The following is a 144,179-nucleotide window of genomic DNA, read 5'->3' on the forward strand; positions in this document are numbered from 1 at the left end:
GTAAAAATACCCAGAATTATTGCTAGGCTCTTTAAAAGTAAAATACAAAATAAACTTTCATTTGCCCATTCAGTGCATTAAGAAATGCTTGTTATGATAATTCAACTAATGAATTGGTCTGCTTTTGCACGAATATTTTTATTTATTTCAAGGCAGATGTTTGCATCATCCACATTTGAGATAAAAAGTAGCCTTTGTACAGAAGCTATGGCTTAAGCATCATATGATCTCTATATCGTATTACGTCATGTTAAAAGTAATAAACTGATAGGATGGGACAAAGAAGAAGGTCTGGTGTAGAAGGGTCCCATTTCTTTCCATTTTCTCTTCTTCAAGTAAGACATCCCCCTAACGTATGGTTATTTCTCCCTCGCCTCATAATTTCTTCTCCTTGTTGCATTTTTTGTTCTTGCAATCAATTTATAACATAAAGTTTACTGAGGAAAATGCATGTTCCTATTCTGGCAGTTATCAGTTTCAAAATTGCTTTATAAACCTTGCTTGTATATGCAGACAGAGCAGAACGGGAGGGGTTGAGAAACAAATGCTTTGTGTGTTGCTCCTTTATTTATTGGAAGATAAAACATTCTCAGACAAAAAAAAATTGGGGCAACATTATGGGAGAAAAAAAACTATTAACCTGTGGCAGGAATGTTCCATGCTCAGTGTAAGAATACCTCTTAATATCAACTTATGTGTAGGAGGTAATTCCTCATCTGATTTAAATTTGTGTAGCTCAGATACTGTAAGCAGTGAAGGGACCACCAGCCTCCAGGCTAACCTCCCAAATTACAAAGTATAAGCACATTATAATTTCTGTTTGCAGAAACTTAGAGATTAATATTCCTAGTCAACACTTTCTAAAGGTTGATTATTCTCAATACAGAATTTTTTACATATTTCTTTTCCCATTTTCAACCTGAATTTGTCTAGCATCAGCTACCAACCACTAACTTGCATTTTACCATTTTCCACTGAAAAACTCTCCGGTATCATGAATCTACTCCCCAAACACATAGTTGCAAAACATGTCATATTCATCACTGGGGTAAAATAAATTGAGTTTTGTAATTATCTTATGATGGAAATTTTTTTTTTTTTTTTTTTAATCACCCTTGAAGCTTTCACTGGTTCATTCCCAGTTGTTCAGCCTGCATTTCTCCTGCTGGGGCACAAGTCTTCTAACCCCCAAATATCTTCATGAATGCAGTATCTAACTTCTCCCACTTAATAGTCCCCAATTTAGATATGCATAGCTAGTATTTCTTCTCCATCACAGCATTGCAATAGGAACTTACTGATCAAACATAAGTTACTGCTGCTGCTAAGCCCTTTTTTTATTTCCTAATATACTGGGCTGTTTTATGCTATGTGTATGCCTTTGTATTCGACTGACCCAGCTTTTCCTTTATAACAAAGCAAATATTTCTTCTAAATCACTGCTGAAAAATATTGAAATATGCTTAGCCAGGAGCAGACCTATGGATAGATCCTGCTTATGATGCTTTTTTATTTTTCCCTCTATTACTTTTCAGGTACTTCCAGATAACCATTTTAGAAACCTAATGCATTGTACATTGTTTTTTTTTTTTTAATCAAGCTAGTGTTCTTCCTAGCAAAGTCACTACACACATGCCAGATTATACAACTAAAGAACCAAGCCCCTAGTACATACTGCTATTAATGAAGCAGTGCACTGGGCAAGAAATAAATTAACTTTTGCAAAATTCTGACCAACTTCAAAATGTATTTCTGTTGGAGTGTATTCTTTTGTTTTGTACAAACATTAAAGCACTACAGTGTCTGAAGCAAATTCTTAGGAGAAGAAGCATATGAGCTGCTTCCTCAGATGATTTTTTCTATAGCTACAGAAGATTACTTCAGTATATTCCTTTACCTGCTTGCAGTAGATCAGTGGCAGACCAGGCCAATAAATGTGTTATGCAAAGAGAATTTTGAATTGCCAGTTTAATTACTAAATTTCTATTTTATGTCATAAAATAGCTATGCCGAATTAAGAATAGGAAAAATGCTGCATGGATTATATATTTAACCAGGACAATATGGACTGCACTTCCACTGTACATTGGCCAAGAAGTATCAAATGAAGAAATCTCCAAACTAATTTCAAGTAGGGTTTTTGTTTCAACATCTTGCAGTCTCCTAGCAAGCAGGAGAAAAAAAGTCAAGTTTTCCTTTCTAATTATTTGTACTTTGCTGAATCACAAAATGCTAAAAATTAAGGTTAATATTGTTATTTCATTGGGATGGCATCAAATTATCATTTTAGTTGTTCATCAGAGAATTGTAATAAATGATGGAAACCATTTGTTTGATACTGAGGCCTAAACCAATTGAATTCTCTTGGGAGAATTAAATTCTCCTTTTGGTCTACAGGGAAAAGAGGAATAACAGTTAAATTGTCAAATAAATAATGCTAAATCTTAATCACTGAGCATATGAATTCTTGAAATCACTTTCTGTTCTAATCAGCAAGTGGTGGTCCACTAATGGTTGAATATTTAGTAACATTTACAGGAGATCATCAACTCTTAGAAAGGTATATAGACATGATCACTGAAGGAACTCTGCCTGAGGAAGACTGTTTGCCCATTTTACACACACAGACTTTACATCATACAAGAGATGTATGAGGATGTATGAATCTACGAGAACAACAGAGCAACAAGCCCTTTAACAAAAGCACTCCCTCAGAGGTCTAATGGAGCTGGAAGAAGAAAGGGCATGTTTTAACTGGAAGAATAGTATATATAAAAGGTAAAACTAAAGCTGATTAAATCATCTGTCATTCCTGGAAGTGAGATGAAACAATAGAAAAGCAAATAAAAGTTCAAGATTGTCTAGGAGGTGGTTCATTGTTACTGCAGAGACATCTGCTCACTGACACCAAATTTATTCAGCAGATAAAGGAAAAAAATGTAATTACAATATTAACAGAATGGAAAACTAAAAAAAAAAGCAGACTTTTATAATTAGTTTTTCAATTCATCAGTATTATTCTGGAATTTCAATTCATCAGTAATATTCTGGAAAATGCTAAATGCAGCTATGACTCCAGCTCTAGTAAAAGTTAGCAGACACACTCAGCCTTTTTACTGTTAATATAAAGGAATGCTTAAGCGTCTCTTTGTAACGTGATGCACAGAAATAAAAGAAACCACTATTGCACCACCAGCCAGGCAGGCTTCCCTAAAGAGTGAGTGCACACACGAGGACATCAGTCTGTCAGTCATGTATAAATGAAAGGAGTGGAAAGCTGTAGCTGAAGACAGCTGGAAAGCAGCCACGAGTTGCCTCATCTTGTTGAGCAGTTGTTGGAAGGGCAGGCTCAGACTTTGGAAAGAGGACATCTGTCCTCCAGCTGTGTGCAGTGCTTTGCATGCACACCTTGCAAATAAACAGGGTCATAGATACAGCATACCCCCAATCCTATTCTCCCTTTCCTTAATCCCAGAGAAAAAAATCTGGCCAGATGTCCAAATCCAGACAACCATTTGGCACCAAGGCAAGAAAAGGTTGGAAGTTAGGACACGACAGTGAAACATGACAGGAAAAAACAGTGAGGGAATACAAGGCAGTTCCCCAGTGCTCTGCAGTGCCTGCCATGGCTCAGGCCCCCATCCACCAAAACCTGTAGGCATGACATAGGTGCAGCCCTGAAACTTGATTCAAATTCTCTTCTGCAATCTGTTTATCATTATATTGTGTGTCCTGTTTGACCTGTGTGGATTCCTAAAGACATACTAATGATAATTAAAAACAAAACCAAGTTCCAACTTTTATCACACAGAAATTGTTGGGTTTGTTAAAGTGATTTGAGATCAAAGACATTTTAGGTTAGGGAATGCTAGACGTGTTGTCACCCCTTCCCTGCCTGGCATCTGCCTGGGTTATCAAGGTGACTTAATAGATCGACACGAATTTGTCTGGCCTTCTACATAGGTTGGTCCTGTCAAAAAACAGCCCAACCTATTTAGCAGTAACTGCCTTCCAGATGGCTTCGTGTGTGTATGACTGGGAATGTGAACACAAACAGCAGTGAATTTCACTGACCTTCATGAGGAAAGGGATGGAGGTGAGGGAAGCACAAGAGGCCTATCTTCGGTTTAAGAGTATGACAGATTGGTTTCTAACTCCCTGGGACTCCAGTAGTATAATATGGAAAAGGTGCTGAGAAGGGATGGACTGAGAATCCCCACTCTAGGACAGACTTACTGAAAATGATGGCACTTTGGTAAATTGTGCTTACATTCATACTTAACACAGAATCAAGTTGCTGATAGACTTCCAGGAGATTCCGCCCTACAAGCAGGGATGGGGATAGCTAACACTGGCCCTCATTTCAGCTGGTTGAGGGACACTCTAAAACTACAACAAGAAAGGCTCCATGTAACAGTGACCTAGGAACCAAAGCACTTTCTTGTTTTCCTTTTGACACTTCCTAAATTTTGAAGTCCTGCACTTCCTGTTATCTACATTGTGAGAGCAACTTTTTATTCAGAAAATTTCAGAAAATCAGAAAAATGTTTCAGAAAACATCAGAAAAATATGATCAAAAGAACAACTTTTTCATCTCTGTTCATTGTTAAGACAGAGTCCCATCTTCCTGAAATTGCTGTTCTTTACAGTAGCAAACAGTACTTTAGCAGCTGCTCACAGAAACCACCCCTGTAACTGCCCCGCTACCAAAACCTTGCCACACAAATCCAATACAGTGATGAAACATGAACAAATTTCAAATCAGGTTTCCTTTTGAGTGGACCCAATCCTAAACAGTGAAACTTTATTTAAAGTTTCCAAATATACTAACTTCATTGTCATTAAAATTAAAGTTTTCCTGAAAAAATGTATTTTCCAGTTGCATAGAAAATTTCCAATCAGCTCTATTTTTAAAAGTGTTATTTATTGTCAGATGAAGTCAGCAGACTGAGCAGTCTAAAACACAAGGTTACAAACACAGGAAGCTGAACATACAGAAACATCTCAGATCCACTACAAAGAATGCAGACATATCTATATGCAGATATATCTATATTCAAAGGTAAAACCACACAAACATACGTTACTAAATTAAATGCCTCACTATTCTCTAATGCTTTGAGCTCCAATTTCACCATCCATACAGACCCACCAACTTCATCCATTCATTAATACTGAACTGATTAATAGGGAAAACATTGAATCCTACTCCTACCTTTTCTCACATGGTAGGCAGGTAGACAGAGAGTTTATGAGGAACAAAACACAATCCCCTTCTGCTCCTCTGAAGGATAAAAATCACCTTTTTTTCCTCACACTAGGGGTCTGCGTACCTATCAGAAAGGTGTCCAGCTCTGATTATATTGCAAGATGCTTGTTTCAGTCTAAGCCAGAATGTTTTCCTGTAACCATCCACCCATGCCTTCAATATGCACAGAGGACATGCTCTTACAACTGTTTTTATGTTTCAGCTTGTAATTAGAATCTCAGTTTATGTTGCAGCAAAGAAAAGAACTGGAACAAATAACAACCTGCTCCTCTGCTCTACAAGGTATGAGCCAGGAGAATAAAACCAACAAGGTAAGGTTTGCAGTACAAGCCTTTGATACATAAATGCTTATTTCAAAACTAATGAATACTGATATAATTATACAGCAGTCATTAGACTAAGTAAACCCTCTTAACAAGCACAGTTCAAAATATAAGATTTAAACCTGCCATGAACAAAATTATTGCCAAATAATCTTTAGCCTAACGGCATGCTTGCACATAGTTCTCTATTTTCCAGTTTGCCTATGAATTTTTAAAAATTGAGTAACTTAGGCCTTAAAAGTAGATTGCTCAATGAACAGAGGTTCCTATAGTAGCAGTTGTAGAATGGAAATAATTCATTAAGAATCTCTGCTAAAGAATAAAACTAGGCACAAGGTTTCAACCAATCTGGAAGGAAAGGGAACACAATACTGCCTTGTGGATGTCTGACTTGAGTGAAAATCCTGGTTAGGAGACCTTGGTCAGCTCTGTTGAGGTCCAAGACTCCCTCTGTGAGCTGACTGCACTTTCTGTGATGAAGCACTTGAGTCCATTGCATCCAGTCCTGTAAGAAACCTGCAAAAACTCTTCATATGCTTCAAAACAGAGAAACTGTAATTCAGTCTCAATCAAGCGGTGCTCCAGAGTTTCTATAATTTATTTTGTGAATTGATTTATGCCATAATCAGACTTTCCAGTTTTTGTCAGCATAAAGGGGGTTGGCAGTGCATCATGTGTGTTCACAGACACACAGAGACATTAGGAAATTAAGAGTGAACCATTTACAGTTTGTGCATTTAAGGAGCAAGGCTGCATAATATGCACAATATTTGAAAATACAAGCAAACATTAACATTTTCATTTCCAAAGTGGTTAAGATATAGACCTTTCTGAAGAACACTCAGGCAGCTAGAATATCATTCAACCCTAAACCACCAAATGGCAGACATCTTGCATCAAAGAAAGAGGTAAAATACCTAAAAAGGTGGAAAGCTCCGTGGGTCAGCCAGCAGTCCAAAGCCGTGAGCCCATTAGGTTACATTACTAAAAAATTAAAAAGGAAATTCAATTGATTTAGAGGTTGGTATCAACCTCAAAATGAAGAAAAAAGAGAAACAAAGATGTCTTGAGCAAGGGAATACTACTGCATAAAAGATAACATGCACCACCGCCGTTGCTTCATGTGAATTGCAAAAAAAGGTTTATTTCATTTATCCCTTGAATTAAATGGAGATATTCTTTTTTCTGCCTGTTAAAGACTCTCTGGATTGAAATCCTGTCTCTCAGCAAGGAAGTCAGGAATTTCATCATCCACAAGGCAGTGTTACCTTCTACTAAGTATGCTGATCCTCTTCATGAAACATGAAACTTGGATCCTACACAGATTTAGAGGGCTGGCAAGGGAATGCTTTGTATGAATTTGCTGCCTGGAAAAACACAAGCATAAACTAAATAGTATTGGGCCAGGTTTTAGAAGATAAAATATTGCCTCCCTCAATTTGTAGATACTAACTGAATTAGGGCTGTCAGATCTAAATCGTTGCTCCTGCCTGTAAGAGACTAAAAATGGTGCTTTGTGGGCCCACACTTAGAGATTAAGAGATAAGTGACACTCTAGAATGCTATTTATATCTCTATAAAATCAAAGAAAACTGAATGTAAAAACTGTCATCATACTAGAATTCTGTATCTGCTGTTGAAAAGGTTTAAAGAGTTGAAAGGCTCTACAAAGTGTACAGAATAAAATTTCAAACTGGCACTTTCAGACATTACAAGAAGGGTACCATGCTCGCTCTGACAGCAGTGCTGGCAGCAAGCAAGATGCAAAAGATGTTGTTGGAAAGGTACCTAGGTACCCTGAGAACACCTCATCACAATTCTGTCCATAATTTCCAATATCTCCTCAAAAAGGCATTCTTCACCTTTATTTCCCTTGTTCTACTTTGTTTTGCCTATTAACATTATATAACATTGCAGTATGGCACACCAGACATAATAACAAGAGTTCCAACCCCAAAGAATTTACAGTAGGTCATACAGTGGAACAGTGAGGTCACCTAAAGCATTTACAGATTACAAGAAAAAAAATAACATTATGACAAATTTATTGCAGTCACTAAAATAAGACTTTAGAATACTTGGAAAAACATTTCATATGTGACTAAATGATACAGAAAGCAAATGTGCTTATTAGGAAGTCCTATAATAATTTTGCATAGCTAGAACAAGACCAAATTATTTATGCTTGAGAAATAAATCCATTGTTGATCTTGAAAAGCCCCAGCAAGAATAAACTCAGCCTTTTGCTGAGCACAGACAATGCATGGTTTTTTTCAGACACATTAAAACATACTACAGTCCAAAGGCATAGCTACTGGGAGCTGTATTACTTGCTAATAATAGGTGCCCTTGGAACAAGGAAGATGTTAGAAAGTGATTACATAATTGACTTTTACTTTTTCCCTGCCAAAATAACCAAAGAAAAACTTGACCTATGGATTCAGATAATCTAGGTACACTATAAAGCTTGTTACTATATTGTTGAATAAATGAAGTAAATAACCAGCTGTGATTGTAACTTTATCATTTGCAAGCCACCAGCAAAGTAAACTGAATGTGCAAAAACTCGGGATAACATAACAACACAAAATACTGTGAATTGCTGCAGAAATTTTATTCTGCAAGCAGTGTTCCTCCAGGAGAGCTGAAATCAAAATGAAGTAAGGGGAAAGACAGTAGCTACATGTTTAGAGCTGAGATGATCGAGGCGCTGAAGAAGGTGGCTGACAAAGATGCCTTCTACGGAGACAGCAGAAATATCATTAGAACATAATGTCACAGAAATCTATTAACGGGTTAACAAGGAAAATATTTTCAGGGGTTCCTCTACTGACCTTTATGTTTGCAACAGTATCAAATCCATACTGTCTCACTGCCCACCAAAAACTCCAATACCAGAGTAGAAAGTGTTATCTTCAGAGAAACACATTAAATAACAAAAACTAAGTCAAATCTTTAACTAAATTAAATGAAGAGGGACACCACTCCTGAAAACCATGGTTAGGGTACTCACTATGACCAGAAGACATGGTTCCTGAACTATTTCTACATCACACATCACATTACCTTTGTTTCCAATGGCAATCCTCTCAATAGCTCTAAAAACAAAAGCAAAACGCAAGAACAGAGACCAGTGTAGGCCCAACAGTACGGAGCAGAGCGTGGCAGGTCAACATGATGGATAGCTCTCAGAACAGCTGAAGTTCCCCTGTTTTGGCTGGTTATAACCGCTGGTCTTATTCATTGGCTTTATACTGCAGTTTTGCCCAAGAGGAGAGGGGAAAAGAGGGCTTCAGCAAATGAGAGAGCATCTTCATCACACAGGTCTGGTGTCATTAGTTAACTGACTATTCTTGCCATGGCTTCCAATTTATCCCATGTAATTGCTAGAGCATTTGTGCTTTTGTTCTACTTGTTTCAATAACTGAAACAGTAACAAGACTCCTTATTTTATATAAATCTCCATATGTTCTCAAGTACTCTATTTCCAATCTTATTTGTAAGATGGAAAAGGACATTCAGATTTTCTATTTTCCATTTAATTATTTGCTACAATGCCTTTGGGAAGTAGCTATTTTCTTCATTTTGGTTTAAATAAGAGCCCTATTTATGAGCCCTTATTTGTTTTTGAGAAACCTTGCCAAAACCAAAACCAATAATGACTGACTTGAAATACAATTTACTTCCACAATGTAAATTCAATGGAACCCTACATCGAAGTAAGAATAGGGTTTGTGGCCTGTAGGAGCTGAGAGAAGGCAGTCTTCCCCTTCAATAAGAATTTAGTAATAAAGTCTAGATTCAGGTTCAGGTGCTGCCATAGGAACCTCCTTGAGGCCATGAAGTTCAGTGAGAGGAACTTAGTTCTGAAAAAAGGACTAAATACCAGAAGTGACAATAAGAGATAGGTGGAAATAAGTTGCCTTGTTACCCTTGTGGGAACTTACTGCTTCGATTTCCTTTCTTGTTGTAGGTAGGATAAATACACCAGAAAATTCTCAATCTCTCCCTTTGCTGCAGGCTCTTCTGAAGTTATTCTGGTGCTGTCACACCACTATCTAAGAAACACAAATGGCACTTTAAAAGACCTGTCAATTACTAATGGAACATCCTCAAATAAGATTTCTATAGAAATACAGCTCATACTGGATGTTAATTGCCAAAAGAAAAAAAGATACCTAGTCTGAAAATGTCCTACAAGCAGCCAGTTAATAACACAAGTGCTGCTTTCTTCATGAAAATGTTACATCTCTTGTACTTCACAGCTTACAATACCCAGTTACACCTCATTCTGATATGCACATGGCCACGTACATCCTCACAGGATGTGACAAACCATTTCTTAGAAACTAAGAGCTTAAACAGATGAGGAAATCTCTTCTCTGACTTCATACTGCTGGTCCCTCTCTCATGAGAATAAAGTTGCACCACTTCAAACCTACATCCAAGGATGCCAAAGCAAGACAGAAGGTCAGTGATCTAGTCTGCCAGATCAGCTAGCTAACTAGCAAGGAGAGGGGCTGATGGCTGAAGTGAAAAACATACTGCCAAACAGGAAAGGTGACAGTGGAATGACAGGCTCCAGAATGGGCCATGCTTGCCAGCTGTGAGCCAAAAAGCCCCTACCTGTGACACTGCAGTGTGAGCGTCTGCTCTGATACTGCCACCACAAAGACCACCACCTCATGTGTTAGCCATCTCTTTGCATGCTGATGCTACAGGATGTTACATTTGTCTAAGGCCGTGGTGATAAACCTGGTTAAGGTATTGATTACCCTGATTGAGATACCCCCCCCACACCTCTGATACCGAGGGTATCTAGGTAACTGTTTCAGACTAGATGCTGAAGTGTTAGTTAGCTAAACCAAATATGAATTCACTCCTAACCACACAGTCTATTACTAAGACAGTTGGTATCATCCAGACCTATCCCCATGATTTTTGTGGTCTATGAGCTTACCAACCGTGCCATGTTTATAAACTACAGTTCCTTAGCAGTTCTTCTACAATATTCTGCTGCAGGATATGTAGATGCTCCACCAGTATGTCCAGTTATTACATGCCATTTCTCAGACTGAAAACCTGCCATGGAAAATTAACTTGTAAAAAAAGACAGAGTGAGGAAAGCAATCAACCGAATTACTACACCATGAAGACTGTGCATATTACTCAGCAATATTTCTACTCAAGGCCAAGAGAAAATAATCCACTACGCACTAGTGCTGCTACAACATTTTTATAGTAGGAGTCAAAGTCAGAAGTATATGCAAGTATCTTTTTCTCTGAACATTAAGAGAGAAAGTAGTTGTGTGAGGTGCCACTGACCTAAAAGAAAAGGATCCTTTAAAAGGGGAGCAAGGGAGGAGAAATCTGGGAATTATCCCCAGAGAACATGCATTGATTACTTGTATCAGTAGTCATCCATAGAGACACTCCACTCTGGTACCAGAATGCCTAAAATTTTTGATGTCACAAGAGCACTTCCTTATCAGATTGTTCTTTAATGCAACAACAAAATCCCAAGAAGAAAAACATTATGCAAGCATAGCAGAAAATCCAAAGAGGCTATTTAAGAGTCTCCAACATATTCCCTGCAGCTGCTGCTATAGGCCTTTTCTGAACAGTGATTTAAAGAGCCAAAACTAGGAACTGAAGTGCTGGAGAGCGATCCACAAACACCAAGAGGCCAGAAAGCATAGGCCTGGCTGTGAATTTTACCTTCTCTCCAGACTTTGGTGCCTGTCTCAAGGCTGTGTTTTGCTCCCATGGAGCTCAGAGCCCAGATGTCTGTCCTGGGTAGGCACTGCAGCTGAACGGACTGCACAGGAAAAGGGTGAGGGTACTGAAAAAGCCTGCCTTCTGCACCCCTGCTACACGGCTACAGGCAGCCCTTTTCCCACCTAATTCTTCTTCCCATACCCTCATATCCATGCTATCTTCTTTATTTTTTGTTTCTATTTAGTTTGTATTTTTCTAATTAAATCCAACACGACTCCGGGGTCTGTATAGCTGAAAGATATTGCATCGGATGGCCCTGACCCTAAGAACAAACTAACTAAATAAATGTGACAAGCAGACTGGATACAGAAAACACCACATGGCTCCCAGAAGGGTATCACTATAAACCCAGTATTATTATTGTCAGTAATGATAACAGAAAGAGGTATCTTTGCTTTCAAAAATCCACCTCCCCTCCACTTACCGAGACAAAGTTGTAAAGGGTCCTGAGATACCACAGAGGAGGAAAACAGAGAAAGGGCTTGTGACAGACAGGTGCTTGTCTCCTTGCAAACCCTGATCTTGTGAAAAAGGGTCAGTGGGCAAGTTCTCCATTACTGAACAAGCCTTCCTCACCAACATGATGCAATACTACCTCTGTTACAAGAAACAGCTGGCAAAGTCTCTGGTCTTAATCCAAAGCTTGACTGATGTCTGGAGTAAGCACCATGGCAACTCAAGCTACAGACCACAGCCCAGCGCAAATGGACTAGAAAATGTGCTAAGCCACACAACTTTCATGGCCAGTGTTCTCCAGTGATGGATAGCTGTAAAACTGCCTGTAGAGAATAAGTATTTCAAATGAGAAACCACAGCCAAGGCACCCTCAGGCTTCCAGGGACAGCAGGAAGGACTGATTCAGGTAATTTTCTTTGATAAATCTCAGAACTGATGAATCCCAGATGAGCCACATTTCTATAGAAACTAAGAACTTTGAAGTAGAAACAGGACCTATTCAAACACATCCACATGCCCTGAAAGGGCTTCAAGATATTCCCTTTCACGCAGTCCAGCCTTTAGACAGATGAACTTTCCACAGACATATGGAAGGATTTTAGTCCTTTAAAATTAGAAGTAGGTGAGAATGGATCACAAGTATTTCTTCAGAAGTGCTCTTTATCTCCCTAACGATCCCAGCTGCCAGCAATATGAGTGGGAAATATCTCCATGCTATCATTTCAACCTCTTCCCTTGAAAAATGAAAGTGGACTGGAGCAGCCTTGTAGCTGCTGTTTTTTTAAGTTGGCAGAGGTAAGATTTACCTATCTACAAACATTGTCATTTTGGAAGTATTTTACATTAGAAATTATGACAGAATTTTTCCAGCAGCTAGGAAAAGCTACATGTTTCTCAGACTAGGACCCTGAGTGTGGGTCAAAAGAAGAATTCAAAGTCATTGTCTACATACAGCCTTCAAGAAATATCATTGTTCCCAACTAACCTACTGGTCAAGCGTGAAGGAAAGGGGGAAGCTTTCCCGGGAATATGAATCAGCAAAAATACTTTTAGAGGAGTTATTACTTCAGCGCACAAGAAAGTGGATAGAAATCAAGACTTGCAGAGCTACATGCTGGGACTAGACATGATTTTGTGACTCATGCCAAAGGGATTCTAAAATTGTTTTAATACCACAGTTCTGTTCCAAAAGTTTACAAAGTTGTTGGGTTTTGCCAAACATTAAAGGACAAAACCTAAAATATTTTCCAGGAATTTTTATGGCTCCAGATTCTTGCTAGTGTTTGGAATGACTCCTTGGAGGAAAGAAACTAAACAGAAAAGAGGAGGAAACAACCATTAACCAAAGAAAAAGAATGCCCAGCAATGTGTAGAGGGGGTCCTTCAGGTGAAAAGGATTCCTCATTCCTGAAGGAATTGGTACCATATCTTGATACTCCCAAATCATTCTTGTTAAAGAGAACTTCAATTGCCTTCACGTCAGGGACCAGGCATGATCTTCCAGCTTGGCTAGAATGCCAACCAAGGAGCTGTATCACTTCTGCTATGAAAACAAGACAAAGCAAATTGTAACTTAGAATCACCTGGTCTGTGGTTTCCCCCAGGCGCAACAGGTGATAAGCAGATTTCTTCAGTCCTGAGCTGTTCAAATGGAACAGGATGAGAAGGAAAAAGCCTATGGTCCTCGCCCTCCATCCAGCTGAAGTGGAGGCAGACCGGACCATGTGATGCCTGTTCCCCCCCTTCCTCAGCACTACCCTTTCACAGAACTCTGGGCCAAGGAATAAGAAAGTATAAGACCCCCAGGATCAACACCAAACAGTAACCTTAATAATATGGCTATGTATTTCATTACTAATTATGTTTCATAATAGACTTCCATATTTGCGCCACCTGCATTTGTTCACTGTTAACTACATGCTTCAGTGCTAGGCTTCCTGGGTGTTGCTGTGCTGTTTCACACACCACCATGGCCTGCTTCATGCTGCACATTACTTCTTGCTGCTATCAAACAGTTTGTTTAAGTAAAGCTGAAAAAAACCTGGTAGCTTATTGTCAAGGACCAAGTGATGATGTGAAAAAATACCTTCCCACCCCGAAAGAGTAGCAACCTAGCTGCATGTCAGGTCTTGCTATTATGGCCTTTTAAATATATTTAGCTATTTTGTTCTTAATTAATATTTATTTATTCCATCTTTTTTTTCACATTTACACTTAGAATAGATTTCCTTCATAAGATTTTATTTAACAGCAGCCTTTGCTCCACTGTCAGTTCTTTCCCATTGCACGTATATCTGTGCTTAACAACACTCCTCGTTCAAAACCTCAGGAAATCTTCTGTCACACTACAGCTGAACTAGCAAGTCTAACATCTCTCTTGCTGTTGCTGCTATGGCTTAGGCAGAAGGTCATGTCAAGGCAATAAAAAACTACTTTACCTTCTTTTCATTTACAAGATGGGAGCGGGTAATCATCCAGTGTAGCCATTTTCCTCGTTCATCAGTCCCTCTGGTCTGACACAATGCATGCTCTGGAGTTACAAAGCATCTGAGATTTTATTTATATCTTTACATTTGATCTTTTACCCTAATCCTTTGATGTCATGAATTATGTTAACATCCTGAATGAGGTTACTTTACATCAATACTTTCACCCTCCTGCACTGTGAATCAAGCCAGGCTTGCATTTCTTATGGAAGTGACAAGTTTTTACTTTCCACTGGAGTTTCTAAAGTACTTTCCCAGGGCTCTACTCCCTGTTTTGTAAGTCTTGGTCACTGAAACCTGATACCCAGTTATGGGGAAAAAAATAACCATTTGAATGAAACCACGTTTCCACTTAAATTTAACTTTATTATTTTTTAATTTTTGTTGAGGTATTGTGCAATTCCATTCTGTTTCACTGCAATTCAGTTTTGGAAGGTGAGGGCAGTAAAGAGTCCTTCAGACTCGCAATGTTTAACCATTTCTCCCAGCATATGAAGACAACATTAAGTAAGTTTGGCAAATCTATACCAAACTTGGATTCAAATAATTCACGTTCAAAGCTTGTAAAAGGAACTATTTATTCAGCAATATTTTCTTTCAAAATCAACTACAATTAAACACATTTCAGATCAACACAAACAGACAGCACCAATTCCAGTCAGGTTTTACTGTTTAGCCTCTGAAACAATACACTGTAATGAATCAAATATAATAATAAAAAAAACCCTACTCTTGTCCTATTCTATGAATAAACAAATACAAAATTCGAAGAATATTTTATACTAATAACAGTAAATATTCCTTCTTTTAACTATCCCTGCCTGAGGTGTGTAATTCATGCTATCATTATGATTAATGGAGCTTTGCTGATTTGTGTGCGTGTGTGTGTGTGTGTGAATTACTCAGTTCCTTTAAGTAGAGGTTTTGGGGTTTTTTTTGTAGAGTCCAGCACTGACTATCACGTTTACAAAAACTGCTGCATATTTTTGAGCATCATCTACCATCACATATCCTACTTGACATTTTCTTAAACATAGAGATCTCAAGAAGTTTTCTTCCCTTTTATTTAATGCCTTAAGAACAAAGATATAAGTAAAAGCAGCACCTTTGTTCTAAAGAACCAGAAAAACACACACCAAGAAAAACAAGAAGAATCAGAGCAAAGGTTGGTCATAGCTCCAGTGTTGGGGAGCATCTGAATCTCCCAAAGTCTGAAAGAGCATGTTCAGACTCAAAAGGCAAGATTCAGCCCTTTTTGTCTCTTAGCAGAGTAAGCCCTCTTACCAGCACTCTTATGGGAGTAAGAGCTAAAGAGCTGGTGTTTCAGCTCCCACTACACTCAGTGGAGATTTAGTGAATATAGTTGCTAGAGCCTTGAAAGCTTGTCATTTCACCCTAAACCAGGTGGATCAGTAGAATAATTTTCTACATGCCACTGACTTGAGCTTATGTACCTAGCATGCATGTAGGCATTATAAGTGTTTTCATCTGGAGCTGCATCCCACCTTTGAGCATAAGCCCTCCTCTTCTGCTAGACCTGGAGAAGATTTAATACTTATCAGAACTGGTGGAGAGGATCTGCTTTCACCTGCAGCTGAATCCTACTACCGTTTCAGTTCTTGAGGCAAATCCTATAGTAGAATGCTAAATCCCATCAGGAAGCAACAGCAGGAATTGTCTTGTTCTTCACACAGGTCAATAACCAAGTTTCATGTGCAACTAGCTGGGAAAGTCCACAAGCCCACAGCTTCACAAGTTCCTGTAAAGGAACTTGAGCACTTCAATCACTGTTTAATCAGAAGACATGAATCGGACATACAAACTGTGCCTTAAGTAAAAAGATTAAACCAGTAGCCCAGTAATAGTATATTCAAATAATTCTTTACAAGACATTTGGAAGAAGCAAGAGCTCTCCTACTTTTTCCACACTATTAGTCTTTAAAATTATTATTAGAGAAAAACTGTTGCAAAGTTGAAATATTCTGGGATCTCTTTAGGAATCTCTGGAGCTAAAAGCATAGTCACAGTTTAAACTGATAGCAAGTGGGCTGTCAGACTCAGAAGTATAGAATCATAGAATCATAGAATCATTTCGGTTGGAAAAGACCTTCAAGATCATCGAGTCCAACCATTAAACATGCCCCCTAAACCATGCCCTGGAGTACCCTGTCCACTCGCTTTTTGAATACCTCCAGGGATGGTGACTCAACCACTTCCCTGGGCAGCCCGTTCCAATGCCTGACAACCCTCTCAGTAAAAAAATTTTTCCTAATATCTAACCTAAATCTCCCTTGCCTCAACTTGAGGCCATTTCCTCTTGTCCTATCTCCAGCCACCTGACAGAAGAGACCAACACCCACCTCACTACAACCCCCTTTCAGGTAGTTGTAGAGAGCGATAAGGTCTCCCCTCAGCCTCCTCGTTTCTAGACTGAACAACCCCAGATCCCTCAGCCGCTCCTCATAAGACTTGTGCTCCAGGCCCCTCACCAACTTGGTTGCTCTCCTCTGGACACACTCAAGCAGCTCAGTGTCTTTCCTGTAGCGAGGGGCCCAAAACTGAACACAGTACTCGAGGTGCGGCCTCACCAGTGCCGAGTACAGGGGAACAACCACCTCCCTGTTCCTGCTGGCCACACTGTCGTGTACCAGACACATAGCTTCTGTGGCTCTTCTGCATAAACACAATGAAAGGTGGATTGCGCTGTCACACCTGTAAAATGACTGCTTATGAATTCCTGTTATAATAAGGATGTGCAAATAAGCAGTATCAATTTTAGGCAAGTTACATATCTATTACCTTTTGGAAACAGAGTCTCTGCTACAGCTGAATATTGCATGCAGCACTGGACTCACTAAAATTTCTGTGATCTTCTGGCTACTTTGAGCAGGTTCAGACTCAAAGCTAAAAGCAGATAATGTTAGGATAAATACAGAAACCTCTGCACTGTCTCTGTTTTACCAGAGAATCCCCGTGCTCAGAAGCAACTTTTCCAGGCCGGAAACTTAGGGAAAAATCTTGGTCCCACTGCAATGAATATTACACTGACATTGGCAAGTCCAGAACATTCACCTCCCATTTAGCTGATGGAAAACATCACAAAGCAATTTTTCTTCCTACGACAGTCAGGATCACAACATGTAGTTGCTCAGTAAATCTCAAGCAATTATCTCAAGGTTCTATGTCTGACAGAAGGCTGGATTTTTGAAGGAAAACAGCATATTTTAGACATGAAGTGTCTTGGTTATCAGCAAGAATTTGCTGTTGGGATTTGGAGGATGCCAAAAAGCATATATGCCATGCATGAATCCTGATCACTACAGACAAGAACTGTTCCTGAGAGCCCTAATACTTATTTACTGAATTCATATAGTCAAATCTGATAGGCAAAAGGCAAAGCCTGACCCTTCAGCTTCAGATAACAGAAAATGCCAGCATCATTCAGCTATGAGCAATCATAGGAAAGAGAAATACTGCCAGACTTGTTTTTGTTGTTATCCAATGCCAAGAGATGCCACACATACAATGTCACCACAGCACGACATGTATTGATGATCCCCCCCATTCATTCCAACATTCCTCTCTAAACAGCAAAACCTTTCAGTCTGGGAAGGTATATATTAAAGGCTGGCCAAAACACTTCCTAATGCCATAGTTGTCCTTGCATGTAATTCAGAAGAGTTACAAGTCCGGTCACATAATATCTTCTGATAAGCTTCATTACATTCTAACACAGTAACCCTCATCCACATCACATTCAGTATGACTTTTTGCATAATAGCTGGTCAGAACATTATCTTTTTACTGAAAAATGTATTTTTTTCTGTTTTAAAAAGTGTTTCTCATTTAATTGAAAAGGAACCTGTCTCTTTGGTCAGCTCTGACAGCAATCCTTCTTATGCAAGCCAGAAGCACCTCTTAACTGGAGAAGCATCTCAAGCGAAGAGACAAAAGCTCTTAGTATGAAATTCACTCATTCTGCCACCCCCACACCCCTCACACCCTCCACCCCAGTCTCTTACACCCCTTCTTAGTATCTCACACATTTATAGCATCTTGACTTCTCTGGAGTGGAAGATGTGCTCCAGCACTGTGCTGCAGCTGAGACTGTGTGTCTCTGAACATATCCCCAGATCAATAATTTGGTAGTTGAGACAGCAGAGAGTGGGAAAAAAATGAAGTTTGATTTCCACCGTTCAGTCCTTTCAAAAAGGTTGAATGTTGCAGTTTCTCAGGTCTCACCTGCTGTTCTTCTGTGTCTGATTAGAGGCGTGTCATCTGCCCCGCAGCCCTATTGCCAGGGCAGCTAGGCTGTCTCTATTTTATCAGTGTCCTAGAGGAGAGGTGATCCAACACATCACAGATTTCTTTCGAAGAGCTAACATAAGGATCCCAAGCTGGTCAGCCCAAACTAGCTTCCAGCATGCATGCAGCAAATTTTGAAACTGCAACCCACTCTTCCTTCTCAAAGGCTCTGCTGTGCTTGTTCCAGCACATGACACATTCACACATGCAATTAGGGGCAGGAAGAGGTGGGTGAAGGGAAAAGGGAAAGAAGGTGGCCAAAAGCATGCTTCCTCTGCCAGGCCAACTCTTCGGGTCCATTCCCACCCACTCCTGTGCATGCCTGAGAGGCACTTGGGAAAGACACAGTTGTGAAGTGAGTCACAGAATTAGGGTCAGAGGGTACATCGATGTAGGGTGTTGTGGTGAGTGTCTGCTACAGACTGACTGATTAGGAAGAAGTAGATGAGGCCTTCTTCAGATAACTGTAAGGAGTCTCACATTTGCAGGACCTGGTCCTCGTGGAGGACTTTAACCATCCCAGATTCTGCTGGAGGGCCAATACAGCAGGGCACATGCAATCCAGGAGGTTTCTGACATGAATTGATGGTAACCCCCTGACAAAGGGGATCAAGGAACCAACAAGAAGAGATTGTCTGCTAGACCTCACACTTACAAACAAGGAGGAACTGATCAGGGATGTGAAGGTCTGTAGAACTTTGGCATCAGTGACTACAAGGTGGTGGAGCTCAGGTTTCTGAGAGAAGGGCACAAGGCAAATAGAAAGGCAAACAGCAAGGCAAACAGCAAAATCACAACCTTGAACTTCAATGGTATACAGACCTGGAGAGAAGAGGGGTCTAGAAGAGCTGGTTGATTTTCAAGGATCACCTCACTCAAACTAATTTCCTGAGTAGCAGGAAATGAAGCGTGAATGAACAAGGAGTTCCTGACTAAACTAAAATGATAGGCACACAGTAGGTGGAAGCAGGGACTGGTGACCCAGAAGCAATATAGAAACACTGTCTGAGCATGCAGGAATGGTGTTAGGAAAGCCAAGACCCATCTGGAGTTGAATCTGACACAGGACCTGAAAGGCAACAAGAAAGGCTTCTGCAAGTACATCAGCAGCAAAAGGAAGACTAGGGAAACTGTGGGCCCACTGCTGAATGGCGCAGACATCTGGTGACAAAGAACATGGAAAAGGCCAAGGTACTCAATGCCTTCTTTGCCTCACTCTTTACTGGTAAAACCTGCCTTCAGCAATCCCAGGTCCCTGGGAGACCAGAGGAAGAGTGTGGAGCCAGGAAAACTTGCCCTCCATGGAAGAGGATCAGGTTAAGGAACATTTACACAAATTGGACATACACAAACCTATGGGCCCCGATCAGACACAGCCATGAGGGCTGAGGGAGCTCGCAGATGTTACTGAGAGGTCACTCTCTATCTTTGAAAGGTCGTGGTGATCAGGGAAGGTTTCTGAGGGCTGGAAGAAAGCAAATGTCACTCCCATCTTCAAGAAGAGCAAGAAGGAGGATCTGGAGAACCACACCTTGATCCCTAGGAAGGTTAAGGAGCAAACAATCCTGGAAGCCATTTCCAAACATAGTAACTACAAGAAGATAATGGGGAGCAGTCAACATGGATTTACAAAGAGGAAATAATACCTGACCAACCTGATATAGTCTTCTACAATGGAATTACAAGCTTGGTGAACAAGGGGAAGGCAGTGGATATTGTTTACTTTGACTTTAGCAAGGCTTTCAACACTCTGCCATAACAACCTCATGGACAAACTGAGGTGTACAGGCTGGAAAAGTGGGCTGTAAGGTAGATTGAACACTGGCTGAACTAATGGACTGAAAGGGTTGTGATCAGCAGCACAAAGTCCAGATGGAGACCAGTCACTAGTGGAGTACCCCATGGGTTAATACTGGGGCCAATACTGTTTAATTACTGACCTGGGCACTGGGACAGAGTGGACCCTCAGTAAGTCTGCAGAGTTTGCAAAACCGAGAGGAGTGGTTGATACATCAGAGGGTCATGCTGCCATTTAGAGGGACCTCAGCAGGCTGGAGAAATGGCCTGACAGGAACCTTATGAAGTTCAGCAAAGGGAAATGCCACGTCCTGCCCCTGGGATAGATCACCAAGCTGAACATGAGCCAGCAATGTGGCCTTGTGGCAAGGAAGGCCAACAGCCTCCTGGGCTGCATTTGGCAGAGGGTCATCAGCAGGTCGAGGGAGGTGATCCTTCCCCTCTACTCAGTACTGGTGAGGCCACAGCTGGAGTGCTGAGTCCAGTTCTGGGCTCCCCAGGACACAAGAGACATGGACATACTGGAACAAGGCCAATGAAAGACCAGAAAGGTGATTGAAGTATTGGATCATGTGGCATGGGGGGAGAGGCTGAGCAACTCGCACTGCTCAGCATGGAGAAGAGAAGGATCAGGGGGATCTTACCAAAGTGTACAAATACATTAGGGTGGGAAGTAACGAGGAGGGAGACAGGCTTTTCTCAGTGGTGCCCACTGACAGGAAGAGAGGCAAAGCCCACTAGCTGAAATGCAGGAAACTTTGTTTAAACAGAGAAAAAAACTTTATGGTAAGGATGTTCAAACAGTTCAGAAATCTTATGGAGTCGCCATCCTTGGAGATGTTCAAAACCCAACTAGACACAGCCCTGGGCAACCTGCTCTAGGTGATCCTACTTTGAGAGGGGGTTTGAACCAGATGATCCCCAGATGTCCCTTCCCACCTCATCCATCCTGTGATTCAGGGAATTGTTTGCCAGTAGCAGGCAACTTGCAGCAAATCTTTTCCCAGAAAGAACAGTAAAATCCCTTTCCTTGCTCATCTTCTGTATACAAATGCATAAAGAGACCAATACTTGGAGAAAGATCAGGCATGTAAAATAGCTGCAAAATTACTTAATGTGCTCTCCAAGTACAATTACATGGCAAGAAGGACATAAAGCATACTATTCTCACTTGCGAAAAGAGACATTCGGATTCTGATTTTGGCTCCAAACTTCAGATAAACTGGATGCTAGTAACTTAGTAATTGAGCTATGGCAAGCTGTTCACAGAACATGAGTTTTCTTTTGCTCCATGCTATGAAATCTTCCACAGCAGCCTAAGCAAGTTCCTTACACAAATTAGGCAAAGGCCCTCTTAGGTCAACATGAGTCTTATCCATCCAGGAAAGTGCCTCAAGCAAGAAGCCGAAGACTGTGCTGGGAAGGAGGAGGAGGAATGAGAGCATTTTCTCCATTTTCTTCCATCATTGTGAAATCCCAGGCTTGAGGAAAATCTCCAGTTAAATAAAAATAGTACAGTTCCACTAAAAAAATCTGGGTTTGAGACTTTCCAGGAAAAAAAGGTTTATTAACAATTTTTTCTTCAGAACTAAGTACTTTAGCTGACAAGCGGGGAAAACCAGTGTTGAATCGGTCCCTGTGTTTTTCCTTTACTTCTTTGATACATTTACCTCACTAAGCAGAATGTTTAGCTCAGATTTGTTTTGTTTGGGGATATCTACAACTTACAAAATTAGGCCCGTAAAAATGATTCTAGCTTATTAGTTGCAGATAAGCACTAGGCATTCTTTTCTGGGAACAAGAATCAGAGCACAGTGCCATTTTGCCAATGACTAGGGACTCTTATAAAGGATTTTTGAAGGGTTTTTAAATCTTTTAAGACTGTTATGATCCCTTTCAGAGTGTTTCCTTTGACTTCAGTCTTTTCTTCTCATTTAATGTTTCTGAGCACTGACGGCAAACACTGTAAGCCACTTTAATGTTAATGTTCATTGTCTTTACTTCATCAGGTGCCTTCCCCACAAGCCCTGGCATCTGTTGCCTAATACCTCCAAACAGAACAGGAGGAGACTGCACTGCATTCCAGTGAAAAATGGGTAGGCTGGAAATAAACCTTTGTTACTTTTACTACGAGCTGATTGTTAGTTAAAAATAATGTACAAATAGAAGAGTTGCTCACTTATTTTAAAGCAAATTCAGTTTTCATAGCCAGAATCATGATGCTTCACGCATCATGAGCAGCTTCATCAGATCATTTGTAAAACAAAGAATGTAATAGGAAGAGATGACAGAACAGTGTAATTGATTCAATCTGTATCACTCATTTGAGTTTCTGGAACTGTAGTTTTCCATGTCCTTAAAACAAAGATTGGGGTTTCCCGTATGCATTTGGACTTTTCCTATTTCTTACATATTACTAGGAAAGACAGTAATAAAACTAACTGCAAAAGGTATCCCTAGCACAAAGTATGACTTCATGAGAAGTTCTTGCCATTAAGTCCAGCTTCATTCTCAGAGTTAACACTCCCAGCACAGAACCAGGAAACTCAAACTGCTTTTCCACTTTTCTTCATTTATTTTTGAAGTGTTCTAAAATAAATCTAAAATAAATCTATTATTTCACAAGAGAGAATACAGCTTTATCATGTGTTTATATATATACACACACACACATAAATATCACACATACATATATATATATCTCCTAGTCAGGATATCATCACCTGACACGCATTTTTAAGCACCCATTCCACTCTTCCCTCACTTCGGTGTAAGAAAGTCTTTCAAAAGACCCAGAAGGGCTCTGATCACATACTCTAAGGTAGTCTTGAATCCTTGAAGCATTGGCACTGATCAGAAACAAAGATGAGGAGCTTTCACATTACAGAAAACAGATAAATAGAAAAGTATGATACAAGACCAATGTTTGCTCGGCCAACTAAGTTCTTTCACACATACTCAATCCTAAAACCTATGTGCAATGCAGTGATCACTTATTCTAGTTGGAAGATCACCACTCACCCCATTCCACACACAAAAAAATTATGGTTTGGGTTTGGTTTTGTAGAAACAGTCCTAACTTCTGTTTGTTCAGTGTGGATCTCATCCACAGGATGACAAAGCATAATTGGCTCTAGTTTTGGCCCTTCCTGCTAGATGTTTTTGTGGCCCATTTTTAAAAGTGTCTGGTAAGGGAGACTCCACAGTTTCCCATGGCAGAGTTTGTGTTCTACCAGACTCATAAATATGTTACTGTTAGAAAGTTTTTCCTGAAGTCTTCCTGACCTGTCCCAGATGGCTCCCCAAAATGAATTATCCCCTTCCTCTTTGCAACAGCCTTGAAATAATAGATAAAATGCTGTTACATCCCGTCCCACTTCTACCTCTGAGCTAAAGAACTCCTTTTTCAATATTTTTCATTCCTTCTTTTTAGGTGGTATTTTCTCTAGGCCCCCAAACCCTTCATTTTTCTGCATCCTGGACTTTGTCTTTCAGTCAGTCTTCTCAAAGTTGTGGCCATGACCTCTGCAGCCCACGGGCACAGATCTGTGGCTTCTCCCTCTCTGCTCATCCAGCTGGACCCCTCAAGTGGCCAGGGCAGCATACGGGGTCCTGACCTCAACAAGGAGCCTGCTGGGGCACAAACAGACAAACCTCTGATATCAGTCAGCTATGGTCTCACCACAAGATACAGAATGTAGTTTCCATCAATCTTTAGTATTTCTCTAACCCACCTATAGTTTCAGTGTGGCAGCTTGAAGACTCCCTTTTATTGCTAAATTTATTGCACTTCTATCACCCACCACACCAGAATGATTTGAGCTTTCAGGAGATGTACACAAATTGCTCTGCAAGTAATTGGATATAATTCACCTTTGAGCCATCACGATATTGCATGGAGAAGTGGTGTGCTAGACTTCAGGTCATTCTTTCTGAACCACTCTCCCAGTGAGATCTTCTTTCAAGAGAAATTTCACATTGTACTTAAGAGTTTGCTCTCAAATATGCTTGACACAGCTGTGAATTTTACCACTTCAAGAAGATCTCTCAATTTTCCAGGACTTCCTCAAAAACCGAGTTAGTCATTATCCACAGATTTCTTTGTGTTCTTCCTGGAAAAAAAAAAAAAAATTTATGAAAGGTATCATGGGGAACAAAATGAATTTTCATAGGTCTCACACCAGCTGGGCACGCAGAATCACACAGATAGAAGAAAGAATTTCAATCCATAATGAAAACTCTTTCAGAATGTTTTTGAAAAACATCACTGCACATGGGGAAAAGTGTGTGTTTTTACCAATTACTTCACAAACACTGGTTAGGTTTCTGAAGCATGCACTCATACTTTTCCTGACCTGAACCACTAACAAAAGCAAAGTCACAACGTAGGACATGCTGCACCTTCTTGTTGTCATCCATTTAAGAAATAACCAGGCATACACAAAGCTTTTGAAGATGCCAGGGAGCAGGAGCTGCCATCTCTACAGATGCAAGATTTTAGTTTTGGAGTTAGTCACCTTCAGTCAATTGCTCTTTTCATTTTACATTTTTCACACTACATCCATTCAGTCTCCTTATGCACTATACAGTCCTTGTTAAACCAGTGCTGCTCCTTAACCAGGCACTTCTGCTTGATTTTTTATTCTGCTTATAAAAACTGGAATCTCTCTGCAGTCACTGGTGGCTTTGGAAATGGGTAGTTTTATAGATTTTCCTCTTTCATCAAAAGCTTTTTTCCCCATGTTTAACAGAGAGCATTAAAAGAGACAGTGGGTTATAAATGTTAGTACCTCATGCACTGATCAAATTGCCATGCCTTCCAGCAGTTACACTGCTGACAGATAAACGCTGTGCAGTGCTCAGAGAACAGGCAGAACAGGTGCCTATGGTCCCGCCAAACAAGGCCATTTTCTCTGAACAGCAAGGCATTTTAAAACTTTTCTTTTTTTAAATCCCTGGCTAAATGAGCAGTTAACTCACAGGCCCCGTTGGGCTGCTTTTTCCTTCTGCATCCATCATGTCTCAAGAGCTACTCCGTGCCAATACTACCAGTGAGACAACTCAACTCTGCAGTCAGCAGTGTCTTCTGTTCTTTACCCAAATGAAATATGAAGGGCATGCCAACATCCAAATCACCCCGTTTACCAACTATGCACACAATACAGCCTAGCTGCCTCTGCTTACTGCTGTTCTGCCAGGGCTGGGGAAGCTCCTGAAGTGTAGGAGATGGGAAGCGCCACAAGAAAACCTGACCATTCTCAGCAGGGATCTGGTACAGTCTCTGTACAATCGCAAAAGGCATCATTTGAAGATGCTTGCACAAAGGACAAATTAATTGTGAAGCAGGCCCAGCTCAGTGGTCCACAACCTCAAGCCAGCAAATCAGGTCATAAATGACAATTCTCTCTAGAAGCTTCATTGTTCTGACATTTTGCCCACAGAAAGTAATGGTAGACATAAAGTACCAAGAAACAGGGAAGAGGCTGGGAGTGGAGTTACAAGCAACTTCTTTCTTCTTGTAGGGAATTTTTTCTATACCTTTGATCTTTACCGTGCCTTTTCTAGTTCTGCTGCATAGTTCTGGGCATGCAGAGACCAGAACCACAAATAGTACCAATACATTGCGGAACCGCACAGTGAAATAATTAATTCTCTATTTCATTTTTTCTTTTTGATTGCTGCTAAACACGAACAGAGGAATGACAATTAGGACTACCAAACTCCTTTCTTGAGCTGTGATAGCTAGCTAGGTGGTCCTCAATGTGCTTGTATAATTGCTTACTCCTTACTCCACACTCAAAGTCAAATTTGTCTTCCAGTACCATGATACCCATTCACACCTCTTCAGAGCCAGTTTTATTCTCACCATTTACCATTTCCAAATAAAATGGCAAAAGATTTATTTTCTGTCTCTTCTCTCCAAGTCCCCTCCCAGGTTTAACCTATTTATGAAGGGTGTGGAAATATCCTGTCCTCCTCGCCTACCAGTCAAAATTCCACTCCCATGAAACCATCCTGTACTTCACTGGTTAGCTCAGTACCAGTATTTTACCAGATATGTCTGTCGCAGTCTAGGGTCACATGTACCTCCTTCGTACCACTAACTAGAAACACATTATGCATCCTCTTCCACAGAGGGAAAGATGTGGATTTATTCCCAAGAAGTGAGGTCCCAGCTGCCACCCATGCACTGCCATCACCAGGCTGGTAGCAATACCTGCCATAGCTTGCTTTCTTTCCCTACATTAAAGTGCAGGCTGGTTTTAGACGGTTAAAATTTACTAAGGCCACTGTCCATAATGACATGTCTCTCTAAATCAAACTTGAAAACTTACAACAAACACTCATTAGTTCAACCCCAGCAAAGTCTCTCTTTTAAAACTGTCCTTTCCTGCTCCGCGAAATGATTTTTCACCAAATAACGTATGTTTTATCCTTGTGATTTTTCCTCATTTCTTTGGAGCTTATAGCTGTTTTCTTAGAAGAGGTGTTCTTCACACACACTTTCACATCTGTCTTTGCTGACCAGGAAATATCCCTCCCCATCTGTAGCTGAGTCACAGCTCACACCAGCCCTTCAAAAGACTTGACTTTACGCCAAGGCTTAAGACATTCGGTTTTCTCCCTCAAGCTCTTTACTTAAATAATCAAGGGTTTCTGTTGTCTCATTTACTTTGTCCAGCTTCTTAAAAGGACAGGTACAATCCTTTCACCTAACTGCATAATTTCTGTGTCTGTCATTGTCCTCAACTGTTTCTCTTAGCTGTTCCTTATTCTACCGTCTTGTCCACTTGACATATTTTGCATTTTTTTTTTTCAGTTGGCACCTTTTTGTACTTTAAAGCCAGGTATGAAGAATACACATCTCTTCAGCCTTCTCCCTCACATTCCTTTGTTAAAACTTTTTATTGGCTGTAGTATCTTGACATTATAGGACTTGCATCAAGCCACAGGAAAAAACTATAAAGAACCCTCCTTCCATGACCTTCCTCCAGGGCAGCTCTGACAGAGCTCCCGGATCTTCTTCATGGCATCAGACTTAGAGGCATTTGCTGCCTGAAGACTCCTTACTATATGGAGTCTAATTCCCTGTGATTTGAGAGAGCATTTCTTATGTCTCATATGATATTTTCGTTAGTCCTGAGGTCTTGCAGGATGCTTGGAAAGCTGCTTCAAGGTTTTTCTCATAAGTGGCAGTTTCTGGAGCTCTAAGAGGTTCTTGATACTTCAGTGATTCCAGGCACAGTGCCATAGGGAAACACTACAGGGCACTAAAGGGAACCTGCCACAGACCTACATTAAACCATGTAATACATTTTCAACAAAACTAATTCCATCTGAATTATATCTCCTCCCAGCTATTTCCATATCTGTTCTTGAAGAATTACTTACTCAGTTTTGGGGGGAGAGGAGGACGGTGAGGCAAAATAGAGAATAGCTTAACATTAGGTTTTGTCTCCTCGACATATGTCTTTAGCCACCTCAGCTAATTCTCCTTTACATAGTGGCCTCATTCCATACTCTGGTTTCTCTGCCAGAGTAAATTATTTGCAATTCCCCAACCTAAAGGAAAATTCTGCTCACAGAACGTCCTTGTTGCATCCTGAACCTGGCTGAGGCCATGCACATCCTACATGTGGCAGACAAGGCTTTGCATCCCACCGCCTGGTGGTTACACACTTTGAACTAAGTCCCTGTCTACAAAACTTTTTAGAGCTCTGAGAAAGTCTGCCCAAATGTGCGAGTAGTTGTGCACAACTGCCACATTTCTCGCTATCACCCAACAGATCTTGCTTCTCTGTGTAGAAAAAGCTTAGTACCTATCGCTCTGAAAAGTGACATTATCCCTTTACCGTATGACAGGTTGAAGCAAAAGCCAAGGTCAACACAATTGCCAGCACTCACATTTTGCTGGTCGTTATCTTTATCAGACAGTTTAAAAAATGTATGCATTACTGGCCCTTACAGATCTTGCCTTGTCCCAGGATTGTAAACACTGTAATGACACCAAGCTTAGTTAACGAAAAATGATTGGATTTGCAATATTCCCCCAGCACCTCATAACTTCTGAAATATATGGGAATCAAACTAGCTCAGAATCACTTAGCAATATCACTGTTAAACAGTCTTGGTGTACAGTGCATGTCCAAATCCTTCTGGTTGTTTACAGGGCAGCAACCACTTGTTCCAAAGCAAAGATAAAAGAGATACCTCCATAAGCCACTAATACTTACAAAGGCTGTATCTTACAGTGCTACACAGTGTCCGTATTCAAAAAATTATGTATTTTCTGACTACCAGTGAAAAACTGAAGCTGGACTGCAGACAAATATCAAAACCAGTTACCTATTGCTATATGAGAATACAACCATACTTCTTGGTGTTTAACTTCCTTTTCTGAAACTACCTTTCTAACTAAATTTGTTGTTTGAACTGAATTTAGATATGCTGTTCACAAAAAGCAAGTTGGAAACTCACAGCTGAGATGTGTTTAAGAGCTAAGAAACAGTTTTTGTTTCAGGTCAAAGTATAACCAGTTTATGAGGTGGTGAAGAAATAAGGAATAAATCCATCTCCTCTACCTTCACTAATCAAATCTCAACTTTGCTAACAAATATTCAAAGACTCAAAGAAACCATTTTCTAACCTGTCACAAGCAGCAAGACATTAAATATATATATATATATTCAAAGCCACTGCAAAAATAACAAATTAAATTGGCCCTTCTACCGACCTCAGGAGCACTAAACACACGCAGTTCAGCCCCCAAGAATCATTTAATTTTTTGTAGATTGTGAGATTTTAAAAGAGCAAACTCCAGGTTTTCATTCTTTGCCTAATGCTTTGAGAGACTGAGAAATAATGCACTCAAGCTTTTGTTGCGAGCTCAATGGATAGCAGCCTACTTAAATTCAATCTACGGTTTTCCTGTAATTCCCTGAACCCCGGAACCGACAGTCCAATCACGGCGATGCCGCAACACGCGACAAACAGTTCGCAAGCGTAGAAGATACGCAAGACGCATAGCTGTTCCAAAGCTCCAGCGCTTCCATGTCCCCATCACAGATCCAACGCATCTGATGATGGGGCGGTGAATGTCCCCTGACCCCTCCGCAGCAGGAGCACCTGCAGAGCAGCCACCAGGTCGGCGACAGCGGACCTAGAGCCGGCCCGGCGAGCGAGAGCATTCCCGGCCAGGGACACCCCCGCGGCTCGGGGCTCCTCTCCGTCAGGTGCGTACGCCCGGTGAGTGCTCTGACAGCCAGAGCCCCGTCCCGAAGTGTTCGGCGTTGGAACATCCCGTTCCTCCAACAAGCCAGTTAGCGGGATGCGCCGCCGCTCGACCCGAGTAACTGCCGCTCCCCCGCAGGTTTGCGGGGCGGCGACGGCAGAGGAGGAGAAGGGGAGGGAGCTACTCGGGGAGCGCCGGTCCCCGCGCCGTGGAGCCCCTCGCAAGCACCTGAACCCTGCCAGTCCCGGCGCCCAACGCCCGGTTGCCTCCCGGCCCCCGCTCTCCGGGCCGGGGAGCCGGGCAGCCCCCCACCGCGGCACCCCGCCGCCTCCGCCGGGCAGCCGGCAGCCGCCCCGCCCGCGCCCCCCGCCGCCTCCCCGCCCCGCCGAGCGGCTCCCCGCGGCCGCCCGCGGGCCCCCTGCGGCCCCCGGCCCCCTCGTGGCCCCCCCGGGTCCCCTCCGGGCCCCGTCCTGGCCCCCCACGCGTCCTCTGACCTCAGCGAGGTAGAGCCCGGGTGCGGCGCGGCCAGGCGGCACGCCGAGTCCTCCGAAGTGCGGCGGGAGAGGGAGACAACGACGTCCCGCCGCAGCAGCCCGAGCAAGGGCTGGCCAGCTAGAGCCGCCTGAGGTCCCAGCTCATCCCAAACTGCCGGGGTGTTTTGCCCCTAGACCCACGCGATGTGGCACACGCAGCAGAGAGCTGTAGCCGTCCCTCTCTCACTGGGAAAAGTCTCGACCCCGGACTCCACAGCACTGGGTTAAAAAAAAAAAAACAACAAACAAAACAAAAACTGTTATCTTCACCATAAAAACTGGTGTGTTCTCAGTACTTCTTAAAAGCCCATCCCTAAAAACCTTCTTCCGCATACAGAGAGGCGAAGAGGCAGCCTATCTGATTATAAGAACCGAGGCAGATCTAAAGCACGCTTGATTCAGACTTTGGCTCTCCCTGTTGCCACAAAGGGCTCTGGGGCTCCCCGCACCTCAAGCCTGTTGCAGTGGAACCAGGGCTGCTCCACAGCCTCTGCAGGGACCCAGGTCTCCACAGGCACCTGAGCAGAAGTACCCTGGGGTCTGCTGGAGCCAACTTCTTCTAGCCTTCCCAGGCTCCACAGGAGGCCACCAGGTCAAATACAAGAAAGCTGTAAAAGTAGTGCACACACATCCGCACCCACATCTGGCACCAAGCACGGCTGAATTTGTCACACTTTCAGCTCAAGCCAAACCCAAAATGTCTCTGCAAATAGAAACTGCCCCCGAAACAGCAATGCACGGGCACTGAGGCAGAGGACGGTGGAGGGTGGCATGTCAGCAACGCCACCAACCACACAGCATCATTTCTGAGCATCCTCTAAGCTACAATTCACAAGCACTGAGCTGAAATTCTTGCTCCTAATTAGCTATATAGTTCCAAGAAATTTTAAAAAAAATCAATTTAAAAAAGCCCCTCTACCTAAAACCATTCTTATGCAGATTTTTGTACAAAAAAATGCAACTATTTTCTTTAGAGTTCACATTTTTTCTCATCAAAATATGATAGTGAAACAGAGGAGGATGCAAATCAAAGCCTTCTCTCCATCCTTTATTTTTCCTCCATTGAGATATGCATTTATATTAATTCATTCCCATTCCTACAAAGCAAGAAGTCACATAGACTGTTGATGTTACAAGCATAATTATGGGGTAGTATACAATTCCCAAATACAAGCACATCTCCCAGAAAACTTAAAGCTATTTTTCAAAGCTAATACACACCTGGAAACTGTTCTGACTTGACCAACTCTGTCAACTGGCCTCCAAAATATCACCAGTCTCTGAACTTCAGCTTGCAGATATGCAAGCACTCTTTAGCTGCTGTTCATAGAATACAAGCATGCTAAACATTTCATTTCTGTACCTCCACACTGGTTGTTACCAGAGCCTCTCCAGATTCCCTGATCTCCAAGACTACTTCTCCTTACCTCAGTAACCCTTTGTACTTGCTCCTGCCACAGAGGGGCATGCAGCTTCCTCCTCAACCACTGCAGCTGCAGCAGTCACTACTTGCCTCTCCATATTAAACTTCAGCAGCCAGAAGGTGAAATTCAGCTGCTCAGGTTGTATTTGAATAGCTGTTCCTCATCCCTTCATGAAATGGAGGAGGACCGGATGGAAATACCTGTATGGCAATAGGCCATCCTTGCTATCCGTAACGAGTTTATCAGTGGTTACTGAACACTGGCCTGCGCAGCATTAAGAGGAGGCAATGGAGACCCTGATGCCACAGGTGTTTTTCTCAGCATTGGGTTCCACATGAGTTTAAAGCTGATGCAAAGCAGTACAGCTGCAGAGCTGCCCCATCTCTTGGGGAAGCGAGCCGATTCAGAGAATTCAGGCCATTGAAAAACCTGTAAGAGCAACTAGATCATCTCCCTGGAACAGCTCATTGAGAGCAGGACCACAGCAGCCTTGGCTCTGCTTGGGTTGCTGTACAGCCACATCCTTTCTAGTGAAACTGCTTCAGGTGGTCCCTGCTCATTGCACAACAGATAAAAGGCAGAGTCCTTTTAACCTTGCTTAATTAATGCTGTGATTTATCACAGGGATCCCCCAAAGTTATCTTGTACAACTAGAAAAAGAAGCCAATGGCTTCAGGAGTGTATAGACGGTTTAAGCCAGCTTTGCCAGTATCCAAGGCATTTGTGGAATAACAGCCAGAGCGGAGGGCAGGCATCTGACATGGGGCAGGCACCTGACATGGGGCAGGCACCTCCTCCCTTCACACTCCTCCAAGAGCCACAAAGAGCGCTCTCAGAGCAGATCCTTGGCAGCACACACCTAAGTTTTGCACTTCCAAGCACAGAGAAATGCTTTTTCACAAACAGAGACTGATGCTGTACCCATTTAAAGATCTACCATTGGCTTCATTAAATGCAGAGTTACGAGGTTACTGCACTCTGGTTTCTATCAGGAATAATTCAATTGAAGTCAATGGTATTTCATGTGAATAAAACAGATGCGAGACTCAAATCAAGCACATGGCATTCAAACATTGCTATTTATTAGTCACCTTTGCACAGTTTTACTTCTTGAAATGCAATTTGGAAGGCCATACAAATAACCTGAATATCGTTTAAGTCATTTCCTTGAAAGTAAAATATCTAAAATTAGAACAAGTCTTTTTACTGTAACGTTGCTGTAGCCAACAAACACCCTGAACTTCTGGGACAGCAATCTAGAGAAAAAGAAGTTAGATTCTGTTTTTTAAAGCCTTTTGGGAGATAAAGGAGACTATAACTTCTTAGTAAGTTTTAACCAGTTAACAAACCATTGCTATTTAAAAAAATTGTGATGTGCTCCAAAGAATGAGGCCATGGACCCACACTAGATCCCTCAGAGTAGCCTGTGTCAAAGGACAACTACATCATATCATGATGGACAGGGGCTGAGTATGTTTGATAAATGGAAGAACAAGATTGTATTTATTGCTGGTTCTTAGGTAATGTGGGACCAAAAATGCTGCAGGCAGATCTGGCAGGAGCCAGACTAACCCTGTTTTCCAGTTAGCCATGGATGACCTTAGTTTCTTGTAAAATAAATGGTACTTTTTCCTATGTTTGTAGATAATTACTTACATAACTGACTTTCCCATTGGCATAACTTGAGGTTTCGTTTTCTTACTGACTTCCACTTGACTTATGCAGTGCTAATAGGATCAAAGTCTCCTACCCACATGTTCCGCAGTATTCAAGAATAAAATGGTATACGTCATGGAAGATGTGTATGATTTAGAGTCTTGTGTGATCTCTCTCATTTGACACGTTTACATTTTTCAAATGTAAAATCAAGCTTAAAAAAAAACAAAACAAAACCAGAAACAGAAAGCAAAAGAATGGGATATATCCACATTATTTCTACTGTTAAAATGTACTAATTTAACTGTCACTTTATTCTCATCATCCACCTTTACTGCATGCCTTGATGTTCCATGAGGACATTACTGGGACAGTCTTTCATTTACCTGAATGATTTTACCATAGTTTTCACCAGCTGAGGATCTGTCTCTGCCAAATGCAGTAAATGAGTAGACATTTGGCATCTGAAGTGATGATTTTTGGATATGAATTAAGTAGACTATAGTAAATGACAATCCATTACTCAAGATATAGCAAAAATGATACTGTATTTATTCCCTTTGAGGCACCTCAGTGATCCTAAAGTCAGGGATCTGAATTATCATTTCTAGACTTTCCTTCTGTGCCCCAACCATACACATAATGTGAAGGATAGCAATGTCAGGTAGGGATTGGCAGATTTCCCCCAGGAATATACGCTAGATATATTGCTAAATATTTTAGCAACTGCTTGGGTAAATATTTTGAATTTTTTTAGGTGCCCAGTGAAAGGTAGACGAGATGCAAGCAAACAAATCCTACACAGAGAAATACACACTCCTTGTGCAGAATGAGTATAATAAAAGCACTTTTCCAGACTAACTGCCAAATTCTGTCAGTAAAGCTCTGGAATAAAAACAACAGTTGCTGGACTACTCTGTCAGTAAATATAAGCAATTCTGTGGGGGTTTTTTTGCTTTATTGTGTGGATAAAATTAAAGCATTCTCTTGATCCCGAACATTAGGTTCCATGGCTTTCTAATTCTTCTTTTAGCAAACTTAAATGGATAAAATAAGAGCTTGAATATACACATTTCCCAGGTATGAGAATCAGTTTTTTCTTATAAAGTTACTGGTTTTGAAAGCTCTATGCCATCAAACTTAAGGTACCACATCGTCTCAGGAGACACGTCTGGGGTTACAGAAGTAAATACAATTTTATGGCGGTACTAACAAGAGCATGTATTGAGTATTTAAATAGTCTGTGCTCTTTATTTATCAGGCTCTTAATGTCATTCTTCAACGACTGATTTTATTGGACTTACACATATGAACACAATGTGACATGAGACCTACTGGTTCCTTGGACATCAGGGGTTACACACCTCCATATGCATATACACGTTCTCCACAAGAACCAAGAACGAAGGCTGGTATCATCATCACAGGCATTCATTCAAGATGTGTTAATTTTAAGCTCAATATTTATTCATATATAGAGAAGTTATTGTTTAAAGACTGCAACACAACATTGTTCAAAGTGGAATGAAAAGACCTATAGATACTTACTCATCCACTCTGAGTAATAAGTATCCTTCCCTGTGAGACAAAAAGCCCTTCTTATCACAGAAGAGGGTTGCGTATTACAACAAATTCTGCAGTGAATCATTTGGCGTGGATCTTTCAACAGTGCTCATCATTTTTTTCTTGATTGGAATAATTGAAAAGCTGCTGAAACATACAGTTGAGAAACTGAAGATTTTGGGGTACTACAAATAAATTTAGGAAGGTAGATTTTCAAAGCACCATTTAAGCATCTAAAGATGAAGAGAGGGGCCTGATAGATTTAAAAAAAAACAAAACAAACCCCCTTGAAAAGATAAAGCAGCAGATATGCATTGGAAGAAATGGAATATGTGTGCCTACAAAACGTATTTTTAAAAACTGTTCTTCTGTATCAATATGTACCAACATAGTTTGGAAATATGACCACACATTCAGCAATAACTTTTAAACAGCACAATCTAGAAGGGTATTCATGAGAAAATGCATTATGACCTCAAAAGTATTTTCTGCAGTGGTTCATAAGGCTAAATATTTTGTCCATATAAAATATTGCAATAAAATTTCATTGGGCACTTCGTCAAAAGTTGCCCTGCTTTGCTGCTGAACACACTTGTAAAAATCTGCCAATTAGAAGTGTAATATTTGTGCAAGGTAGCACTAATATCATAAAAGACATCTGTTTTGTTATAATATAGTTAAATTGTAAGAAATAAGACAGACCAATGATGAATTTTTTCATGCAAAAGATGTTAAGTAAGAAGGTGAAAGGACTCCATAAATCTAAACATTCTTTATTAGGAAAATTATTTACTGTGAGGTAAACTAAAGCTACAACTAAGGCCAGCCTGCAGTCACATACACAGAAAAGTGTAACCTCTTCGCTCAGTTTTCATGAAGACTCCAACATCTTTTAAAAATTTGTTAAAACAATTTGTTTAACAATTGTGCGCACTCTTATTTGAAATTGGGTCTTAATCTAAACAGAACTTCACACATATAAAATAGGAATGATTTAAGAAAAAAGATTCATCATGCACCATTTCTGATCATTAAAATGTAATTTTAAAAATCCAAATAACCTAAGTATCGATGAATAAGTAAATTAATATTATGGCCCTAAATGCATCTGTGAATCTAGGCCTACCACTCCCACTGAATTCAGCTGTGGGCAGCCAGACTAAATAGAGCGTATCTTCCTGGAGAGCAAAAGATTCATCAGCTTTAGTGTAAATACTATCCTAATCAGACTGGTTTAATAATTACCAGCTACTACAAATGAACATTCCTGGAAAAAACTATGAAGAAGCTTGAATCCAAAACAAAATTAAAGTTGCTCATTGAAGCCAAGTTTAACATCACAGTCCTTCTTCATCGTGGGATTTTGACTCTACTGCTGCTTGTACTGTTGAATTTGAGATGTTTTGGTGTAGCTAATAGCAGTGGGACTTTGATCTGCTCACGCAGGGCTAGTGGCCTCTGATCCAAGGTTCTTTTCCTGCAACACAACTGTCATTTTAGAGCAGTGTTGCTCCAACGGGTCTTGCTCTATCCCTCCCTTAGGCTGGGGGGGGGCTGTCTAATAGGAAGCAGAGCCTTAGATACAGCTGTTCCTATGCTGGGTGGTTCTGGCCTTCAAAACCATCCCTGTCCTTGAATGGCTTTAAAGGAATGGTACAACACTGCTAAGGCAAACCGAGCCTGTCTGCTTTTGACATCAGTATTCCAGCTGCCTTTATTGCTGAATCTCTTCCCACTGCTTTTTTGGATCCCAGGAGGAAATACCATTGCACAGCTTCCTCTTAAATGCTGAACTATATGATGCAGTGCAATACAGTTCGCTACTGTTCTTTGAATCAGGGGCTACCACTTTTTTTCCATTTCCTGACTGCTCTTCTCAGTAAGACCTCTAGGTTTACTAGATACATCTCATGACTCTTTTCCTTCAAAAAAAAAAATCTCTGATATCCTGTAATTATTTGTGCCCAGCCTTACTCCCCAACAAGCAGGTGATATCCCTTTTCCACTCCTAACAACAATTCTTGTTTCTTTAAATACGTATAGTCAGTAGCCCAGGTTTGCTCCAGGACTCAGAAATTTCTCAGTGTACGTAACCGGCATTTCCAGTCAAATATTGCTGTTTATTATGACTGTGGGGACTGCCCTGCAAATGGCTTAACAATCCAGGTGAAAATGAATTGGTCAGTCTTGTAAAAACATTAATTGAAAAAATACCAGTTGAATGGCTGACAGCTGCCACCTGCAGCATGAATCTCTTGGCTAGGCTAATCACATCATTCATCTTAATTGTAACTTCTAACATCCCCACTCAATACAGGGTAGCTTTTTTTCTTCTTAGGGTAGCTGTAGTACCGAAACACAAATTGGTTACTTCACATATCCTTTTTCTTGTTGCTTGTAGACCAGACATTTTTGCTTCTAGCTTTCATATCACTTCCAAGTGTGTGTGTGTGTATATATATATATATATATACACATGCCACTCCATAATGACTTCTTGGTCATAGTGGCTGTGCTCTGCCTTTTTGGGTTCCTTCAGTTTGAATCCATGTATCTGTCCTGTGTTAGTGAATGCTATAACTTTGAGCCAGTATCTGAATATCAACAGCCCATCATTTGGAAGTACTTCTCCAATGTCAGAACTGTTGCTGTCAATAGCATGGTATCTAGGATCTTATATCCCACAGACTATACTGTCTTTAGTGGGGAATGCCATGCCCATATTTGCACATGGGTATTAGATCTCAGCTTAATCTTATATTTCATTTGTAGGTTGTTTTTTGTCATTTGAGTCTCATTCTGCAACCACAGTACAAATCAAAGCCCAGCATTTGGCCTTTACACTAGCATTTAGGATATTAATTCTAGCAATAATATCTCATTTCTCAAATAATTTCTCTCTCTCTTCTAATAAACCTTGACTTTCCTTTTCTCACCTTTAGCTCCCATGGACAACTCTGTTCATACAAGATTAGTTTTTGCTTGCATTCTTGTGCAATTTCCTAGAGATTCAGCATGCATTCTTCATACATGTCTGTTCTTCATATGTACACCTTTGCCTATTACCATACTCTTCCTACTAGGTAGGAATCCCATCAGCACAAGTGCTGCATAGTGTTTCATTTACTGAGTATTCTGGGTCCAAAGTTAAAGGATACTGCAAAACCAACATCATCTTATTGTTAAAAGGATAATTTCTTTTCATCTGCTTCTGATACAGATTAGCATACAGTGTCCTCTCCTTTTATGTCCTTCCAGGACCTTGGCAACTGTCTAAAATCTCCACAGAAGGATTCAACAAAATACCAATTCCTGGCAAGGTAATAATATGTAGCTGAAATACACTCCTCCCTCCAAAAAATAGAACCTTCAAAGAGAACTGGGTTTCCTAGGAACCTATATAATGTCATTGTCACTTTTGACCTGAACAATTAGCATTCAGGAAATTTGGATTGATTTTCACTGATGATTAAATTGAAGTAATACTTTGACGGAATGCTAGTGGTTTACCAAGGGAAAAAAAAAAAAAAGAAGAAAAAGAAAGAAAAATCAGGGAGACCTTTCTTTGCCCTCTGCATGTAGTAAAGAGGGAATACCAGGAACCCAGCTCCCCTGGTTCTCAATCTGCCCCTTCACCTTTTGAAGTTCTGCCCAAAACCTGCCTGCCTCAGATTTTTGTCCGGGCCACAATACAAATACTTCTCCTTCAGTAACTTTTAGGTTTGTTTTGCCAGCTTCATTTTGTCCTTATGGAAGACAGTCATCATGAGCAGCAATTTTAAAAAGAGTTGTGTGATTATCCATCAACCATTGCTGGAAGCCATCTAATCTTCAGCTTCATATTCTCTAAAGCAGCATAAAGGATAATAGAGATTTAGTCTCCAAAACAACTAAAATCCTGAGGCTTTCTGTAATAGGACACAAGTTAAATGTATACAAGTGCATTAGCTTCTGAAAAGCGCTATCAGCATTTTCCTCAAGTTTTGCTAGAAATGGCCACCAGAGCTATCAGCCACCACTATTCTTTCCTGATATTTCTACAGGAGTCCAAGGGAGAGGGAGCCCAAAGCTTTTATGCTAATCTCCTGTTCCCATCCAAGTTGAGGAATGGTGGTTATATCTTTATTTCTTCCATTCTGATAACAAAGTGGGAATAGGTGATTTCAAATAGTAAATCTATAGCACTTTTCAGATACCATTTTCCACCCTTTTCTCTTCTTAGGACCCCAAGTGCAACCACTGCTCAGACTTCTCATTTCCTATCACTTCCTCTTAGATCCAGCATCAGGACACTAATGTTTCAAAAAAAATGCAGAATAAATTTAGTTGGGATTAAATATTTATTTGTTTCCCCCCAGACCCTTTTTACTTGTCTGGTGACAGCTTGCCTTACCTCAAGAACAAACACACTAAAATGAGAATTTTAGAACTTGTTTGAAGAGGGTTATAATCACTATGCCATATATGTTATACAAGAAACAAAAATTACTCTGAACTAAAATATACTGTGTTTTATCTAAAACATATCACAGTACCATGCCTTTGCAAAATTTAACACCAAGTATAAACAATTATAATCAAATATGAAATAAGAATTGACAAAAGCCAGTTCTGTTTCAGGAATCATATATTATTAGTTGTACATCTGTACATTCTTAGTAGTATTGTTACATTTTAAAAGAAATCAAATCTGATTACAGCTAAAATCTTAGGAATATAAAGTTATAGTGTGTGACTATAGTAGATAAAGAACTTAAAGAATGTGCAGTACTGTACTTTTAGCTGATTATCGTTGGCTTATATTTTCTTTTAAGAAGCCAAGAAGATTTACTTCTTGAAAACTCCCTACCTTTCTCATTTTGATAACAAACTGAAAGACCAATCATTGAAAAGGTTGGATTTCAAAAGAGAACATAGTATACATTTTTATGCAAACTAATAAAGATAGTGATGAGAATCATACTGCGCAGAATCAGCTAAAGGAGGTCAAGAAGCGGACAAGTGAGGAAGACTATGAAAGACCACCAAAGGGCTTCTGAAGACCACCAGAGACCTTTGCTACACCTGCATGAAGAGACATATACATATGCTAATAATTTACTGGAAAGTTGATGATTATATATAACATTTCCCAGAAACTTAATGAATATGTATAACAGGTGTGTATTTAACTGTATCATTAGACAAGACAGGTGCACACGATAGGTGGAGCGATCCCCCGTGTGCCCAGCGCTGCAATAAAGGAGTGCCTGCTTCTTAACTTCTCATTGCTGTTAAGGAGTTTTATTCCGGATTTCGGCAACAGTATAACATTTAATAAATTTTAAAAAAAAATCTAAAAATGTGCTTCTAGAAAAAGGCAATTGGGGATTAAAATTACAGTTTAATTAAAGGATCAGTTTGTCTATTTTATAATTTATGCTCAGAATATGTTCTTTTTTGTGCTTTGTTATACTCTTGCACAGTCAAGAATTTTCCTATGAAAATTCTTGGTTGCAACAACAAACCACTTTTCCTCAAAAATCTTATAAACACTATGGCTGATTTTTTCAGAGAACCTTGTCTGTTTACAAAGTTACATCCCCATACAACATGAAGAAAAGCAGTGTAAGCTAGTGAAACATTAAAAATACTTGACTATAATGAAGTTGTTTTTAATCTCAGCCTCCTTCTTGTACCTTGACTAAAACAAGTGTTATTAGTAATGTTTTACCACTTAAAGCATGGATTGGAACCATGAAAAAATTAAAAATTATACCAAAAATGAAGAATTATAAGCAGAAAAAAAACCCAAAGATATTAGGGAGAGAAAAAGAAAATTGCTGGAGGCAGGGGAATGATCATGTCTGCTTATTAGTCCAAAACCTAAAGATTTTATTCTGTTTTTACTCAGACAAATCTCCCCTTGACTTTGACAAAATTTGAACTCAAAAGGACTTGGGGATTTTTGTCCTTGCTGCTTAAAGAAATATGGCAAACTTCAATTCATTTCATAGACACAAAGACTCTATTAATCAGTAGTATCCAGTGTCAAACCGCAGTAGTGTGTCAAACAGTTGGTTTTGTACTCTTCATGCATAAAACCAGCATTTTGAAATGAAGATATTGACTTTTTTTCTCCTCAGCCAGTAGCCAGTGCCCACTGTGGTGCTGTCAATGTTGGATCTATTTCTCATTTCAGTGTCTTGGAAACGCTGCATCGGTCAATGCATCCATCATACAGCTACTGCCTAAGTAACCCTGTGCTGGAATTGTATTATCATTCTTAAGTAGCCATACCTGACTAAACACCCCTGATGAGAATAATTACCTATTTAACAAACTTAACTATCTACAGCAGCTTATAGGATTTTTACCAAGATGGTTGATGCAGGGCATTCATAATGAGCAGGACCAAATACACTTGCAGGAGACGATTGTATTTGGTAAACTGCTCTGATTAACAATATGGAGAGCACAGTCCCCTTTTCATTTACCACCAGACAGCACAGGACCATAGCTCTTTGAGCAAGCAGAGGTTTCTGGACTGCTGTCCCATCTGCTCCTGAGGATGCTAGAGTTGTTGTGTTGGTCCCACAGCTGGCTCTGGGATTGTTTCATGTGATCAATGAACGAGCAGGTGCTTGGGCTCTTGTTCCCATACTCTTCTTCCAGAGCTGCTTGGCACTGCAGGGCTTCCGCAAGGCTGGCACCTCCCTGTCACTCGGTGTCCTCGCTCACACTGAGATACAGAGCACTGACAGCTCAGGCAAAGCGTCAACTCACAGAAAGGCTGCTAGTTTCAAACCTATACACTTAAATTTAACAAGTTTTCCTTGTAAAGCTTCTGTTCAAGACAAAAAAAAAAAAAAAAAAAAAAATATATATATATATATGCATGCCATGAAGCTGCTCTTTCACAACTGCCCCTGATTTCCACCAATACCTAGCAGCCAAAGTGAGGAAGATGGCAGTGCAGTAAAGAAGATTTCCATTACATACCTGCCCTTCCACTGTCATCCTAATGCATACATTCTCATTTGTCTTGTGTAACAGAAGCATATCACTGTGCAAAACCTTTCACTGAAAGGGGTTCAAACTTCCCATTTTTAATGGGAAGTTCTCAATGCTAAGAAAATTAATGTATTTTCATGGCAATCTTCATCAATGTCAAGTTTCACACCCTCAGAAAGGATATTGTAAAATCCTAAAAATACCTACCAAGTCTTCAGAAAAATTCTAGCCAGTAGCCAGTTTCATAACATACTGAACAAAACTATAGTATTGCCTTGGACAGAAGAAAACTTTTCTGAGGGTTATGTTCAGCACCCACTCATGTTTTCTGAACTCTGGCTTGCAGAGAAAAAAAACCTCTTACCTAGTAGGAAAAAATGCGGTGACAAGTAACAATAAAATATTCCCTATCTCCTTGTAATCTTTTATGGCTGTGTTATTGAAAAAGTTCTACATATTACTCTAAAAATACATATATTTCTAAACGGCATTTCAATAAGTTCAAGAAACATTCTCCTCTAATTTGCATCTATAAAAGAATAATTAAATTTAATAGTGTTTTTAGTGTAGCTGAGGATAAAATTCATCCAGAATGCTTAGGGCTTCTTTGACCTACAGATGAAGAGAGTGGATTTGAAAAGCAGCCAGAAACAGAACATGAACCTTTAAGGCAGTGACATCTCCACTCTGTGGTCTGGAGAATAAAAACTACGATCCTTAAGGACAGATGTTAAGAAGAAAAACGGTATTAGCTGCGATTCCTGAGCCTTGCCTCCTTAACTCCACTGATGCGCTCAGTCGGTTCTGTCACAGCAGGAAAACTTTCTGGGGTAGTCTTTCCTCATAGGCCTCCCATTTTTCCTCCCAGGCAGAGCCAGAAGTGCTCTGAGCTGCCACTGCCCTTTCTTTTCTCCAGCAGCTCCCTTCAGCTGCCCACGGTGTTGCAATAGGGAGGGATTTTGTCTTGTTTTGTTTTATTTTAAACTTGTCTTATGGCTGCAGAGCTTTTGGCACACTCAGATCATGTTTTCCAGTGTTTCCCTGGCATCACGAGAGCCAGCAGTGCATATTACAAAAAGCTGAGTCTCAAAGTATCATCTGGGTCCAAGAGCTCAGGCTTGGGCTGCAACAGCAAACGTCATTAATACCGCCCTGGGTGTCAGCAACTAGAAGTGGAGCCCATGCCCCAGGCACATTCTTGTCTCTCCCTCTGGCATGCCCCTGACAGTAGCATCTGCAGGGAGAGGGGGGGAAGCTGGGCATATCGCCTGATGGTTTCTTCACAAGGATAGGAAGAAAGAAATGTTTTGCCTGTGAATTTCAAGAAGTATTTATTTTCTTGGTCAGAAGTGACTGTTACTTTCTCTGCAACCTCCTCAACATACGGAAATATCTCCTTCATCCTAGGGCTTCTAAATACCTAGGGATCATGAGGCACCTGCTTAAAGACTATCACTAAGTTATTTCCTTCAGTAAGTAAAAATCTACAGTTATAGTCAGGGGGTTTTTTTGAGCAGAATTTTCATTGTCCTGGAGGAAACAAGGCAAGGAACTATGCCACTATTACCAGCAGGAGAACACCACATCTATTCTAACTTAAGAGGAAAACCCAAAAGAGTAACATTTGCAAGCATCAGCTGAATTGATTTATACACTGCTATAGTCTATAAGCAACATTTTTTAAACCATGTTAATTTTTTACTTTTTCAGCTACCACTAAAGCAATTAGCAGAACTCATTAGCCGTGTGACATTTTACAAATTAATGATTTACTCCTGTAAACTGATAGAAATGAATAGTAAATAAATCTTTATTTAAATGGGATCCGGAAATCACTCAGTCCTGGAATACATTTAATCAGCATTCATGGTTTTAAAAACAGAAGTGTTGAAAAAATTATCATCTTCCATTCCAGTCTAGTTTTTACTCTATAGAATTAATTTTGTTCATGAAATTATTCAAGGGTAATTTTGAAAAGACAGCAAACATTAAGATTTCAAGTGACTGAAATAATAGCAATGTGCATATGAGGAAAGGCTGAACTTCCCTCAGTGGATTTCCATTACTGCAGACATCTTTATATTTTAATATACTCAGACATAATCCCTTATCTCACTGGAGTAAGACTAGAATAAGTGAAAAGCATCCAGGAGTCTCTGCTGTATCCATTGCAATTCAGAGACCTGACTTTTGATACCTGGGCTAGATGACACTTTAGTATAGACAGCTCTGTATCACAGTAGATATTGAATTAGATGAGCTTTAAAATTAAATCTTTTGAGTAAAGTTGGAAGTCTGGCTTTATGTTTCGTGATTATTTTGGGGAACAAAGTTGAAGAGAAATTCTGTCCACGTTAATCTGAGCGTAGCCGTGATTGTACCACATATGATTCCATTCTCCTCCAAGCAGTCTCACTGGCAGGGTGACTGCTTTCAGTAAGGCAGCTGTACTTGGATTTCACAACTGAAGAATAATAGAAGTCTTAATTTTGTGGTTTAGTCAGTGGAGGAAAAGCTTGCTTTATTTCAGTAAGAACGCTTTGGTATATTACTGAGCTTCCTCACATTATGTAGCTGTTGTGATCTCAGGTTTAAATAATGAAAACCATCAAAATATTTTTTTTTCATTTTCATCATACTATTTATACACTATCTTCCTCCTCCCCAAGGCACTGGTATTTTCCACTCACTCTAGCACTTTGACAGAATGTTTCTCACAACCCAAAATAATTGATTATATTTATCTTTTTATCTTAACAAACATGCTATACATAAACGGCTCTGTTACACATGGAAAGACTATCTATTTGATAACAGATCAAAATGCAACCTATGCAGTGGGACCCACACAGGCCATGGGTATTGAGTATTATTTCTACTGAACAGGAACTCTGTCAACAAATCCGAACACTGAAAGTGAAAATTCTTCTATTTTTATATTGACAACTTGTGTGTTCCTTCTGGAGCAACACACAGTGTAAGTAACTGCCAAAGAATAGTTACTTTGAACTTCTGTATTCTGCTGCTGAACTTAGCAAAATGCTATCTCAAAAGTGAAATCGAAGTGAGGTTGAGTTTGTTTCACGAAACAGTATCACTTCCTAATACTAAGAACTTCTCCCAAACATCAAGAAATTGCACTCATAGACATAGTTTAGGGACTTCCCTGTCCTGAGGGAAGACATTTAATTCCAGGAGGAGTCCCAAGCTACTTAGTAAACAGAGCTAGGACTAAAATTTTTGAAAGCATATTAACCAAGGAACACATAACCCTCACTTTAGAAAAGCTGATGTTTCAAGGCACAGGTCACTAGAGAATTTGTATCTGAGCAAAACCTAGTCATAGTCAAAACTGAAAGTGAATTGGTGCTCATTTCCTTTGTTAGCTTCAAGTCTTGAATCCTTAGAGTCAATAATATTTATCTATGACGTGAAGGATAATAAAGAATCCTACTTGGTTTTCTGTGTAAGGACTCAGTGGGAGAGACATAGATCTCCAACATTTCTATTGATAAGTTTCTAATTATAGAACTGAGCTCTCCCTACATTCCCCCCCACACACACACCCCCTTCTTTTACCTGAAGTTTTGAATGATACTGAAGTGATGCTAGCAGTTATTGAAATCTGTTCTGGTAGAGGCAAGGCTGCTGCAGCTCCACATTCTCGGCTTCAGCCAGTAGTGAGAGCGAGCACGTTTTCCCAATAGGCACACACACAGATACATGCATATAATACACCTTACGCATGGCCAGCCCCACAGATCAAAACAGAAAGAAAACGCAGCAGTCACACAAACACAAATGGCTTATCAGGATGAAGGTCTGCTAGTGGGAAACACATACAGTGTGGATCCCTGCAGCAGCTGGCCTCACGTGCTCAGGATGCCCGGGAGCTGGCCCCTGGACCCCAGGTCTCCCCAGCTGCTGACACATGAACAATTACAAGCCCTGAGGGCCACAGCTCCACTCCACTTGCTGATGCAGACCCCCTCGCTCCCAGCTATGCACACACCCTCAGAAGGACACTATGGATACTGCAGCAAGTGCCTTTAGACCCTTGGTTTACCCAGTAGCTGGCCGCAGATCCTTGGTCTCCTCCCAGCTGCAGGCATCTAGGCAGGTGAGCACCCAATGCCCACAGTCCTACTCCAGTTGCTGGTACACAGGAGCCCTCTTGCTCACACCAACACACATAGGCACACACTCAGTCCGAGGATCCTTCCAGTGACTGGCCTTAGATGCTCAGTCTACCCAGCAGCTGACCCTTAGATCTTCCTATCTCCAGCTGCTTTGCATACAGAGACAGACACATGTGGATGGGTCTCTTGGTTGACCTCCAGACCCCACGGTCTCCACAGTAGTGGGACCTCCTGGTCCCTTCAGTAGCCAACTCCTCAGTTGTCTCACACACAGAGATTGACTGAGAGACTCCTAGATCCCACAGTCTCGCCTGGAGCTGGCTTGGACCTCCTGGCACCTCCAGTATCCGGCTCTGAGAAGAAAACAAAAAGCGACGTCCACTTACTGCTGAGGCGGAACAGACATTTAGAAGCAGAAAGCACTAGATGGCAGCAGTGCTCAACTCGTTCAATTTGGATACAAAAGGAGAGCAGTCACCTATATTCAGCAATGCGATTTCTATATATTTCCCACGGCACCTGAGACAGGAATTCAATACTAAAGACAAAGTAGATAAAGCTCACAAAGCTGTTGATAAAATGCTCAGTGAATACAGTAGGCAATAGCGGAATCAAGCAATCTTCCAACTTGCCACTGGCGTAAGAAAAGACATGAGGAGTAGTAATGTGACAGAACCACTAACTGTATTTCTCAGTATCAGAGAGAAAAGTATTGCATAACTGGAGAGGTATACAATGCTCCCGTCTCATCTCCCACCTCCCACTTCCAGGGGGTTGGGCAATGCCACCCCTTTCCCCTCTGCTTGCTGCACCACTGCCCTAGTGCTGCTGGAGGGAGAAACACCCCGCCCTGCCAAGGACTGGCAATCTCTTCTCTGCAATTAGTGGCAACAGTTAGTGATTAATTCAGACAAGGCTTAAGCTTCAGGTAGTTGAAGGAGAGCTGGTAACATCGTAAGATCCAGAAAAAAAGTGTGGTTGTGGCCCGTTCCCCTCCCCCTTCAATGATTCAGATAAAAATCACTATCTAGACATGCAGGTCTCTAACCTGCATGAGTTCCCTTGTGCTACCTGATCACTAGGTGTGATTAAAAGGCATGGCCTGGCAATGGACAGTGCTGCTGTCCTCTAGGCACCAGCAAATATGAGGGACACAGCCCGGGTCACCTCGTGAGACACAGGATGCAGACCCCCAGCACCAGTGGTTAGTGGCTGTCCTGCAAGGGGATAGCGAAGGCTGCGCTCAAACCTAAGCTTAGATCACACATTAATGCAGATTTAATTTCACATTAAAAAAACCTGCCGACCACCACCCAGAAACGAAGCCGTACAGTGCAGCTGCTTAACAAAAATACCTTCCCTGTGCTCAGGCAATGGCCAAGAAGGTCTGAGAAGAAACCCACCTGCTGAAGAAGAGCCCTTTGAAGGCGGCTCCTCTTCCTTGTGAAATCCCTCTCCTTGGCACATCCCCACCCCAGGCCAGACAGGCGCCGAAGCCAGCCCCTCAGCAGTACCCAGGGTGGTCACCATCGCTTCCTCCACCTTCGACCTCCACGACTGTTAGCAGAAAAGCCTCTCGGATGGGGGGGAGTGGGCTAACAGCCATGCAGCCTCAACTGGGGCAGCCCCAGCACCCCCCCCCCCCCCCCCCCGCAACAGCCACCACTGGCCCTCAGCCACCAGGGACATGGCACCTGGGCCCTGGTGGGCGCTGGCGGCCAAACTGTGTCTGTAGCTCTGCTTGTGGGGCCACACGGGAGGCTTGGGGTGCAGCCACACGCGGCTGGCGTACTCCACGCATTTTGGCGAAGCTGGCAAGAGGCACCCACATGAGGTCCCGCAGTACCTCTGTGAGGGGCATGGCCCCCGGGGGGCGGGGGGGGGGGGCGCAAAGGTGGCTGTGTACCTGGGGAAGGACATTTTCATCGCTCTCCATCCCAGAACTTGAAGCCAAGGAAGCCTCACCTTCAGCACCATCAGTGCCGTCACCTTTGTGCACAAGGACAGGGTTTCAATGGTGGTCAACAGCCAGGTCTACGTGTATTTCAAGAACCTCAACAGGTAGGTCCCATCAGCAGGAGTCACATCCCCCATGTCCAAAGTCCCAAACACCCAGTGCAAGGAGCTCAGGTGGACCCTTTTTGCTTATGACACCAGGCACTCAGTCTCTGACAGCCACATCTTCCTTTCACAGGACGGGTCTTACACTTTTACACATGTTGAGACTAGTACAAGAGAGCAAGGAGTGCTGCTTGGGGTCTACAATCTCATTTCCTCTGCTGTGACTGGCCTGTTGATCGACAGAAGCGGAGAGGATGGGGCAAGGAAGGCAGCACAGACCTTTTTCAGATACAATGGTACCAAAAAGTCATATGTCCAGCCATAGCTCTGCCACCTTCCACCTGCTGCCCAAAGGCCTTGCTAAGCTTTGACGTATGCAGACTCTTGCCTTGAGGGGTTTCACCATCCTTTGGACAACAGATGCTTTGCTTATATCTGCCAAAAATGGCTTGATCATGGAAGAAGTGACTATCATGCCCTTGGAGACTTTTCAAAGCACTACCTTCCCTGGCAGCAGTTTCTTACTTGTGACTGCTAGCAGCTCCCAGATTGCAGTCTTGACCCGGGACAGACACCTTTTCTATAGCAGCATCAGCTGGGTCACTAGCATAGTGCACATTGCCAAGGATGAGAGCATAGATTTGAAAAATACAGGGATGCTGTGTGAAGAAAGAGGGTGGCTGACTTTACTCAGCTCTGTGATTAGCAATTTCACCCAGCCATATGACTTCAATAAATGCAAGCCCAATTTGCAGTTAGCAGTCTGGAGAACTGAGCAGTTCTGGACTGCGGAGATCCTCATGGGAGACTTCTAGAACAAGATCTATTATGAAAGTCCAACTTTGAAGGCCATCTTTGTGCCCAAGCCAGGCAAAATGTCCACTCCCTTGGCAACACTGACCAATGCCCATGTGCTGGCTTTCAGTGCGTATGTAATAGAAGTGGGATTTACATATGATGGAAACACCAAATACCTCTTGCATTCTGAAGCAGCAGTATTTCTCTGAATTTGCAGACAGACTTCTGTGACAGCATACATGATGGAGAGATGTCTACTGTCACTGTGGATATCCCTGACAACCCAGTCAGTTGTACTGATGTGGCTCCCCCGACTGCACTTGTTGCAGTGTCCTGCCCACCTACAAAACATATCAGAATTGTAAAAAAATGCAACGGCATGTGACAAAGGCCTCATTCAAGAAGCAGAACTGAGAAATAATTTCAGTTATACAATCAGCCATAACATATGAGATACACACTTTCTTGCCAGAAAAGATATACAGCAGGACGATCTACATATCAAATATAACTTTATGAATCTGGGATGTCCTCTTCTGGTACATTATAAAAATCCTTGGGTGCCAGTTTTTAAGTTATGGGAAAACAATAGATTTCAGGAGCATGTCCCTGTTGTTCTACTTGAAATAAACAGAATGCATAACTATGATTATCTTTTGACTGTGCATGATGCCAACTGCATCTCTCAACCTCAAAGCTGGACTTTGCTAGAGGAACAGTCTCCAGATCCAAATACTGCATGGACCAGAAGAAACTACATGAGCTGTAAGGATAGGAATGGACCTGAATTAATGTGGCCCTCAGTCAAGTATCAGGTTCTTGATGGAGACAAAAATAAGATCACTTTCCCTCCCTATAATGGTCTATATATCTTCAAAGCCAGTGTAGTGGATACATTTTACAGTTACTGTGATTTATCCGTAACCTTCTCAGTATATGTCTATGGTGCTTTTCCCACGAACTACCTACATTTTGGGGCATCACTGACAGTCTCTGTGACTTTGCTTTTGATTTTTACATGATACTCCCTATCTCATTTATCACTCTAAAAATTCAGATGCAGAAGTTAAAGTATTTTGAGTGGAATTTTTCAAAGTCTCTGGGAAATCTAACTAGAGAAGTTGCCTTTTATTTCAGAAATTTTTGTTGTTATGAAAATGCAACGGAGAAACTAGGAAACTAGCTCAATGTCTTTTTTCTAATTAGAAAGTTAAAGTTTTATTATTTTGAAATTGAAAGAGATCATTTTAGATTTTTTTCCTCATCTTTCATAGTAAATTTTTCACTGACCCTATGTAGCTAGCCCTACTTGTTTCACTGTAGAGATAGTCTAAAAGTCTTTCCAGTACAAGTGCATGATTTCAGAAACATGGCAGCTTTTAAATTTAATTTTAGGAAACAGCTTTTAAATTAAGTGGACTTCAGAGGATTTCTTACTAATTAGTATCAATTCAGGCTGTGTGACAAAGACCAATTATCTCCAAACTTGAAGTTGTAACCAACTCCTACAGAGAGCATAGCTTTTCACTCCGGCCGAGTATCAAGAGAATACTACCTGTCTTAATAACTGTACTGTGAAAGCCCAGCATTATGCAGAATTCTAAATCCATTGTATGGATGGACTTCTTATGTATTTAAAGCAATTTGGTAGACATTTTTCTAATAGGACAGTAATAGTCAATTAAAATTAAACCAACCACAATAGTAAGGAAATGGCCATTTTGTCTACAAGTTTATAGCAAAAGCAGTATTAATTGTTGTCTATTTCAGACAACTACTTTAGAATCCTGTGAATTTGCAAAGTATATGACTTTTATGTATTTATTGCTAGTTAAGGCCTTATTCCATTACACAGAATGTTTAAACAGGATTTAAATAACGTAGTTTAAGATAGAGATATTAAAGATGAGTTTCTGTCATAAGTAATTTAAACTTTAATTTAAAGCTAAGATTATTTTTTCTGTTTCAATGCATAGAAGAGTTTAGTTTACAGGATGAGGTGACAAGTTCTGAAAACTCCACAGCTATATCAGTATAACCAGTCCTTCTAAGAAATCTTTAGAATAAAGTACACAATTCAAGGGGAATACTGCATTTAGTATGATTGCTACTATTTTTGAGAAGGTAGATGGGGATTGATACTCGAGACCAGAAAAGGCACAAGATCTTGCTATAACATCATAGTCATCTCCTAGAACAGTAAGAATAATCAAAGAAATCTCCCTTCAGGTAAATATTGTAACTGAAGCACAAAATGGAGCCTCTTTGTGAAACTTATAAAGGAGATTCAGGCCATTCCTTCTGCTATACTAGTGGCCAGTCTAATTGCAAGTGAGTCATTAAAAGCAGTCTTTGCTTGCCCACAAAATAATTAAAGGTTTCATCTCTTCTAGTAACCACCAACTATAATTACTCCAGAACTTGTGGTTAAGAGCCTGAACAAATTAAATGGAGCTTCAAGATGCAGGCAGACTTTTAAGCATTTTTTGCAAATAGGTTTTGCCTGTTATCTGCCAGGGCTTTCTCCTGTGCTGCTCTGCTCCATTTCTTCCTTCTTGTCTGGTTCCAAACTATGAGATCCCATCCCTCTTCTTCCCACAATTTCTCTAAACCTGACCCTTCCTTTTCAACCCTCCTGCCCAGCTTGCATACCTTCACTCAGTTTGCCTGAATGACAACAACCATCTTTTTAAAAGCCAGATTTTGGTCCTCTTGGTTCAAAAAAGCAGCAGTTGAGGTCATTCCCTTGGTAATCACTCTGCCTGCAGGCACCATCTGGCCATCATCCTTATTTTTCATTACAGTGAAGGCCCCCAGTTTTCACCTGGAAAGCTCTGTCCAACTCCACTCCTCTCTTCTTCCTTCCCTACTGCTCTTTCATGAGACATACTCAGCCCATTCCCTCTGAGCACTTTCTACATTCCCCCTAACTCCTCATGACAGACAGCTCTCTCAGCATCCTTGTCAGACAGCATCACGCAGAACTCAAAGCAACTTAAGCTGAATTTTTGTACCATTCAGCCACCTAGTCACTTCTATTACTTCCATGTGGCATTCTTCTCTAATATTCTTAAGCAGCTTTAATTATAAGTACTTTGGAGGTGTGACAGTTCATACAAGCAGAACACCACTAGATACTGCCCCAAGTCACATGTACTAGTAAATGTATACAAGTTCTGTAAGCAAACTACAAATATATGGAGTATTAGTCATCCTACTTCAATGTGCACATGAAAACTAACCAAGGAAGACTATTTTTGCTGTTTTATAGAAGAGAGAAACAGAACAGGCTAGCTGAATTACTAGAGCAAGTGGAAGAATAGCAAGTAAATAAACAATTTAGCTACCATACTATGAATGTTATTTATACAATGGATTCAAATATTAGAATTCACTCTCAAACTTAAAGGAAGAGATGTAAAGTGTAGAAGTCACCAGCTGCACAGATTGGTATTCTCTCCATTCACGAACTATGTCTTCATAAATACTGCATGCTTTCTATATCACGTTCACAGTCTACTGAAGACACTGTAAAGCCTTATTACTCCAGATTTGCATTGCACAAAACAGTAATCTGCCAATGCAGCATTTCACCAATTTTTGGCAAAGAAGCCTAGAACCACCTGAATTCCCATAGCACAGGATGGACCAGTGCACGCCCTTAAGTCAGAAATTGAGGGCAGAATTCATCTCTTTTTAGGAGCAAGTTTGTTAGTGACTTACGTATTTATTGCTAGTTAAGGCCTTATTCCATTACACAGAATGTTTAAACAGGATTTTTTGTGTATCTAGACATAGATTTTTTTTTTGTACATATACCAAGTATTCCAGCCCAGAATGAAACTGGGCATTTTGCTTTTCACCAAAACCCCCTAATGGTTTTATGTTACAGAAGTAGTAAAAAATGAAAATTCATTAGATTGCTAAAACCAACAAAGATCCCCTGGATCTAGTAATTTCTGAGGGCTTGTTCTAGCTATCTCAAAGTAAGATGCAACATTTTGATCTAGTCTGAGCTGTAGCATTGCTGTGACAGATGCATTAGGATGCTCTTGTGCCTTGCAGCGGGTTCACAGGATTCTTCTGAAGGAATATTGCTCTGCAAGTAACAGTTTCAGCCTTTGCAGAGATACTTACTTGCTCAATAGCAAGACAAGTTTCATTTCAATACAACTGTTTTTCATCATCTCTGTGGGTCCATACATAGGCACACATTCTTCCATGTGAGAATTCATTAAGGAGCCAGGTTTAGCTCTACCTCCACGCTAGCTCCTCACCTAAGCAATCACATAAGCAGCTTCTGTTCTGACATGCCAATGACTACATTTTGAACAGCTCCATGCTTTTTACACAGCATAATGTGCATCATGAGCAATGCACCATGAAGGAACCAGTGCCAATTTGGAAATAAAGCATGTTAATGGTTACAAAATAGTCATTCCTTGGACACAGGATGACAGCATTCTTCTGTAGCAGTATGCTAAGCTTTATAAGTTAGTGTGACAGATACTGCTTTTCAGTAAGTTGTCTTAGAATATGACAAGTTAAAGACTTCAGTATTTTTGTAATCACCACCTAAGGAAAGAAAATAAAGGAGAGGTTTCACTTAATTGTGAAGAGAAAGCAAAAGTTTGATTCGTTTGGGGTGGATTTTTCTAGCTACATGATACTGTGTCTACAGCAAAACTAAAGTCTGGCTTATTATAATAATAGGGTTGACAGCCTATCCTGCTGAGCTTTGCCTTGTCAAGAACTCTTTGGGAATACTTGGTATATGTACAAAAAAAAAATCCATGTCTAGATACACAAACAAAACTGCATCATTGAAGAGGCTGCTGATTTTACCCATGCTGAACAAAAGAAAACACTACTCTAGCTCTTTTAGCTTCTTTCCACATCATTAGCTCACCATAACCCTATAAACATTCTCAGAAACATGAAGAAGGGTCAGTCTCAACACAGTATTTCCTTCAAGCCAAGCTACATAATGTATCTTATCACAGTTTTTTAACTAGATTAGCACTAACGGAAACGGCAAATGTTGGTTTACTTAATCTGAAAGTTAGGATCACTGACAAGTAACACACCAGTCACCAGGACACCACAGCCTGGTAGTTTTGTACTGTTAGTCAAGCCTGCTCTTTACAAGAGTGCAATTTCCAAATCACAGGAGATACTATTTCTTACCAGTTTCTTCTGGCAGGCTGAAAAAAAAAGCAGTTAAACTTCCGACCCATATCTCACAAAACTCTTGTGGAAACATCCTCTATCAGAATAAGGTGATTTGTGCCACTTGAGTATTTGAAGAAGTCTTAAAAATACACCAACTGTGACTTAGAAAATTGTAGTCTACAGCTGGATAGCTGAATGGCATCAATAATGACTTCTCTTTCCCTAAAAGAGTGCGAAGATGAAAAGAGGACTGATGACTTAGTGTAAGGCTACAATGCCAACAGTCATTTAGAAAGAGTAGTCTTCCAATCTGCCCAACAGCAGAAAAAAGCCCTCACCCCCAGAAGCAATATATTTGTTAGATAATACTCAAGTATTCTCTTGATAAATCAATATGATCCACAGTCATGTTATGACTACAAAAGGTCTTGTGCTGTGAATCAGTTCTAAGACTTTTCAGGAAGTTTTAAGACTGGGAGACAGTCATACAGTTGTACTGCATACAAGTAAAATTGGAAACCTTGTCTAAAAAGAAAAATAGGCATCTGAAGGCAGATATACTGTTTCCTAAGTCAATGTCCTATGAAGGAATTACCTTCAGCCACAAGATACAGCAGACTGTCAGAAGTCTTAGGTGCTCAATCTCCCTTGCACTCAGCTAACCCATCACAAACCATAACTCCTAACTCTTAGCTGGTTTTGCTGCACTTGATTACATCACACAGCCTTCCCTACATTCAGCAGCTATTATTCAAATTAAAAATCCCTAGCTAACAGCAAGTAACTGAGATCTCCCAGACAGCTGAATTCTGGGGATTGTTCCTGGGAACACTGGATAAGAACTCAAAAGGCAAATATAGCAGCTGCTACAAGTTTCAATGTACACCAACACTGTATGTGGCAACAGGACAGGAACTTTACCTGAGCAGAGGGCCAGAATGAAGACAGTACAGAATATATATACAGTATCAGCACCTGTCAATTGCTACAGCTGTATAAAAAGGAAGGAAAAAAGGCCACGAGTCCATACAGTGAATATGGTGTATGTTTTATTCTATTTACAGTACATTTGTTATAAATATAATACATTTCTTGAAAATCTTGAGTAGCTTTTTTTTTTTAAAACAGATCAATTGTTATAGTTACATAATAAAGCAAGTGACAATTTAAATGACAATCTCATGGTTGTGAAATAGTGCATTCTGTGTTGAGATGAATGAGAAAATACTCAAACTGGTTGAAGGAATTATTTCTGAAACACCTTAGGTGGGACTTGTATGTAAACCTTGAAACATGACCAGTTTCCATAAACATGAAAACTCAAACCAAAATTTTAAACTGAAGAACTCAGAAACAGAAATGGATTTGAGACACCTTATTGAACTTCACAGTAAGGTTGGGATTTATCATGACTAATGGCTTCAGACAGGAAAAAGCCAATGAGGGTTTCTTCCTGAACCATATCCTAATACAGCCACAAATATTAACACACCATGCTGGAAGTTGTAACAGCAGTCAAGCTGCATTTTTGACAGGGCATAGGACATACAAATATGTTCAGATTTGGAGTTAAAGAGTATTTTGTGTTATGAATATCTTAATTACCAGAGAAGAAATACATTATAAAAGGATAAACGTATTTTCAGTCCAGCGTGCGTTGCATTGAGAAATAAATTGACAAGTCATCTGAGTATTTTACTATTTTCTTTCCTACACAATCTTTAGTAACAAGTTAGATGTTTGAGGTGCTATTTCCAAAAACTGCAGCAAAATGTCAACCAGCAATATAAGAAAAGAATCCCATTTATTTTGTCTTTTAGTGTGATATTTTTCAGGAAGTGGTCAGATATTATTGATAATAATCAGTGCAGGCATGGAGTTCTGCTGACTCGTTTCAAACAAAGTAACTTGGTCCACTAGCTTGGCAAATACTCTGGGTGTTCCGAGATTATAGACACCTGTATGAATGAAGCAAGCTTTCAGCTGCAAGCTATAGACCTCCTGGCTTTTAAGTTGAAGCTTGTACTGTGTTTGCCCGAGCCAGGTAAAAGATCCATGGATTTCTAGTGCTTCTGGGCTGAAAAAGAAGGCAAAGTTATTTCTCTGTATTCAAACCATACATACCAGTTTACGTGATTCCCTCAACCGCAAGTTTTCCCCAAGATTTCAGAATGCATTGTGTGTCCATCACTGTCCCTTACAAAGAGATGCTTGTTTATGCTTTCCAAAAACTTCTTTTCAAAAGCCAGGAACTGGAAACTTAAGTTACTATTCTGGCAGTCTTTGGATGTGATAGTGCCCACCACCAGTCATCTTTGATGACTTAAAGTTACTGAGTCTTTTTTACTGTCTGCAATAATTTCCCTTAAGTCACTGCCTTCCCCAAATGCATCATGCTTGCTTTGTTTCCCACATCACCACCCTTATCTTTAAGAGATTAAGGTTCTTCTAGCAAGACAAAGCTAGACTTTGAAAGGATAACAGTTGCAATCATAGATATAGACAGAACTGCACTTAACATTTTATCAAGATGCTAAATGCAGCTTCGAAAAAAGAAAAGGTCATGTCTATGTCCTCTTTCCTACTACATCTACATCCACGTACACACCCATCCCCACAAACATACACACACTGAGACAGAATACCTAAGGTACCCTTGGGTATCTTCATGGATCCCTATGTTCACCCATTAGCTCAATTTAACTCTGGGTCCTTACTTCTTGACAAACACTTTTTAGTGTTCTTTGACTCACACTTAACACACTCCTTTACAGCAGCTCTCCCCCTTGGCTCAGATGAATCAGTACAAAAGTTTGAAACATTTCTTTGGTTCCCAATATACCATACACTATATATAGAACATTAATCATACATATATGTATAATGAATTTCAGTATATTCCTAGCTTTTTATATAATGGACACATAGCACTTAACAATAGACATAGTAACAAGATCCAAATTGTCACAGGTTTTGGAAACCCTGCATAAGGCATTCTTGGGCCTGTCCCATGAACTAAAGTTAAATCAGAGTGCATGTCACAGAAGTAGTCAATGTGGACATACACTGCTTTAGAGACATTGCATTAATATATATTGGTTTGGGGATGGGAGGTGTGTTTCATTTTTTGTTTGCTTTTAGGACACTTCAAGGCACTTGACTACACTATCCTTTCAAAGAGATGTCTTACCACACTGTTACAAAGCATGACCATGTTGTGAAAACACACCAGATCATTGAATAGCTTCCTAATCTCAACTGATAAATAAAACAGACTTAAGTCTTCTGTTCTCTATTTCTGAACCTGTGTGTTAAGCCATGGCCTTTTAATTTCTTACTTGCCTGGACAGACTGTTGGCAAGAAGCAAGTGTTCCCCATGACTAAGCCTACCTCAATGTCTTCACAATCTGCCTTCCCCCTCCTGCCATTCAGTCAGGGATCCCACAGAGTCCATTTTGTGGTAAGCAGACCAAGTAGCATTATGTCTGCTGGGGGGCAGGGGTGAGCTGGTGTCACCCAAAATATGAGTTAACAAATGTGGAAAAATTAACAATGGTGTATCATGGTACAGAATTCTCTCTCCCACAGAATCCTTAGTAAAACTTTTAGAAACAATTAACAAAACTTTTCCTCAGTGCTAATATTTTCATACATAATACTACAGTTCTAAGCAAAAAGCCAGTCATAAGAATCAACTGATAAACCGAGGTGAAGTCTTAAAAACACCTAAGGTTCAATGACATCTTATACTAAGCTAAATTGCACAAGGAAGTACTACTTTAAACTTCAAAAGTTTTCTACAAATTACTTGATATTTTAAAAATGAAAACCCCACAACATATGTTTAATAAAATAAGGTTGCTGAAGTTCATATTTCACTAGTTCAAAAGCATTTCCACTTTCCTAGAAAAGATCTGCAGAGTTTAACTATTCAAGACCCACAATTCAAGGTCCTGTCTTAGCAACAGTCAGAAGCAAAGTAAAACTGAGCACTGACTGAAGACTCCCATTTGACTGTAAGAAGCCTTTACTTTATCATCTTCCATTCTACGAAAGAAGCCACTGTTGAAAAAAAATCATATTCTAGACATTCAATACAGTTAAAAGATTACAACACTCCTCAAAACTAGGAAGCAGTCTCAAAAAATACAGTTTTATTAATATTCACACATTACCTTGTTGTTTTATGCCGCAAATCAATCATTACATCTACAACAGCCTGGGAACAATTGGAAAGTAGGAGAGTGACAGGTACCAGACAGAGGCTGCGAAGAGAAATAGTTCCATAGTAAAGGAAAAAAGTCTTACTCTGGATAGCCTTAATTATACTCTTCAATAATTAAAATAAATTTCAAGTAATATAAAATTAACATGTAGTTGTCTATTATGCAACAGTCAGTGTACATAGCAATGTAATCATTTACATTGACTAGAGTTTCCTATAATAAAAGCTATTAATTGAGGCAAACAGCATTGGCTCAATTGAGCCAAATGAAGTTACCACCTTGCTTCATCCAGCTGAGAAAGACTAGTAAAATCATTAATAATACCTAGTTTACAGGAAATCTACTGTTATGACAAGAGACATTTCAGAATGGGATAACATGGTCCACTATGCTACTCTCTGAACCGCTGTTTAGTGCATTTTGTCTAGATACTTTTCTTCCGCACTGTCTCCTGTAGAGGAATTGCTGGCATCTGGCCTAAAGTTTTAGCCAGAACAGTGCCCAAATGGAACAGACAGCACATACACATTTGGTGTTAATTTAAGCCTTTACCCTGAATAAAACTAATACAGTTAGTCGATATTCTGCTTGCTCACAATTAGTATGATTGTTTTTATAAGAAATGCTGCAGCATGAAAGACCCCAATATATCCACAGGCAGGTACACAATCTACTGCAGTTGAAACAGCTCTATGTATACAACAAATGATTTCTGTCACTGGAATTCCTTGCCATTGCTTAGCAGTTTAAATATCCTAAACTTGACTAACAAGAAAAGAACAATTAGCAACTAAAATGCATAAGATATGAACTTGTTACTGGAATAATGCATGCGTTGTAACTGTCATTAAAACATGCCACCTTATAAAACGTTTCAATATTAGATTTTTATTAAGAAAGAAATCCCTTTCTTTTGGCCACTTACTTATATTAACTGAAATTCTAGAAAAAAGTATAATACAGTAGAGTTCTCAGATAAAACAACACAAACCTAACTAGGTAGCTTTATGTTTCAAGTACAATTCACTTCATACCTGGAAATGAATCCAGAGGGCTTTGTTAAGATCGTTTTAATTTGAAAGACTCATGGCTTTCACAGGCCCCAATTAATTCACTCTAGCAGTCTGGTTTTTGACAGAGGTTAATTCTGATATTCTTCCAGGAGACAAGCCCCAGTGATCTAAACTGTTACCACCTTTCCTTCCAACATAAATCAGAACCATGTGCAGCTAATCTTGGCAAGTCAGATGATGTAGATATGCAGTTCTTTTGACTTAAGTCACCACCACTTACTTTCTGTCTACCTCCTCACAGTAGTCACACTGTTTACTCTGACTCCAAAAATAAACACAAAGCCAGCAAAGTAATTATTTTTCCTGCAGTAAGTTTAACAACTTTACTAGTTAACATTAAAACTGTCAACTGTGGTATTACAGCCTGTTTCTCTACATGAAACTTCCATTTTACCTATACAATTCTGAAGCAGTGAGTTTAAGAATTGTGCAAGATTTCACCCTTGCACACCAGACTTTAACCTTTTGTATCGTAACCCACATAGCACCTCTCAACATTATTTATGTCAAATTAAAAATATTTCAAAAGTTTCTGAAGAAAACATTGCACGAACCTTTTTTGATGAAAAGAATGATTGAAAGATTCTGGATAATGAAGACTTGTCTTGATAAGATTAGAAAGCTGCTCTGGTGTTGGTCTTGCAGGTACTGGTGTGTTTTCTGGTCGAAAAAACTTTAAGAGAACCATTTCTGGTAATTCCTGAAACACAAATTCAGAGTGACATTTAAAATATTGACATAAGGCAGCATAACACAAGAAATCCAGTCACAGAAGCTACAATTTTCCATTACAAACTATAACTCCAGGGAATTAAGTCTACAGCATCATGAAGCTTACAGTTTTTTCCAATGCGTTTTTATTTAAGTGTGCTAGAAGAGGAACTGATGCGATTTATCCATTACCGTCTTTTGAGACAGAGACTTCACAGCTGCCTGTGAAAACACTACCTGTGCAAGTTTCACAAAGGCATGCCATTGTTGCAGTGGTTTGTTAGTGTTTGGTTTGGTTTTGTTTCTAAGAAAAAGGGACAGCATTTAAACAGTTCCCTATTCAGCAGCTACACCTAAAAAACCAAAAATTCCATCACCTGCCCTGGGAAGTTCAAAACAGAAAAGCCAATAGCCAAGTTTCCCAGAATGGATCCAAAGTAAAGCAAACAGAAGTTTATAGGAACATGCTAACAATGACAGAAGGATTTAATAATGCGGCGTATCTTAAAAATTGTATGCCAAGCTCTTGCAGATATGAAAGTTACCTTTGTCCCCAGCTGAAAGCCCAAGACAAGCACTGACACACTACTTGGGATTCATCCTAACCCTGTGGGCAGAATCAATCTCTGAAGCAGAATAAGTCAGATGGTACAGAAAGATGCAACACCAAACGAGGCAATCAGGCTGCATTTGACCCAGCATTACAGCACTACTGTAACTCTGTCCAACATCATCATCTAATCTGTTTTGCAAACAGGATTTATTTGGGAAAAGGCTGCCTTTCATTATTCCCTTATGAATCTATTCTGCAAAAAGTCCACCTTAAAAGAAAAAAAAAAAAAAAAAGAATTTGCAGCAATAAGTATGACTGACTACTAAAAGCAAGTGAAAGAAGATTTTTTAAAAGCCACCAATAAGTCAAAGTCAGTACAGCATAAGAAAGTAATACTATTTGTTTAAGGGTGGTGGATTGTACCTTCTAAGTTGAAAAGAAATACTATAGGCAACAAAACCTGACTCAAAATAACACACACTGGGAGTGTGAATGTCTCAGTCACTGTTTGCCTGTGCTAGTAATACCAGGAAGACACCAAATGTTTTATCAAGCTTACGATTCTTTCTTCTTGAAAAGAAGGGGGGGGGGGGGGGGGGGGGGCATTTAAAGTAATTTGAGAAGGAAAAAAAAAAGATATTTCACAGTAACAATGAAATATATTTTCAGTGATGAATTAATTTGGTATTTCCACCCTACCCTATGGGTATCTAACTTGATGAAAACTGACAGCATGAAACACACTGGTCTCCAAAAGATGAGATTATAGGTTTTCATTTAAATTAATCTTTCCCCTCAAATTACAGTCCAACCAATTATTCAATGCCCTCTTCAACCACATCTCAATATCCTGCACACTGTAGTTTGCCCTAGCATCAATTACCTGTTCCAAGTCCTCCCAATCAGAATTCCCGAGTATTTTTTTAAAACCCTACAAAAGACAAATACGAAGGTTTATCTCTACAAACAGACAAGAACATCATGAAATGCAGCAGGAACATTTACTGGTAAAAGCACAGTGTGCCATTAATATTTCAAACCTTTAGTTCTAGTATTATACCCCTATTGAAGGACTGGAAAGCAGTAAGATTAACCATTTACCATCACAGAGCTAAAAATTCCAGCCAGCCTCTGGGTACCAGATTCAGAAAAGACGTCTGTGTCTCCAAGTTCAGCTGCTCAAAGTCTACAGTTTTTTGTAACTGTGTACCTAGAACAAAGGCTAAGACATGTCATTTTTGTACATGATTCTCACATAATGCTTCAGGAGAGAATTAAGCACTTCCGAATGGTAATCAAGAAGATGTACATACAGATCAGGGAACTACCTAGAGATAGCTAATAAGAAATGCTAGGTTTAAGGATGCATTAAACTCCTGCCCTACTCTGTAGCTTGGGAAATTGGATCAAGGCTACAAAAAACCACACCCATACCTACTTGGGCACCTGTACCCTCCCTCCAAGAATATGCACCAAGCAGATAACAGCCTCAAGACTTTTGGTTGTTTACACTTAGAAACAAAGCAAAACAAATCAAGAATTAAACAGGTGGTATTTTGTTGCTGAACTGCTAGAATACCAGCCCGAATGGAGTATTGCCTTTATAAAGGCAAAAAGAGAAGTTCTGACACCTGAAGTCTGCTTGTTGACCCATGATGGCTTCTCACAAAGTCTCCAGAAGTGCCACAGGCTCCAGTAGACAGCAAGCACCATATACTGCACACAAGAAGGCCACAACAATGGTAAAGGTACTCCCTTTAAAAAATGGTTAAGGTGTAATTTGAAGGTCTCATCCATACATACTGGTAGAGGTACAGATAAGCTTGACTGAAAGACTTCATCATAAGAACAGTTTGGAAGAACCGTATGGGGCAGGGGGGGGTGGTGTGCTTTTTGTTATTGTTTTAAATTTTATAGCTGCATTAAGCTTTTTGGTTTTTTACTAGAAACATACAATACACAGTAGCACCAGAACTGCACTGCTCCCACAGTTACCTTCCAAGACCTACAAACTGTGCAGTTGGTGCTAGGAAAGATGTTTCTATTTTTAGAAAGCTTTCTGCTGCCCCAAGACATCTACAAAGGCCAGCTTCAAAGAAAGATACTTAAAAATAGACACAAGCCTGCTGTTCCAAGTAGAATTATCTCAACTTATTCACTTATTCAGTAGTTACAAAAAAGCAAAGTCCTTTAGAGTCTCATGTTTTGCTACTTTGAAACAAAGTTACATGGTAACCCTACTTATACTTCTGAAACTGCCTATTAGACATTCATACTGGTTTTAGGTATCTCCTGAAACCGTACTAAGCTAAGAGCTGGAAAATTCAACATTTACACCATTCAAAGCATCTTTTGCATTATCTGATAGATGCAATAGACAGGTCTGTCCATAATACATTCTTTAATCTCTCAGAATGCACTTTCAAATTGAAAAGTTCTTCCATCGGATGGAAGTGATGGTATCTTCACACGCAGTTATTTTAAAGGATTTTTCTACGTAATATTAGACAACTTAAAGTTTTCAATTTCTAAAACAATCTTATCAATGACTGGGTCAATGTGCTCTTAAACACACCATAAAATGTTAACCGCTGCAATTTGATGTGCAAGTTGTATGGAAATTCAGCATATTTGCCCGATAAATCACAAGTTACACATAGCCAAAAGGATTATTAACATGCTCGGTCAAGTATGAGGGACCAATATGCACAGCACAGAAGAAAACCTAGACAGGAAACTCTTGAACAACACTAAGTTTAAGTGAAAGCAGAATACATGGAAGCAACAGAAGAAGAGTGAGACAAAGTGAGATCTTAGGTGATGTGTCTTTCTCCCTTTCCCGTCTTAGATCGGAGAACTCCCATTTTAAAACCTCAGTTTTAAGTTGGTTTCCTTCACCATGTGACTCATCTATATTGATTCTAGCTCCTAACTATAGAAATGACAACTCCAGGAACAGCATTTTACTAAGACACCAGTAATAATGCATTTGAAAACACAAATATCAGCAGCTTTGCAGTCCATCAATGGGTAAAGCAACAGATGTAGTTTTTGAGCTATTTGGAATATTTCATTCATAACAATAACTTAAGCCAGTCCCCCCAAATTGGTACAGTAAGTGGTACATTAATTGATACAACGGAGTGGAGAATGTACACTTCAGCTCTTGTTTGTTTACCCTTAAGAATTTTGGTTTCCTTCCACCAATCTGGTTTAAAGAAAGTCTTAAATCCATTCCAACAATCTGTGTTTGATTCAAGTATCCCTTCCCATGTATTCTGAAAAAAAAATTCTGAACTAGCACAAGATGTCACTTCCAGTAATTCACTGTTAGGAAAAATAAAGTTATTTAAACCTTACCCACTCCTACCTTTCAGAAATTCCTACTTCCAACCAAACTGTTGCTGCCTCACCAAGCTGCATCTAGATTACGAAGCAGTGTTACTAAAAATTATCATCTGCGAAGTGAAACACTGCCAAAAAGCCTGCATCCATGCTGTATGCATTTTATGGATTTTACTTTGGGCTAGCACTGGTCTAATCTGCAAGATGGATTGAGCAGCCCAGAAGCACATCACATGCAGTTCTGCAGCACATCTGGATTAAATCTGCCTGGAAGGTATCCACTTAGTGCATTATAAGACCACTTCACAATGAAAACAGAGGGCTGTAAATGGAGACAGTATCTTAGAAAAGGTACACCTGATGTAAAACACACTCATAGACGCTTTATCTCATCCAGACTTCAGTCAAAACTAAGTTTACACTCACATGCTAATGTGTTTGAGACATATGGGTGCACTATACCCAACACGCCAGCAAGCCCAAGTAACAAGCCTCTACTAGACTGCTTCTCACCTTCCACTATGAAGTCTCTGCCAATCAGAAGCGTGGCAAATGCCCCAGCTCCACACTACTACTTCCATCCCACCATATCACACAGTGCTTTTCCTTTGGAGTTTTTTGATTGAATTCACCAGATTAGAAAAATATGGGAGACAGCAATAAGAAATAATATTGATCAACAGCCCTGACTGTGAATGGATGTTTAAAGTATTTGAAGTTTTTGTCCTTTTACTAAGTTAAGGTAGAGAGGTCAAGAACGAGAGGCAGAATAGCTGTATTTTGGATGCAATCATAAGCTGACCTTCAGTTAAAACAACCTCATTCCTGAAAGCAAGTTTCAGAAGAGAAACACAACCCATAGCAGTATTGTTGTCAAAAAAAGAATGGCCATTAGTTACAAATACCCAGCTAATTTTTATTAGTGAGGCTTTTACTACTTGGACTCAAACACCTACTGCCAACACATCTGTTCAGACCTATTCACTTTACTAACACCTTATGTGATTTATTCTTCACATATTGTTGCTAGTGACTATAACGTATCAACTTTGTGGCTCCTTTTGTGTTTCTGATTCAAAGAAATAAACTATATTTAGCATTTTTTCCCTACCTTTAGCAAAAGGCCATTTTTTTCAAAAATACAAGTGAGAAAGGATTATTCAGAGAGCTTTCTGTATGAAACAAAGAAATATTTAACTGAGTCAATATTCTTTAAGTGTTCCTTCAAGCATACTATGTGTTATGATTCCAAACTTCTAGAACATAAAGATGTAAGTAGTTCATCACATCACCTGACAAGTCTACATCCAATAACCTATGCTCAAAAGCAGTGCTATTTAAACACATAAAAAACCCTGCAGTGTAAACAACAACAAAAACCCCTATATTCAATGACAGAAAACCAGTAAGTGTCAAAATCATAGTTATCATTGTCTTGGTTAGAATGAAAAAAGTTTAGAATTCATAATTCTATTTTGAACAGACATGGGAAGGAAGCACATGCATTTGAGCATCCAAGTAAAATTTGTATAGAATTTTACTGTTTTCTTTCTTTTTATGCTAGTACACACAGGAATTTTACCCAGAAAAATATTTTAGGCCTCCCCCAAGCCCCACTGGTGTTTTATAGAAACCAGAGGTTTTAATCTTGATTTTATCAAATTCTATGGCAAGTTATGCTACTGCAATACAAGAATAATCACATCCGGCTGTCTGTTCCACATCCCTGTTGTATGCATTACATGTTCCACAATGAACCAAGCAGAAGTAACCACCTGTCCCTGCATCTCAGTCAGCAGTCTAACATCTTAGCTTAGACATACGATAAAGGTTACTTTATATCAGAGCACCTAACTACCAATCTACCAGCAACTGCTGGAAGAACTTCAGAAACATAACGGTGCCAATGAATACAGATCTACTGCTCTTCTACTACAGTGCTTTACTGCAGCTTTGTTTCCCTGAAAAGTTCTAGAAGCTTCTATAAATCCAAACTAAACCCTTAAAAGCTGGCAAAGAATTAGTCTGAGATATACTATAATTGACAAAGCAGCAGAAGCCAACCAGTACACAGAATTTAACTAAAATATAAAGCAAGCTATCTTGATTTGTTCAGTGTAGTTATTTGATGAATTCAGATAAGATTTGAGACTTTCCTTAGAGGGCTAAAAAAATTAAAATAAAAGGGGTGCAGAGAGAAATAATCTTTGTGTTTTCTCCATGTCTATTGCGAGACTGTTCTTGGTTGGGGATGGCTGTATAGCCAGACAGACACAAATTCCTTTGCTGGCTGCAACAGCATGAAGCAGAAGCAGTCCAAGTCAAGAAGAAAGTCACTGAAGAGGAGCAACAAATAGAACACAGCAAGAAATGCAGGGAGTGGACTCTTGCATCCTAGGTGACACCCTGTTCAGAATCTGCAAATAAATTTATTTTTTCAGATCTGAGCAGCCTTCTATCATTTAAGAACAGGTAACCAACATGCATTGGTAAAAAGCACGCATCTCCCTCTGCTGTCTAGACCACAGAAAACAACTAACTTCTATACTGTCAGCACAAGACATTCAGGAACAGTCTAAAGTTTCCAACCCTGTTTATGACTTAGAGAACAAATACAGATTACAAGACAAACTATTTGAATGTTACACTGTAAGTCTCAAAACTATATACTGAAAACATTAAGTTAGAAGTAATGTTTGGGTTTGAGATTTCCCCCCCCACTCAGCTTTTCACTGCTTGTCTAACTTTAATGCAAGAAAAAGATCATTCAAAGATGATATGCAATCCTTAATAGATTAAGTATATTATTTTCTCTACCTAGCTTCATTTAATCCTATTTTGGGGATTCTCTTAATTCTTAAATGTGGAATGAACAAAGTAAACTGCTGCAAAGTCTCAAATCACGTAATTTGTTATACCTCACCTCCCATCTCAGAGAGGTTTACAATCCTCACAGTATAAAGTGCAAATTAAAAAAAAAAAAATAGTAGTATGTAAGCATATGAAATTTCTCAATCCTTAGCAGTCCTGAGATTACAGGCTCTTAAAATCCAAGTTAAATCTGGACTTTGGTTACCATGAGGACACAGAATTTACACATTTATTAAAAACAACCACCGTTACTCTTATACCAGATTTCAACTGCATCACAATGCAGATGCATCTTTGCTTCCAACCAAGGTACAGAATACTTCAACGGAAGTACGTTCCTTATGCTGAAGAAAGTGAATAGAATAATCAATGTAGCATCTATCTGAACATAGCTGTAATAATAATAATAGTTGATGAGAAACAGGTTATAGACAAAGAATGCTAATAGTAGCATGTATTCCTCAAAACAAATTGAGGGTACATCTGGATCCCCCTTGTTGCTGGTAGCAGAATTAGTTTTTTAGTTTGTAACTGAACTTGATGCAGACAACTAGAGTTCCAGTGCAATCAACAAGAAATGTTCATTTCTACCCCTAGCATTATTCAGTCATTTGTTTATTTTAGGATGCAGATGTGATTCATTCCTACCTCTTCCCACCCATTTGCTAGAATCAGACTTCAGTGACATCAGAAGTAGAAGTCCATAGTGTTTTCTCTCCTAACTTTAGATGTCTACAGTGTGACCTACTGTTCTACATACACCTCAAGGCAGGAAAGATAATACCAGAGTGGGCAGCTGTCCTTAGACAAATACAGCCTAGTATGGCTCAGCACACCTTGAGTCCACATGTGCAAAGGCTTTTTCTGGGGCAGGAGGGATGGGGGGATGATGTGTGGTGTGTGTTAAGTGAAAAAATCATCTTCAGACATTGGAACTAAAAATTTTCCTATTTTTCACCAATGAACACCAGCCAGTTTAGCTCAAACTACATGCCCCTTTCGACCTATTCCCATCTATTTCACAGCACAAAGAAGTAAATGGAAAAATCATCTTAATGATGTAAAGATACTTAAAGGCTTATGAACCAAAGCCAAGTGCACAGCTTCAGAGTAATTCACTACTCACATCATAGCATGATATTTATAGGAAGACACATTTGACCTATAATTTTGTCAAGAAAACAATAACATATAGTACTATTTACTGTAACTTTGAGTAAGAGCTCACTAAAAGCTATATACGATGTTTGTAACATTGGTAAAAACATTATGAGAATGGCACCCAAGCACGAAGGAACAGCAATGTACTGCTCAGCAGAAAACTAAATAAGTACAAGACTTTTCTTTTTTATTTCACACATTAGTCTTCACACACAAATTGCATATAGCATAGATGTTTTTACAGAAACTTATCTATAGCTTCCATAGCTGTTACTGATTCATGTACCAGGAGACATCCACCAGTTTCTTACAGATGCTATTTTATTTGAACAATCAGACAGGCTATAAACTTCAAAGTGAAATAATATGCTATTAATTGATCAATTCCAATGGAGCTCTCAATGTCTTTTTAACTGCTCCAGCATTTCTCCTGTTCTAACATCTTACACTACAGGTTGTCACTTTAAAGTTGTGCATAGTAGTAGAAATTGTAAAATTGATTTTGTAATACTCAAAAATAATACCACCATTTTACTACGAACTTTGTTATGAAATAATCGTTAACTTTGACTTAATACCATTAATAAGCTCCTAGTTCTACCCTGAAATACCACAGAACAGTTTACAGCAACAACTGCATAGCAGTATACTTGTATATTGCTTTTCTCATCTTTAAACTGAGCCTAGCTATTTCAATATAGATGACTTATCAAAACTGAAGTCTGAACCATTTAGTAATAACACGTATCTGATGTTAGATTCTACAGAAGCACCCAAAGTGACTCCACTTATTTACAAGAAAACACACCAAGTCTATTTTGGGAAAGAAGCAATTGTAAACGAAAACTTCACACTAGATTACCTGCTTCTGAGGAAAGGAAAAAGCCTCCTTCCCAACTGTATTAAGGGCAACATGATGCTGGCCCTCCAAAATAAGCTGCTTGTTGTCTTCCACAACATATGCCTACAGAATATAACAGAAAGACATTAGCAGACCAGAAACAATCATAAGCTTCATAACATAGAATTACTGACTTTCCTCCTGACTTAAGTGGAAGATGTTGTACTGTTCAAAACCTAAAGGCTAGCTTGACATGTATTTATTTTATGTGTATGTTTTTAATTTCGCAAGCACAGACAACCACTGAAGTTTATACTGCCAATTTCCACTACTTAATATTCGTATTCTGGTAAATGAGATCCTCTCCCTCAAAGCAGACTGGGTCACTCTTACAGTTCTGATAAAAGCAAGCATTAACAAATCTCTTGGTTTAAGACTTCAGAATTTTCTCTTTTAAGAGAACTTAAAAACTGTGTGCATCTGGAGTAATTGTTTTGGGTTTGTGTGGCAGGGTTTTGGTAGCGGGGGAGGGGCTGCAGGGGTGGCTCTTGTGAGAAGCTGCTAGAACTTCCCCCGGCTCCAATTCGGACCCACCTCTAGCCAAGGCCGAGCCCATCAGTGACAGTGGTAGTGCCTCTGAGGTAACAGATTTAAGAAGGGAAACCTGCAGCAGAGTAGGGGATTGGAATGTGAGAGGAACACCTATGCAGATACTAAGGTCAGCAAAGGGGGGGGAGGAGGTGCCCCAGAGGAGGGGATGCCCCTGCAGCCCGTGGTGAGACGGCAGGCTGTCCCCCCCCAGCCCATGGAGGTGAGAGGGGGAGCAGATGCCCACCTGCAGCCCATGGAGGACCCCACACCGGAGCAGGGGGATGCCCCTGAAGATGGCCATGACTCCATGGGAAAGCCCACACTGGAGCAGTCTGTGCCTGAAGAACTGCAGCCCGTGGGAAGGGCCCATGCTGAAGCAGTTCATGAAGGACTGCAGCCCATGGGAAGGACCCACGTTGGCGAAGCTCGTGGAGAACTGTCTCCTGTGGGAGGGAACCCATGCTGGAGCAGGGGAAGAGGGAGGAGTCCTCCCCCTGAGGAGGAAGGAGCAGCAGAGACAGTGTGTGATGAGCTGACCACAACCCCCATCCCCTGTCCCTCTGCGCTGCTGAGGGGAGAAGGTAGAGAAAACCAGGAGTACAGTTGAGCCCAGGAAGGAAGGAAGGTTGGGGGGAAGGTGTTCTAAGGTTTTCATTTGATTGGTAATAACTTAAATTGATTTTGTTTTTTCCCCCCAAGTTGAGCCTGTCTTTTGCCTGTGACCATAAGTGGTAAGTGATCCCTCCCTGTCCTTGTCTTGAGCCACAAGCTTTTCTTTGTATTTTCTCCTCATCATCCCACCGGGCAGGGGAAGGAGTGAACAAGCAGCTTTGTGGTGCTTTGTTGCTGGCTGGGCTTAAACCACAACAGTAATGTAAAACCACTTAAGCATACTTATTACAGTAACAGCTATTAAGACTGTCTTTGCTTCTTGACACCGTTTTAGTTCATTTGCAAGTTTTCAGAAAAAAAAAATTCATCCATAAATTTTGTTATGAGTATGCTTTAAAGTTCAGGATGCCATTTTAAATTATTTTCTAATAGTTGTATTTCATGGCCAAATTACTACAAAGGCCACAACCATACATACCTTCCACAGTACAACAATGTTCAAATCAACTTCACTGCATTGTTGTATCAATCTGACTGTCTCATCAAATGATTGTTTTGCAGCCCTTTGAGATGCATGAGCATGAGATTGCACATGTGTTCTTTTAAATTCAGAGGATAAGCTTTGAAAAAAAAAGTCTGCACAAGGACTGGCTGAACTTATTATCTGCAAGAAAAAAAAGCAAGAAAGAGTGCTCTCAGAACAGAATGCAAGCTGACACAAGTTAGTCTAACAGAGCTCATCACTGTAGGATTTCAGTTCCATTATCTTGCTTTGCTTCCCTTTGCAAACCTACAGGATGCCACACATCCTGGTTTCCATGCTTGTCCTGTCAGAGATCAGCCCTACCTAATGAGCTGTCTAAGGTAACATAGGACAACAGAGCAATAGATTATTGGCCTCAAACTACAAATACCAAACTTGGAAATAAGGTCTTCGATTATTACCAAACAGCCTACTGTGATAAATTAAGTGTAATGAAGAGAGTCGAAGTGTCCAACTAACTCACAAACTAACTCACATGCAAATCATTATTGCTTATTAATATTCCCCTCATGTTAGCTAGAATTATTTATCAAAGTTAGGAACATACATTTTGCTAGCAATAGCAAAGATAATAAATTGCACAGCATATTCCCCATGTATAAGTGGCACAGCCAGAAGTACTGTGCTGTTTGTCACCATTTGTGCTGAGCTTTTCCAACACCAAAAGCTTGATAAGGAAGCAGTGGTTTTAAGACTGACAGCAATGATACTTGAAGACAGGAAGCCTAGTTTCTTACTTATCTTGCTAACCCCTCTCAAAAATGTTAGCCTTTCCAGAACATGCTGTTGCAGAGCTGCTAATTGTTGCATTAATAGAATACTCATACCCAGGGGTACAATCTGCTTTTGGAGTAACTGTCTAGAAGGGAGGGCCCCATCCCCCCATTAGAGAATATTTTCTTACAAGAAGGCTGAAGTTCATGCAGCTCATCCAACTTTAAAAATGCAAACAGGGATCATCTACCTCAGATTTTTAGTCCTAACTTCAATTTATATGCCTATAAAATGAAATAGCAGTGAGTAAGTTTTCTCTGGGTTTTAAGAGCTGGGTACATATATGGAAAATGTACACTCAGCATAAAACAAGCAATCTGACATCCAGATAATTAAATCCACTATGCTAATGTAGACTTCTGATCTGATGCAAGAGGCCTACTTTCCTCAGGTTTTGGGAAAGCATTTGCTGTATCAAGATCATTTGCTAAAAGGATTCTTCTTCAGACGATACCTGTATACTTAAAGAGACTGAGAGCATAGTAGTCTAGAATGTTAAACTTTTTGAAGAAACACCAAGGAAACAGAATCCTTGAACTGACTGCAACCTACATTAGTAGTTTTGAAATTCTGGAAACTAAAGCTTTCCAGATTATTTTTAGAATAAGCTGTAATTAGAATTTTTAACTTATCTTAGTAAAAATGTAATTAAGAAAAAAAAATAGAACAAGAATCTGACATCCACAGATCTCTACTGGAAAACTAGAGGGCTGGGAAATATTCAGAAGAACTGCTCTGAAGAGTTGGAAAGGAAGGAAAAACATCAGGCAAAGAAGTTAGCATCACAATGTGCTCCCAAAGTAGTTCAGCTGTGGAGCTGGGAACTTAAAATACCTGACCATCCACTAGCCTATGCTACCTTACCTTCTCTTTTTTACAAAGAGAGCTGACCTAGAAGACCAATAGTTTTTGGCATGCAAAACTCAACTTCCCAACTATGAAAGCACTGTTCCCATTTTTAAATTTTAAAAAAAGGCTTTCAGTGGGACACTTGCACATGACAGGGATACCTTGCACAGGACAAAATACGCAGTTGTACGCATTCACCTACCTGTTCATTTCCAAAGACAATGTCTGCAAATGTGTAATTTTCTAAGGGATAAAAAGAGAGGGCACTGTTTCAGCATCATGAGAAGTCACAACTTCAGCATACAGCATCCAAATAATAACAAAAAGTTAACCACATTCAGGACAGAACCTACCTTCTGAGTTTTTGCACCTTACTGCTTTAAAGCATAACTTCGCTCGCTCTCTGCTAGCAAGTTTAGTATCTGAAAGAAAAAGGTTACAAGATTTTTTTCCCCCTCAACACAGAGTCCCTCCTCATTAGCCAAAAGTCAGCCTTTAAACTTCACAAATAAGAAACACTGACGATACTCAAGAAGCATAACTAATCAAGCAGAGCAACTGCATGGTAGTAAAGAAGATGCATTTTCTGCTGACCCCTTCCATCTACTTCTAGAGCAGGAAGTGAGCCATAATACATAAAGGAGATACAGAGAAAGAAGGAAGGAACAGAAGACAAAAGATTCAGTTTATCTGACTGGTTCACCCTCAATATTAATACAAGAGGAATACATGTCTAGACTAATTTTTAAGTACATAAAATGTCAGCATACAAGTAAAAATAACATTTGTTAGATACAGTAACAGCACTTTTTTTTTTTGCCTGGGATAGTTAGCGTTTTCAAAAATTAGCAGCTTATATTAGCTAAGGCAGGATACAGCACTAGCAATTCTGGTATATTTCTAGTAATTGAATAGAGCATTTGTCAAATATTCTGTTGATCAGTTAAAATGTAACACTGATATAAATAACTAGAAGTAAAGAAACTCAAACATATTTCTTGTGAGGCAAGTTATCAGCCAACCCAGACATGGATTTCTCTACATCACAGAAATAATCTACCTGTATGTTAAACCGATTTTTAAAATTAATGAAGTCTGAAAGTTATCTGTCAATCTATTTTTCTTGAAACACTAACAAAAGAAGGGCTGTAGTATGTTTGAAAGGGATATGAAGTTTTTAGAAAGTAATTATTCTGAAAGCCAAATTCAACTCCTTGTAAGATTCTTTTAACTGTTCTTGTCAGGCAGAAGCTAGACTTGCCATCCTTTTGGTGATAAAAATACACACCTTTGTCTTCAGAGATTTTAACAGATTTTTGAAGCTTCCAGTGCTTGCTATTACTTGAAACTTGCACTATATGAAATTCTTTAACGCCAGTCTCACTCTAAGGAAAAAACAAAAATTATGTCAAATAAGACCAGTCACAACTGTGATGTTCCACATCGCACAGGAAGTGTTCATTGTAAGGTGGCACTGTTAGAATCTTAATTTAACTCATTCACACCATCCGTAATACAGTACTAAGAAACAAGAAGAGATTTAATACCCACTGTAACGTAAAACAACAGTGCCAGCTCACAGCAACTTCCAGTTCCAGTAAACAAAGCCACACAAAAAGGAAACAAAGATCCCCCAGAAAAATACCTGCAAGCTAGTATTTTAGATTAAGGAGACTACTATAAAACCTAGGCTTTTAACTCCAATGCAGAACACTGTCCGCAAGATGACTTAGTTTCCAAGATTACTTTAGGAACACTGCTAGGTCATAAATCCCAAAAATACAAGCTTTTTTTTTTTTTTTTTTTTTTTTTTTTTATATATACACAATGAAAAGTAGCTTTTGGGGTTGGTTTCCTTTTTTGGAAAGAGTGAGGTGGTAGTGGAAAATTAAGTCTCACACATCGTTATCTGTTAACTTGGTAAGTACTTTATAAAACATTCCTTCCTCCTCAAAGAAGGAGGGGACAATATTCACTTTAGTAGCTAAAGAAAAAATGGAGTATACACACCTTTAAAACAAAATGACAAATCAGCTCAGTGATCCCACTACCAACTAAGTGTCTAGGAATTCTATAAACAGAAGATTCGATTACCTTGCTTTGTAGTTGAAAAAATGGGAGCAGCTTTACCAAAAAAATGAGTAAATTTAAACTAGCATGGTATGATAAACTGAAATATTTGCATCTGCTTTGCTAAGTCAACAGATCACGACAGACATATCTGTATTTGGATTATATTTACAAAAATGTCTTTTAGAGTTTGGTAATAAATGTAAACATAGAAGCCTCCTTCAAGTTGGAAATTAAATTTTGACTTCACATTACCACTAATTCTACCAGTATTTTCACTGAAACGTTGCAGGGGGCACAGGTCGTCTCATTCAGAATTACCTTGAAAATTGTGATCATCAAGAACATTCATGAATTTGGAATAAATCTTCCTAAAAGAAAAAAAGACTCTACACTACAGTACTGGAATTTGCTTAGGATAGAGATAGTTTATAGCAGACTTCCAGAGAGTTGAGATATAACTTAATGTTAGTACACTCTTTCCAACATTAACTGGAATGATTAAATACACAAGGTTTACTTAGCATTTACAAAGTAGTTGTAAAAAAGCCTGTCACTTAAAGTCTTGGTTCTGCTGGTGATACCTACACATCTACTAAACTTTAGAATAGATTATTAAAAATAAGAACTTACAGTATTGATATTTTCTACATCCACAAACACCAACATATTGTCCCCTCTGCCTTCTTCATCTTCAAGTGCATTACTTCTGCAGACAGTAGCTCGAATATGCAGAGACCGGCTAGTACAAATAACTGCAGTGTGCCTTAATACTCTATGACTAGGAAGGAGGGGGAAAAGAAAAAAAGACATTCTGAACAACCAGGACTGCTGTCCAGAACCTGTCATCAAGAAGTTTAGCTTTTGTCATCAATATTAAGGCCATTAGACAATTTACTCCTTTCAACCACCAAAGAGACACTTTTCTTTTTAGCTTCCTATCAAGACTATATTATTTTTAACAATCATGGTGCATGGGTAGGTGCTGTTCAAACATGCAGTCTCTTAGCCAGTTTGAAATACTGGAGAAAAAGGTTCACATGTTACCATGACAAAAAATACATCAGAAATATTTCTGATTTAAGGTAACTGGCCCAGTGAAAGCAAACAGGCATGTATTGGTACAGGGATATCATTAAGCTATTTAATGCCACCAGACACTTTGGAAATTTGAGGGTTTGAGTAAAGAAACCATAAAAGGCCCACTAGTTAGTCACATCTCCTGCATAAACATTTACTGAAAAGCATTTAGAATACCACTGCATTCAACAAATTCCCCTGAACTGAGAATCTTGAATGTTTACTTCTAGAACCGTCACTACTCTGCCTTTTTCCAGACACACTCAACCTCCAGGCCAGCAAGCCCTTTGTAAAAGTTATCTTCCTGTTTTTCTAAAGATGAGTAGACTTCCATTCTTGGACACCATCAAAACACATGAGTTTTTTCCCCACACAGAAGCTTTGTGTTACCATAACTTCCACTTGGAAACATTAGACATGTAAAAATTTGATATGCATTACCTACTAAATATGCCAAAACTTCATGCAATACTTGTTTTAGGAGGGAAAATCATCTGTTTCCTAAACTCTACTTCACATAATGTCAAAATCTACAGAATAAACTTAACAGTTTTGCAGTTAATCTTCAGACAGATATACAGATGTCTATATAGCTTTCAATTGGCACAAATTAAATAATTTTTTAAAATTTAAAAGCTCTACTCAGTCTACAAAGAGTACTGTTAAACAAGATCACGCCGCTAAAGTTCCCCTGGAAACTTCAATACAGTAGGGAACAAATATATTCCCCAAACATCCACTTTCCAGCTCTGAAACACTCAGTTTCTGAATACTACAAACTCACGAGAAATAAATTCTGTTCTTAAAAAAAAAAAAAAAAAGGAAGAAAGAAATAACTACATTGTAGGGGGACAAATTCACTACACCTACAGACTAGCTTAAAGCCAAATGAAAAGTTAACTTTGGCATTTCAGAAGCTACAAAAAAATCTAAACAAAGGGTGCATTTGCACAGCTTAATTTGATTTCAAGAATATACTGCTGATCCGCTCTCTTGACCATCTTCAAGTTACTCTGCCTTTGGTTTACATTGCAGAGCAGTCTCACAGTACATGAACTTGGTTTCTTTCTCAGAACTAGCCAGGAAAACAAGCTCCAGCCACAAGCAGACATTCAGTCCATGTGACTAGAGCTCATCTGAAGTAGCCCTGCTCCCCACCATCATCCTGAATATGTACAGTATAGAGAGCAGGTGTGCTGGTTTTGGCTGCAACAGTTCTTCACAGAGGCTGGTAAGGGGCTATGTTTTGGATTTGTTCTGAAAACAGTGTTGATAATTCAGGGATGTTTTCGTTACTGCTGAGCAGTGCTGACACAGCATCAAGGCCTTTTCTGCTTCTCACCCCACCCCACCAGCGAGGAGGTTAGGGGGGCACAAGGGGTTGGGAGGGGACACAGCTGGGACAGCTGACCCCAACTGACCCAAGGGGTATTCCAGACCATATGGTGTCATGCTCAGCATATAAAGCTGGGGGAAGGAGGAGGAAGGGGGGACATTCAGAGTGATGGCATTTGTCTTCCCAAGTAACCATTATGCATGATGGAGCCCTGCTTTCCTGGAGATGCCTGCAGATGGGAAGTAGTGAATGAATTCCCTGTTTTGCTTTGCTTGCGTGCACAGCTTTTGCTTTACCTATTAAACTGTCCTTATCTCAACCCACTCAGAAGTGGGTTTTCTCACTTTTACCCTTCCAATTCTCTCCACCATCCCACTGCAGGGGGAGTGAGTGAGCAGCTGTGTGGTGCTTAGTTGCCGGCTGGTGTTAAACCACACCACCAGGTCCCCAGCCCTGATTACAGATCCACTCCTCCTAGTCTGCACTGCTTGTTAAGGTGGGCACAGACACATCCTCCAGACAAACAAATCCAGCACACCCAGCTCCATAATAAATTTCTCTCCCAGAAAATTAAATAGTAACATTTATTACTCTCGGTCAGTACTCTTAGTGGGCTAAAAACTTAATCTAGATAAAGCCTGTTGCAACTTTTTCTCAGCTCTAGCTATGAGCTCTAACAGCTATAAGGTAGCAATGTAATAACAGTATTTGCAGAACAGTAAAAGAGGTGGGTAAAGAGACACTCTTCATTTCTGATTGTGGCTGTTAGATTAGTACACTAAGGCTTCCTGAAGGCTGATCTCTCCACTTTGTGAACAAAGGCCTATTCACCCCAGAATCTTTGCAGAACAGGTCTCTCAAAAAAGTTCTCCTGAGCCTTCTTAGCCTCAGACATGGGTGGGACTTGGGAATAAGTGACATACAAAGTCAACTTGCTACCTTTCAAGTAAAGTTCAAAGAAACCACTATTTGTTAGCTTGTGGTGTCAAACTTGACTGTCCACTGTCTCAAGATGGTCCAAAAAGAAACTATAAAACAGCATGGAAGTCAAACCTGGTATTTAAACCCTCCAAAGAGAATAACTTTCACCATAACACAATTACTAACCGAATTTTAATTTAAGAACAAAACCTTTTTTTCAAAGTAGACAAGACTTCGTTCTATAACATGCAGAAACAAATGAAGTCATTTTTCCCCCTATGCCTCAGGAAGATGTGCTTCCAGAGAAACTAAATACAGAGTTTGTATTAAGAGGATACCATTAAATTATTTTGATAATTGCCACTTTGATGGAAGCAGTATAGGCTATATAGTTTCATATGGAAATTAGATCTTGTAGTAGAAAAAAATTTATTGCTTAGAATAGCAGATAACAGGACACTTCATCACAGCAATTGAGAGAAATTCAGTAAGATTTACATTGATGCTTACAATGTTTATAAAGTGTCTAATAAGTATGACAGAAAAAGGTAGATAAAAACTTACCACATTTTTGAGTGTCTTTTAATACTTTCATAGTAAAACAAAAAGTTAATTTCATGAACACCTTCTTCATCCGGTCCCCGTAACCACATTGGGAGCTGCACTGAAGCCCCAGGAAGAAGAACAGCATCAGGAAGTGGGACATGTATTACTTCAGGCTGACCTCCTGTGCCAACCCCAAAGTCTACAGAAGAAGCTGAAGATAGCAGTGCTGCACGCACAGAGGTAGGATCTGTCACAACAGTCTTGTAAGCACTACAGTTTTCAGAAGCTGAAGGACTTAGTGGTGTCAGAACAGCAGTATTTCCACCAAAAGTAAAAAATTCTGGATGCTTGGACACAACCTTCAGTGTGGTAAGAGGACACTTGCTTACGTTCACAAATTCTACATATGCTTTTCTGATTTCTCCACAAAGAAGCCCTGTAGGAAAGTTTATGAAGAACACCTGTATGGGACAGAACAGGAGAAAAGAAAAATCTGAACATTTAGCCAAGTTACAAATGCACATGAAAACAACCACCAACATATTTAAAACTATATTGCTCTCCACAGCTTCCTGATGAGGGGTGGAGAAGGAGATGCTGATCTCTTCTCCCTGGGATCCAGTGACAGGACACATGGGTGGGAATGGTTCAAAGCTGCGCCAGGGGAGGTTTAGACTGGACATTAGGAAACACTTCTTTACCAAGAGAGTGGCCAAACACTGGAACAGGCTTCCTAAAGAGGTGGTCAATGTCCCAAGCCTGTCAGTGTTTAAGAGGCATTTGGACAATGCCCTTAATAACGTGCTTTAACTTTTGGTCAGCCTGAATTGGTCAGGCAGTTGGACTAGATCACTGTAGGTCCCTTTCAATTGAAATATTCTATTCTATAGAGTGTTGTCATTAACCAGTTAGACCATTTTAACAACCCTAGTAAGGAAAATCACTGTGTTTTAGTTAACCAACTTGAACTATTCTAGATGAATGGCAAGCAAAGAGAAAAAAGCTTCTTTGCCTGTTCCCCTTCACTTCGAAATCTGGCTACAAAAGCTGTTGCCAACTAAAATTCATAATAACTTCATAACAATTTCAGAAGGATATCAATTTGGAGCCTTCAAGTTTCACTTGAAAAAACCCACAGAAGTTTGGCAATGACAGATCAGAAATTAACTGGAAAGATTTAGGCATTAACAAAGTCTACGACTTCATTGTTAGAATTACATTTATAAGCTCTGGATTCAGCTATTTGCTCAAAACTGCCAATAGAAAGTAGCCACATACCTCCAACAAAGGCATTTCTTCTGTAATAATGGGATCTAATCGTCGATCAGGTCCGTATTTAATAGATGTTTTTTCCTCTTTTGTGTTATTAAGTCGAGGCCCTTGGATTTCTAAATCTTGTCGTCCTCGTACAGATAACCCATTGGAGACAAACTTTCCTGAAATGATTTTTAAGAAGTATTTTTTTTTTTAAAGTAACTCCTAACTTTTTTCTGAGAAGTGATCCAAAGCTCCCTACCCAATCTCAAAAATCATTTTGATTTTTCTGTTATTGGGCACACACAGTGTTCATTGATCAAGCAGTATCACTGACAAAGAACTATTCAAAGCTTACTGTCACACATTACACATTGCTATTGTGAGTTCAGACAGCCAGTTATCCATTGTTGTGGACTTACTCTGCCCTTTAACAGTTTGACTACAGGGAGGGGGGTGGTGCATGGTGCATGAGGGTGATGTATTTATTTCCTCTCCCCATTTCTGCAAAGCTGGAAAAGTCACCCAAAACATTTTTGTTTCCTTCAAAATCAGGCCACCCCCTCCAAATGTTTCTTATTCCAAAGGTTTCCAGTTTGTAGATAGCTAAACAAGCTTCATTATTTCTTTTAGAACTCTTTTAAACATGTGCTTTAATCCCCATTTCCTCCAACACCTAAGTTTTCCCTGCGAGAGACAGTTTCAGATGAATGACTCAACAAAACAGATCAAGTAACATGCAACTAATAAGCCATTTATATGTTAATATAAAGGAAAGCAAACCAAAATAAAGTCAAGATGCTAAAAAAGTTATATCAGCCAAATTTAAATTTGGGAATCTATGCAAAGAACTTCAGTGCAACATTTAGCCAAAAGTTGAAAACTAACAAAGAGAAAAGACCCAGAAGAAAAATGAATGGCAAAAGAGTCAGTGAAAGTTGTTACAGATACAACATGGCATAGATGGATTATTTAAATTTTGGTGGGTTTTTTAATGGTTTCAGAATTTCCACATATTTAAAAGGAAAAGTACGGGTTTGGCAGAGGTTAATTCCTTTATCATGGGAGTCCTTCCTACAGGTGCCAATTCATTTTTTTTTCCTGTTCCGGTGGTTTCCCTTATTTCTGTATCCTTACCTGAGGGAAGGCCTTGCATCATGGTAATCAAACATTAAACACTAGAAGCCATGTCTCCCCCCTTCCAGAGACACACAACTTAGGGGAATAATACACTTACCTGTCTGTAATCCAATAGAAGGATCTATCCCATCTAATGTGACAGCACCCTGAACAGTGCCAAGATTATAAACGACTCCCAGAATATGTAGCTCCCCTGTTTGATGGGGAAAGAGCTTTAGTCTTGCCTGTGGAAATATGTTAAATTTTTGTTGTTGTTGCTACTAGAAAAAATGTATTATTACATTTAAATGTCCAATTGCTAAAGACACTCACAGCTAAGTTTACTTTATAGTTGTGTCAGATGTAACTGCACACAATAATTACAAGTCATTTACTGGATTTAATTTCATATACACAGAATTTATCAAGCCAGTCCACAGCTGAGAAATGCTCATTACATTAGGAAAGAATCCTAAATTGTAACAAAAATGAACTTTAACACAGGAAGAATCACAGAACAGTTGAAGTTGGAAAGGACCTCTAGAGGTCATTTGTCCAACTTGCCTGCTCAAGTAGGGCCACCTAGAGCCAGCTGCCTAGGACCATGTCCAAATGGCTTTTACTGTCTCCAAGGATGAGGACTCCACAATCTCTCTGGGCAGCCTGCGCACAGTCACCATACCAGTACAAAAAACAAAACAAAAAAAAAAACCCCAAACCACCACCACACCAAAACACCACACACAACTGTTTCCTGATGTTCAGATGGAGCCTCCTATGTTTCAGTTTGTGCTCACTGCCTCTTGTCCTGTCACATCCTCCCTTCAGATATTTACACACATTGATGAGATTCAGAAGTTCCAGCACTTCATATGAGTAATGTCTTCTGTAAGTTTAGCACTAAGTTTAGATCATAACAAGTCTGAACTCCAACCTAAAGTTCAACACTGTAAAGATTATTTTTAAAACAAACTATGATACTTACCACTTTTGTCTCCTCACTATTAATTAAAAATTCTGCTATTGCTTCAGCTCCTATCATATCATCATCGCATGCTCCCTGAGAAGAAGAAACAGCTTTTCAGATATTATTACTCCTAGGCAGAAAAAGTGCCATAAACATTACTTCCCCCACCTTTCCTAAAGTGTTCAAGAAAAAAAGCATACAAATTTCAAACTGCAGACAGTTAGGACCAGCAGGTGCTCTATGCCCAGCTTCTCAGGCTTTCTGAATTAAAGCAGCTAGAGAGCTCAGTAAACATTTACTTGAGAGAAATTTAAGATTTAACACTATAAATTGGAACCACTCCCAATCAATTTCACTGATACTCACAGAAGTATTTACCATATCATTAAAGTAGCAGTTCAGACCAGAACAGAAGGGAATGTGGATGGTAATCCTTGAGACTTATTTATATGAAGCCATGTTTGTAACTCTGGCAAACACTTACAGCACCTTTAGAGATCACTATGTTCCAAATGCTTTTGGCCAGGAAACCAAAGTAAGGAATTTACTGTAATATTCAGTATCAGAACATGTTAAAACCTTAAAAATATGAATGTGAGAACAGTCCTTCAGAGGGAAGTTTTGGCAGTATCAGTTGAAGTGTTAAAAATTAACGTTTTGAATACTTTAGATGAACTACTTACTACAGTTTAATTTAATACAATAAATTTTCATTCTTCTAGTCGAGATACAAAGATGTTCCTATGTCATATCAGCACAGTTTTTCAGAACATACATTTCACTACGTACTCAAGATGTAGTGACATTCCAAGCTCAAGTAAAAAAAAGGTATTTGATAATGTAACTATTGACACTGCAAGTCATTTCTGCTGGTCAAGGCTAGCGTTACTCAAAATAGACATTCTACACATACAATGAAATGTTGGAAGCATTCTGCTTTGCATTAAGCTGTACAATACTTACTACAGTACATTTGTTAACTTGGCTGGTTTGTGCCCTATGGATCTAGGAGAATTTAAACAATGCATAAAGAAATTCTGTAGCTACTTTTTTTTTTGCCTTTTTTTTTAAATTTACATTTAAACCAGCTATTTTCATGCCACAGAATTTTGAAGACTTAATATATACTCCATAACTGTAACTGTTTGGTTTGGGTTGAAAAAGGATGATGTTTTCCTTACCAGCTCTTTTGTTTCTCCATCATGCTTTGCATTGAAGTCTTTAGGTTGAAACTTCCACAGCAATGAAAGGTCAGTCAAAAGAAGTGGAACTTTCAGAGGGTTTCGGAAGGACACTTCTACAGTTACTGGTTCTATTAAAAAAATGCAAGAAAATAATGACAACAGGCTATCCCAACCACAATCTGAAGGTTCACTTAAAGCATTCTTGTGCAAACACAGGAAATATTGTACAAATTTATCTAACTCACTTTATTTCTGAAATGTATAAATCTTAACTCTACCTTCTATCACAGCAAGTGGAAATCTGGAGTTATCCGAGTAGCGATTTAAACAGAACTGTGTTGGTTGAAAGTTTGAAGGTATTATTCCTTTATTTATCACAGAAACAACCTGCTCCTCAAGTTCCTTCCACTGTTGTGATGATTCCGAGTCATATTCCTGATCCAGACTTACATGCGTTGCTGCCTGCTTTTCACCTAGTATGAGTAAGACAATCTTAGAACATGAGAACAGTGGCATGCAACAGTTGCAACAGAGGACTGCACTGGCAATCTGGTAATTTGTTAAAATATTTTAAGTTCTCAGACACTGTCATTTTTATGTTACAATTGATTTAAGTCAGTGAATTGCAAGACATTTTGAAATACACACATGTAAGACAATGCTGAGGATAATTTGAGTATACTTCTATTTGCAAATTGTGGAATTTTAAGATTTTAGCATGCTACATGGTATACTCAGTTTACAGATTATTTTTACTTTATGACAGAATACAGCTTCACAGTACAGCCCTGGTCCACTCAGCTTACTTTACATTCACAAATCACAGCGTTACAAACATTTCATCCAAGAGGAAAAGTTAACTGTAAAGCTAATTTCTAGCATTGGCACTAGTGTCTAGCATTTGCTAAAGCATTAATTATCCCTTTCATTAAGTTCATTACAAACTTGCATTGAAGCTTTCCAGCTATGAAAAATAGTGGAAGTCAGCACATCCACATACGCAGCTTTCATATTTATGCAAGAAGTCTGAAAACATCAAGTGAGTAGATACTAAGCTTAGGCTTTTCTTTTGAAGTCTTCTTAAATAAGTTACCTTGCCACATTAGTTTTACATAATGAAAGATTTTTTTTTTTAAATTACAAATTCTTGCATATATTTTGGTTCCATAAATAAGGGACTTCAATCTGTTTACATAAAATTTTCTAACCTTCTGCTGGTCTTCGATCATGCCCGAAGAAAACACGGGTTGCTGAGCTGTTAATATATGGTAAAGGAAGCTGTGGTAAGGGACCATCAGGTGATAGCTGGGTTACGTTCTGAAGCAAAGAAGGAAAACAGAGTGTCATGCCATTATGCAAATACAGAATGTCCATGCTGTACGTTACCAATGACTGAATGATAAGGAAGCCAAGTTATAAGCACTCAATGTTTGAATAGGTAGTATTTTTAAGATGAAACGAATAATTTCAATTAACTGTTTTGATAGTTTCTTCTGCTTTGACAGTGGGAAGTAGTATTTTTTCTTCACTAAGATTTTAAAGTTCATTAAATCTTTATGTAAAAAGAATAATGATTTTAATCCAGCACTCTAATCACTATTGTGGCTACATGGCTGTTAACAAGCTTTATTTGATGCAAAGCTTGACTCTCTAACTCACAATTTGATAAACCACATTCACTACACTACCACCATTACACAAGACTCTCACCACAGCTGAGCTGTGCAGTCTCGGGTAAGGTCTACCATAACTTAGCAAACACCACAGCAATTCTGTTTACAAGCTTTAAAAGACAGCAAGTAACTACACAGCTGCAAGTTGTGTGGCAATATCAGCACTAAACATCCCAGAACATAAATAGTATACTACAACTCAGAACCACTCACTAACTTATAGCCAACTCAGAGTCACTTGATCTATAAAAAACCCATATTAAAGAATAAAATTCACAACATGGATGGGGAGTACTTTATAGTACCAGAAAAGATGACAGCACTACCTAGTCTTTACTAAATGTTTATTATCAAAAGCCTCAAAAATCACTATAAATTGATCAAAACAAAACAGCTCCACCTCGTCTAAAAGAAACTGAGCTATCACAAGCTACAATTCAGCCATGACCCTCAAAAGGAAGAGTTCATCTTCTGTAATAAAACACACACACACAGAGTCACACTAATACCCGTCACTGGAAGTACACTTAATACATACATGAGATACAGCATATTTGGTTTTTTTGAAGCCTAAAGTAAAAAATGAATCCATCAACTACACAAAAAACCAATCCTGGAACAAAGCAGATATGACAGAAAATCATTTAATGACTTAATAGAAAATTACTGGTAATAAAATTACTTATTATTTAAGGAATAAAGAAAATGAAGTCATTTACCTTATAAACATAAAGATATTCTCTTAAAAAAGCTCCTTGCTGAGCTGGAGGTTGTTTACTATCATTGATCAAAATATGCCTGAAGGCAGACACAGCATTGTCAAGCTGACGAAGTGTAAAGGACTGGCGACCAATAGTGAAGTTAATGTGGTCTTCTGCAAGAGACCAGCCTTTCCCTTTGTAAACCTGCATGGCTTGACAGTAACAACGTAAGGCATGTTTTTTCTGCAAGAAAAAACAACCAAGTTAACTTCTCAAATAATCCCATTAACCACTCGTTGTAATTGTAATATTAGGAAGATTGAACAGTAAGTCAGAAAAGTTACTGAAGTTTCTACCACCACCCCCACTATGCTAAGTGGAATGTTTGCAGAACTACACCTCATAGCATCTGGTCAACTTTAATGTAAGCACAGAAGTGTTGGTTCCTAGAGTACAGAGCCCAGCCTGCAGATTAAGTTCATGTTTTCAAAGACTAGTGTAACAGGCAGTAGATTAAAAAAGCAAGTAACAAGAGAATACTACTTTTAAAAGTGTTCTGTGTTGCTTTAGGACTGACTGCTAAAGTTCTACTACCAAGCTTTAGGATATAGGCTAGATTCAACACATTTCATTTCAATTCTGTAACTGAACTTTCAGTGTGACACTTCCAGTCAATTGGTGTTCAGTAGACACACTTGGGACAAAATCCGTGTCAAGCAAACCAACAAAACAGCCCTACAGTACATACAAGACAAAATTACCAATCATGTCACCCTCTAGGAGACAGATGCTCTGCTCCCAATCAGCTCCACAGTTCCTTTCCTGTGGATACATCAGGACCTGGGCATTCAATCCCAAGTCTAGGTACTGAACATCTGCATAGGCATTCACTGTACAGGCAAGTCTCAGCTTCTAAAAAAATGGAACAGCATTCCCGTATTTACAGCAGTAATGGGAAAAATCTAAGATATGTTCAAATTGGTATGGTGATGACAGAGTACAAGCAATAAGTCCTTAACATCAGCAGATACTACTGGGACTTTAAAAATACGGTATTACAGTATGCAGCTGAGCAGCCTGGCTGACTTCTCTTCAGCAGCATTTAATATTTTGATGCCTCGAAGGATGTGGAAAAAGAACAACCTACATTTACTGTAACACTGAAAAAGCATTCCTTGGAAAACAGAATCCCTGTAAGAATTAGACACAGATGACGAGAGAGTTGTTACATGAAGACAGAAGTCAAAGCTTTACAAAATGCATGCACTTTTCCAGGCAAAGGAATGAGAAATAAAGAATAAATAAAAAACCTCTGATCAATAGCTCCCTGTCAGTAGTGTATTGTCATAACAATAGACAGGGAAGCTACTGCATGAAGAAAACCAAGTGGGGGGGGGGGGGGGGGGGGAATACTCCTACTATTCTTCACATCTGTGATTTTAATAACAGAAGTCAAGAATACAACAATACTTTCTTGGTCCTTACCAGGATGATAAAAACAAGATTGGGTGGGGTAGGAGAACAACCCCTCCCAAGACCACAGGGGTTTGTTTCAAATAGAATTCTGATGCCTGGGTTCTCCTGTATTATTGATTTGCAATAGAAATAAAATTTGTATCACAGGTTTGCAGCTTATCAGTAAACTTAAATTGACTGTATTCAAGGACAGCCCCATAACTGAACCCAGATGGCTAACCTCAGCAAGAATCAAGCACAATGTATATTTAAAGAGTCTATCCCACAGCTGAGGCAGAAATAAAGCACACAAGTTGTGTCAAACAAACTTTATTTACCACAGTTAAGGCTACCTACACAGGAATGTGACTGGTAGTAAAAACAATCTGATTTGTATTGGTTTAATTGCTACTTAAGTCTAAGCAGCCATAAAGAGATGCTTTAGTTTGTCTTGTAGTAACTGTTCATACCCTGCACCTCCACTAAAAAGCATTTGGTTAAGGCACCAGGAAAAACAGATATCTAAATTTTGCTATTACACTAATAAATTTAGAGTTTAACAAACCCCTAACTCCTGCAACTCGCTCTTGAGATAAAAATACTCCTTTACCCAAATAAAAAGCCTTGTATTTCACAGTGCATAAAATCGAGACCCAGAAATTAAAAACACACATCACTTAAGTTTCAAGTCAGTCATCTTCAGCATTACTTCAAATACAGAAGTAAAAGACTAAGCTGATCAATGCAGAAGTCATGTTCAGAAGATCACAGAGCTCAATACTTCTAACACAAAAGTGTCAGAAGCCAAGCATCTTTTTCCAGACTAATGACACATTTAACATGTTTTTCAGAGTAAGTATCAAATACCAAACATATTTTCCATGCAGAAAGGTAATACTTACCTGGCCTGCTTTACTAAACCTATGGCCAGCCAATATCATATGAAATGCAAACTTTCTAACCATGGGACTTTTCATGTTTATAAAGCAATGGGCTGCCTGCTCCAACAGAAGTGCACTGCGAAGATCTGAATCCTATTTAAAAGTAAAAAGAAGAATTAGCCTCAAAGTTGAATACAAACATAAAGATAACAGTGGTCTTGTTTTAATGCTAAGAGGGACAGTAGGCTGTAACAGTGCTGTGAAGCTGAAGATTTTTATATACAAACATAATATGTATATGTGTGCATACAAAAGAAAATAAGACAAGTATTTTTCACTTTGTTACATGTACAGTGTTCAATACCAAACACGCTGGTATTTTTTTCCAGTGGAGAGATTTACGTATCAACCTGTTTCAGTATGAGTGACAGAAGAAATATTTTCTGCTTTTTCAGTTACTCAGGCTACAGTTTCTAACACTTACTATAACCTCTGAAGTACTCTGCTACCTTTCCCCCCCTCCCCCTGCAAATATTAAGGCTAGAAACAAACAAAAAGCTTTAACAGGATGAAGGAAAAATAGAGGTAGCAGTGGAACTTAGTGAATTTGTATCACAAGAACCAGAATGATTTCTTAATAATGTACAATTTCTTATTATTACTCCCTGCTCTTCTCATGCCAAGACACAACTATATTACTTTAAGCAATCAGAACAGAATCTACTTGATTTTACCACAGTTGAACTCCATGCTATCAGTGATGTCCAAGTATGTGTCTGGACTACAAACATACTCTGAGACACCTATACAGTATCCTATGAAGATTTTCCTTGCAACTGCCAAAAGGCACCACAAGCACACTACATATAATTTTAAGTCGTAAAATGATTGTGCAGAGCCAGTAGTATTTAAATTTCTTGTTTAAATAATTTATACTGCTCACATAAATTTTGGTAGCAAGCTTAAGTTGAAAGGGCAAGAATGAAGCTACAAAGACACTTGAGAGCGAAACTTACAGAACTAAGCAAATTTATTCCATGCTTAATCTGTCCCAGGAAAAGTCTCAGAAGCATCACATTTGGTGCAGCTGGCCACAAAGCCAGAACTAACTGCCAGTTAGACTTTCCTCCAAGCTACATAGAAGATGCTATACTATTACTGGTATTACATTTGTTTCACTTTTCAAGCAAGACACTTTCTGGGCTGTTAGAAGCTAATTCCATGCCTAATTTCCACCAATTAATATTACAGAGGTGTTCAGACTAGGTTTCACTTACAGTAAGATTCTAATGATTCATAACAGCTGAGCTACAGTAATGCCTTAGTTACTTAGAGAACTTCTGATCATATGCAGGATAGTATCCATTATGGCTCTGGCAAACCATGCTAATACTTTCAACCCATGAGATCTTAAACTGAAATTATGCCATACAAGAGCTAAGCAGAAGTCAACAAAAATTAGTTATAAAGCCAAAGATAACAAATGCACATTTAAAGAAATCAAGCAAGTCACTTGACTAGAACAGAGTTTTTTCACTTCATGCTTTATACTGGCTGATTTGCTACCTTTGTCTAGAAAATATCATAGGACAAGAATTAGAATGTAACCTAGAAGTGCTTGGGTAAGTAAACAAATGGGGGGAGGGCAAGAGTGGGAAAAGCTACTAAGTGTTTTACCTCACTGGTTAAACGAATCAGAAGAGCAGCTGCCTCTGAATATTTGCTTTGACTTTTTAAGATTTCAGCACTAAGCAGCACACAGCGTTCAGCCAGAACCATGTTCCTAAAGCAAAAACATAAGTGTATTAATAAATATTTATCAAATAAACCATGGAAAACTTTTCACCTCAAATCTGAGACATTTTCTCCACATCACATCAGACTGATGTTCTGTTGCTTATCCTTTGTAAAGTAAAATACATGAAAATTCATTCCCCTGCAAGACAACCACATACAGATTGACACATTAAGTGTCCTATCCTACTATAACAGCAGCTTCTCGAAAGTCAAAGCTAGAAAGCATTTTTGAAGACAGTATTGTATTTATAGAAATACCAACTAAAATGATCCACCGAAATGATCTGATAAACAAGAAGTCCAACAGCCAGAAACAGTTATGCTGGGTTGACCTTGGTGGGTACCAGGTGCCCACCAAGCTGCTCTATCACAGCCCCTCCTCAACAAGACAGTGGGAGAAAGTTAGATTTAAAAGCTCACATGCTGAGATAAAGACAGGGAGATCACTCACCAATTAGTCATGGGCAAAACAGACTTAGTTCGGAGAAGATTAAATTAATTTATTGCCAATTAATAACAGAACAGGCTAGTGATATATAAAAGCAAAACTAAAACACCTTCCCTTGACTCCTGCTTCTTTCCAGACTCAACTTCATTCCCAACTCTTCTATGTCCTCCTCCCCACAAGCAGGGCAAGTGGACAGGGAAAAGGATTTGCAGTCAGTTCATAACATTTCATCTCTGCTGCTCCTTCCTCCTCATGCTCTTCCCCTGCTCTGGCGTGGGGTCTCTCCCACAGATACAGTTCGTCAAGAATTGCTCCAGCACGGGTGCCTTCCATGGGGTACAGTCCTTCAGGAACAGACTGTTCCCAGTGTGGGCTCCCCCAGCTCCTGCCAGGAACCTGCTCTGGCATAGGCTTTCCACAGGCTGCAGCTTCCCTCAGGGGCACATCCACCTGCTCTGGCACTGGGACCTCCACAGGCTGCAGTGTGGATCCCTGCTCCACTGTGGCCCGCCATGGGCTGCAGGGGGACAACCTGCTTCACCATGGTCTTCTCCACAGGCTGCAGGGAAGCACCTCCTCACTCTCCTCCCTCATTGACCTTGGTGTCTGCAGGGCTGTTTCTCTCATTTTCTCTCTCTCACAGCTACTGCGCAGTGATTTTTACCCTTTAAGTATGTTATCAGAGAGGCGCCACCAGCATTGCTGACAGGCTCAGTTTTGGGCAGCACCACATCCATTCTGGAGCTGGGTGAAAACTGGCTCTGTCCAACACAGGCAGCTCCTGCTGTCTTCTCACAGAAGACGACCTGCAGCCACCCCACTACCAAAATCTTACCAGGTAAATCCAATACACAAGTTTAATAAGCACTCTGTTAAGAACAGCACAGATCCCCTTCCATGTTATCCTAGATAAATTAACATATCTTACTCTAAAGAGTTACCATCATTCTGTGATCTTTTAGTCAGCTGCCACTATCACTGTGCAGGGGAAGAAAGTTAAGCCACTAGGTCTTTCAACTTTCATTGGATCAGTACCGAAGTAAACAACATACTTGCAGATATCTCGATAGGTCTGAATTGCTGTTTCCATATAATGAGCAGGATATGGTCTAGGAGCTCCAGGCTGAAGAAAAGCTGATACTGCTGCCATTTCCTACAAGAGAAATTGACTACTGACACTGTAGTATTTTCAACAAATTATAAAGCTCAAAATGCTGAGAAACACATTTCAACAGCTACTAGTTCAAGATCTTCATCTAATCAGTTCCTGGCATATAAAAGCGTACCCAACACACTGTGACTGATAAAAAAAAGGCTTAATACAATAGCCTATTTATGGCTCTGCTTGTAATTAACCAGACAACAGCAAAAGAATTATACACACTCACAGAAGTGTTTTCAGTTGATGGTACCCCTGACAATATACAGAAACATTGATTCAGTACTGCTTTACAAGTCCAAGAGATAATTTCCTATTGCAGGAACAGTCTTTCTGATAAAGCAGCACTACCATTTATTTTAAGATGAGGACTGTTTTCTAAGTTTTGCTTAAATGAAGTTACATTCTCAGCTTCTAAGGAAACTCTAGTAAACACACACTCTGAAATTTTACTTCTTTCCTTATGGGGTGAAGATAGGATAGCAAAGTTTTTCTGCAGTAAGTAAAGGCTAAGACTTGTAGGTTGCAAAAATTCATAATTAAGAGCTCCACAAACCGTTCATTAAGAAATTAAGGTAACTTTTCAAGTTATCCAAATGCAGAGCCACTGTCTGCAAAACTGTACTGCAAAAATAAACATTTATGTAAATGTTTTACATCAAGATGGGACAGTGTACAAGAACTCTTCCACAGCTCCACAAAGTTTCAAATTTTATCAAGTTAACCAGACTAAAGTCTACAAAACATAGCTTCTAAAAATTGTTAAAACAAACTTCTTGTTTTTCCCCAGTGTTCCCATTTATCTTGAAAATTATTTTAGTCACATATACCTTAAATCTCAAGAGAAATTAATGAATGAGTATGTGTTTACAGTGAAATTCAGCAGTGACATACTCAAACTATATCCCTCAAGAGTCTTAAAAAAAAAAAAGTGGTACAATACCATATTTATAGTGACATAGTCTTGACCTCCTGTCAAATAAGTATTTTGCTAAAGTCTAAAAGAGATACTATAAAATTATTTCACACCTGTTTGAGTTATCAGACCAAAAGTTTAAAGATCCATTTTGCTGGAGGTTGCATTCTAGGTATTGTCCTTTCCGTATTTCACATTTTAAGAATTAACTCTTCAATTTTTATTCACACCTTTATTCCCTTCATAAAACAGCAGCCAACAGATGCGAGAACACTTTAGGATTTGCTAAAGATATGCAGCAAATTTGGCAAGACCCTTATAAATTTGGAGGCGGAGGGAAGAGATGGCATTGTTACCTTCAGACAAATATTAGAGATTATTAGGAAAGTTCACAAAATGTTTATGTTATGTGAAGTACCAACCAGTGCTCCAGCTGCATAAAGCATTGCCTGATCATTTAAGAAGTCTTTCTTTGCTGTATGGTAACAGCTATATGCAAGTTCATAGTGTTGCACCAAAAAGCACAAGTCTGCCATTTTCCGGATTTGAAGCTCTGGTGCTTCTGGTGGATACCTATAAATACAAATATTTAAATTCAAAGTCATAATTTTAATAAATAGAGCAAGACATGCTCTATAAAGTTGTCCCTTCTCATCTGAATTTTTATTCACAAAGTAGGAATAAAAACTGCATTGCTTCAGCCTTACCCAAAAAACAGCTATGAAGAGTGAAGCTGCTTCCTTTCTGCCGCACGTAACTTGGTTTTGCACCCTACTTTCTGATTAACAAGATTCACTGTTTCACTAACATTCAAAGCAAGCATTCCTCTTAGCCAAGAAATACTGAAAAAAGTATGCAGCTATCACAAACTGCTCAGTAAGATTAACTGTTAGAGCTAAACAGAGCTGTATGAGAATGAAAAAAATAAGACTTTGACTGTTCACCTAGCTGTAGTTATTTCTCCCCATTTCGCTTGAAAGAAAAATCCCACTAAAAAACTATGCCTTATGCCAAAACACTGGGCAAATTCCTCTTCTCTGCAAGCATCAGTCTAACTTCCAGTTAGTCAAATATATATGAATCACCTCAGTGAAGATCAAATACATTTTCACAAACACTTGTTAGTCAAACTTTGTAGGAAGCAAACCATGCTTACAAGTTCAATGCAGAAAGCCAAAATTAACAACATTTTGATTATTAATCCAAAGACACACAACCCATGAATTTAAAGCGGTATGTAATGTCAGGGACATTAACTTTGGCTAGGTAACATCCAAGAACTTCTGTGCTTAAGATAAGATGGTTGAAGAGAGTGCTTTTCATGATTATACATCCTCATTCATAGAGGGAAATTACAAAGCATACAGAATAAATATTCTGGTAAAATTTAAAAGCTGGTTTTAGTGTAAAATACAGGTGCAAAAGGTATGAAATTCCCCTTAATTTAGCTCTCACTTGTAAAAGCAATATACTTAACTGCAGTAAACTACATAGTTACATAAAAAAACCACCTATACATGGGGTTTGGCTTAAATAAGAAAAGAAATAGCTTGTACTAATTTAAAAAAATCCCTTATGGCAGACCACAACTTCTTTTTATTACTATTACTCTTAAAAATGTACATTCTTTGTAACTTAGAAAGCTTCACTGTAAGTATAGCAGGAAGATGGCTCTGTAAACACTTTCTTTTAACCCTTTTTTCTTTAAGTTCTTCTACTCCTTTATTGTACATGTTTAGGCATAGCACTTTTCATGATTTCTCCAATTAAAGTCTTTTACAATATTGCTGATGTAGTTCACTTCGCAGAGCACCATCAAATAAACACAGGCTTTCCCTTCACCTCCCTCCCCTCCCAAAAAAGGTACATTTTCAGTTTAGATCTAAAGGTAAGACTGAAATTACTTACAGCAAACCAGAGGTATTCTTCAGTTCATTAATACTTTTCTCTGGAACCTTGCTGCCGCTAAACCATTTTTTAGTAGCAGAAAACAGTGATCGACTCAAGCCTTTCCTGGATATTAACTGCAAAAAGACACTAAATTAGAGCACTACATTGCAAGAGATACACTAATATAAACCAATATAAAAACCCAAGCTTCATTAAGGCTTCCTAGATTATTTTTCCCATAAAACAGAAATAAATAAAAACAACAAAATAACCAAAAGCACACTTCTTTAGACTGAATCACTGATACTGAAAAGTTGCAATTCATTTGTTTATTCTATTTCAGACAGCTGAGGTTCACTATTGTTGCTGCAAGCTGCAGACATCTCAATCCTAAAAACTGAAACATTTGATGTATCTGTTTGAAATCCAACATAATGTCTTGATTTCTGGTATTAGTCCAATCTAAAATCTAGGCTAAGTACATACTTCAAGAGAGAATAGTCTCCCCATCACCACCCACATAAAGCATTACCACATTGTGAACAGTGATTTCAAGCGTCAAGGGTACCAGTCATACCTGCAAGCAAGGTTACACAACTCTATTCTTTTAGATAATTTCCACTAACGAGGAAACTTCCACAGGGAATTACCATTCCCAATATCTAAGGCAAACTACATCTCTTTTTAAAGATAGTTTTAAAAATCGTAACGTCATGCTTTTCTTACCATGACTAGGAATGTAGTACTACATTCCTAATGGTAAGCCTGTTTGCTACACTTTATGTATGCACTTTTTTTGTTTCTTCATAAAACTTTCCAAACGTAAACATGGTCAGCATATACAAACTCCCACAAGTCAATTCAGGGAGAGAGTACTCCTTACAGGATATGATTCTTAGTATCAAAACCCCTCATACTTAAAACTATAACCTGAATAGACAATTCAATCAAAATACAGAGTTCAGATAACAGACTGATATTTGCGTCCAAGTCTAATGCTAAATACAGTAATTTGATTGTATTAATGTAAGTCAATCCATCTCTCCAGCTGTTTAAGACCATATAAAAGTAAAACACTTATAAAAGAAAGGACCTTACTGTGATGGAAATAACTTTAACACATGTCCTTGACTCAACATGGGCATGATATTAACTATCACACTTCAAAAAAATCCTAGTTTGAGAGAAGAATATTCAGTTGCAAAAACTGCTGAGATCAAAACAGAATTGCATGATTTAGGGTGTCCATGCACTTCTCCCCTGTCAAGAAGTAGCAACTGAAGTATGCAGCTTTTTTGCAGACAATTATTGATGAAAATACATTTCTTAACTCTAGCTGTGCATTCTAAAGTTGAAACACAAAAAGTACATTTTGTTCCCCATGCCAGAATCGTCCAGAAGCATAAAATATTAAGATTTTAGGAACAAGGACAGATATCGCTGATAACAGTTCAGACAGGCTTTCACCAAGCCGCCACCTTGCACTGAAGCTCTGTTGATACAAATCGGGTTTTGTTTTTTTAAAAGACAAATTGAGCTAAAATGATAACTTCAGCTATTTCTCTTAAATTTACTTACAGTTTTCAATAAGATCATCAAATCATTAAGATGCAGAAGGAAGTAATAATTTCAAAACAGATTTTTGGATAACTGGATTTATACCCCAACTGTTTTTTCTTATTACGGCACAAAGTGTTTTTAAGAGTAAACTGACCTGATCATTAAGTTGCCGAATTGTCTTCTCTATATGTGGCAAAAGTCCCCTAAATGTGAATTCCTGTATGAACTGTCTAATTCGATCGTGATCTGTGAGTGTTAAACAAGCACCATGAGGCGTTCCAGAATTTGATTTCTTTGAGTCTTGCAATGATGCAGTAGCCTTCACGTAATCAGTGCTATCCAAACTGCCACTGGGATGATCCAGTTGAAGGGGGTGAGTCTTAAAGTTATTTGACAGGCCATCTAATGAAATTTGAAACAAAAACCTCAATAAGTATAAAGTTACTTAAACATTTTGGGTTTTAAGTGTCATTTTTATTAAGCTACTTTAAAGTTTTCCTTAATCAGAACTCTGTTAAGCAAAGCTATTCACAAGTTATTCTGCACTACAGATCAATGCAGAGCAGACAGCAGGAGAGCACTACCCGAGTGTCACATCACTCCCGAAATTCTTCAGAAAGCTCAGGGAATCTCAAGACCTACAACATGGCTAAATATGTATGGTTTTGGTTCTCAGCTACAGTGCAGAGAAACCCCATGTACACCGACTAGTATCAGCAACATTGAAGGAAAAGTATGAAAACATTAAAATCAAAGTCAAATATTCATGAAAGGTGGAAATGCAGCAATTACAACAACAGCTCCATTGGATCTATACACTCTTTTCTGTTTAAGTTTTAAGGTTGAAAAAAAAAAACCAAACTAATTTTCCATGTCCTTCCCAGCAATCACGATGTAAAAAACCTCCTCTGAAGTCCTCTTAGTTCAGTGAGAAGGGCTGCTGACCACTATCGCATCTAGCTTTCTGAACTAGACCGAGACACCATTTCACTCCAAGACTTACATAGTTCTCTTATTTATTATTTCCTTTTTATATAAGAAAATCAGCTTGCTTTATCTGGCCCTAACTAGCACTGAGCAAAGCTGAGCTGTGAAAGCAAATCCTTAATGGATTAATTACTCATGAAGTATAAAGCTGGGTACATAAAGTTCAAACAGCAGCTTGCAGACTACATCTGGGCTGCAGGGCCCTAGAAAGCCACTTTTTCAGGCAACTGCAGGCTCTCCTATATGCTAGGTCTTCCCGTGCCTGTCAAGTCATATATGAAGGATCTGGGCTGAATCAGGCCAGACAGCATGGGGTACCTCCACTTCTTCCCTATCTGATGATGCTTCTCATCTGAATCCTACACAGCTGCTTAAAAAAAAAAATTTAAAAGGCCACGCATTAATTTGCACTCAATTTCATTTACTGTCTTCTGCCATCTGTGAGCTCAATTGTGAGGCAAGTTCTTCCAGCCAATCTACAAAGTAAGTCACTACTCATTTCCAGATTTAAAACCAAAAACAATGACAAAAACCCCTCAGCTTCCAAGCTAGAGCACACTAACCAGAATTTTTATTATCATTAAAATTAACCATTTAATCCTATGTTACCTTTTATTAATTGTTAGAGTTTGCAGACAATATGCTTAATCTTACAAAAGATGAGCCCAATATATCAATAGCCATCTCATTAAGGATACATCTACCAATTACCACCAATCCAGTAGATCAGCACCACAGCATTTTGCTTCATGGACACCAGGTTACATTATCTTCGAGCATTTAGAAAATTAGTACTTTGAATTCCCTAACAGGCCACTCAAGTGATTACTGTCCAAGACATGAGACAGTTGTATAAATGCTATCACATCAATGTTTTGACAGAAGTTATAAAAATACCTTTAATTTCACTGTCTAAGCCATCTGATATCAAGTGATCAGTATTCTTGTTTGAAATGACAGTATAAGGACAATCTTCATAGCAATCCTGCCAGTAAAAAAGGAAAAAAAGGTCAGAATTTTAAGAATACTAGAGCACACACATAACAACTACTGTTGACTGACTTAACTTTACTAACAGTTAACTGAATTATTAAGAAAGCATGTTTGTTCATATATATTAATTTCTTAAGTAGTTTGTGATGCTTTAAGAACTTGTCCTATTGTAAAGATGAAAGTTATAGTCACCAAATGAAGCAAGTATCTTCTGGCTTGCTCAAATAGCTTTACTGTCAACTAACGCAAGCAACTCCAACGCTTACGCAGCAATGCCTACAGCAGTGAAAATATGCTCCCTAAAGCAATTCTTGAACAAGCTCATACAAAAAAAAAAGTCATCTATGTTGGACAGTTGGCACGGGACAGAAAAAAAAAGAAAAAAATCTAATTAGTTTATGGTGGAACATTACTTACTGGTCCTCTTGGCTTACAGAATACAAGATGTTTTGACTTTCCAGTGCCGGCTAGATTTGGTAAAGAACTATGATTCCACAAACAAACTTTTTAATCAGATGCAGTTAAAACTGCAGGTCAGTCAAAAGCAAACTCAAGAAGGAATATTTTTGGCCCTGAAGCCAAAAATACGGACATTTATTGCAAACTGAACTCAAGAGCTAACACACACTATCATTTGCCATCTTAGCAGATGACAGACCAGACTGGGCTGCAAGTTACCAGAAAAACCACACATACTTCCACAGAACAACACACTCACACTGTTTAGTGAAATACAGACGACCTAGACAAAAACCCACTAACATTAAGAGTGAAGAAAATTAATCAAAATGAAGGTAGAAAGTTACTATGAACAGGACACTTCCGAGGTTACTTCCTCTTGTCAGTGCATAAAGCACAACTCTATTCTTTCAGTCAGAGTATTTCAGTCTAGTATTTCAGCGCTCCTTACTGTCAATTTAAGTAGCACAGAGGACAGTTTTTCAAGAATCATCATCTTATACCCTCACAAAAAGTCATAGCTATGTCAGAAGTCTGTCTATTAGTCCATTCTGTAAAAACACATAGATAATACTAAGGCAAAATTTAACACAACTAAAATGGGCTTTCATATGCACCTTATATATTGTTTTTAGAATACTATAATACCTGGTTTTGGATAGTGTTTTTCTGAAGGTACTGACTCCAAGGATCTGGTATCTGTTCATCCGTTCCTCTATTAGACACCCGAGAATTTATTTTCAGCAAATAGCAACCCTGAGTTCCATACCTCTGCTTCATCTCTTCATAAATGGAGTCAGCTCTGAAAAAATAAATTGTCTTGATATCAAACCAATTCTATTCTAAGCATGTACGGCAACAAACTATTTTAGACTATTATCCATAGGGATTAAAAGGAAAATTCTCATATTTTTAAAGCAGTCCTTTATGCAAGAGTGAAACTGAGAATCTTTGAGAATTAGTTCAGCGAGCCAGCAAAGAAAGCATCTACCCCAAGAAGCTAGGATTGATTCCTTTCATTTTATATGAACACAAGTAGAAGATCTAAAAATAATACTTAAGGAAATCTGCCTTGATAATAGTCAGCATACTAGTTAATGGATCCTGTTGTATGTCTAATCTCACTAGAATTTATAAATGCAAACATTTCAGTCAAAGAGTTCATCTGTAAGTTCACTGAATGCAGAAGACCCACCTTTGTTCTTCTCCTGTGCTTACGTCGTGCAGTAACACATAGTATTTGAGCGTGTTTGGTATAAACCACTTGGGATATAAGTATTCACTACTATGCTGAATTCGATGTTGTTCTTGAGACAGCTTCAGAAATTGCTCCACAGGCTCTGGTTCACTAGAAGAAACTACAAGCATACCTGAATTCATGTTAAGGACACTTACCAAAAGAACCCAGGAACAACCACTGATCATATCATAAAATAGGAAGTGTATGAAATAAGATAGATAAGTACAATGTTTAAGCCTGTAAAACACACCACCACAAAAGTATGTGCAATCAGAATTTGGTCTTAGTCTCGATAAAAACACACTATTTAAACGGTCAGTTAATTAACATCTGTAACATGAGATGAACAGGAGTTTGCTCCAGTTCTGACACTGAATCCAAATTTAAGCTGATACTTAATAGCTAATAGTTCATTTAAGATTTTAGATACAGACCAACTGTTCACATATGAAACATATAACTGCAATTCACCCCCACTGTACTTTAGTCTTCAACTTCCAAGGAGAGCTGGGACTTTAAGGTATCACCTGAGCAACAGTAACAGCCAGTATTCATAAACACAGCAACATCTTCTCAGCAAAAAGCAGAAGTGTTCAGATTTTTACCTCAATGCAACTACACAATCATTAAGGAATATCCTGCTCTGCTACATCTATCCACCAAATTGAAGACATTAATTCAGAGAAGCCAGAAACCAAGTTCTACTTTAAATGTTACTAAAATTCAGAAGTCAAAGGCCAGAATCAATATTTTACCAAGTTAATTCTGCACAAGTGGTTCTCTCCAATGGCTACTAACATAACTGTTTCACCATACTGAAATTATGAAGTACAGTAAAGAGTTAGAAACAGAGTAGGTGTTATGAAACCTGCGGCATTATAATTATTGTAAAGCTAAACAGCAGCTACCTCATGAAACAGTGCATATTTTTATTTTCCCTGTAGACAAGCAAATCAGGCCTAAGTTTTGGTAAAAGAAGTGAAAGCATTTAGGCATCTTTCCAGACTTCTTTTTGTCCAAAATAGCTCAAAGTTCACCAATTTTCCAAAACACGCCCCCCAACCTCCCCCCTCCATCTGCTAGGAAAAGATATAAAAAGCAGCAGGTGCATCCCAAACACACAAGTCTCTGTTGTACATAAGGGACGGTCAACCGATATCTGAAGAGCTACAGCAGAAAGCAGTTTAGGATGAGGCAGTCTAGTTTACAGGTATTAACTTAGGAGTAGTTTGACACAAAAAAGTGTGTTTAAAAAAAAAAAAAGAAAAACAACACACTAACCACAAATAAAACCCTGACCCCCTTATGAAATGAGTCTGTATAGTTAGACATATTGAAAAAAAGATGGCAAAAAGAGTTATTGCAAAACTTCAAAGTCTCCTACATTACATTTCTGCAGCTAGCTCTAACAGCAGTCACTAGAGAGGTCTGTAACACTCAAAGGATACATGCAACATAGTGGTTTAAGAATTCATGATCTGATGCAGGCATGGACTGAAGAAAGCACTCTCTGTAAGACTCAAACCAAGGAGTAGTAGCTGGAATACACAATAAGACAGGACAAATTAGAATATTCAGTGAAACTTGCGTTTACTCATTTATGAAAAGGAAATATGAAAGACTACACCTGAAAGCAAGGCTTGCTAACTCTGACAAGGTTTACATGGCAGGGGAAAGAAGGAGGAACAGTCTAAGGAGAAAGCATCTAAAATACACACAAGTGGGAGAAACAGTAACACTTTGAATCAAATCCTGTGAAACTGAATAGTATCTTAAGCATAAGATATCCTCAATATCCTGAACTTCCTCAATATTCTAGGCTCACATGTATTCAGTCCTTGTCAGGGTAACTACTCCTTATCACCCATTTAAACACACATGGGAAAGAGAAAACAAATAAAAATTCTTTTAACAGTCATTGAATTTGCCTTGGCTAGCAATATAAGAATTGACCAAGATGCAAAATTAATTTTTGAGTATGTAGAGGAACTAAGGATTACCAGAACCCTATCCTGCCAGTTTGTCTAAAGCTTTTGCAAGTGTTATGACTTGGCTTGACAGTAGTACCCTTCCTCTGCCCTGCTAAAATAAACAGTTCAGCTGTCAGATGGCAAAGCAGAGATCCAAAGAGCTAAAAGCTCAGTTCTGAGTTGTGCCATTAATGCCTTTTAATGTTAACCTGCAATGTTCAAAAGCCCTTTTACAATAGGGATTTCATTTTCCTAAGAGTAACAAATCAAGTATGTCTGGGACATCCAAAGAACATGTGAACTTAAAAATCTTGTCTGTTTCTCTCCACTCCAACTATCAGTCAAGCAATGAAGTATTATTTCTGGTTTATGCCATCTCAATTCTGCAACTCCTTCCCTTGAGCGGAAATAAGGCCCCAGAGCAAAATCAGTCCATTTCCAGTAACCTGGTTTCACACTGGAACTAGCTGGAATCCAGTGTAAACTCACCTGCAAACTAGAAAACAATAACTAGTACAGAAAAACATGCAGTATAAGGAATCCTGAAGGTATTTATTTTCTTTATATGGCCCCAAGAAAACACATTCCTTGATTTAACTAACATAAGAATTTCTAACACTTTGTAAACCTCCACCGCCTTCTCGCGCCCCCCCCCAAAAAACCTACCACCTTGATTTCTTAGCTGACTTCAAGAAATTGAGTTTCATTCTTATGTTGGAATTATCTTCTAGTGCATTAAGTTAATCCATTTTGTTTAATCCTACATTGTCAGGCCATCTTACATCAGCTTCATCCACACAGAAGTCAGATATAGTCACACTTTATAACTGAACTTGGCCTAGAAGTCGGCACATCTCACTCACATAAAGATCAATAGGAAGCAAACTTCTAGCTTTTGATTATAGCCTTTCTATCAAATGCTCTCTGAGCACTCATCTAGGGTATAAAAAGCTCTTGGCTTTATTAAGTTCTACATGTAAATATGCCAACTATTTAAATTGAGGAAAATACAGCTTATTAAAAACAAACCATGAGAAAGTGACTCATATGCATATTTTTCACAAGTATAACACAGCTTTATAGTAATTCAGGTTCAAACCAAACAATACTAAACTGAAGGCAGAAATTTCAACTGCATATTAGTTTCAAGCTCTGTTTTCAGTTTTCCATTTCTGTTTTACAGCTGAACCACAGCAAAAAAAAGTTTTTTAAAATCTGACACAGCTACAAAGAGGGAAGTACTACTTTGTTTTGTGGGGTGTTTCCCCCCCCCCCCCCGCTTTCTCATTCAGCCTATTAAGAACCTTGGAAGCGGCTACAAAAGCAACTGGATTCCCTCTACACAACCACAACATATATTAACAGTATTCACTCAAGAGCATTTACAGGGCTGTAATCATTTATAGTAGATATTTAAAATAATAAACATGCACCATATTCAAAACAAAAACAATATTTGAAAAAATTTTCACAGACATAACATTTCATAACACACTATAGCAGTGCATAGCAACACTGTGTCATTTAGGTACAGAAACCTGTATGTTTTGTATTTTTCCAGTAACATGTTTCCAGTATACTAAACAAGCAGAACTGAAGTTTAGGCAAACTTGTTAATGTGTTCAGAAATTGTTAACAACAAAAAAAAGATAAGTAATACTCATACATAACAGCTTAAGAATGAGAAGTCTACTTCATGAAGTTTTGTACTTTTTAGCTACCTGACTCACCAAGATGAATTTCACAGATACTGGTACTCTAGCACATTCAGAAAGGAAGGCATTTACCAGCAGCTGAACAGACACTACTGAAAGGATAGCTAGTACTAACCAAAGGCATAAAGTCTGTTAATATCTAAAACTGAAAACAATAAAAATCTGGCTCAGACCACAACACAGAGCTTCACTCTAAGTTGAGAGGTCAATAACCAATGCGTTTTGGCAGCAATAAGTCTTATAAACTAGGTGAAAATGTATTAGAAAGCTTTTTTTTTTTTTAAAGAGAGTCATACTCCAGAAAGAATGTCAATATAGCAGAGGCATATGTACTTTAAGTACAGTCAGCAATTCAGTTTCAATTTCAAAAGCGCTACTATCCCCTGAGAAGGAACTTCTATAGAGAAGCAGAAAGTATTTACATTTGAAATACAGAACAGTGACAGTATACAGTTCCATAGGATCAAACAAGACAGTGCTTTTACAGCATCAGGTCATTTCCCACCACCACTCTGAGCTTATGGACTATATGGAAAGACCAAACGATTTCGATTAACAGGAGTAGAAAAGTGACTAAAAGAAAGATTAAACAACCATCACCAACAATTTTTCATTTAGGGGGAAAAAAAATGGAGGAACACACATCTACGCCAAGAAAAGTGCTAAACAGTTGTAGCAGATGATAAGGAAAGGTGGATGGGGCACATGGAAAAGGAATAAAGGGCAATTTGGCAAATTGGCACCAACCACAAAAAATACCTGAATAAAACGTGGATGTGTTCAGTTCCATCAGTGTCTCTTTCCAATTACTGTACCAAGGAACACTAGCTTTAACTGAGCGATCTGATAGAAAAAACATGGTATTATTATACTAAAAAGGGTCAGGTGCAAACACACTATTGGCTTTTATGCTCTGGTAGCATGAAGCAGAAAATCCATACCATGCAGGCCCATCAGGGGCTGAAGACATTTGATTCCAGCTAACCTTAATCATGAACATTTCAGGCTCCTCAACATTTGACAGTGTACTTTAATAGAATTCAATATTCATTTCTGGTTCAGCCCAAATTCTGGGCTTGAATAAAAATGTAAATCTATAAAGTAGTAAAGATTTAAGTTATATTTAGATATTATTTCTATTTTTCCAGTTGGAAGATACTATAAATGTAAGACACTAATTTCTGAGATCTCCCAGCCTGTAGTACTACAGTTAAAGTAACTGAAGATGTTAGCTGCTGAAAGTGGTTACCCCAACATTCTCCCTTATGTCCATCATATTCCTGCATTGCTGCATGCCAGCACTAGCATTATGCAGCCCTGAACAAACATAGCCAGGGAAGTGATCCAGCTGAAAACTTGAGAGAAAAAAAAAAAAATTTAAGTCTTTAGTGGGATCACTTTTCCTCACTCTCCACATGCACCAGTACATGAGAGAAACAGGCATGGCTGAACATAAGCATCCTTCCAGCAATCAACCAGGTCTCTCAGTACAAGATGATTATGAAAGTATGAGACTATTAAACAACATGTGTAACAAAGAAGGATTACAAACAATTCAACCAATTCACCACAGCAGTTCCAAAACTTCTCTAAAAAAAAAGAGCATGATCATGATCCCAGTTGCCAGGAACACTCATACATGAGCTTCTTAAACAATGTTTGTGTCTTCCTTCAAAATGGACTTGATCATCATTAAAGATTAAGGAAATATGTTTTAATATTGCTACCCTAGAAAACTAATCCACCAAAAGAAAGAGCTAATTACAAAAACAGATTAGAGTATTTCACATTTCCATGCCAAAAGATTATTTTTTGTTGCCACGAATGAATGCTTCCATTGGTTTTCAATAAAACGCTCTAACAAAGTTGGAAAAAATAAGTTTCTTAGTAAATACTCATAGTTTTCCAATTAGAAAAGGAACTCTACCTGACAAGCTAGGGACTACCTCACATCCTCCTACAATGTAATGGGATCCAAGTTTCATCATCAAGAACACTGCCAGTGCTTTGTGCTAAAGCCCTAAAATGGAGTACCACAAAACTACAAAGTTGTTACATGATTTTGTCCTTCTGTATGATCTTAAACAACTTACACATCTCTCTATCACATAAGCATACAGCCAATGTGAATGGAAATAAGAACCTAATCACTGAGAGACAGAAGATAGTCAAGTCTGGTAACTTGTACATCTGAGGCTCCAGCAGCAAATAAGGAAAACAAAAAGGAGATTTATTTGCTTCTACAACTACAAAGCATGGCTTGATATAGCCACTATTTTTCTTCCCTTCTTCCAATACCTCACTTCTAAATTGAGATCATTAGAAATCTTATGGAAAAGTCTCTTCATTGAAATCATTCTGCTTTCTTAGGGTCTTCCAGTCTCTAGAATTGAAGCAGACTTTCCCTCCAAAAAAAATTTCACAAAAACATGGCAATTCACGAATTTCACAGATAAATGAGGCCACAGAAACTAAGAAAGGGTGCAGTTTCCAATAGCTCTCAAAAGTTAGAACTTCCAGGGTCAAGTCTTTTCCTTTACTATCAATATTTCACATCAAGTTGAGGATGTGCTTATAAATTAGGTATTAAAGATGTAGAATTATTCAAGTTTTTCATCATCAACATAAAAAAAAAAAATCAACATACTATGACAACATCAGTTACTAATCCTCATGAAGTTTTGTCAGTCTTTTGCTATAGCAGAGCCAAATTCCTCACTGCATGCTGAACTAAGTACAATAAATCACTCATGTTTAAACAGGGCAATGCATACATGCTTTGAATTAAGTATGTACTCAAAGGCTTTAATGGATTAGGGTCTTAATTGGGAGGAGTTTAATCTTCTCAGCTCTCAAGATCAGGTCTCATTTAGTATTATTCACAAGGCCTTATCCCTTGGAAACGTAAAAAAATTTTTTTAGAATATTCTAGCCATTTTGACAGCAAAATATGAAGCACTGAGTTTCATGGCAAAAAAAAAAAAAAAAAGGACAAGGAATCGCAAACCTTTCCTCAAAACCTTTTTTCCTTAAACTTTTTATGACAACTTTATGAACTCTGTGCATTAAGTAATAAGTAAAAACAAAAGAAGTCAGGAAGACTAACTTCAACATAAAGCTGCACATTAGTACTAACATTATAAATATTTTCTGATACCTATTCAGCCAAGTATAACAAATCAGTATATCAGTTTTGTAACAAGAAAACCTCTCTCATCTGATGAGCTATTAACACAACCAAAGCATGAGTATTTTCTACATTAAAATAATGTGATCATTTAACACAAGTTCAGAAGAATCATAACATTAGGAAATATTAAATTAAGAATTACTAAGTTTAGCCGCTTTTTTAGCATTATGTAAAACCAAAACTATTTAATAAATGTGAAGTTTCAGTAAAAACAATGACTCAAAACTGATCAACTCTCAGAGTAATTTTAATACATGCCATGAAGTTGAAATCAAGGTTAGAAACCTTACAGTAAATTCCAGTTTAAGTTATGAAAAATACAATATCATTACATACCACTAATGTTGAGATCATAATCTCCAGCTGTGATCACATTAGCTACTAGTCCTTCAGCAGGCTGACTGACAGATACAACATCATTCAAAAGTTTTCGAATGGCACCAGGCTGAGGTGGGTGAGTAATAATGTTGTTGACAGCAATCTTCAAATTTTTAATTATGTGAAGCTGATTATTAGGATCTCTCATGTGAACTAAAAAAGAAAAAAAAAAGGCTTTGTTGAGGAGTATAACAGAGTTAAAATAGTTACCATAAATTAGTATTTCTCCAACAGATTTTTCTTTTTCTTTAAAGATTACTTTCTCAGTCCATAACACTTGATTATCAAAAATGGAGTGGGTGGAAGGCAAGAACAAAAAATTACTTCATGTTCAACATTAGGTTCATCTAGGCAGACTGATGAAAACATAGCATAGGATCTTAGCTTAGGAGAATATCCAGAGTAAAAAAGTACTCAAAATGCATGCCCTACACTGCTGCACTCCCTTCCTTGTGGAACATACTCAACTTGCACAGAAAGCCTATAGTAACCACATATGGATTTCACATAACATCTCACATTCCAAGGAGTCACCAGTTTCCGAGAAAAACCCAGTACAGGATAATAGCATTCAAGAAACTTGACAGGGATAGCACAGTATTAGTTCATGCAAAATGAACATATGCTTTCATTTTTAATACTAAAGTGTGATTATCTTAAGTTTGTTTGGGTTTTTTTTAAGAAATGGTTTTAGAACTCCCCTGTTTTCTAAACAGCATCATACAACTGATTTATCTTAAGAGTGTGTTATTGAAGTTACATTTCTTGAGTGACAAACTTTTGGTTAAAATTAATCAATTAAAAATAAAGTCAACATTAGTAACACCAGCATTCCTGATTCACTTTTAAATGCTTGTTTAAAAAACAGAAAAAGTCTTATGAGTATTAAATACTGATTTCAGAATTATGCATGAGAATTTTGCCTGACAAATAGTGGATTATTGCATGCAGCCTCCAAAAAAAAAAAATCCCAACAATGCAGTGACAGTGTGCTTGGACCTAGTGTTTATGACAGCATGTAAGTTGGTGGTATGGAAAGGTTGCTTATTTAGAAAAAGTGAAGTAGACTGTTGCCAATGAAAGTAATATTCCAAAAAAAGAAACAGATTCATTATTAAAATGAGCCTTTAAAAGGGTGATACCAGCCTTATGTTATTAGCACACAGTAACTTACGCTGTTTTAGCTTTGTATGACTTATCCAAAAAAATATTTCCCCCCCCCTTTAAGACTAACTTCTCCAAGAAAGCCATCAGACAGAAAATACCACCAAAGAAAGAGTTCCAAGTCCATGCAAAGGGGTCAATACCAAACCTAAAGGACACGGTGGCAAAGTCCATCAAGATGATTAACGAACAATGGTATTTAACTGAAAGTTAAAGTTGAAATTCCATGTAACTGTGACAGCTATATGTAGGATGCCCTTATTTTCTCTAAGTTTAACAGGCAAATATCACTTTTTTCTTTAATGGTAAGTGATTGCTTTTATTCCCTAAATTCCTGCTTTTGCTTTGTTTTGGTGGTTTTGTTGTTTTTCAAAAAAAGTCTCAGTCTCCTGAAAAGCAAAAAAAAATGATTAGTCACAGGAAAACTAAGGGGTTGGTTTTTTTTTTTTTTACACTTATGTATACTGGCCTGCCTTTCTACTTAAGATCTAGGTCTATGATCTTTTCACTAAAATTTGATTGGGCTGAAATCTCTTTTGTATCTTACAAAGTTACATTTTACCACAAGCAATAATTTGAGCTTCACACAACTTGTAAACGCAGAGCTCCTTTTGTAGAATCTTTGTGAAACTTGCTCCCTCAAGCCATCGGTTTTTAAAAAAAGTATTCGTGACATTTTCAACAGACATTACAATTTTGGGTCTGCTCTGATTTTTCACATCATTTTCCCTATTTCAAATCACAAGCACCACCACGCAAGCCAGACTGTAAGTGCAGGCAGGGCACATTGAGTGTGTGTCTACCCAAGACACCTGGTGCTACCACGTGCCCCACAGTACAGCCCTCAACTCCTTTGCGTTTTATTTTCACAAATCACTGTATAGCATATAAAGGGCAGCACAAAGGAAAATTCTTGTTCTCCTCATCTTGCAACTAACCACAAAATTCACACCGTGAAGTTCTGAAACTGAGTCTTCAGTCCCCTCCAGCCTGGAGAGCACTCCATACCTTTTCACAAGCCTTTTCAGAAGTGGCAACTACTAGCCCAAGCGAGATCACACTAGATGTGTTTACAGTCCATCTTAGCTGTTAAAGATTTCTATTGCAGTTCACGTCTGGACTGGCATAGTTCTACCCTCCTCAGTCACACATTCACTCCCAACCTTTAGCCAACACCTAAGTTCATGGAAAAACATAGTGAAGCAGTTTAGAGAACTGATCCTGCTCAAAACAACCTAAAAATCTGCGGGGGTTTTTCCAGCTGCAAGTTTCAGATTGACCCAGTTCATCATAAGGCTGTATCAACACAGAGGAGGGCAATCGTGCTGGCTAAACTTATCTCAGCCAGTTCAGCGTTTCCACCAGAAAGCTGAAGGGGGGAGTATTTTTTTTTCCCCATCTTATCATATGGGTAAATTATCAACCCTATTGCCACATGATTACTGAAAAGATCAAATGTAAAGGAAGAGGGAGGGACTAACAACTAAGAAACCAGTTTGCCTTTACCAGTGCAGCTCTAACACTAAAACACATCCTTGGTGTCTCTCCTAAAATATAACTAACGGCCATAATAATAAAGAGCAAACACATTTCCATACAGGATGCAGATGACATTTCTGGCATGTGTGCCACGCTAAGGACTGACATAAAGGACACCCCTGGAACCCCACAAAGCTCTTGCCTTAATCCCCAATACAAAATCTGTAGTGTTACACATTTCCTTCAAGTGTTCATAAGATCATTTCAGAAAGCATTTTGCCAGAAGTTCTAATATATACTACTACTACCACAAGATCTTTCTCATCAGAAGTTGAACATATTCAGATGTTGACTAAGGTACTCATGAACAAGGAATTCCTAACATCAAACCAAGCTCATTAAATAAATGCAGTGTTCCCATTATACCTTCTTGCTTTCAGCATATATTTGAGGCTTAGAATCAGATACAGTTATCAGAAGCTCCCACCCCCCCCCCTTTTTTTTTTAAGACATAAACCACTTTGGTTCAGATAGCCTTGGTTACTCTTAAAAGTGACACTTGCTAGTTGAAGTGTACGCTGTAATTCTCCCTCCCAAGACAGTATTAGTTCAGAAAGTTATTTTTAAAAATTCTTAAAAGCAGGATGCTATTTTAAAGAAAACTGACCTATACAATATATACATGTGTCTATTCAGGCATCAATTGTTACCAACAAACACCATAGTTAAGAAATACATTGTGTACGTTTGTGGGGTTCTACCTGAAATTAGATATAATCTTGTCTCCTTGGACCAAAAAACCACAAGAAGCATGAGGTTTAACACTACTTGAAGAATCAAGCAGTGGTCTGGGGCTTCACATCTCTGTTGACACATGAAGGACGAGTGATACATGCACAGCAGAAAGCTCAGCTTTGTTTTCTGTGTATCAAAACTGTTTGGCACATAAATCGGTAGATTCATTTCATAACCACACTGCTTCTCTAAGCAAGAAAGCTGATGAACATACAGCCTTCAGCGGGCTCTTAAGCTACGTAAATCCTAAACTTCAGAGAAAAATCTGTATTGTAACAGGACTCTAAAAATGCAGTAGCAAACCAGTGACTGAGCTCTTCAAATTACAGAAGAGTTCAGGAAGTAACACATGTACTTCAAAGTTTTGCACAAGTACGAGGGACAGCTTACTTCTAAAGAGATTAAATACTGATCAACCCATTTTTACATTACAAATTCAATGAAATAGCCACTAAGTAAAGACAGGAGTGTTAATAAAAAAAGGACAGCATTTCATGCAGCAAAACACACAGCTGTGGAGGTATGTGCATGTATACACATTCTGCAGTACCATGATCAGATCATTAATCATGCCTCTCGTCCTCTTAATTGGACATGAAGAGCACCATGGAAAAGTTTTACTGCTAAGTCTGGTCAAACCTATTAAGGTAGAGCAATTTAAGAACTTATCCTATGTTTCCAGGCCTTGTGCACAGGATACAGTTAACAGTGTCACTGTGCAACAGTGTTTGTACAGACTCCAACAAGCAGGTTTCCCTGCCATAGAGCTCCACAAATTCTGGAGCTAGAGAAATTGCTTACCATTATACAAACTCATGGGAAGTGTTATTCCACTGAACTACTCTTCTGCCTGAAGAAAATGCCTAGTACTGCTTTCCCTTCCCTCATGCATGCTGGCTTTCACCATAAGAAGTTACATACAGCATGCAGTAATGTTTTTTCCATGAAGCTAGAAGAGGAAGTCACACTTGGAGTGAAGAACTGCAGTCAGGCTTGTGGCCTGTTTAATCAGAATACACAGAGAGTAGTGCAGCCACAAAACCCACTGTACCAAGCTTCAGCTTCTTGGTTATCTGACCCTCGGGTCAGGTTTCGAACAGGATGGTTCAGGCTGTCAAAGTTAGCCAGCCTACACAGAACAGCAAGGATGCCCCTTCTCAAAGATTCATTGCAATGGTCACAGCTGCAAAATTAGGAAATTAAAACTCTATCATAGGGATTTAGATGCAGTTCATGAGGGCGTTCATTTATACATGACGTGACAGAGCTTGCAGAAGACCAATTACAGAAACATCAAATATCAATACAAAACTATGAAAATCAAACAGTGGAGCTTTCCTTCACAAGTTTTTAAACAAGTGCAGAAATCGAGCCAGTGTCAGTCTCTCAAGTAATAAGCTCAAAGTCTTACGTTACATCAAGGGAGGGATTCTAGTCTTTAGCCATAACTAACTCCTTTATTAAAAGAGGATGAAGACTAGTTTGGTTTATAAGCACAGACATACTCCCAAGGTCTGCATTTACACCAGGAACACTGACGATAATTCAGGTTTGCAAGTTACTTAACTGTTACAATAGTTGGAACAATAATAGTTGGAACAATAATAGTTACAACTAAGTGACAACAGAATTAAGTATTATTCAAAATGAAGCATTCACTGTGAAGAGTCTCCTTGGTTTTGTTTACTAGATGCATTTTGAAATCCTTTCACCGAAGAACCTAAAGAGATATTTAAGTAACTTCAGAACTCCAAGGATGTGAGCTTCTGCGTTTATTATTTTTTATCTCTGCTGCGTTCTCACATAGCTCATGAATGTCGCTAAACAAAGGGAAAAACATCTATAAAAAAGTTCTGGTTACAGTTATTAAGACTTGCCACAGAATTAAGGCAGATTTTTAACATGCACTAGCTTTTAAATTGGTGCCGTTTTTTAAATAGCAATGCAGAAATCTAACTCAAGTGACAGTACAAGCTTCATCTTCTCACACTGTTTCCTCAACACATGACATGAAGAGACTGAAGTCTGAGCTAAGGGTCTGTCAGAAACCAAATCTGACAAATGTCACCGCATTGCTATCCTGACGAGCAGTTCTATTCCAACTGCTGTCCTGCATACTATTCTGATGAGCAGTGGCTTGAAAAGCATAGCTCAGTTAAATTTAAAAAAAAAAAAAGTCCAGATAGTAAGCTAAAACATTACAGTAGAAGAATCCTATTGTTTCTCTTAAGTAGTCAATTTCAAGTTTTGCCACTACCCTACATGTTCATTTCACCTATTCCACATAACCAGCACAATTCCCACCTTCTCTTTGAACAGGTCCTACTCACAGAAACATCAACAAAAAAGTATATGCAATGAAACTACAGGTGAGAAAAAGCAGACTTGTAACTGAAATTAGAATTAATGTTTCTGAAAGACTGACCATACTTTCAACGACTGGGTACTTTAGTAACAGCCCTACTACAAGCGTGAAGTCCAAGATCGACAGCAAGAGTCAGGTACAAGTATTGGCCAGATAACAGTAAAGTCGTTTTAAAGAAAGAAAAAATCCGTTTGGAAGAGCTTGATCTACAGGCACCTTTCCCTTCAGCCGCGCGCTCTGTGACGTCTCCAGGAGAAGCCCAACTTCCAGGGTTCCACAGAGAAGAACAGAGGGAATGAAATTAGACTGAACAGCCACCTGGGGCAACCCCGGCAAACGCGTGCCTCCGCAGAGCCTCTCACAGCTCCAGGGAACGCCCGGCCCAGCGGCCGCGGCCCCGGGGAAGGGGTCTCGCCTCCCGCCCCCGCTCGGCTCAGCCTCGCCGGGCAGCAGGGCAGAGGAGGCGCGGCGGCGGCCACTCCGGCCGGGCGGGACCCCTCGCCCCCCAGGCGGAAGGGAAGGGGACGGGGGACGCCGCCTTCCCCGCCCCGTGTAAACAAGCCGCCCGCCCCGCTCCGCTCCCGGCACCGACCTTCCGAGGTGAGGCGGCAGAAGGGCTTCACCAGCTCGGCGAAGCTCAGGCTGTTCTTGCGGGTGAGCCTCTCCGCCTCCTCGCTGCACAGCGCGGCCACCAAGGGCACGAACGAGTCCTGGATGAACTCCTGTACCGACTGCACGCACTGGGCCATCGCCGCCGCCGCCCGGGGGCCCCAACCGGCCCCGCCACCTTCCTCCGCTCTTCTCCGCCCGACCCCGCCGGCTTCCCCACCCCGTCCGCCCGTCCGCCCGCCCGCCGATGCTGCTGCTGCTGCTGCTGCTGCTGCCGCTGCCGCCGCCTCCCCGCGGCTCCCGCTCCGGCCACCTAGCCCCGACGCCGCGGCCAACGGACCGCTCAGCGACCGGCCAGCGCCGCCATGTTGCGCCTCAGCCGAGCCCCTCGGGTAGCGCCCGCTCCCGGCGGCCCCCGCGCTCGCTCATGTGATTGGCCGAAAGGGGCGGGGCGCCCACGGGCGGAAGCGGCCGAGAAGGGGGAGGAAGTTGGTTGGCGGCAGGCCGGGGGCAGGGGCAGGGGCTTGGCCGCCGCTCCCAGCCGCTGCGCTCCGCCTGCCCGCGCCGTGGCTCGGGGCTCAGCGCCCGCGGTGCCCACCGGGCAGGCCGCTCGCCTCGCCCGCAGCCGCCGCCGCCGTGGCGGGGCAGCCGGGGCCGGCTTTTCGTCCGGCGGAGGCACTGCTTGTTGAAGGAGGTGTGGGAGGAGGCGGGAAGTTGGATCAGCCAGGGTTTTGCAGAGCCTTGCTAGGCGGCGGGCGTTCGGGGCGGGGGTTCATGCAGACTAACACACGCGCACACACACAGAGACAGAAAAACAGTTCTGGAGTTTTTATTTTAAAAAAAAGCTGGAATCGTTAAAAAGTAAAGAGTTGTTTGGGGTTTCTCTGGCGGACCTGTCACTGCTCAGTCGTATGCACGAAATGAAAATCAGGCAAAATAGCTTCGTGTTCAAGATTCGCCTGTTAAAGCGTGACGTTACACAAAGCCCGGCTTTTGCATTTGTAATCGGAGTAAGGAAGTGACATGCGAGGAAGACAGCTGTGATGATCAGTGACAATTAAGAGCGAGTCATTTTGAGTATGTTCTTTACAAATACAGAGTACTGGTGTAGGGTTGGGTTTTAACATGCTGTCAGGGACACTCCTTAGGACACGGCTTGTAAACATCCCCAAAAAGCCCTTATGTCTTTTGAAATCAAGGCTTAACAGGACTATAATAGAGCATGATTTCAACAGCAAGGTTTGGAAATCATTAGCCAATTTCTGAGCATTTGACAGGCCTGTTAGAAGCAGGAAGTTTTTACAAATTACTGAAGTGAGCCAGGTAAGTACAGGAGACAGCTCATTCCAAGGGAAGACTTAAAACATGAGATCATTCCTTCCTAAATGCAAATGTCAGAGGCAGAGATGCTATTATCGCTTAGATTCCATGGGAGATCACACGTTATTTTTGAGATGCATGATTTACAAAGGCATGAGAAGCCAAGCCTCGTTATTTCTGTATTCTTTATATGCAACTAATTTCCACGGTAAATCCTCATGTATAAGAACATTTTAAAAAGAAAAGGCAAAAGGAAGATGAGGGTATTTTTATAGTTGATATTACAGGATTAATACATCCTAATTGAAAACCAAATAAAACTTTGAAAAATAGTATCTAATTGTCTTCCCTAACAAATCCAGTAATTGGGAAATTAGTGTTAACTCATTCATCTACATCAATTGGGTCAGCAACTTCCTCTGTGAATGAAAAATTAGTTATTAATTCAATGTAGGCACTAAGAAAAAAACTAATAGGCCATACAACTCACTAATTTTCGGGACTGAGTCCTGGCAATGTTATCCAAAAGCTACTAAATATTGCAGAAAAAAAATATTTTGGCTTTGATAGATTTTTAGAACAAGGTGAAGGCCAACATTCTGCAAATATTTAGGGCTTATCCACGTTTGGAAATTCCCCAGAGCTATTCCAAAATAAAGTTTTCACAGATACTTTAAAGTACAACCTCCACATGGGCGCTTTCTTCAGAACAGTACACTAATTACAACTGGTAGATTGAAGTGAATCAGAAATCCCAATCCGGTTCACGCATGACTTGACATTAGAATTATTTTAAAATTCTGATCATTATTATGTCTTTCTGGCAGAAATTCAAATTTTGCGTGGCTCTTAGCAATCATGTAGCCATTACAGAATGAGAAATCGTTCATTTTTATTGTAAATGCGTTGGGTTTTTTTTATTAGAGCAGTTCTGCATTCTAAACCTACATTTGTGTGCTCAAAATTTATTCTCTGTGTATGAAAACATGTACACATATTCTTTTTACCCAGTATTAGGAATTCGGTCCTTAGAATTTCTGTCTCTCATTACCTTCTCTCCCAGTATGACACTGTCCAAAGGACTGGTGCTGTCATGCTGGTTTCCTATAGCTCTGCCGTCTCATGGCCTTGCTGTCCTAAGACAAGGTAATGTTTCCCCATGACTGAGAACCTTTGATGCAGCCTCTGACTTGCCTGCCCTACTAAGGAGGGATAAACAACCCCATCTTCAATTAACACAGTAACTCAGGGTGTATCCTAGATGTCTTGCTAAAAGTGGTGTAGTCAAAGAGGATTCAAATAATACTATCTTTATTTACAAGGCAGAAGGCACGTTAGAAGGAATATAATATATCCTTGCTAATTACTTGTATCATTCCCAAGCCTGGCAATGTGTGCACAAAGTTTTGCTTTCGAAGTCTGACAGTGTACAAGTAGATAGGACACATAGCGGACAGAAGTACAAAGGGATAATAGGAAGCCATGAATCCATGCTTCAACCATCTGAATTATTTAACTGAAAATACTGTTTTTTGCAGAGGAAGGGATGGCTCAAAAGAAAAAGCAGGTGAACAGAAGTGAGATTGTGTAGTATGGGTGGGTCAGGGGAGGCCTAGTTGGAGGGAATAGAAGAGGAGAACAAATTGTCATAAAGTGTCTTGAATAGACAGAACAAAAACATCACCGAGACGGAAAAACATGTCCACTGTTTCAACTGTATAAAAAACAGAACATGACTGTAAAATTTGGACTTGCAAGTGCTTAGCCTCTACCGCCCTGCTGCTCCCTTGCTGCTGCCAGGAGTTCTTTTTCACTCCCTCAGGCTGGAAGCTTCCTGAACTTACAAGTTCTGTGATTCCTTTATGCAAATCACCAAGCCAGAGAGCAGGAGCTTTCTGCTGAACTGAGCTGCTGCTGAGGAAGTTTATTTGAAAGGGTTTTTTCACCTGTTAATAAAATAATATTTGTATTATTGTGTAGGTTTAAGGCAGAGGAAAAAGAATATAGAATTGCAAATGCTGCAATCTGAAGTTGAATCCAATGCTATCACTTGCAGTTATTCCAATATGGAACGTGCCTGTTTCCCTGTTAGTTACAGGTTAAACTATATCCTTGAAAGTTTACATCGTGGACTCCCAGCTCCCTAGAAACTTCAAGGGCACATGGCTTTTTGCTCAGTTCAAGCTTCTGCAGAGTTACAGAAGTGGTGTTTTGCACAGCAATTCACTCCAGCATAAATTGACATGAGATTTTAAGATTTAGCTAAAATCACACAAGAAGCTACATATTGGTGGGGGGAGTGGGTTGGTTGAGGTTTTTTTAATAAACCACACTGATACACAAACAAATCATTGCAAGTTAGGTACCAGTGTAGATTTACAGCCAGTTAGCTGTCTTGTGGTAACTCCTCAAGATTAATCCAGAACCCTGATTTCTCAGCTTTTGGATTTGCTTGTGGCCTTCACAAGCCTCCTGGACAATGTGATTGTGTTAGCTGTGCTGCACCAGCATCACTGGTATGGAAGATGAATTGCTGCCAGAGTGAGGCCGTGGTGCCTGAGGCTGTGGTCCCTACAGTCTGCCATGCACAAGTAACCCTCTGAGTTTCACTGCCTTCCATAGATCAGGAAAAGCTCTTGAAATGCCCTTCTGCAGCTTGCAAGATGAACAAAAAACAACACACACGGACAAAAGAAAGAGCTCATCCTGTGCTGAATCAACACACGTTTTCCCAAAAGACAACCAAAAAAACCAATTCTGAAGGAAGATTTTACACAGCAAGGCAGTAAGACCTGTGCCAGGTGCCTCAAGCGTTGTCCTGGTTTCAGCTGGGATAGAGTTAACTGTCTTCCTAGTAGCTGGTACAGTGCTGTGTTTTGAGTTCAGAGCGAAGAATGTTGATAACACTGATGTTTTCAGTTGTTGCTCAGTAGTGTTTAGACTAATGTCAAGGATTTTTCAGCTTCTCATGCCCAGCCAGTGAGAAAGCTGGAGGGGCACAAGAAGTTGGCACAGGACACAGCCAGGGCACCTGACCCAAACTGGCCAACGGTATATTCCATACCATGTGACGTCCCATCCAGTACAGAAACGGGGAAGTGGGGGGCGGGGATTCGCCGCTCGGGGGACTGGCTGGGTGTCGGTCGGCGGGTGGTGAGCAATTGCACTGCGTATCATTTGTACATTCCAATCCTTTCATTATTGCTGTTGTCATTTTATTAGTGTTATCATTATCATTATTAGTTTCTTCTTTTCTGTTCTATTAAACCGTTCTTATCTCAACCCACGGGTTTTGCTTCTTCTCCCGATTTTCTCCCCCATCCCACTGGGTGGGGGGGAGTGAGTGAGCGGCTGCGTGGTGTTTAGTTGCTGGCTGGGGTTAAACCACGACAAGCGTGCACCAAGCCTGTATGTACCAAGCCCATGGTGGCTGGAACATGGCCCGTGCAATCCTCTGACTCGCTGTCTGAAGCAAAAGGTCAGATCTGAAGCTGCAAGGGTTAAACGGTAAGGTTTGCCCACCCATGCCTCAGTGTGGGTCATAAAGAGGAGTAGATGGTAGTAGATGGTCAATCCCCAGCTCTTTTGAATCAATGGGACACTCTCCCTGCCAGCTCGGGGATCCCAATGCCTTTGGTGGGCATGGGATGGGAATGCGAGGTCAGGTCATGCAGTTCTCCTTCCAGGGATGATAATACAGCTCCTCCTGTGAACAACTCCCAGTACCTAGAGAAAGCTAGGAAGAGCTGGTAGCTCTTCATGATCCTGCTCTGAGTGGGAATTCCAAGGTAATAGTTCTGTAGAACCTCTCTTTTGTTCCCCCTAGAAGCAGCCATCTACCACTCCCCTGACTCAGCCCAGGATTAACAGCAATCTTTTATTCTTTGTGGGTATTGCACTAAAGTGCTTAAGTTAAGAGGCTCTTTTTATTAACAGATGTAAATCTAAAAAGACTCAATAAGAATCAATGTAAGTTTTTCATATAAATATGAGGCCTGCACATAACAAAAGAGAGAGAGAAGTAGAAGGAAGGAAGGAAAGCAGGCGGATCCAAACTCAGCACCTTGGCTCCATTCACCACAAAACTTAGGGACAGGTATAATTCTTCTCACTTTCCTCATAAGAAAAAGTGAAGCTTGCTCGCTCACTCTCTCACACCCCCCCTCTCTCTCACACTTTCCTTCTCTTTTCCTGATGATCTCAAGAGATTTCTACCTTAAATCAAATTAAATCAGTCATCCTTGCTGTACATTTCTTTAAATTGTAGTTGGATAATCTTCCAGATTCTGGGGGGCTTTGTCAGAGGAATTCCTGGGGATGTTGCCCCCACTTGATGAAACTGAGTCACTAAATTAAAAAAGGACTGACTAATGAACTGATTCTTAATGTGTAGGCAGCATTTGAACTAATTTCCCCAAACCAGTTTCATTTTTGCAGTCTTAGTCACATGCAAAAGCCCTACACATAATGTGGCCCTATATCAATATCTATACTGGATAATGTGGCTTAGTATATGGGTAGCACACAGCTTCGAGTTGTAGGCGGTCAAAAACAAGTAGGTACGTGTCACGTGGATGCAAGGCAAGCTCTGGTTACAGTATATGTACACAGAAATGTAGACGAATAACTGAAAGTATGAACTAAAACCAGTTAATTAAAACCAGTTTCTTAGGTTCCACTCTGATTTCACTGAGCTTAGCTGTCAGAGTGATATTAAATTTAAGCAATCTACAGAAAAAAAGAAAAAAAATAAATCACTGGGACAATAATTAGAGAACTTAAATGTGGAGACTGCTGGGGATGTGAAAATGCATTGTCAAGTGGATTTGTGATTTCAGAACTTTTCATGATGTAATCATGAACATACTACATCTGTTCCCCTGAGGTGGATTCACACAAAAAGCCTCTCAATTAAAGAAAAAAAAAAAAGCTTTTCCTTGCTATGCCATGAAAATAAACACTATTTTCTCTCTAACATAAAGCGCTCTCTTTTATACCGTACTATATACCAAAACACTAAATAGATCCTGATCCAAAGCTACCTTTTCAGTTTAGTTTGCAAAAAATTTACAGTAAATTAGACCGTACAGTGCCATGTATGAAAACCAACCTTCCTACCAGTGACTGCAAGGCGTGTGCCGAGCACACCCCACCAGCAACACGATGCTGGGGCTCACGCCGCCGCTGCCGCCGATGACAACGATGCCAGCCGGGGCTGATGCCCCCCGCCGCCCTGGCCTGCTGGCACAGACAGCAGCAGGGCGGGATTGGGAAGCTGTCATGTCCTCGAGTTACTTTAAATGCAGTCGGGTTTGATTGTGGTTTAAGAGCAGATGCAATATTTCTAACATATGGATTTTTGTTACTCGTGTCCTCAGAGAAGCTGCAAGTTACCTGCACAAGCTGTGTTGTTAAAAGACCTGAGATACTGAATTTAAAAATTGTTGCTATTCAGTTACATTTTAATATTTTGAGTCAAACGGCAATGTGCTTAATGCAGAGGGACTTGCAAAACCATCTTAATACTAAATTTTTCTCATCTTTTTTTCTTAAAAGGGAATCGTGGCACATTATTGTTGTACGTAACAATTTCCTCTTCTGCTTTTCAACATATTTAAGTAATTACTCGTGGAGACAGAAGGATGAAAGTGAGCTAAACAGTAGATTCTCATTTAGCAATCAGTATTTTTCTGGTTCACAAAGAATATTTTCCCCAGGTTTTTAGTTACATAAATGAAGTGCTACATAGAGCAAAGTCACACAATAATAATAAAGTGCCTTGGGATGATAACATCAGAGTTTTCCATTGTTCACCAGATATTACTCCAGGGGATAAAATCAATCTGAGATTTCCTGTCTTTCATATGATAAGAATCGCCTCTCTGTCTTTCCACAAACAGATTTCTTTTACCACATTTAAGAGACCAAGCAAAGCAATAAGACTAAATAAACTTTTCCTCATCATTTAAAGAAATTCAGTCTTGGAATCAACAGTGCAGATTTTCACTGCAAAAGGTATTTCAATGCATTAGAAACAGCTAAGCAGCCATAGAAAGGCCATCTCAAGCTTGCTAGAATTTAACAGTTGCAGTAGTCAAGTAGATGCAATTCATCTATCACACTACAGTCTGATTGAGTAGAAAGATTTTTTTAAAACTGCCTTTACTGTATGCAAAAAGGTGTGAGAAGTAATATTTCCAAACCAGCATTTTGTTATTTGGGTTCTAATGAACAGAATTTGCAGTATTCCTAGAAAGTACCCTGTTTAGACTCTCTGTGACTGTACATTATCACGGTTGGCAGAAACCCCCCCCTGAAGAGCAGGAGAAAAGCAAAAAAGAAATACTACTCAAGAGGTATTTTTTTACTAATGGCACAATCAAAAATTCTCTTGGAAAAGGTTTCTTCAAGTTACACGTTCCTTTCATTCTGTGTGTCTGTAGAATTTAGGGAAAGATGAAACAGTCCAAATAGCATGTAAAACCTATGAGTTTTACTCAGTTTAATAATTCTTTCAACCCTAGTGCTCACTGAATAAGATCAGCAATAAAAATAACTACTGGGCATTTCTATTTATCTTAGGAGCCATCATGTGGATGTCTACTTACAGAATAGTTTCACAAGTAATTGAAGCCAACTTAAGCCTCAATTACTGGCAAAAAAAAGCAGTTCCACCATCCCCAGTTGCTCTCCACTTTGTGCTATCACATTGCACCTCCATAAGTCTTTCTCAAGTGGACCGGTATTCACCTGCAGCAATGAACTCACCCATCTGAAAATTAACCCTATTTTTAAGAAGTAGTCCAGCTTACCACTTGGCCAAAGCTGCAGAAACAAAAGAAAGGGGCCATGGCTCTGGGCAGGAGATAGGACCAGCCCTTTCAGAGGAATTCTGGGCTGTGACTGACCTCAGCCATCTGCAAAACCACCCAAGAGGTGATGAAATTTTTACATTCAGTAATTCGATTTAATTCAGAAAGGTATTTTACATTACAGCATAGGTTACACAGCAAAAGCATGATGTTGCCAAGTCAAACTGAAGCTTTTTTAGAATTAAACATTCCAGCTTACTTCAGACAAAGGTTTTTTCTCCCCCAAAAATGCCAGTTGGTAGATTTCAAAATTTCACATTTTGTTCCAGTTTAAGGTGAAATAAATTAATGAGGTCATTTCTTGAGGAACACAAATTACCTGTCAGATCTACACATACTATACTTCATCAAAGTCATCATATACTTCTCAGCTGAGACTGGCAAAGAGGTGTAGTGCCTCTAATCTGAGAGTGGTCTGTGCGGCTACACCCTTTTAAAATAATTTAAAGGCTTTGTGATAGCTCGCTTCCCCTGTCCCTCCTGCTCATGCTACCCCTTTTTGCTCTGGTTCACTTTGCAAAAGCCTAGCCTTGTGGAGTGAGCTGTCTAGATCCGTCAGCTAGCCACCAACTCAGGGCTGCCGGTCCCTTTCCAGGGGAATTTTTTTCAGGGGAAAATGCAGTGTAAGTACACAGAAAATTGAACATTCACACAAGCATGCATTCTCACATGGAAAAAAAAAAGAAAAAGAAAACCAATTTACTCATTACAAATAATTTCTACTTCAAATTGATAAGGAAAGCAGCACATGTTACCGGTTAGGCGATACTACCTGAAAAAGCAATAGAAAAATCTAGGAAGCTAAGCCAGAAGACATGAGTTACTAGCTTGCAAAGAAACACTGCGGGAAAATATTTGGTGGCCTTCTACAATGCGGTTACAGCATTGGTGGATAAGGGAAGAGCAACTGACGTCATCTACCTGGACTTGTGCAAAGCATTTGACACTGTCCCACACAACATCCTTGTCTCTAAATTAGAGAGACATGGATTTGACAGATGGACCACTCAGTGGATGAGGAATTGGCTGGATGGTGGAACTCAAAGAGTTGTGGTCAATGGCTTGATGTCTGAGTGGAGACCAGTAACAAGTGGTGTTCCTCAGAGGTCAGTATTGGGACTGGTGCTTTTTAACAGCTTTGCTGGCAACATGGACAGTGGGATTGAGTGCACCCTCAGCACATTTGCCACCAACACCAAGCTGTGTGGTGCAGTCAACACACTGGAAGGAAGGGACGCCATCCAGAGGGACCTTGACAGGCTCGAGAGGTGGGCCCATATGAACCTCATGAAGTTCAACAAGGCCAAGTGCAAGGTCCTGCACATTGGTTGGGGCAAGCCCAAGCACAAATACAGGCTGGGCAATGAGTAGATTGAGAGCAGCCCTGCAGAGAAGGACTTGGGGGTGTTGATTGACGAGAAGCTCAACACGATCTGGCAACATGCGCTCACAGCCCAGAAAGCCAGCATATCCTGGGCTGCATCAAAAGAAGCATGACCAGCAGGTCAAGCAGGTGATTCTCACCCTCTACTCCGCTCTCGTGAGACCCCACCTGGAGTACTGCATTCAGCTCTGGGGCCCCCAACATAACAAGGACATGGACCCATTGGAGCAAGTCCAGAGGAGGGCCACAAAGATGATCAGAGGGCTGGAGCACCTCTCCTATGAAGACAGGCTGAGAGAGCTGGGGTTGTTGAGCCTGGAGAAGAGAAGTCTCCGGGGAGACCTTATAGCAACCTTCCAGCACCTAAAGAAGGTAAAGGGCCTGCAAGAAACCTGGAGAGGGACTTTTTACAAGGGCATGTAGTGGTAGGACAAGGGGCAATGGCTTTAAACTGAACGAGGGTAGATTTATGTTAGATGTAAGGAAGAAGTTCGTTACTGTGAGGGTGGTGAGGCACTGGAACAGGTTGCCCAGAGAGGTTGTGGAAGCCCCATCCCTGGAAGTGTTCTGGGCCAGGCTGGATGGGTCTTTGAGCAACCTGGTCTAGTGGAAGGTGTCCCTGCCCATGGCAGGTGGGTTGGAACTAGATGATCTTTAAGGTCCCTTCCAACTCAAACTATTCTATAATTATTTTAGCAAGACAAATACTGCTAGGCACAGAGCACTCTCAGATCAACTGTCAGTTATGCTAATCCCTGCTGTGTAATTCGTGTCTGCAGACATCCAAAGGACTGTCAACCTATGCAGGTCTGATGGTTAAGATATTCTCTCCTACTAGCTACAAGAGAATTCAGGCAAAAGCATTTGTTTTCTCCAATAAAAAATGTGTTTATCATCCGAACAATTTATGTATCCATTTTTTTATCATTCAAAAAATACACTAATAACAATCAATTTGTTTATCATCCAAGCCACTGTTTGGATGATAAAGTGCTACAGGAAACACACAGGATTTCTCTGGTCATCAGTAACAAATTAATTCATCTGTGTGCTTACAACAGAAGTGCCTAAAACACTTCATCAAAAGAAAAGCTGAATTACTTCCTGTGGGTTCTCTGTATAATATAAAAGTTGCAGTTGCTGCAACATTTATTTCTTCAAGCAATATCATGAGAACACTGTGTGTATGCTGAAAAAGTGATTATCATGGAATACACCACGTGTGAATATACTATGCGTAGACTAAAAACAGCTTTATGACATGTTATGGTAGTGAACATTATGATACAACACACCAAAAAATCCTATGCCTTTCTTAGAACTAGAAGTCCGATGTGTTTATTCTAAGTCTGAAATAAAAAGGTTGAAACAGCTGTGTCGAATCACTTTTTCAGGTACTCCTGAAATCCTGAAACAGTTACTCCAAAGTTATTTCAGAATTAAAGGGAAGGGTCAGTGTGTCAGTAGCAAACAATGAAGTGCACCTCTCAGCATGTTCTCTCTCTTTGCTTTGTATTAACAATGTGGTGTCTACAGTTTATAAACCAGCTAAAGCAGTTATGAATCCAGCATGACTTAAAAGATCACATTTAATTTCCCTGCTTATACTTTTTACATTATTTGTAGGCAAACAGTTCTGAATATTGTTTTTTACATTAGGTTTCAAAGAAGTGTGCAAGAGGCTGTACAATGCATATTACTCACAAGTCTCTCAGGATCAGCTTGTATATGCAACTCCGAATTGAGCAAAGGATTTAATTTTCTAAGTTTAAGGCTTAACTCTGCCCTAGAAGCTACACAATACAGCTATTAATTTGCCGAGTGAAAAAATAAGAGCTTATAGACTGATAGGTGTCATAAAAATTATTGACAATCATTTCAGTTGACCAAAGTAAACAGAGTCTAATCTGAAAAATACAAAATTGGCAAAATATTATATATTAAAGCATTAACTCAGATAAAGGTGAACGGCATACACTCTGAGTGAATACTTCCTTTAACTTACTCGGAGCTCTGGCTCCATGGTAACTTACTAATATGATCATGGTTAAAGTGATGAAAACTAACCTGCAATGCAAAAGGGAATGGAGCAGGTTTCCCCCATCCCACTCGCTGCGGGAAATGGCAGCGTTGGTTGATTTGTCTATAAGTCCTTTGGTCTGTAACCTCTTGAAAACACCTCTTCTGTGAGATGCAAGAATCACAGTCTAAAATGCCTTGGCAAATAACAGTCAGGGAATAAGTTATGCTTGTCAAGATCTGAGTCTACACCCTATGGACCTCAGTCTTACAAACAGGGTCACAGTAAGACCTCACAGCCTCTGTGGACCTTCAGAACGAAGCTTTATGTATTTTTTTGTGAAGTTATCTTAACTTCAAAAATAAAAATTAAAAACCCCACTATGACAGACTCCTATATAAGGCCACATATAAGCAGTTCTCAAATTATAACCTCAGAACCCAGATGAGAATACACAGCAAATGCTGCACATAAATCTGAGTTAGGGCAGTAGAGATAGCACATGGGGGATTTAAAAGCAGGCAAGTCACTGAACCTAATAATGCTCATTGGCTTGGCTGTAACTGTTTGTTGTATCCATCATAAGACTTCCTACACCATTTTCAGTGCTCCTGCCAGCATTCACAATGATAGGAGTGCTAATATTTTAAATATTATGTGCATACATGCTTGTCTGTGAGAGATGGTTAGAGGGCATGAATATAGGTATGTCTTTCCTCCACTGTCAAAACCAATTAAACAATTAATATATTTTCTCTTTGTCTATTATCTTCTATCAGTAATGCTTGCTAGAATTAATCAGTTTAACATGTGAATTCAGTAAAATATATACTTATGTACATTACCACTGCTCTCCTTTCCAATCTGTGGTAAGCGAGACAGTGGTCCATTAGCTCATCCTCATCTACTTCGCACTGGCAATAAGGACAGGAATATCTGGGAATAAGAGTTAGTATATTGTTAGTGAATGCAGATGTGACTGATACATTTTTAGTACTACAAGCAATAAAAGTAGTATTTAAATTTCTTTGGCCAGATATCATTAGTAGCTTCTTTTGCCATAGCTAAAATGTGGCATGGTTGTATGACATGTACCTGGGTGCGATGTATGCTATGCTGGCAAAAGGTCAGCCTTGCTAATGGACACTGCAAGCACTGCAAAGAACTGTGCCAGCATGTCAGGATATTGATCCAGAAAAGCACTCTTAACATAACTATGACCTTAAAGAAGAACAGATGAAAATACTGAACACTACAACTATAGACATTTGATAAAAGCATCACTTAACTGCTGTGATACACTTGGAACATGCGTGACCAAACTACCAATTCTCAGGAGCCCTCATTAAGTATCGACACTTCCTCACAGAGGATTCCTACTTAGTTTTCAGTACAGAGTATGGTCTTGTTGCATGGTGGAGACACTGTTTTCAGGTCAGTGTGATTTTCAGTTGTGTGTAGATAAATGTTCAAGTTTTTCTGAGCATCAGAAGAACAATAACTGATAAGGAGGTAAGTCTTCTGAACAAGCAACCTGAATAATGTGTCATTTAGGAATTCAAATAGCAAAGAGTATAGGGACTTTAAATTACCTAAATAAAAAAGCATTTTAATAATGATATCAAAATAGCTCCTAATCATTAATGGACAAAACTAAAGGCCATTGGACTTCAAGACCTCAGTCATTCTAGAATTAGTACACACCTAATCAATTGCTCTAACAGGTCCTGCCCTGAAAGAGAATGAAAGGGACAAAGAATTTGAAATTTTGACATGTAACACACATTCTGTAAATATATATATTCTCTCTAAATACTGTAAGTATATAAATAAGAAAAGCTGTCAGTCTTCTTAATGCAAAACTATTTCTGAAGAACAAATTATTAGAAGAGAGGCAATTGCATTTAGATTATTATTAGTCTTATTCATTCAGTAAATAACCAACATTTTCAAGGAGTCTTATTTGAAAGTAAATATAATTCTCCCCCAAGAAAAATAGCAAAAACTGCTGACTTGTCAAAATACGGTTGCTTCTACAAAACAGGTCACATGGAGCTAAATTCTATCAAAATCATATTAACTACAAGTAAAATGTATTATTTTCTAGTCATACACAAAAAAATAATTAGCACCCTTTTTAAGTACTATTTGAGTATTATGATTTTAAAATATTAGTAAAGGATTCATGTTGAATTCTGTGAAACAGAAACAAGTTCCAATGAGAAAAAAAGAAAAAAAAAAAAAAGAATCAGAGAATTCTACCATTTTGACTTTGCTATGTTGGGATAACAATTGCTACGTTGGGATAACAAACTCAAAAGTGTTTTTACAATGTCATCAACACTGAGGTCTACCTTGTTACAGCATCTCCAAGCTCCTGTACAGGTCCATATTTTTCTATATATTTTTCACAAGTTTTTAATGAGCCCTCATTTCACTCAGACATACCTAAGCAATGAGAAGCAGCAGCTTGTTATGTTTTATACCATGACACATTCACGCTAATAGATCACTCTGAATATTTTCGATTTCAAAGCCTTATTACAACATTGTGGCTATACCTAGGGAAGAATATGCTTCTCCTTCAACTACTGGCTCAGTTCCTCAAGCATTTTGTTACTGCTTCAGTATTGCTTTAATACATTTTATAATAACAAAATTCAGCTTAAGAGAATAAAGTCAATTTGAGTGAAATAATTATTGATTCGTGGTGATTTTATTTGTCCCTTACATTGGCCCTTAATATTTTGGAATGAAATTTGGGATGCAAAAGGGAAACATTTCTAGTTTGGTGAGGGGGACCCTCCCAGTTCATATCTTGCTCTGTTTTTAATGGCAAAAATCTAGACCAACTCTGTTAAAAACAAAAATACTCCAACACAAGGGCCCGATTCTGATCTCAGTGAAGTCATCAGCAAAACCTTTTTATAGATTCATTAAGGATAAGAATTGAGTTTTATATTGCTGCTGCTACTGGCTGTCCTATTTCCTTTAACTCAGAACTTCTCAATTGCAAACCTGGTGAAACACAGTCATGAAGTATTTTCTATGATGAGAAAGAATATGAAATTCTATGAAATCATCGAGTTGAGATATTAAAATATTATTTGCACAGAAACAGTGCAGAGACATTAGTATTACTTAAGGTTATTCTATATTCTTAACCTTTAAACACTGATGACTGGTTCTGGTGAATCTTGGTGAAGAAATTTAAGATAACCCTGTCCCAGATGTCTGGGCCATGGCTCCACTACAAATGATCATCCTGACTGCAGATGCAGCAGAATGAAACCTGCTCATGCCACAGTCACTTAATTGCAATTTCCACTCCCCCAGTGGAAACTGCAAATGCAATTAGGTTTATACTAACACAGTAATCCATGCGTTGGCGTGACTGAGACACTGCAGGAGCACTTGCCAAGGGTAGTCTGCCAAATATCAGAAACAACATACAAAGGTATCTTGATGCTATAATGCATTAAATGCACTCTCCTTTTCAACATACCTTAGTGGCCTCACTGATGGCTTTACACAAGAAATACACCCAACACTCTGCAGCCATAAGAAAGATTATAAACCCCTGCAAATATCCATAATCAGGTCACTTCTTGTGCTCTGCCACTGAACAGCAAAAAGCAGTACTTAAGCTCTACTAAGTATTGAGAAGCCTAGCTAAGACATACATAGCTCAGCACTTCTTAACATACCTGTTACAATCAGGTTCCTTCTGCAAAACCCAATTTAAAACAAATATTGAAATTAAATTCAATATTTAGCTACTGTTAATATCAAGGTTTTGTGGTTCATGCATTTCATTGTTAGTTTTAAGCAGATCTTTCCCAAATAGAAAATCCACGGCAAAAAGGTAAAGAACCAAAAGTGTTAATAACAAAAACTTTTTTGCTGCTTTTCTTATGTTCTCTGTAATTCCCCACAACCCTGAAATAGCAGTCTTTCTGAAGTTCACACATTTACTTGCTCGTTTACATTTTATGGCATTTTCACACTGCTGCTGCTAGACAAGAAAGATTTAAGGGTACTCTTTTGCAGTTAGCAAGACAGGAGAAATTATAAAAGCCAGATGTGAGTCTGTTCAGAGAAAAAATAACAGGGAGTCAGATCTAAGCTGTACAATCTCCTCCCACAAAACAACACAGGTATAAAAATATAAGGGGAGAGCAGGACTGAAGAGCATTATACAGAAAGAGGCCCAGAGTAAATATTGACAAACATGGGAGAAAATACTTGGTTTTATACAAATTTTCAAGTAAACATATATTAATTCAATCTTGGTTAACTGTTTTTCCTATTGATATATGTCCTGTCCTCCACCACAAAGTCCTGTTTACCTTTTGCTCTGTACCTTGTTTTGATGAAACATGATTAAGTGATTAACATGTTCCAGTTCAAACAGTAGCATTTAAAACTTTGTTTGCATGTGAGTAAGTGATGTTTCAAAGGCTTTATTTAGATTTAAGGAAAAAAGCTCAGTTTAGGTAGCTTTACCAAAGAAGGGGGTGGGGTGTTTTAAAAAAAAAAAAAAAATCTTTGTCCTGTATTTTAACAGATGCAACTGTGGCCAGGATTTTTATCATTAGACAATCGCAGTATATAAAAAAAAAAAAAAAGTGATTTGTCCTTTCTGCAGCCAAAGCCAACATAGGAAGTCAAGAAGATTCAGCTCCCATAGGTTTAGGCTTGAGCTTAATATTTGCAATGGCACTGTTTTAAGTTCCATATGTAAAAGAGCTCTGATAAGTCACAAAAATTTATTCTTCCATCAACATGCTGGTGGAGTTTCTCTGTTTAGACATGCCCTTAAAAAGGCATCATAATAGTGTTAGTTCTCGTGCATGGATACATCTCTGGAATTATTTAGTAGTTAGTGTTCAAGGCTGCAAACCTGCATTTCACATTCTGTGCAGTTTCGGTATGTGCCATCCATCTTCTTGGCAATATCAGTGGCTGGAATTCCTTCAGAAGGAAGACAAGCACGGCAGTAAGGGCATGTCCACGCATTATTCTTTAAACTTGCAGAAATACAGGAATGACAGAATCTATACATAGAAAGAAACAAAACCAAATGTGATCATCCCCCCAAAACATGCTTCAAGTAAGGCAGGTTATATAAAAAAGAATCAAAATTTTGCACCACATCACATCTCCGTTGTAACATTGCAGGATATTTGTTGTTCTTAGGATATACTGTTAAGATTGTGGGTATTGTTCCTGCAGCCCTACCTGTGTTAAGCAGAGCACTGAAAACAGACAAGCTGAGCTTCCTGATAGCACTGAAGCACATGTGACTGTGAGGACTCATTTCAGAGCAGAAGTGAGGAACCCGTCCCCCATGGGCCAGGCAAAGCCTGCAGTCCATGATTTCAATACCTGCCATCACAGCAAAGATTATTTCATATTTGTAGTGTTGCTGCTGGACAATGTCACAAATATGCATACTGATAGCTCACTGTAAGTCTTCCTGAGCCCATAAACAGAAGAATACTCCATGCTGCTCCTATGAGTGACAACCATCCCAGTTGTTAAAATGAGGGAATTTCTCCAATAGGTGATGAAGTCAGGAGTTGGAGAATTACACTGTGAAGGTTTTAGGCAGCAGTCATGGGGGAAGCATTAGGCTGTTGTATGGTAAGTAGTGCTCTGATGTAGCCATCTCAGGGTTTGGATTAGGTAAAGGCATACGTACTTCTGGGATTGTCTTAGCCGCTTCACTTCTCTGGTTTTAGTAATAAAAGCAGATTGGATTAGTGGTCACTGCAGCTGCTTTTGAAAGCTTTTTGTCAGTTATGGATATGATGGGTAAGCTTTGGTGAATCTTCCTGTAGAGATGCAAAACATTACTACGCTTCACTATCCGAGCAGCACTGCAAAGTCCCAGTGCTAATGGGACAGAAGAGGGCCTTTCTTTGCATCAGATTATTGCTCCCCATCATGTCAAGATAGGGGTCTGAAGGGTAGAGTGACAGCCTGGGGCTGCAAGGAAGGACAAAAGAAAGAATGCACACTGACTGACTGATAGCCCCTCCGGCTTTGGAAGAGCTAGAAGCTGTTGTGCCAGACTGCAACCAGCAGTGAGCACATTGCTCAGCCTGGGTAAGCATACAGACAGCAAACACATAAGGATGAGGAGGTGGCAAGAGTCCTTGCTCCTCTACAATAAATTTGCATTTGTGGCCTTCTGCTAAGTCTCACAGCCCTGCAGCAGAAGTGTCAGGAGCAAACTTGTGTCTGCAATCCCAGCTGCATGAATGCAAAATTTCACTTAAATAAACCACTGACTTGGCACTCAAACAGGTAAAGATCAGGAATATCTTTTCTTTTGCCAGTTCTGCCTGGATTTAAATGCAGTAGCTTCTAGAAGAGAGGCACCTGAAACCATAAATGACTGTGGTCAAACCAGCTAGTACTGATGGTCACGCTGTGCCAATTTTGGATGTTGCCACTCACACCCTCCTGTGCTGCCCCTCTGTTGATTACCCACCTTTCCTTCTGTCTCCTCTCCCAACCCTCCAGCCCAGCAGAAGGTATCACGTGCTTATCTCTCAGATACTTCTCCTCAGTTTGGCGTTTTAGTGCCAATCCACCCGCTTTCCCAGCTGCTAAAATGCTAGCCTTTGCACCAGAGCTGCTAAGCCATGAGTCCACATTGCCCCCACCAGCTCTGCTATGCAGATAGCAACTCCAGCAGAGGAGTGGAGTTGGAAGCTGAGGCAAAACCTTCTTAAGCCACTGTGAAACAACTTGCCAAGCCTGCCAGTGCACCCTCCAACAGCATTTCTAACATACTTAACAGCCTGTGATCGACCTATAGGAGGACTTAAGATGTACCGTCTTCTTTGGAAGCCTTCTTCATATATAGCTCCACAGAGCCATGTAAAATACAATGTCGTGGTTTAACCCCAGCCAGCAACTAAACGCCACGCAGCCGCTCACTCACTCCCCCCCACCCAGTGGGATGGGGGAGAAAATCGGGAAAAAGCAGCAAAACCTGTGGGTTGAGATAAGAACGGTTTAATAGAACAGAAAAGAAGAAACTAATAATATGACAACAGCAATAATGAAAGGATTGGAATGTACAAATGATGCGCAGTGCAATTGCTCACCACCCGCCGACCGACACCCAGCCAGTCCCCCGAGCGGCAATTCCCCGCCCCCACTTCCCCGTTCCTATACTGGATGGGACATCACATGGTATGGAATACCCTGTTGGCCACTTTGGGTCAGGTGCCCTGGCTGTGTCCTGTGCCAACTTCTTGTGCCCCTCCAGCTTTCTCACTGGCTGGGCATGAGACGCTGAAAAATCCTTGACTTTAGACTAAACATTACTGAGCAACAACTGAAAACATCAGTGTTGTCAACATTCTTCTCATACTGAACTCAAAACATAGCACTGTACCAGCTACTGGGAAGACAGTTAACTCTATCCCAGCTGAAACCAGGACATACAATCAAAGCCTAAATCTGACAGAAGGTGGTATTTTGCAGTTACTTCACAGAAGTATAAATGATTACACTAAGTGCAAAGAGAGTACAGCCAAGACCCAACATGCTCCTTGTCCAAGAATAAACTCCAAATTGTTACACATGGTTTGCCCTCAGGCAGGTTTAACTTAAGATTATTCCTGTACTTTAGACAGGGTGGAAAAGGTTTCTTTGTTTCTCTGACAAACAGAAGAGTCTCCTATAAATAACCCCATACAAGGTTCACACGTGCTGTCTGAGAGCTTTCCACTTTTAATGTCACAAAACATAAAATCAGATTGCCCTTTGCCAGTTTGTTCACCCTCCCCCTAAAACTCTCAGTAGCAGGAAAAAAAAAAAAAAAAAGAGATAATGTAAAGGATACAAGGATTGGTGAAGTACAACTACACCCATGCATTGTACGCAAAGTCTTTTGCTATTAGTCAGTGATTCGTTCTATTGACTATAAAAACAATTTGCAAGAATTTCAGGTTCAACAACAACCCCCCTCCCCTTAACTCAATTTATCACTCTGCTTTATTTGCTCAGTCCATACCTAAACAGGTAAAACAAACAAATACAACTTAAAAGAGTTCAGGTAGATGAAATAAATCCTAATCATCTCAGGATATTGACCTGACATAGAAACATTGCAAAAGCCCTACTTTTTTCCCCTTCCGTTTAGCATCCAAACAACTGCCTCAAGTCTCTAATTAGAGAGGCTGCATAACACCTCAAATGCAACAAAAGCCAATACATTAGTTCTTGAAGATACTGAGGGTGCTGTAAAACAGTTGCATTTTTAGACATACATACATGTATACAACTCAGCTCAGGAGCCCATCATTTTCTATGAACTGTGACTTGGAATAAATAATAAAAACAAGCCTTGCCAGGTGAACAGCAGAAAAGGCACAGTTGCTTAGCTGGATTTCTGTTGAGAAGGAACTCTGCAAAGTTGCCTACAGTTTCTGAGGCCAACAAGTGGTCCTGAAAACTAAGAAGGGGGTCAGAAACATGCTAGGAAGCCCTGTGTCCTTTTTTTCCCCCTCCTTTCTTTTTTTATTTTTCCAAAATTATTCCTTAACACTGGCTTCAGCCATACTTCCGACTGCTGTTATCACTAGAAAGATACCACATTTGTAAAGGGAGTCACTGCAGAAGGTTCTTGCATTTTATACCTGTATAGATCACTCTGACTCTCTAGTCTGATTATAGCTCACACTAAATTTGTGATGAAGACAACCACTTGGAATTTGAACCAGAAGCACATGCTCACTCTCGAACTGCTAGTTTCACACACTGATTTTTTTTAAGTGGTCCAGAATAGCTGGCCTTATCCTAAAGCAGCTATCCCGAAACTGATTTTCTGGCACATCCTCATCTTAAGCAAATTTAGCTGGGATGAAATAAGACATATTTCTAAGTATTTAACAGAAAAAAAACCCCAACAGAGCACAGATGTCACAATTTCTCTGTACAGTCAGCAGAGAAACAGACACAACTTACTCAAGGTAATTCAGTCTTAAACAGGCTAACTCCGGAGCTGCTTTACTTGTGCCCACCGCCTGTGGAGGCACGTGAACCCAGTGCTGCTGCTCCACCCTTACCTGCATGTAAATCACTGATGAAAATGGATTATTTTCAGTCAGTTCGAAGCGGACTCCCCGCACCTGCGCGAACCCTGGGTGTCCGCCCCCAAACCTCCCCCATTACCAGACCCCCACACCCCGACCTCCCGCCTGCCTCCGTCCCAGGGGCTCTCCGCCGGCGGCAGACAGCCTGGGCCCGGGCAGCGGAAAGCCCCTTTGCCCGGGCTGGGGGGCGGCTCCGGCCGGTTCCGCCGCGGGGCTCCGCCGCCGGCCCTGGGCACTTACACGTGTCCCCAGGGCGTCCGCACGGGGTGGTGCAGCACCTCCAGGCGGACGGCGCACTCGAAGGAGGCCGAGGCCGGCTGCCCCGGGGCTGGGGCCGCCTGCCGCCGCCCGGCCGCCCTGCGCCGAGCCCATGGTGCCGCCGGCCAGCGCCGGCCCCGGCCGGCGGGACGTCCTCGACCCGGCACGGAGAGGGAACCCCGCGGCGCCTACGGTCCGCCTGAGCGCCGGGGCTGCGACCTGGGGGAGCGGCAGCGGGAACCCCTTCTCCACAGAGTTTTACTTCCCCGGGGGGTGGTGGACGGGGAGGCGACTAAGGTCGTAAGTATCCGGGAGGTAGGCGTGACCTTGAGTTTTTCAAAGCCTAAAGGGCGTCAAAATCAGGTAATAACAGTGTATTTGTTGTGACTCCCTGTGATGCATGCTTAGGAAATACTAATATTTTTAAGAGAAGTTAGAAAGCTGGCGGTGATGCTGTTTTAACTACCAAGGCGGGTAACTGTTGCGCACAGATGTAACTGACAAGGCACTTAAAGTAGCGGTAGGTTATCTTGAAGCAGGTAATTCAGTCAACGAATCCTTTTCAAAATAAATTTCCATTAGCACTGGAGATGGCATTTTCTCAGATGTGGACCGCAATGGCCCACATTCATTGTGCCAGCATGATGGACCATCAACTACCACTGTCAAAGAAAATAGGGAAGGACATAACGGCTAAAAATTATAAGCAATGACAATAGATATTTGGGAGAAATTTCTTTTGTTCTCTCTATTTTGATTCTTTGTTTTACCTGTTATCAGCCTCTTACTTCTTCCCCCAGTACTCTGATGATAGCTGCGATGGGGGTGTCTGTGGCAAATAACACGGGGCAACAAAAGGCACGAGGCATGTCCTTGTGTTGGCAATGGACACAAACGTAGGTTAATTTTAGTGGAAGTTAAGGTGCACAAGGACTGCTGAGCTGTGGAAGCAAAGCTGTGGTTTTGTTTGACGTGTTCTCTCACATGATGCATCCCCATGCACGGAGCTTCTCTGCCCGCGGTGGAAATGACTGCTGAGGCCAAGGGAGAATCCTGGAAGGAGTTGGACATGTACAAACGTCACACAGTGGCCTTAATGCAGCTGTCAGAGCAACCTACCAAAGCAACCGTGGTGTTATTTTTGTCTGTCATGAATAAAAATAAAAGCAGATTCCTTCTAGGTGTTCCCAAGTATGTGAAAACCCAAAGAACAGAGGTAGTATTCCCACTTATTTCTACAAGTACTGGAAACTCTACGATACATTTAGTAATGCACATAAGTGAATTGGGATCTGTCTAGGTTTTTCTCATTTGGCTAAAAGTTGTATCTGCTCTATTAGGTACAGTTGGAATAGCTTTATCTTTTGGGCAGTGTATTTTTTATTATGACAGATTATTACTTTTTAATATTGAGGAAATCTGAATATAGAATCAGAAAAACTAATATCTGGGCATGTCTCAATATATGTATATATTTTTCAGTATCCAATGTATTTTCTGTAACTTAATATTTTTACAGAAGCAAAGTCAAGTATGACCCACTTGAAAGAGTAAGAAATAAAAAGGGAAATGCGGTAGGTTTGGCAACTCAAAGATGAAAGCATCAGCAAGTTCGGGATCTTTCAGTCTGCATCTGGCCTGCAGTAAAACTAGTAATCTCCTTTCAAAGTTATTTTCTTGGAAATTTCCATGACAGATTTGGGTTTGGAGGAAGATATCACCATGCTCTAGGCCCAAACTGCAGTGATGATTATATCATATAAACAGCTTTACAGTCATGTTATTGATGCCAAATCAAATAAGTAATGACAACATAAGGACAGCAATATTTCCTGTGCTTACTATTTACTCATATGCTACCCCACTGATGAATAATGAAAGCAGATCTAAGAAGAATTATATCTCATCTTAGATAAAACCCACAAAAATTAGGACAGCAGTATGCATTGTTACAGAAACTGCATGTTCCAGCATATGTGAAATCTTGTCAGTCAGAATCAAGTCAATGAATTTCTTCTGTTAGTTACTGGTTTTCTTTAGTATCAAATAAATCATGAGGAAAATAGTAATACCATGCCACTGGCTGAACTCTGATTTTGTCTATTGCTGCATTATGTTTGGTGTCACTTGGTTAAGATTTAGATTTCAGTTATACCCAAATTTAATTTCTTTGCATATCATTGCATTAATAAAATAATGTGATAAAATGTCATTAGCCACCATAAGATAATTAAGCATAAATGTTATAAAAGAAAATCAATCAGGGACTAAAACTGTAGGTTTTTCGTCTGGTAAATCACAGAGTCATTTAAAATCTGACTTAATGTAAGTATGAATAATGTATGGAAAACATTAAACCATGAAGGATTAAAGTAAAATGCTTTTTAAAAAAAGCATTAAAAAAACCCCAAATAAGCCCTTAAGTGCCTGTCAGTAACATGTGAAAATAAAAATTGCATCATCATCATCATTGATGTATGGAGAATGGAAGTCTCAGGCAGACAGCAGTAAAACTGCATTAGAAATTTTAGGAATTTACTGACAATAATTTTCCAGTTCCGAGTAGGTGGCACACACAGAGACCAGACCACGGTGGGAAGGGCTGGAAGGATCACAGGGCTGGAAGCTTGTGGTGGCATGAAGATCAGTACTCACAACCAATTACATCAAATAAGGGCAGACAGAGTCCAGACTCAGCCAAGATCTGTTACATGTGCACTTGTTTATGGCTGAGTAGGCACTTACAGATGTGTATGTATTTACTTAGATACACACATACAGATAAATTGTCTACACCTGCCTGATTAGTTTCCTAGAAAAAAAAATTAGTTAAGAAATAAGAAAATCTGAGAACATATTAGAGGAGAAACTTAACAGTATTAATGAAAATCAGGGAGTGTATCAGAAGACTTCATTACATGGTAAGTGTTCCACAATATTTTAAATATTTAAATAAACAATTTTATTAAAACCCCTTTCTGGAAAAGGAAGGAAAGACAATAGTTAGAAGTAGATAGCAATCACAAATATGTCAATAAAAATTACCAAATGAAGCCAAAGAAAATTCAAGCCTAGTAAAACTAGGGACAATAGAAGAAAATCTAAAGTATAAACAAAAGAAGGTAAAACAGCAGCTAACACTCAGTATGAGATTGATAGGAGAGCGCTAATGGTGCAAAGAAGTGTTCAACAGTTAGCTAGCTACAATATTTGGTAAGGAGCAAAAGGATGTATTTATATCTGATCGGGGTATTGGAGAATTTGCCAGCCCATAATGACAATGTAAGTATTAAACCACATTAATTAGGAATAAATATTCTAAAAGGAAGGCGGAGAGAACCTTCACCCAATAATCCTAGAAGAGTTGGCTGAGGAGTGTTCTGCCTTGCTGTTAATTATTGTTAATAATTCTGACCATACAATGGAAGTCCTCCAGTGCTGGACTCAAATGACATGGTTGACCTCATCAGTTATAAAATGTAAAAGATGAAGTTCAGTCAATAAAAGTATATTGATGCTCACTAACACGGTTTTAGAAATAGGACTTGGCAAGCTGAACTCATGTTGTACTCTGATGAACTTACAAATATAATTGGGTTTTGTAACTGTGCTGATGTAATACACTTCTGTAGGGTATTTAACTTAGTCTTTCATGGCCTTCAAACTAAAACTAATTAACATTATATAATATGAATAAGATACACAGGAGATAAGAAATGCTGTATGACAAAGTAGCATCAAAACCATACATACCTGACCTTAGGTAATATTTTTATGAATAATCTGGAAACAAATATAAAACCACCAAGCAACTGTATTTGCAGATGCCAAAAGCACAGATGAAGTGATAAATCATGATGGCAACGGACATCGCACAGCGCAATGTGGATTCCAGGATAAATTGGACCCATTCAAAGAAAGTGAATCCTAAAAAGTTGAGTCCAATCTCATCTATTCAGGGGAAAAAAACATGTACTATACTCCGGAAGAGTAACTAGTGGCTGAATACAACCTAGCAGCAGGGTGGAGAAGCAGTGTGCGCTTCCCTAGTAGCACTGCTATCAATGAAGGCAGATGACTTCTGATGGGGATAATGACAGTAAAAGTTGAAAATGAGGATATTTATTGCAGCTAGCTGGTTTTATTAGCTCTGCTGACAACAGCAAGGGCTACCTAAGCCATGATATTTACAGAACACAGTCTGTGTTGAAGGGATACAAGCATAACCTTGAGAGAGAAGAGCTGGGAACATTGTAACATGATAAAACAGGGAACAGTTTTTCCTTTTCAGCCCTTAATGTGGCTTCACTGCCCCTTCAATAAAGGCATTGCATACTTCAGATAACCCATGCCCACAGATAATCTGCACAAAATTGCATTAAGGAGATGGGGATAATCGAAGGGGATGAGACACAGGGCGACAGCTCCCGAGCAGAGGCTCTGGGACATGTTTCCCCTGGTGTAACCTGAGCGTGAATATAATCAATGCTGCTGCTGAACCACAGAGCATTTTCCCACCCACGCATAAGCCACGGTTTTACAATTGAAAATACATGCTGAAGCACAACGGATGTTTGTTGACTGCCCTAAAAAGAGCACACTGAGCTGCCTTTCCTCCTCGTTCCCTTGTCCTAATTAATGCTAAGATTGTAGAGGATTTCCTCGTATGAGTTTCCTGTCATTTATGCAAGTCAAAAAGAGGCAAGTATTTCCCACTCCCAGAGGGGAGCCACTAGAGCATGCACATATGTCAGGCAGCAGTGCTGTTGCCTTGAAATGTGAATTTCAATTTCAGTGAGCTTCCTTACATGATGACCCTTCATCTATTTACCTGATTTTAATGAAACTATTATATGAGAAAGTAATCTCTGACAATGATATTATTTGGTATAGCTTTCTAAAACCTTAATGTCTTAACCTTTGTTAGAGTGAGCCATGAAATTAAGTAATTGGGTAAGGTCAATTGAAGTAGACACATGCTGCCTGGTGACAGCATGTGTTGCCATGAAACTTTGAGGGACTATAGAGTTCCCCCAGGGAAAACCCTTGTGAATTCAGCTAAAAAGATAAGCCATATAAGCACAGATATCTTTAATGGTTAGCATTTTAAGAGAAGGTTTAAAATCTTTTTGTTAATTTATGAAATTACTTAGCTTCCATGCTTCTTTGATGGAAGAGCAGCAATGAGAAAAAAACAGTGCCTGAAATTTATTTTTTGTTATCAACATATAGGAAAATAATCTATTTAAAGCCAAATAACTCTAAAAATCTTCCTTGGTATTTTTACTTCCCTGTTCCTCATAATTGCCTCCAGCTCCAATCCTATCTGTAGCTGTGGCTTCCAAACAGATTCACCGACTATCCCATCGCAGCCACAAGGACCTTCCCTCCTGTCTGTCCTTCACTCACCCTCAGACTATTTGCTCTGTCCTCTTCAACTAACTGAAATTCAGGTCCAATGCTTTTTCCCTGCAGTATTGCTCTTCCAGGTCCAGCTTTGTAGACCGGTGTGGTTTTTTCAAATCCTAGAATCACAGAATGGTTTGAGTTGGAAGGGACCTTAAAGATCATCTAGTTCCAACCCACCTGCCATGGGCAGGGACACCTTCCACTAGACCAGGTTGCTCAAAGACCCATCCAGCCTGGCCCAGAACACTTCCAGGGATGGGGCTTCCACAACCTCTCTGGGCAACCTGTTCCAGTGCCTCACCACCCTCACAGTAACGAACTTCTTCCTTACATCTAACATAAATCTACCCTCGTTCAGTTTAAAGCCATTGCCCCTTGTCCTACCACTACATGCCCTTGTAAAAAGTCCCTCTCCAGGTTTCTTGCAGGCCCTTTACCTTCTTTAGGTGCTGGAAGGTTGCTATAAGGTCTCCCCGGAGACTTCTCTTCTCCAGGCTCAACAACCCCAGCTCTCTCAGCCTGTCTTCATAGGAGAGGTGCTCCAGCCCTCTGATCATCTTTGTGGCCCTCCTCTGGACTTGCTCCAATGGGTCCATGTCCTTGTTATGTTGGGGGCCCCAGAGCTGAATGCAGTACTCCAGGTGGGGTCTCACGAGAGCGGAGTAGAGGGTGAGAATCACCTGCTTGACCTGCTGGTCATGCTTCTTTTGATGCAGCCCAGGATATGCTGGCTTTCTGGGCTGTGAGCGCATGTTGCCAGATCGTGTTGAGCTTCTCGTCAATCAACACCCCCAAGTCCTTCTCTGCAGGGCTGCTCTCAATCTACTCATTGCCCAGCCTGTATTTGTGCTTGGGCTTGCCCCAACCAATGTGCAGGACCTTGCACTTGGCCTTGTTGAACTTCATGAGGTTCATATGGGCCCACCTCTCGAGCCTGTCAAGGTCCCTCTGGATGGCGTCCCTTCCTTCCAGTGTGTTGACTGCACCACACAGCTTGGTGTTGGTGGCAAATGTGCTGAGGGTGCACTCAATCCCACTGTCCATGTTGCCAGCAAAGCTGTTAAAAAGCGCCAGTCCCAATACTGACCTCTGAGGAACACCACTTGTTACTGGTCTCCACTCAGACATCAAGCCATTGACCACAACTCTTTGAGTTCCACCATCCAGCCAATTCCTCATCCACTGAGTGGTCCATCTGTCAAATCCATGTCTCTCTAATTTAGAGACAAGGATGTTGTGTGGGACAGTGTCAAATGCTTTGCACAAGTCCAGGTAGATGACGTCAGTTGCTCTTCCCTTATCCACCAATGCTGTAACCGCATTGTAGAAGGCCACCAAGTTTGTCAGGCATGATTTGCCCTTTGTGAAGCATGTTGGTTGTCAGCAATCACCTCCTTGTTTTCCATGTGCTTTAGCATAGTTTCCAGGAGGATCCATTTGGAATGCCAGCTGGCCATAACATATCCCCTTATTTCACATTTCTGTTTTTTTAAACACTGATAATATTTCTTCTGTAAGACCTCCAAGTTGAAAATTGAATACTTCCTTCCATTTATTTATAGTGGTGTTCGATTAGTTGTTTAACACCTGGGAGAGATCCAAGCTATTTCAGCAGAAATTTTATAAGGCATCTTCAACTCAGACATACACTCAATTGTGAAGACTAGTAATGACTTGATTTCTTTATGTGTATCTTCCGCACCTTTTACAATCAATAAGTGATGAAAATAACTGAGCAGATAACTGCACCATGAAGTCACAAAGTGTGGCAGATGTGTACAGACACAACGTAGTCTGGTACTCAGAGGTGCCAACTTACAGATTCTGTCCTCAGTTTTGTTGCTGTCTAATGGTGGGACAAGGGAAAGGTACTAACTTCTTAACAAGTATTGTGCATCTGACTCATGTTTATAAATGACTTGGAGATCCTCAAATGAAAGCCTATGTACTTTAAATGAAAGTTGTTTCAACAACCCTTTTTTATTCTATAAGAACCTAAGATGACACAGTTGTAATTCTGAAAGGTGCTGCAGCTGTTTGCTGTCTGAGTAGGCTGTAAAATAAAAAATGCAGCACAAGCATTAACATGCTGTTAGAATTTCTCAAGAATATTAGTGCTTTCCTAGATTTATGTTTGGTACTCATCCAGACAAAATCCCAAAGAAAGATATAAAACTTTATTTTTTTCAAATAGTGAAAAAGTACTAAAGAAAATGATGTCTAAATGGAGGGCAGAGGTGAAGAACCATCTTAATAATTTGAAGTTATAATTCATACACATGGCGGAAACAGACTTATGTACAATAGCACTTTAATGATAGCTCACACATACATAGCTTCATAAAGTATAGTTAAGACTTGAGTATTTATTTCTATACACAGTAACATAACATGCATCACCAAATTGGATTCTTTAATAAAAGAGCGTTAGCATTGTTTGATTTTGCGTAATCACTGAATTAATCTGTTTCTCCATTTGACATTCTCATTTATTTCAAGTTTCACAATGATTTCTCTTGCTTTATGTTGCAGTGTTTACCACTAAGGAATAGAAAGTTAGGCAGTAAACTTTAAACATGGATGTAAACCCACTGAAACCAGCATTTTGTTAACTGGTAACTCAAGCAGTCAAAATTAAATCTATTAACACATTAATTACTATCTTGATATTCAATAAAATATCCATTTTTTTTTTTTTCAGGACATACACACTGTTGAAGTTCTTGCTGAAAGAGTTCTAGATAGGTCATTCTTAGAATATGTGCATGTGAATCATCCAAACAGCACGTAAAGACTACTGCAGAAGAGTGGAAGAACATGTTCTGTAGATGAATGTGGTCATTAAAATTTAGCCTTTTGCAATTAATGGAGTGTTAGTAACCTGCATGGATGTAATTTCTTTTTTCTTAAGCATTGTTTTGGTTTTAAATTATTTTTTTTAAATTAAATTTCAGTTTCATTAAAAAATGTGGTTGTTTTTTTTTTTTTTTGCATGGGTAAAAGAAAGTATTGTCAGTTTCTCTGCCTATAGCACAATGGTCCTGAACTCGCTGCTGGTCCAGTGTACAGATACACTGGCTTTGACAGCAGGCTCTCCTATTTGTTTGCAGCTACCTTCCAGGAGCAGGCCAGTCTTGCGTACCTTGATGATGACAATGCAATGCTGGAGGTAGATGACAACAGCACTTCAGATGCTACAGGACCAAACAAATTGGAACAAATCCCCCCTCAAAACAGTATCGGACATACTACCTACTGTCAAGGACTGCACACAAGTTTCCATTTACAGTGCAGGAAGAGACTCAAAATTAGCAAAATTTGTAAGTGAAAGCCATCCTGAAAGGATAGCAAGTGAATATGATGTTTATAATAAAAAAATAGAAACCTGTTCAAGAGATTGACAGTGTCTTTTAACTAACCTGTACTCTTATTATTATGTAAGTTAAAAAAAGTATGTACGGTTTTTCACATGTACAGTATAACATAGTATCTTTCAAAGATGCAGTTGATCTGTAAGAAATGAAAATTCATGTTCTTGCATAGAAGCATGTACAATGAATAAAGTAGCTTTAATCACATGGTAACATGTTAACAAGGAAACTCCCCATAGACTTTAGGTCTTTACTAGTTTTTCTTAGAATCAGAAAGTGGCTCCTTTTTGGGAAGGGAAAGATTCAATGTTTCATGTGCCTGGGAAAGTTGCTTTCCTTTCTCTTTGAGAACTGTCCTTGGGAATGAAAACTTCTCAGTCAGAAAGATGGGCAGTGTTGCTCCAAAGGGTGGAATTTGTAGGAACATTTGAGTAACTAAAAAAAAATAAATCTGGTCTGCCAGAGCAAAGTAGCCAAAAATATGGGGAAAAAGTTATTGGATTTATGGCTTCCTGCACATCTGAAAAATGTATAGACAACTTTATTTGTATGAAATAAGCTACCACTGTAGGAGTGTGGTCCTTAAGTTTTGTCTGTGACTGCCAGTGTTCTTTGTTGATAGTGATACAGATACACCTGGTAAGAGCAAAAGATGTCCTTCCCCTTGTACATCGCACCTTCTGATCCCCCTGCAGTTACACGGCTTTCTCTCTTTTCCCTTCTGCTCACATCCATCTTTGATCGCTCCCACAGAACAAAACCTTGCGCTTTTCATATTGGCAAAGAGATGTGCTGTTCTTGCAGCAGCAGCATTGTCAAGAAAGCAACCAAAATAATAGTTGTACAAAAAGTAGTTGTACAATAGCTGCGCAAAGGTGATCTAAAATCTAGCAGTGGCGGTTGCCCCCTGCAAACGGCAAAATTTTATTAGCAGTTCTACAAGCTTTCACTGTTGAGATTTCATTTCACAAACATATTTTATCAGGAGGAATAAAAAGTTGGCAGGGCCATTGGTTTCATTTCATCTAAAAAGTCTGATTTAAAATGCTTTCCTTCAAATAAATGTTTTTCATAAACTTCAGCTGCCTGATTTCTCTTTATATGTTGTCTATGTCAATGGCAAAAACTACATAAGATTTACAAGGCTGGTGCCATGCTATATATTGCTCTGTGGCGTACTGGTTGTCAACTCCAAGGTCACAGCTTTATTAAAGGATCAAGATTTACAATAATGTTAGCAAGAGCATGAATGCCTTCACACACACCTTCCTGTAGTTTACTTCCCTGAGGTCATCTGCACAATTTCTCCCCCTGCCAAAAGCTACTAATCGATAAATACTGCAGTCTCCCGAACAAAGTTCAAATGGACCTATCGTGTTCCTTTAGTAATAAATCTTTGCTTTTGTTTAACACCTGCCTCCAAAGGACATAACCCTCTTTACCTGCAGTAATTAATTTAACTTCACAGCAGCCTCATTTGGTGATTAAAAACTACTCCCCTTTTACAGATTGAGAAATTGAGGCATAAGGACATGCTTTGCTGAAGTCATACAGGAAGACTGAAAAGACTTGGAAGCCCATCTCTGCCAGCCTTTCACCTTCTGAGGCTGAAGGCCATGCTGCCTCTCTCCCAACAAGTAACACAAGGGGGCTGCGTAGCATCTGAACTGAGTGAGGCTTCTGTAATTGTTTTAACGTACTGTCATGATATCAATAGGGCACACCTGAAGCTCGCTATACAGCTGTGGTATAGTCCTGATGGACACAAAACCACACAAGAACCCTTCTGCAGGCTATTCGCCATTTAAGGCGTAGTTCTTTCTCTTCTGGCTGTACTTGCACTGTTGAAGAGGTTACTGCCACCAACCGCCACTTGTTACCCATTGTGCCTACACAGATCTACCGGCTTGGCTTCCTACTTCATTTCAGGGAAGAAGATAATCAGTTAATCACTTCAAATAGTAGGGGTTTTTTGCCAGCCCATGAACAGC

General features: G+C 39.6%; 2 protein-coding genes and 1 long non-coding RNA gene across 6 annotated transcripts; 1 reads left to right on the plus strand and 2 right to left on the minus strand.

Moving 5' to 3' along the window:
* The first annotated feature begins 49,063 nt into the window (after window positions 1-49,063).
* Window positions 49,064-49,835, plus strand: LOC128142267 (cation channel sperm-associated auxiliary subunit delta-like). The gene is given in 2 exon segments (XM_052788208.1): window positions 49,064-49,183; window positions 49,185-49,835. Coding segments are annotated over 2 exon segments (771 nt in total).
* A 5,177-nt stretch (window positions 49,836-55,012) lies between these two features.
* Window positions 55,013-112,659, minus strand: TRAPPC8 (trafficking protein particle complex subunit 8). 4 transcript variants are annotated; one of them, XM_052786946.1, is made up of 31 exons: window positions 112,422-112,659; window positions 105,985-106,179; window positions 103,218-103,301; window positions 100,222-100,311; window positions 98,729-98,903; window positions 98,182-98,335; window positions 96,979-97,066; window positions 95,249-95,496; window positions 93,553-93,668; window positions 92,067-92,217; window positions 90,622-90,722; window positions 89,002-89,107; window positions 87,346-87,477; window positions 85,007-85,231; window positions 83,823-83,931; window positions 82,893-83,087; window positions 82,612-82,742; window positions 81,449-81,523; window positions 80,582-80,708; window positions 79,369-79,526; window positions 78,109-78,551; window positions 74,841-74,988; window positions 73,426-73,522; window positions 72,491-72,559; window positions 72,340-72,380; window positions 70,449-70,634; window positions 68,789-68,890; window positions 61,433-61,480; window positions 59,840-59,985; window positions 58,162-58,251; window positions 55,013-56,062 (listed from the first exon to the last, which is right to left on the minus strand). In XM_052786946.1, exons 1-31 carry the CDS (start codon window positions 112,576-112,578, stop codon window positions 55,828-55,830), a joined length of 4,422 nt encoding a protein of 1,473 aa, XP_052642906.1. In that variant the 5' UTR covers window positions 112,579-112,659; the 3' UTR covers window positions 55,013-55,827. The 4 variants fall into 4 exon arrangements, with proteins under 4 accessions (XP_052642906.1, XP_052642908.1, XP_052642907.1 ...); XM_052786948.1 differs by lacking the exon at window positions 103,218-103,301; XM_052786947.1 differs by lacking the exon at window positions 61,433-61,480 and having other exon boundaries at window positions 112,422-112,658.
* On the minus strand, window positions 93,849-95,242 carry LOC128141797 (uncharacterized). Its single transcript, XR_008235178.1, has 2 exons — window positions 94,893-95,242; window positions 93,849-94,610 (listed from the first exon to the last, which is right to left on the minus strand). It is a non-coding gene; the product is annotated as an uncharacterized LOC128141797 (long non-coding RNA).
* Window positions 112,660-144,179: the final 31,520 nt, after the last annotated feature.

The sequence above is a fragment of the Harpia harpyja genome, chromosome 5, assembly GCF_026419915.1.
Source record: "Harpia harpyja isolate bHarHar1 chromosome 5, bHarHar1 primary haplotype, whole genome shotgun sequence".
Lineage (NCBI taxonomy): Eukaryota > Metazoa > Chordata > Aves > Accipitriformes > Accipitridae > Harpia > Harpia harpyja.

What these genes read in the sequence shown, in the direction of transcription:
- TRAPPC8 (XM_052786946.1), bottom strand. Translation starts at nt 112,578, where the DNA reads ATGGCCCAGTGCGTGCAGTCGGTACAGGAGTTCATCCAGGACTCGTTC. An exon ending in AAGGTGCAAAAACTCAGAAG is followed by an intron (nt 72,381 to 72,490) that starts GTAGGTTCTGTC and finishes TTTATCCCTTAG; the next exon opens with AAAATTACACATTTGCAGAC. An exon ending in TTGCGGCATAAAACAACAAG is followed by an intron (nt 56,063 to 58,161) that starts GTAATGTGTGAA and finishes CTTCTTTTTCAG; the next exon opens with CCCAGAAGCACTAGAAATCC.